The sequence below is a fragment of the Indicator indicator genome, chromosome 17 (assembly GCF_027791375.1).
Source record: "Indicator indicator isolate 239-I01 chromosome 17, UM_Iind_1.1, whole genome shotgun sequence".
NCBI classification, from domain to species: domain Eukaryota; kingdom Metazoa; phylum Chordata; class Aves; order Piciformes; family Indicatoridae; genus Indicator; species Indicator indicator.
The window spans coordinates 6,465,809-6,602,629 of record NC_072026.1 but is presented as its reverse complement, the minus strand read 5'-3'; the positions used below and the strand labels follow the sequence as shown (position 1 = coordinate 6,602,629).

The 136,821-nt window shown below is 48.3% G+C and overlaps 1 protein-coding gene across 1 annotated transcript; it reads left to right on the top strand.

The window, feature by feature from the left end:
* Window positions 1-39,191: 39,191 nt before the first annotated feature.
* GABRA3 (gamma-aminobutyric acid type A receptor subunit alpha3) lies at window positions 39,192-101,120 on the top strand. The gene is made up of 9 exons (XM_054388811.1): window positions 39,192-39,286; window positions 44,409-44,530; window positions 71,731-71,798; window positions 75,719-75,939; window positions 85,223-85,305; window positions 88,972-89,115; window positions 90,750-90,902; window positions 94,242-94,453; window positions 100,794-101,120. Exons 1-9 carry the CDS (start codon window positions 39,207-39,209, stop codon window positions 101,118-101,120), a joined length of 1,410 nt encoding a protein of 469 aa, XP_054244786.1. The 5' UTR covers window positions 39,192-39,206.
* Window positions 101,121-136,821: the final 35,701 nt, after the last annotated feature.

Here is a 136,821-nt window from a genome sequence, read left to right as displayed (position 1 = left end):
TAACTGAAACATCTGATTTTCCATCAGCCAACACCTCCTGCTGCAGCTAGCACCAGCCTAATGTGAGTGCAAAGACATAACACTTTAGTAGCATGTTACATTTCCTTTATGCTGGTGCCAGCTGCTGTAAAAGGTAGTAGAAAGGGAGTTGAAACTAATACAAGAGCTTTTGGAAAGCTATTGACATAAATTTAGGCCACATCTCTCATGCACTATGAACCAAGGCATGGAACATCCCCATAGGCAAGCTTAGGAAGTGTGGGTTAGATGAGTGGACAGTGAGGTGGGATTGAGAACTGGCTGAATGACAGAGCACAGAGGGTTGTGATCAATGATGCAGGACCTAGTTGGATGCATGTAGCTAGTGGTCAGTACTGGGTCCAGTCTTGTTCAGTATCTTCATCAACAGCCTGGGTGAGGGGACAGAACGTGCTTTGAGCAGGTTTGCTGATGATACAAAACTGGGAGGAGTAGCTGACACACCAGAAGGCTGTGCTGTGATTCAGCAAGACCGGGGCAGGCTGGAGAGCTGGGCAGAGAGGAACCTCATGAAGTTCAACAAGGGCAAGTGTAGAGTCCTGCACCTGCAAAAAAATAACTCCATGCACCAGTACAAGTTAGGGGCTGACCAGATGGAAAGCAGATCTGCAGAGAAGGTTCTTAGAGTCCTGGTGGACAATAACTTAACCATAACCCAGCAATGTGCCCTGGTGGCCAAGAAGGCCAGTGATCTCTTGGCCATTAAGAAGAATGTGGCCAGAGGTCAAGGGAGGTTTGCCTCTTCCTCTACTCTGTCCTAGTGAGGCTATGTGTGGAATATCATATCCAGTTCTGGTCTCCTGTGTTTAAGAGAGACAGGGAACTACTGGAAAGATTCCAACAGAGGGCCACGAGGATGATGAGGGGACTGGAGCATCTCTTCTGAAGAGAGGCTGAGAGGCCTGAGCCTCTTTAGCCTGGAGAGAAGACTGAGAGGGAATCTTATAAATGCATATAAATATCTGAAGGGTGGGTGTCAGGAGGATGGGACCAGTCTCTTTCAAGTGGTATCCAGTGATAGGACAAGGGGCAATGGACACAAATTAGAACACAGGAAGTTCCACCTAAAAATAAGGAAAAACTGAGTTACTTAGAGGGTGCTGGAGCACTGGAACAAGCTGCCCAGAAAGTCTCTTTTGAAAGACTTTCAAAACTCACCTGGTTGAGTTCCTGTGCAACCTGATCTAGGTGAACCTCCTCTAGCAGGGGGTTGGATTAAATGATCTCCAGAGACCCACATCTTGTGGGGTGTGCTGGCAGGAGCAACACCCCAAGCAAGCAGGACTTTTGAGCTGTGCTGTCATGGGATGCAGCAAACCTTGTCTTAGGCAGTGGTGGAGTCTTACTGGCCTCCACCATGCTACCACAGTCTGCCATTTGACCCTGAACACCAAGTTCCTGGGAACTCAATCTTTCTCTTTGCTTTCCCTGGAGTTTCTGACCCTCATTTGTGAATCATAAGGCTATAGGAGGTGACCTGATGCTTGGCTGAAAAACAGGCATGGTGTGGTCACACATTTGTGGTGGACATGGGAAATATTTGGCTTGTAGATAACACTAATGAATTTTGTTTTGTTTCTTTTACTGAATAAAAGCAAATTCCACTGCTGCCTTGCCCCAGTGGAAGTGTACTGCAAAGCCTAAATAGCCCATAGCTCAAGCTAAATCCAGACCTTTACAACTCATTGTGCTCTCTTCAAAGGAAGAAACAGCACAACACTGCCCACACTCAAGTGAGGTGACCTGTATTTCTGGTATCATCTTCCTCCAGTCTCTGTTACCCAGAGCAGAGACCACTTTTCTTCCATAGAGGGAGATGACAAAGCACTTTGTAGGCACAGCCATAAGGGTTGCTTTCAGAGGTAAGCCCAGAGCTAGATGTCTGTCCCCAGGAAACCTGCACCTAGGTGCCTTAGCCAGCAACCTCCCAGGAGAAGCAACTTTCATCCTGCTTCTCAGCCCACCATCCCAGCTTCTGGCTGGGAAGTTGTTTTCCGGACCACCAACATAATTCTTCTAGCAACAGCTGCCCAGTTCTGCAGAGGAAACTGAACCAACTAATTCACTTTCCCCAGAGATTTAATCATAGAAAAACTGTTTGCAAAGAAAATCTAAAGATCACCTAGTCCTACCTCCCCTCACAGTGCAAGCCACCCACATCATGTAACCAGCAGGCAGAGAAAGGGACACTCCTGCTCCAAGGGGATTCTTGTTTTCCCAGTCTCAGCTAAGTGCTGGTTGGCATGTCACTGCTTTCTCTTCCAGCACAAGCCCTGTGCTTCCTTCCCAAATTGTCATGCTGACACTTTGTCCACCTCAAAGACAGAAGGGAGGGCAGATTGGTCCAAGCTTGGGGCCAAGCAGCAGATCCACTGCTTCCACTGGAGTTAATCGACACCCTAGAGGAGGCTGTTATCTCCTGGTGGTGGCACTCACCTTCACAGCCACAACTCTTCCACAAGCATCCTCACCCTGGATGAAAGAAGCCAAGCTCATCAAACTTTCTTTTCTTTGTTTCCTGACCATTCCTGCAGGATATATGTCTGGGAAGCTGGTGCTTCAAACATGCTGAAATAAGAAACTGCCTTGGCACAGAGCTGGGCAGCCTGACTCTGCAGTCTCTCTGCTCCCCACTCCTGCTGAGGAGGGGAGGAGAATGCAGAAATGAGCAGGTGGAGGGCCCCCCAGCCTGACCCAACACACGAGCTGCCTCAGCCCTGCACACTGCCTGCAGAGAGGGCAGGAAGGCAGCCAGGCATTGTGGGGGGTGGAAGAGATGTTTGCTTTAATGTACCTAATGCACAGCAGAAGCACAAGGGTCAGGAGATGGCAGCTTTTCATGCCAAGATGTTAAGTTAATCACCGATTATGACATTTTAAAAGGGCTGCTAAGGGGTAAATCAACTTCCAGCACCTCGAGCTCTGAGGAAGAATTACCCCCAAAATGCGCTGGTTAGGGGTCAGCATCAGCCGGGCACATGGACATCCCCCGGCTCCAGCCCTCGGCTCCCAGGAAGGCAGAGCGGAGCGTTCCCTCACGACACAGGAGATGACAGCCCCTGTTGACATGGCAACGCGGGAGTGCTGCGGCGGGGACGGCTGGGGAGGGGTTTGCAATCGGCAGAACGGGAGATGTTTGATAGATTTCAAAAACACCAAGCGCAAACTCTCCTCTCACTCGCTCGCTCCACCTTGTGCTGCCAAGCTGAATAACGGCGTTACTGTGGTGGGAGAAACCAAAGATAACCTGTAGCCTAGCTCTCAGGACAGGGGAGGGAGAGGGCTTAGCCACTTTTCTTCCCACTCTTCTTGCTCAAAGCCCCATCCGACCTGGCCTTGAGCCCTTCCAGGACGGGGCATCAGAATAAGCTGTTCCGGTCCCTCACCACCCTCACAATGAAGAATTTCTTCCTTGTATCTAATCTAAGTTCTGCCCTCTTTCATTTTAAAGCTATTAACCCTTGTCCTATCACTATGTGCCCTTGCAAAAAATGACTCTCCAGCTTTCTTATAAGCCCTCTTTAGGTACTGGAAGCCTGCTATAAGGTCTCCTATGAGCCTTCTCTTCACTGTCTCAGCCTATCCTTGTAGGAAAAGTACTCCAGCCCTCTTATCATCTTTGTGGCCCCCCTCTGGACTTGCTCAAACATGTCCATGTCCTCCTTATATGGGGGCCCCAGAGCAGAACATAGTACTCCAGGTGTGGGGGCTCACCAGAGCTGGGTAGAGGTGGAGGGAATCACCTCCTCTTTTGATGCAGCCCAGGATATAGTTGGCTTTCTGAGCTGCAAGTACACATTGCTAGGTCATGTTGAGCTTTTCATCAACCAGCACCCCCCAAGTCTTTCTCTGCAGGGCTTCTCTCAGTCCACTCATTGTCCAGACTGTATTTGTCCTTGGGATTGCTCTGACCTTGCAATTGGCCTCAAAGGATCTCAACAGCTTTGGAAAACCAGTTGGTGTCTGGTTCTGTGTGGACAGGTAGGATGTGGCTCTAGGCACCCTGATCTAGCGGGAGGTGTCCCTGCTCATGGCAGGGGGGTTGGAATTAGATGATCCTTGAGGTTCCTTCCAACCCTGACAATTCTGTGATTCTATGACCCTAGTACAGCTGTGGGGTTGAGGGAGTGTCTCAGTGCCAGCAACAGGTGAAGATGTGTTGGCTCTCACCAGGGGCTGAACTTTTGAATCCCTTCTCCAGTGCTCTGCTGGCACAGCAACCTTTCCCCCTGCATCTTGCAGACAGGCTGAGCACAAACCTCCATGGATTTCCTTGAAGACAGGTCTTGTTGTTTTGTATGAGCGCTCAGCCTTGGTGAGCAATGGCAGAGGAAGGAATCTCCCACTTCTCTGGAGGGCAGTGAAAGGGGGGCTACTGCTGTTTTCCAATACCTCTGCCACACAGGCAGGGAAAAGAAATCCACTCCAGCAGCTTGTCACTGAGCCAGGACCAATAGCGGGTGGCAGAGGGAATCCCTTTGCAGGGGGAAGCACTGCTGAGCCCAGCCAGCTCCTAACAGGGATCCTCTACAGAGCCCCAGTAAGTAACATTCTACCTTGCCACCTCATTGTGCCCAGAGAAGCCTTTTGAAGCCTTTTGAGCTCCCACTCTCCTCTGTTCTTTTGTCTCCTCTATCATAGCCACCTCCCTCTTCGGCATTTCTTCTGCCTCGCTCCACACTGCTCTGCAGCTTTCTCTGCTCAAAATAATTTCTGCTCAGGGAATTCCTCTCCCTCCCACTCTCTTCTCCTGCAGCATTTCTCCCCGGCCTTTGCCCTAGGAGATGTAGTTGAGCATTAGCCCAAGCATCATCTCTCACTGGTGATCTGTAGGAGACTAGGTGGCTTTAAAGCCCTCCTGCAAAAACATCTTGTTTCAGAAACAGGGCATTACAGAGGAATGCTTTGCTCTCCAGGTGGGGTGTTTGCTGAGGAATTATTCTAAGCACTGATTATCTTACCAAAGTGCAGTATTCACCCAGGGCACTCACAGCCTGAGCAGGAGCAAAATCCAAGCCTGGGAGCAGCAGTTTTGGTACTGCTGACAACATCCATCTCCTCAGCAGGCTCCAGCAGCAAACCATGCCCACCTGTGATACTGTAGGGAGCCCCTGTATGCACCCCACAGACTGCAGTAAAATCATCTGCAATTAATCACCTGCAGATCACAATCAGCATATTTACTGATTGGTAGGTGCTGTGTTTTTGGGGGAGGTCTCACTGATTGGACTTGGTTTGTCCTTGCACCAGAGCTGTGAGGCAGAGTATTCTGGACCTTAGTGAGGGACCCAATGTTATCAGTGTGGCCCAGGTGCCCTCAGAAGCAGGAGTCTAAGGTGCTGTAGAGCCTGGGGTTTTTTAAGTCCCTGCTCTAATTAGGTAGTTTATTGCTTCTGCCTTTTATTTTAGCCTTCTTTCTTCTGCAGTGAGTTGCTGAGTTTTGTGACTGCTCTGCAAAGTGTTAAGGGGAACTGAGCAATCATAGCCCCATCAAAAACGTTCTAGGTTTTGCCTGTTGAGCTGATCTCATGCTTCGCAAGGCATGGTTGCAGGGTGCTGTCCGTGTCTGTACATCTGCTGCAGCTGCCAACCAGGAATGTTGTCAGGTAAGCAAAGGAAGCTGTATGTAAAACCTTTCCTTTAGAAACATTATGGCAGTCTGGCAGGAGCTCGTGAGGGGGGCAGAGGAGCTATTTTTAGCCAAATGCTTCAGGTGAATTGAAACTTCCCCCTTTGTTGCCTGTCTTCAAAGCACTTCTTCCAGCCTGAAGAAACAAGGCTAATAAGCCTCTGTTGCTTTTCAGCTCTCCTGGCAGTGAGTCTACAGTCTCCTAAATGCTGCTGCAAATTTGAGCACGCTGTTCCAGGCTGCACTGCTCTGTCTCACGGCGCTAGGTAATAAAATTAAGTGATATAAAATTATCATGGATATAAGAAAGCTGTCAAAGCCTGGATGTGGCCTTTCCTTGAAAAAGGGCTGGGGTGTATTAGCAGCTACTCTTCAAGGTCTCCATGGACAATGACCTGGATTAGTTTAGCGTCCCACAAAGGAGGGTGATGCCAAAGCTGCAGCTGCCATGAAGGTGTGAACTGTGGCAGGGCAGTTAGGAGGGTGACAGCCTGATGCCTTTTGTTGTGGTATGTCCTCACCCAGCTAGGATAATGCATACAGTCTCAAGCTGTGCCAGGGGAGGTATAGGCTGTATATTAGGAGGAAGTTCTTCACAGAGAGAGTAATTTGCCGTTGGAATGTGCTGCCCAGGGAGGTGGTGGAGTTGCTGTCCCCAGAGGTGTTCAAGAGAAGCCTGGATGAGGCACTTGGTGCCATGGTCTGGTTGATTGGATAGGGCTGGGTGATAGGTTGGACTGGATGATCTTGGAGGTCTCTTCCAACCTGATTGACTCTATGATACAAAGAGCTGAGAGTGCCATCCATCTAGCTGGTGCTCACAGATGAGAAGGAAAACCAGACTGGGAAAGGGCCATGATCTTATGCATAATACTGAGGATTGTTTGTTGGGTTTCTTTTTCCTAAAAGATACTTCTCCCCAGGTGACTGACAAAGCCAGCTCCCCATGGAGAGCAGTCCTGTCTAACCTAGTTTTATACCATCCACTTAATGCAATGAATCTTCTTGCTTTTCTCAAAGATCTTCACTTACAACAAGATCCCTTGGCACCCATTTCAAAAAAAGAAGCCTTGCTGACATGCCTTTATTGGGCTGCTCTTAAACCTGGCACAGTTAAGCAGCACGGATAAGAGCTGTTATACAATTTGCATTCAGTTAGTAAATATTAATGCTGACTTTTTTAAGGTGAGTGGTGCGTTCTTATCTGGTTGGCAGTTATCTAGTCTGGTACAAGAAATGGCTTACAGTGCCTCAGCTTTTGATGGGAGCTCAGGAAGGTTTGAGCTCCTGAAATTCGAAGCCAGAAGGGGTAATTTGGTAAGCTGTTTATTTAGGATGTCCTAAAGTTCCATCTGCTTAACAACCCTCAGCTGATAAACCAAATAATGTTAGCTGGATGAAGGCAGATTAGGTGTTTGGCAAGACCAGCTTGTTAGGAGGATTGTATTTTGATTTGTAGACCTCTTGTAAACAGAGGCTCCTATGCAACCAGCTAGACAAGCAATGCAGTTGCAGTGAATGCAACACATAATGGCCCTTGCCATTAAAAATGTTTGGTTTGTGACTTTTTCCTTGGCTAATTTTGAACTCTGAAGGTCACTTCTGATGGAAATAAGTCTTGTTTATCACCTTTTTTCCTCCCCAGTGAGTAAACTAACTCACTTTACTACTGAATTTAGAAGGCTTTTCATTTGAAGCTTCATTTCTAATGATGGTGAGCACCTGCAGTCTCCTAACACAGGTGTAAAGCGTGGGAGTTCCTTAGCTGGGAGAGCAGGTCTGTAACTCAGGGGAGTATTTCTTTGATGTTCTTTGGTGTTTGAGTTTTCCTCACTGCTAATAAGGATGTTCTGTGTTGAACTCAAGCCCAGATGTTCCCATGGAATATGCAGAGTGAATGGAAAGTAGCCCGTGATGTCAGTGTGATGCACCTTATCCTTACTCCATGCCTCTGGAACCTAATGGGTCAGGTAAGCACAAAGGGGAGAGAAACTCTTGTCCTGAAGCTCTAACTGGAAGGAAGATGCTAACTCTCAAGGCTGCCACAGGAGCAGGTCCTGACCAGTGGCAATCCTGTACCCTGTTTGCTGTGTCTCAGCTTGACGCCGCCAGGCAAGCTGAAGCTTTCTTGACCCTTCTTTGTGACACACCTTCTTCATTAAGTTTTGCATCTGCAGAAGCCAGTGTTACTTGGGTCCAAGCAAGGGAAAAAAAAAAAGGAAAAAAGCTGGGCTTGGCTGGTGAGACATTGTGTTGTGACACTCTCCATGGAAATATCTATAATGAAGGCAATTTATGCACCTTTATCGTCCCTGGTAATGTATATACACATTTAGCACAGGAGAAATTGCCTGCTCCATGGGGATTGAGGGCCTTTTGGCAAAGTAAGCACTCTGCCACCAGATGAAGAGATCAGCTATGTTTCCTGGAGCAGCAAGCCTCTCTTCTATTTAACCCAGCAGTTTTCACACTGGGAGAGTAAGCACTCTTTATATCTGTTTCTGTGCTGCATGCCATGTTGCACTGCAATTGTGACAAAGGTGATGCGTCCCCCATTAACACCTTTACAGCCTGCTTAGCACATCTGAGGTTCCTGGAGGGTGGAGAAGAGGAGAGGGAGGCAAAAGCTACTGCAGAACTTGGAGCCTCTGGTTGTGGCTTATAACCAAGCCCTCTTCCCTCCCCTGGCTGATTTTTCTGGCTTCCTTTCAGTCCCACAGGTAGCAAAGAGAGTAAAGAGTTGAGTTCACTCTTGGATATTAAGAATGGATAAGGGGAATAAGTGAATGGATGAGGAGATGCCACATCCCCATCTAAGAAGCCTGGGACAGCTCTGGAGGCTGAAAAGGTGTTGTTCTGCCCCTTGTAGGCCTTGGCTTTGACCAGGGTGATTACCACTTTCTCTCTACTCACCTCAATCTGATTGGTAGTGACCTTGCTAGACTGGCAGGTCGCAGGTCTTAGTCCATGACCCCAGGATCTGTTGAGGCTCAAAAGTGCTGTCCCATCCCAGTCACCAAAAATTGTTACTCAATACAGCAAGACAACTCCCTAAGCCCAGGGAGGTGTTAGGAAGCAGCATTTCTTTATTTCAGAGCCAGACACACAGGGGATTGCTCCAGCTAAGTGTACCAAAACCAGGAAAATTCAGAGAATATCTGCTTACATCTCATACATACTCATCATTTTACTAAGGAGCAATTAGCATATTCATATTAGGGCCATGGAATTCATTACCTATGTAAATCTCCTGCACACATTCTCATTATATACAGGGGGGTCCCCTGGTGGTCGTTTGGGGTGTCCATCCTCTTCCTCCCTGCGGCCTTTAGCTGAACTTCTTTATGCATGCTCTGGAGGCTGATAACAGTTGACAGGACAGACTGACCACAGAGTCAGTCTAAGCCAGTTTGCTCTTCTTAGCTTCTTCTTTCTCAAGCCCACACTTAGTTTCTTATTGTTTACACAGTTAATGATTCTCAGTTTACTTAATAGACACAGTCTGAGGATTGCCTCTTCCTAAATATTCCTAAACTGGTACAGTGTCAGTGCTTAGCACACAGAGTCTGGGCTCTGCTCAGGGGCTGCTTTCCCCAGAGCAGAAAGATACAAGGGATGTGATGCCTCAGCCTGGAAGAGAGGGTTTTCCAGGCCTGGGGCTTAGTGCTGGGATAGGGGAGGGAGAGAAGTTAAGGCATGGGGATGCTGAATCACCTTCTCACCCCAGAGGTGAGTTGTCCCCTCAGGCAGGGCTGAGGTGCACTGCTGTAACAGCACAGGCAAAGGGGACCTCTCATGTCCCACTGCTGCTTATTTCTCTCTCCCCTGGGGGAAGGTGTAGCACTCAAAGTCTTCAGCTGACATGAGTCAACATTCCTTCTCCTCATGGATAGCCATGAATGGAAGATAACAGGAGAGCAGCACCAGAGTCAGAGTGTGCAGAGCTTCTCCTGCCAGCTGCTGTGGCTGCATGAGGAGCATTGAACAGCAGGACAGGGGCTTTGCAGCCCACTCCTCCAGCCCTGGGGGAGGAAGGCCTGACTTATAAGATCACTTGTGACCTTTTAATTCTGCTTTCCATCTTTGGCAGAGTGCAGAACAGCCCTGGTAGCTACCTCCTGCTCTGTGTGAGGTCCTGCCCTCTCCCTCCTTGTCTGTCCCATGGGATACCTCACATGAACAACTTCGTTTACAGGTACACATAGAGAGCTCAGAATGTTTTAAAGAAGCAGGCTTAGAGCACTAGTCCATTGAAAAAAATAGGGAAAACTCAAGATAATATATTTATTTATATAATAGGAATATGATCATTATGTTAGCAAATCTGACAACCAAGAGCATAGACCTTGCAGGCTTCCCCCAGCCTAAGCAGGGTTAGGAGGTCACCTGGAGCAGGGTTGGGAGAGTACAAGGGGGTTAGAAGTGTCACCTGCATAGCAAAGGTAGTATGTGTGCCTGCTGAGGTCTAGGAAGGGGGGTGTGTGCAGATGCAGAGAAGAGGTAAGATAGCAGGGTCTGGAAGTTGGTGTACATTGGTGGCTGCAAAGGACAGCATGTGCCCTAGCTGATAGAGAACTGCTGTCTGAGAAATGGGACATGGAAATAAGGGGAATACTGGCAGTTTCATTTCAGGTTAATGAAAATATGATTAACAGTTGTAATTAACTGATGAAATGGTGGCTAGTTCTCTGCCCCCTCCTGATGATTTATGTGTCTATAGTTTCTGCTTATGGCAGCACTCCTCAGCATCTCAAGCTTTCTGCCTCTGATTCAGGCCTGAAAGGGAGTTTCTGTGGCTCTTGCTGCTGAGACTGGTGTGTGAAGCTCCCCTGCACCTCAGCCTTGCTGACCTTGATACCAGCCCTGCCTGACTGAGAGGTTTAATAGCAGCAAAGGGAATGCTGGGAGCACTGATGCAGGAATTGAGAGGGGATGTTAATCTGTGAGAGAGCAGCCACTCAACAGCAAGGCTGAGAGATGAAGCCTTGACCACAGCTCGCTGAGAGCTGGGGGCTGAGCTGATCAGGCTCTTGACTGAGATGGCATTTCCTGATGTCAGGGGCTGCCTGTGGATCTGATTGTGTGCCCTAGAACTGTATGACATGCCAAGCCTCAGAGATCAAAGGGGCTTGGAGTGTGCTCAGAGATTGAAGCTGTGGGCTGACCTGGCTGGGCTTCTGCAAGCAATTGCCTTCTCAGCAGGTCTTCCAGTCTCCCTCGTTCTGCCAGTGTTAAAGTGATACTGCTGGGGGTGGGGATAAGGCATGTGTGGCATCTCAACAGCCACAAAGTGCTGGACTGATGCTGCATCACCTGCTGAATTAATGCCCCTCTCCTTTTGGCAGCACATAGGTGGCAAGGTCACTGCTGCAAAGTGCCATGAGTAATCCTCCCTGTGTCTGTCTTGTTCAGGCAAATAGATGGCATAAACCAGGTATCCATGGAGCTGAACTTGCCAGCTTGAAATACTAGAGGAAGGCACTGTATGCATGAACTGCTAATATGAGTAAGACAACTGCATGTGTGACAGGGAAACAACTTTCTTTGGTTTATCCCAGCATGAGGAGAGCATTCATCCCTACAATGAAGACAGATGGCACTTCTAGTGCCTGTGCCCAAGGCAGATCAGAAACTGGTGTTCCATCCCATCTGAATAGCTATTGCTTTCACTGAAGCAATTGTAAAGGATGTGCCTTTTGCTGTAGAGGGGAAGAACAGGACAGGTGAGCTATATTTTGTTTGCCTGATTGCATATGCATGATCTAAAAAAAGTGACTACCCATTTCTCTAAGGATACCTGATGAGCATTAAAAATACAATTGCAAGAATAATCAGGTCAGACTTCAAACAAATGCAGGGAAGCAGATCTGTTGAAGAAACAGATACCCTGTTATGTCACATTTCGTCTGAACAATCCTTAAAAGCTGATATTCCTCTTGGAGACCAAACCAAGGTTTTCCAACCTGCTTGTCCACAAGCTGTGAGTAGCCAAGGAGTTCTATTGGGGGAGAAAAAAAAACAAAACAAAAAAACAACAAAGCTCATGGTTTTCATGGGGCTGTTCCAGAGCTTACAGAAGTGCACAGCAAGTGTAGGCTTTCAGAGAGGGTCTGTGCCTCTATGGGTTATGGTTGGTGCAAACACAGGGTTAGGACCACAGTGGGTTGGTGGGCAGTAAACTGCCTTGTCTTCCAATGGCCCTGCTGCCTGCTCCACAGGGAAAGTTTGAAGGAGAAGCATGAACCTGCTGCAGTGAGCCCATCACGTGTCTGGGGTAACAAGCAAATGCTTAGTCCTGGGTTGGTTTCTGGACATGGTTGAGAGCTGCAGGGATGAAGCTTGTTTGTGCTGAAGCTCTTCTTCCAGCAGAGTCAGAGTTAGAGGTGCTGCTTGTGTCTGTGGAGTGTTAACACAGGTGCAAGGAGATTGAATTTTCTTAACCCTCAAAAACAAAGCCCTTGATTTTTCACATGTCCAACTGGGACTGTTGTGTAGGCAGAGAACTGCTGCAGATCTGCTGTTGCTGCCTAGGAGTTTAGCCCCTTGGCTTTTCTCCTTAACTTGGCTGGGTATGTTTACTGTCTGGGGCAGTAGAGCTTGTAACTCAAACTCTAACTGTACTGAAAAGCAAGTAACTTGAAGGAACTATCCATAGCTCAGCTTGTGGGGAGGGGGAAAAAAAAAAAAGGAAAGAAAAAAAGGAAAAAAGGTCAGGATACACAAAAATGCCATCTTACAGTCACTTTACCTGCTGAGGGACACTTTCATGCATCACTGGGATGCAAATGCTTGAATAAGCTTCAGTTTAAAATGGAAGTTCATCTGGGAAAGCAGAGGTCTCCTATGGACATCTCCACTTACCAGGAAAAAAAAAAAACAGGTTGACCTGAATGGCTGTGGCACATGTCTGCAGGTGACACTGATTGCTTTACAGCTCTTCTTAGCAAGTGAGCCGAACAAAGACAGTCTGGGAACCATGTGGTAAAGGCTGATGGAGTGCTTTGTAAAAGGCAGGTGAGGTGGAGAAGGAGCCTCTCTGAGAAGATAGGACTGTACTTGTCTAACAAGAGAGCTTTAATTTTGCTGGAGTCCAGAAAGTGGCCCTTGACTCAGTCTCTTTCCTTAGGAACCAGTCGCTGGTGGTGTGCAGAAATTCTCAGGGAGTTCCCTGCTTGCTTTTGATCGTGTCTCTGCTGGACTACATATGCACAAATAAACCAAGCTGTACCTTTGTGCACCCAGATCACTGCTGCTTCTGCTCTGCAGGGCTCACCTGGCAGTGTGATCACCAGTGGAGGTGCAGATCTTCTGCCTAACAGGTGCTTTGGTCTGAAAACCTTACGAGCGTTTTGTGCCCTGGCTGAGGTGAGGTTCTCTGCAAGCTCCAGGACTTGAGGTGGGGCGGAGGTCACAGAGGTCTCCGTGCCGCTTCGAGAGCCTGTTCTTGCTCAGCGAGGGATGTTAACGCCTGCCCGTGTGGGCCCGCCGCAGTCGGTGAACCCGGAGCCCCTGTCTCGGCTCAGCGGCGCTTCCCTCTTCTGCCTGCAGAGGGCGGCAGAGGCCGTGGAACGGGCGCAGCCCCTGGCCCGGCCGTCCCCGCGGCCTGTGGCCGCTGTCCCCTCGCTGACAGCTCGGGGCTCTGCAGCGACACTTTTTAATCTGCGAGGGTGGAGGGGGAAGGACCTGAGCCGCGGAGATGGGCAATGTCCGATTAGCTCGGGATGTTCGTGAGCTTCATCCAGCCTCCCTCCAGGCACCTTCCTTGGGCGCACTGGCAGGCAAATGCTGTTAATGCCAGCAACACCTCTCGCCCTGAGCTACCTGCAACGGGATTTCTGCCAGCCTGTAGGCACAGAAAGGAGCAGCATCTCAGCCGGAGCAAACGCATGTCTGTCCCGTGTTGGAAGTCTGCCTCGTAGCAGTGTTACTCTGCAGCAGGACTGTGGCCTGGCTGGCCCTTCGAGCTTATCTGTTACTGCCATAACTCCTGAGACAGCTGCGATTTAGGGAGCCCTCCTTACACGATAAGTCCCCCTTACAGCCTTGTCTGAGAGAGAAGCAGCTGGTTATGGTGAAACAAACTTCCCAGACCCTGGGCAATCCATGCAGTGATGCCCAGGAGGTTCTGCTGCACCTTGCAGGCAGTGCTGCAGCTTGCTGGCCACAGGCTGTCCTGGGACCAAGGCACAGTCCTGCTCCAGGCATAGGAATGGGAGTGTGACCAGAAAGGGCTGTGCAGAACCTGAGAAAATAAAGAGGAAGAGCAGAAGGGAAGCAAACAGTGGAGAGAAGGTCAGTGATGTGGTGGAGAGAAGGTCAGTGATGTGGTGAAGAGAAGCTCTTGGAAAAGTGGTGCAAACCCCTGGGTTTCCCTTGGTGTGCTGTTCCCTCACCAGCAGCTAAACAGAGCCCTGAGACCCTGCCTCTTGGCCCCAGTGCAGCACAAAAAGGCTGGCCTGGGCTTGGCTCTGGGCAGAGCTTTTTCTCTCTAGAGTAGCTGGCTACATCCTCACATTGATTTCCATTTGAGTCAGACACTTCTTAAAAGCCCCAGAGGAAGCTTGCACAGCATCTGTATCTCTGCAGTTTCCAGAGCAAGCAGCTTGCCAAGTACCTCGGTGTGTCAATAGCTGAGGGAATCCCTCAGTAACCTCCTTTTCATGGTTGCATCTTTCCAGGTCTTCCAAAACCAGGTTATTCTGGTGCTAGTCACTGCCAAAGGACAACAGTCCCTTTTAGCAAGAGGTCCTGATCTGCAGAGCCCAATGCCACCCCAGATGTGGTTTTCCTTCCCTCAGCAGGCTATAATCTCCCAATATCTGAGTAACTTTTGCAGATGTTTAATCCCACTGTAAACATCTCTTGATGATTGTGGTAGTGTTCCTTGGCCCTGTCCTCATGGCCAGAACCAGGTCTGGGTCTGTTCCTTGCCATGCAGCAATCAGTGCACAACACTGCCTGGTTCTGGTGCTGAGATTTGTCTGCAAAGGGGTGAGGGCAGCTTTACTGTTTCTCTTTGCTATCCATCACAAAGCTTTGCTTTGAAAACTGTTTGACAGGTAAAAAAGTAACTTTAGCAGCAAGTACTGAAGGTTGAGTTGAAGCTCATTCTAATCAGTGGATTGGTGAGAAATAGCCTTCTCTTTCAGTTTTCTCATCCATTTTCACTTGAAGAAGCTCTTTTGTTCTGCTTTTATTTTTTCTATTCTAATAGAAAGACTTCTTACTTTCCACCTTCCTCAAAGTGATGGAAGCCCCTCACTGCTTTTCTAGTTGGTAAAATCAGAGTGAAGAAGGAGACTAAAGCAGTAGACACTTGCTCAGGAATTCTGAGTTCTTTGTCACTAAGGTGAAGATAGAAGGATAAAAAGGAGAAAAGAGCCAAAAGATATTGTTCTGTTTCCTCTGAAAAATTCATCTTTCTTACTGCTGTTCTGGCTGGTACAGAGCTTAAAGTGCAAATGTAAGACCTTGGGGGAAAAATGCAGTTTTTCAAAAGTTTAATTTTACATTTTTAAAGTGAAAGTTGTTGGCTTAAAAAAAAAAAAAAAAAAAGTAGACAATCCATCAGAAAACATTTTAAATATTTAAATAAAGCTTCCTGTATCACATCCTTATAACTCTGGTTCTTACTAGCAGGGTAGCAGGAGCCTGGTGCAGCTGATGTTCAGTGGGGGCAGTGTGTTTCTTGGCAGCACCTCCTTGTCTTCATTCCACATTTGCACCACGTTTCTTCCTTCCAATTCTCCTCTATCCCCTTAAAGGGCTTTGGAGCACCCTCACCTGCTGGCCTGGTCTGTGTGCCCCAAAAGCAACAGGAGAGATGACCACTTGCTTCAGTACCATGCCCAATGGAGGTGCTTTGGATGTGGAGTCAAGACCAGGTGATAACTAGCCCAAAAAAAAGCATCCAGGCTTTGGTATGGAAACTCAGTGTGAGGTGGTGGGGGAAATAGGTCAGCTGTACCTCTGCTCATGCCAGGCAGGAAAGAGGCCTCAGGTATTCCTATTTCTAAATGTGTTAACCAGCATCCTGAGTGCAAGCTCAAGCTCCCTCATGCTAATGGATTGCTGGTGAGACTGAGGCAAAGGGCTTCTCCTGGAGACAGCTGTTGGTTGTGCTGCCATTTAATGAATGTGAGTGAGGACAAGGCTGCCTGCAGTTTCCATGGGATGAACTTTATATAGGAGACAAAATAGTAGAAATCAAAGTAGAGTCATGGGAAAGATCTTCTGAAGCTGGAACATAAAGTCACAGAGCTCTGGCTTGCATCAAACCAAACCACCTGGGAAAAAAAGAGGTGGAAAGCAGCCTGACTCTGCCTGCCAGGAGGCTCAGATGGGAAAGACTGAACTTGCTGAAGAAACTAAAAGCTGCAAGTGGACCAGGCTGTCCTGCTGTAGTGGTTAAGTGGCTCACAGGCACTGAAAAGCTGTGTCCAGAGCAGAGGCTAAACAGATGCCTGCATAGGTGACCAAAGTGTGGCTGTCTTACATTTCCAATTAAAAACATCCCATGGAAGGCAGTAAAGTAAATCCACATGCTGAATCCTTTCTTGGCCAACAGCAGTTTGCCATCTGCAGCTGCTCCAGATGTGTTTGCTCTGATCTGGAGGACAAGGACATCTGGCTGCTGATCTATGAAGCTCAAGTCACAGCAGCAAAATATAAGCTAGGCAAAGGCATCAGACAGCTGAAAATTACTCCCCAGAGTCTATGGTGAGACCTCAAGGGTGTTAAAAATCATAAAATGGGTTAGCAGTGTCTGTTCAGTGTGCTTTGTATGGCTTTTGGGATGCCTGGAGTCACTCTGACAGCCCTGCTTTCATATGCATGTCCTGCCACCAAGAGATGCAAACCTTTCTACTTGCCCACCTTCCCCTTCCCCTGATCTCTACACTCTACACATCCTTTTCTTTTATGTAGCTATGATTTTTAGAGCAAATTAACTGCTAGCTCTTAGATCAGCCTTTTCAAGAAGTCCTGCCTCCTTGTAAGCAGGCAAATATTTTTGCAAACCTGCTACCTTGATTCCATTAGTCTTTTGGCCCAACATTTTCCTCTGGAGTTTGTTTTGATTCTAGCTCCATTTTTAACTTCCTGTTCTTTACCAAGCTCCTCTATACTACGTATGCTGAAGTTACTGAAATATTCAGGCAGTGAAGTCTGAACAGGAGGCCTTTAGGAGTTGGGTGATGAAAATTGTACTGCCTCTTTTACCTTACCCCACCCCTTGCTGTGCATATGCATTAATACAGCCAATTACCTGACTCCCCTGGATCTTCTCTGAAGCACCTTCTGCCTCATTGAGTGCACAGGAGACCCAGTGCTTGCATTCAATGTTGCTCTTAGGTTTTTTGACTTTTGCCTATTGTAGGATCTGCTCCTTTGCTGCACAGTAATAGTCATCACTATTGTATCAGGCTGCTTCACACATGGTAATGAATTTAATTTCACACCACCACTACTGGGAGACAGGTTATTTTTATCCTCTCTTTAAGTTGGTGGGAACTGACATGCAGACCTTAAAGCAGACAAGCAGTGAAGGCTTTTGGCTGTCAAGCTGAAGGGCTGTGATGTTGGAGTAGTTGAACCCATAGGGCTCTCTGCAGTGCATCTGCTCCTGTGTATCAGTAGTGGGCACCTGGCAGGACATCACCCAGGACATCTCATATACCTCAGGGGGGAAAAAATTAAATGGCTCCCCATGGAAACTTAGGTTTGAATGGTTCTGTGGGTGTTCTGTAAGAGCCTGCTCCCACGTGTGCCCTCACACGATGAGCACCCTCTCTATTTCTGCAGCTCTGTGACTGTCTGCTATTTGTCCCTCACTATCTGCAACAAATGGCAGTTCCCTGTAAACAGGAACTGCTCCTACTTCATTGTGCTAATTCAGTCTGGGATAGATGCATCTGGCTGGCTGAAAGAGCTGGAAGTCCTGTAGTGAAGTAAGAGGATTATATAATTAAACAGTATCATAATTTGCTACTCTTGTATCTGCATGTGAGGGCATCAGGGCTGCTCTGAATGCTGGTGCTCTGTGTGCTTGACTCTACAGCAGCTTTCTGGGTATTGCTTCTGGAGGGGCTTCACAGTCTGCTGGCAGAAGACACTTGTGGCCATAGCAGTGTTTGTGGACTCCCCACATCCTTTGAGGGTACTTTGTCTTCAGCCCAGGATTTGACCGATTTGGCCTTGTGTCTTGGTTTAACCTCGGCTGGCTTAGTTCAGCTCAGCTCTCCTGGCCATGCTCCTTCCCACCTCCTTGTGCACCTGCAAAGCATGGGAAAACAAAATAATTTTGACTCAGGATGAGTGCTACTTAGCATCAGCGAAGACATCATCAGTGTGTTATCAACATTATCCTCACAATGAATCCAAACCACAGCACCAAGCTGCTAGGAAGGAGATTAACTCTGTCCCAGAAGAAACCAAGACACGTTTCAGTTGTTCCTACTTCCCCAGCCAGTCCCAACATCTCTGACTTGACAGGCAGAGCTGTCAGCCACCAAACTCCCTCTTGTCTGGCATTCCTGCAGTGCACATTTGGTATGTGCAGATGCCCTTGCTTTCTGAAGGGCATTCAGAAAGGTTGCTTGAGGGCTGAGTGGGGTCCAGCTCACTGCAGCAGTGTGGGAAATATTTGTTTCTTTGACCTTTGCATTTCTGCCTCTGTTAATACTAATGTTGGCTACAGTCTATCAGGGATGATGATGAGCAAGGCAAATATGGACTTCAAGCAATGCTATGTGATCGTTTTCCTTGTGGATAGGTGCTTGGGTTGTCTCAGCAACACTGCTACAGAGCATGTGTGTGAGCAAGAAATGGGAGAGGTATGCAAGAGAAAATAAAGGTGACAATTCCTACTGGAATGTGTGCCTAGTTGTGTGGCTTGAACTTAGGGGATTTGAGAAATACCCAGGAGAGAGGCTGATTAATTAGTGGTGATATCATTCTGTTAGCAATTCCAGGGCAGGTCAGCTGAAACCTTACCTTATAGATATAATCACCATTAGATATGTAGATACAATCCCCGTTATATCTATATCACCATGCAGATATCATCTTCAACAAAATAATCTAGAGTCAAGAAGTTTTTTCATGTTTAGCAGCTTTGAGACAGCCATAGCAAAGCTGGAAATGCTGCCACTGTCAGGGCAGGGGAAGGGAGTTTGCACTTCTGCTTTGCATCTTCATAGAGGAGTGTGTGTCTGTGTCTCTCCAAGGGGAATCTGCTGGGCTCTCTGAGGATATCTCTGTCCTGAAGAGGCTGCAGCTTCAACCAGTTACCATGCTGCACAGCAAAAGCTTTTCTGCAGCGTGCCACTCCCTGGATTCCTTGACATCTGAAGACTGCATCACTAAAAGCTTGTTGTAGCTTTTAATTTCACAATGAAACCCACAAAAAATATATCAAACCCACAAACCAAACCAAACCCAAGCCCCATATCTTTATCCTTAGGATGAAGGTGACACTTTGCAAGTATCTTGCATTGCTAGATGTGCAAGGATGTGAGGCTGTGGCTTACTACCATGCCCTGCAGCAAGAGACTTGAATTTGGATGAATCTTTGTAGGTTGCCAAAATAGCCCTTTGCTAAAAGCCAGCAGAAGTTTCCCATCTTATCTGAGGACAAAGCTTCCACCATTCCTTCCTAAGAGTGCTGAAGTAACACATTTAGGAGGACTTGTCTAACTACAACGCTGTACCAAAGACTTTTCTGCCTGGGGGCTGCTTTGGCTTCCTGTCAAAAGGTAGAGACAAGCAGGGGACTTCTGGGGCTGTTGGGGTGAGGTAAGGTTAAACCTCCTCTTCCTCACCCCCACCTAACCTCTTCAGTGTCTTTTCCTTTGCTGGTGGATTTGGCCTTCCTCTCACCTGATCTTTTTTCTCCTCTTTATATGCTTCTTTCAATTCTGTTATTGGCAGCTGCTCTGTTTCAGATCCTCTTCAAACTTAAACTCTGTTCTCTTCCAGCTCAGCAATTATTTATTGAATAAGACCAGATCTAGTCCTGATCTATGCATTCTCTCTCACTCTCTCAACACTTCTTAGCTTGCCACGATGTCACAGCTTGCAGTAATGCAACAGCACAGCAATCCATGCAAAAATGTCCCTACCCACCTGGCCAGAGTGGTTTTCTTTTCACAAGAAGGACACAAATATGTCAGATGTAGGAAAGAAGAGCTATGCTTGTGGTGTTAAACAGAAGGTGGGAAGAGGAGCAGCTGTAGTGGTGCTTGGCCTGCCACAGCTCCTGGCACCTTGGGTGGCTCCAGAACTGCAGTCCACAAAGCAAGGTCCTCTCTGCTGCTCCCAGCAAACATGTGAGCCTGCTCCCTCTATGAGAGCTGATTGTAAGCTCCTGGAATTTAGCAAAGCTCGCTCTTTGCTTTCTGCCTTCCTAATTACAATCTCCACATCTACAAATTGTCAGGTTTTCATCAGTGTCTTGGGACTTTGTATGTGAAGAAATTTCCACTTATAAAAGGAAAAAAAAAAAAAAAAGTCCTATTGAAAAACCTCTGGCTGGGAACCTTTTAGATTTACTCCAGAACATGTGCCCTTCTAAACACCACCTCCACAGCTTCCCTCCAGACAAGGGAAGCTATCTTGGGGTTGCATATCTAATGCCTCATGCTTCCCACTGATCACTTACCCTTTTGTGTAAGAAATGTAACAAAGTAGCCTGATTAACTGGGATTGAAGGAATTAAGCCTGTGTTTGTGGAGATAACTATCAATAAGGTCTCTTTTAACACACTTGTTACTCTGGGCTTCCTTTGATTGGCATATCAGCAGCTACACACCATAAATTACTTTGATGGATTCCCTTGTGCATCTGAATTTAAAAGAGATGAGGCAGAGGGTTATTTTAGTTAATATTCCAGTGTGTGATTTGCCAGGTGCTGTGCAGTTTCTGTCTCGACTCATAACCTCTCTTATTTAACTTCTGAAGTCCTGTCCATGGAAATAGCACTGCAGCTGTCCTTGAACCTGCCTCTGGGCTTTCTGTAGCTCCCATATTGCTTGACCCAAGAGTCCTTTCTGCCCAGATCATTCTTTAAACAGTATATGCTCATGATGCCTTGAGGAGAGAAGAAGTGCTGTGAGACTGAGGTAGTTTAATTACTGACACAAAGTCCTGGCAGGACCTAGCAGGTTCTCCCAAGTGACCAGCTGGGGCTGCTGGGATGGATCCTGGAGACAATTAGATAAAGAATCGTTCCTGGATGTATGTGGGTGCACAGCAGAAATTGTGGTGCTCCCCACTGCAGCCCATTAGCAGTGAAGTGAGAGGCTGCCTTCCCTGGATTAGAAAGCACTTGAGGATGTCATTTACTCAGGCAGATTTCCCAGGTGACTGAGCATTCTTATTCCACTAATTACAAATCAAGAGGGTAGTGTGTGCAGTGGCTCCCATGCAGGAGGAGCTCTCCTTTCCTCATGGTGGGCCTGGCAGGACTGGGAAAAGCAGAATGGATCCTGCTAACTATTATCCTCTCCCCTCCTATAATTTGGAACGCAGTGAAGCTTCCTCTGGTAAATCCTGCAAAGTTCCATGCTCAGGTGATGCAGATGGTGCCCTCTAAAATGTGGGGCCCACATCCAGCCCTGCAAATGAAGTATATCAACACTGATTGTAAATCAGATCCAGGATCCTGGCTCAGGCTGGCTGCTGTTTTAATTACCTGAACAGTCCAGGACCTGGGACTAGGGAAACCTAAGAAGGAATGAACTAAACTGAATCTTTGGCAGGTGCTTGACCAAGCCATGGTAGGACTGTCTTCTTCTGACTGCTTTCAGCTGGTGTGGGTGGGAGAGACTTAGGAAAAGCTGCAATTTCATATTTCCTGGTAGTGAAGGGCATGCTTGGGAATGTGGGGCAGAGCAGAAGCTGCAATGCTTATCACAGTCCAAACAGCCTCAGGGCTTCCCTCTGCCTAGGAAGGTTGTGTGTCATGAAGGTTGACCTGTTAGGAGTATTGCTGGTTTGGCAGCAGTTATGGCATCTCTTTTCTCATCTTGAATGTCATTTGATTCCCTGGGCCTGTGTTTTCCTCTTTGGCTGAGGCTGACTGCATTTGCAGAGTCTCCATATCCCATTGCCAGACAGCTGACAGCAGCAACAGAACATCTGCCTGTCTCTGTGCCCTGTGGCTCTTCCTCACGTGCAAAGCTGCTTTGCTCTGCCTCGTGTCTCCCTATCCTCAAACGCACAACTCCTCTTGCTGCTTGTCTCTGATATGTTTACACCAAGAAAACCCTCCTGAAGCAGATAAACCCTGGGAGAGCATTGGCTACTGGTGGTACATTTGTAGTCACAACTGCAGCTGGATTCTCCAAAGCACTGTGTGCCAGGAAGGAGTCACAGCTGCCTGCCCTGCAACTTGCAGCCTAATATCTGTCTGCCTCAGTGCTGGCCCAGTTCTGGCAGGCAGCTAGTGCAGAGGTTTCCAACGCACGTGTCTGAAGGCGTTTCTGAGAGTGGGGGTGACCATCAATCTTAATGAAGTTAGGGATAGAAGGGACCCCTGGCACTGGCTGTGCAGATGGTGTATGCATGAGAAGCTGTGTGAGTGACAGGGAGACAGCCCTTGGGCTTTGAGCTGCCCCTTTTTTGTGCTTTACCACATGCCTAACACATGAAACATTTCTGAGCAGTACCTCCTCCTCTCATTAGCTACTGAGCTTCTTGCCCAGCCTTAGCTTCCCACAGAGGTGCCTCCAGGAGCCAGTAGTTGGAGTGTCCAGTCCCTTGCATCCACCCCTCACCCTAACATCATGAAGAGCTCTTATTACCTGAGACACTGCGGGTTTGTTTCAGCTAATTAGAGCTGATGAGATCCACTCAGTGTTAGGCAGTTCCCTGTCCCTCAGCTTCCTGTGGTCCCTGTAAAGTTTACCAAACATGACAAGATATTAATCCTTTCAGGGACCATAGCACAGGCAATATGGTGACATTTAGAGCTCTTAAAGTAGCAGGTTCGGGGTGAAGTCTTCGGGAAAGTTCTACTCTCCTGCTGACAGGCTCTACCTACAACCATATTTCATGGCTACCTACCCTGGTTGATTGCTGTTTTGATAAAAGTACAGTCAGATGCCAGATGTGGTAGGTTCCTGAGTGCACTAGAGTTGGTACTTGCCTTGGGATTTATTCTCCTAATGGCCTTTGCACCTGAAGCTCAGCAAAATCTTTGTGCCAGCAGGCTCATTGCTGCTTGGTGCAGCTGTAAACTAAGCTCAATTTATCAGACTATGATGAAACCAGGGTCTCTTCAGAATTGACAAAGAAAGCCAAGAAAGGTATTTGGAGGGCAAGGAAGACCTGGAATAGCAGGTTCTATGTAGCATGAACAGAGGGCATTTTCCAAACATTTCAGCTGGTTGTCATCAACTCCTGCAGTTTTTACTGTGAGCCTCCTCACATTTGGCCCCATTTCAAGTTCCAGATTTTTGGTTTCCCTTGGGAATAACAAATGAGTTCACAGCTTTGTGGGTGCAGAGACAAACTCAGAAGGACCCTGGATCAGAAAAGCAAACAAGTAGGCCTCTTGAAGACAGCCTTCCTAAACACTTCATTTGGATGGGTGTTAGGTGCCTAAATTGGTTAAGCATATTTGGACTTGACAGGCATGCGCAGTGTTTGAAACAGAAATGCTGAGGCATCTAAAACCTTATGACTCCACAGGGGTATTTTTGAACTATTGCTGCTATTGTAACTGCAGAAGAGAGAAGAAAGAGTATGTGAACAGGTCTTTCTCTCCAGGTTTATTTTTGCTCTTGCCAAGGGACTGCAGGACAAATACAGTCTCTTTCAGGCCCATTAGCTTTTATGAATTTGTTCCACTGCCAGCATAGAGGTTTTTAAATTCAAGACAGCTATCCCTGCTAAAAGACCTCTGGTACTTCTCCATGCAGTTGGACTTGGCTTCTGGAGATTTGGATGGACATGTTTTGTCATAGAAAGCTCCAGCTCTTTGTTTTACCAGCACCTGCTCAGGCACAGGCAGCTCGAGTTCTGCGGTGTCCTGCAAGAAATGTTTTTAGCTCTTTGGGGTGTTGCATGGATATACAGTGCTGAACATTGTGTAAAATGAAGATGCAGAGCTATCCCAATGCCCACTTCTGGATTTCCTTCAGCACATCTAAGATTAAGACAAAATCCCAGGAGTACTGGAGCTCTTATCTAAAGCAGCAAGGATTCAGTGATTTTGTATAGAACCACCACGTTGTGCCTCAAGCATCCCTTGGGATTATGCATGTAGATCAGGACCTCTCAGAGAATGTGGAAAGGTGAGGAAAAAATATCATCTTTTTCCAACTAGTACACCTGTTTAGTCATGAATTGTCTGTGACCTCAAGTGAGCCATTTGGTGACTTTGCCTTAGTCCATCACCTTCATTGTCCCACTGGTACAGCCCTGCAATGCCCCAACAGCTTCTAAACATGACCCTTCCTTTCTCGATTACTTTGCCAGGTTTATGTAGCCTAAATTTGTGGTGGTGGGAGCCACCCTCACATTTGTGTTGCCAAGATTTAGCCCCAACATTATCAGGTGCTTGACAAGTATGGATGAAGTGACAAACTGCCTCAGGCGATCCAAAGAGAAAGCTCTCTCCATTTTGTAAGTGTTAGGTTTAAAGGCAGAGAGATTCAGAAGCAAGAACATGTGTTTGAGAGGGTGAAAACATGTCCTGGAGCCCCTTCCCAGTGCTACAGGGAGAAACTGTGTGGAAGAGTCTACTCTTGTGGGGACCAGCAGATTCTTACCAGTCAACTACTTTAACTCACCAGCATGTGTGTGGTAGCAGCCAGCAGGTTACTGGTAAAGTGGTGCCCAAAGGATAATCCAGATAAGAAAACACTTTGAGGGGGAGCCTTGCGTTTGGACTGTGCTAGGGGAAAGGTTGCTGCTGAGCTGTTCCCGGATACCAGGGACAGCAACACATTTTAGATGGTTCTTTGCTCCCTCCTGGCAGGCTTTGAGGGATTCGCCATGGACAAGCAGGGGAGGGGCTGCTTTAGCATGGGGGAAGGAAATGCTTTCTTCTGTTTCAGCCCAGCGCTAGGGGGGCTTGCCCAGGACTCTGCTCCCTGCCCAAAGGAGGAAGCACACCAGCTGGTTTGTATGGGGGGCTCCAGCTTGCCACCAGCGTTTTGATACTGTATCTTTGGATGACTATTAGACACTGATGGATGCAAACGTGGTGCCAGGGAGGGCAAACAGCAGCTCTGCCATGCCAGCTGCCTGCACGGGGCGGCTCCAGTAGGGAGGCTAGGAGCACAGCAGCAAGGCTCCCAGCAGCATGCAGGATGAGTGGTGACCCCCATCTCCAACCCAGTCTGCAGGCGGGTGGCTGATTTACGGCCGAGGCGAGGTAGGGGTCTCTGGGAGTTAAGCTGGAGGCGAGTTGCCATGGAGATGGGCTAATAAAGCACCCGGCAGCAGCGACTCTGACGCTGCTACACTTGCAAGGAGAGGGTGGGTGAGCAGAAAGAGCAGCTGGCCCCTTGGGGATGGACAGTGAAAACAAGGTGGGACCAGGAGAGCTGGGCAGGAAGCCAAGGCTGTCTCACAAAGGACTAGTGCAAATGACTCTGATGTGCTCAGGGTTAGCTTATCTGTGGGCAAAACAGGACTTGCTCCGTGCCAAAGCAGGTGCCTGTATGCAAGTGGTCAGGACCTTTCTATCTGCAGTACCCTCCCTGTGCTGATGAGCCTTCAGCCTTGGAGCAGGCCTGTGCTGCCTAATGTCCCTGGGGAGCCATGAGTTACCAGGTCATGTCTTAGCACACTGCTGTTCTGCCTTTCAGCACTGAGGAAGGTCATCTGTTCCCTAGCTCAGGCCTCCATTCCAAGAATTGCAACATAACTGCAGCCAGCTCCTTTGGATGCTGAGTGTTGGGTGGGATGAACAGGGGTGGCATGGACTTGCCACCAAAGAGGTGGATGCACTGGAGCTGTGCTGCACATCCCTAAGCTCTTGCTCCAGCCTGCGTCTTCAGAATGGATTCTCCTGCTTCACTGTTGTAGGGATTAAGTCTGCAATCCCATTCAGTTCAAGGGCACTGTAACATGGACCTACACCTAAGCCTAGTTTTATCCTGGTTAGTCGAGCAAGGTGATGGGAGGGAAAGGCTTAGCTAATTATTAGCAAGCTATTCTCAAGCTGCTGTACTTCCATTTTGAGAGATTATTCTTCAGTAATGTGTTAACAACCATATTTTAACCTTCATCACCATAAGAAGGGGTTTGCCTCAAAGCAATCAGCTCCTGGTGTGTGCTAGAGTTCCCGTAGGTGTTCCAGCAGGTGGAGGAGAGCAGGGTGGGGGAGAGGTTGTATATTTTAAGAAGGAAACAAAAAAGCATTATGATGGAGTGGTGCATTAGCAGATAATTGCTTACAGGTTTCAAACATGTTTTTATGCTTTCTAAATTGATAGATGTATCTGCAGAGACTGATGCTCTTATTGGAGGGTTCCCTGTCCTTCTGAACAGAGCAGAGATCAAGAAAAGAAAACCTTGCTGAAGATGGACTTCTTGAGCTAGCCCATGCCTTCTTCCCTGGCCAAATCCTCCCCCACCTGCCTTTGACATCCTCTGTTGTTCAAAGCCATCCTGTGCTACTGCTGCATAGCTCTTGTGCCTTCAATTCTGTCATCATGCACAACCCAGATGGTAGAAGTTCTCCTCTCCCTTATGGGTCAGTTGGCTTTCAGCACTGGCTGGGATGAAGGAGGACTTCCACTGCTTCTGTCACTAGCAGGGCCTCCATGGCTGGGTGATCCAGCCAGCCCTAATTGTTTCAGCCAAACCATAAAGAGCACAGATCGTGCAAAGCTTTGGAATCTGTCTGGTGGAGACTCTATAATGCAGGAGGGATTTGGCTGGTGGAGATTTTGATTATTGCTATTTGGCAGCTAGAAGCTCACTTTGCTGTGCTGCACAGGTGCCTGCTCTGCCAGGGATTTGCATGAGCTGGTATGCTCTGGATCAGCACATCTGGAGAGGTGGAAAGGGTTACAGTGTGCATGTTCACTGACCTCTTCATTTAGGGTGCTTTTTAGGTGCTCTGTCTCTTATTCAGCTCTTAGAAACTCACTGTTCCTGTGACTACACCCTTGTAATTCCTGACTTTGAGCTTTCTTCCCTGTCTGACCCCAATTATGGCCACTTCTCTCACCTTTGTAAGAACTTGGTATGTGGAGTGAGTACAAGGGGAGGGATTTAATTTGGTTTTTAGATTATTGGATAAACTTTACCAAAAAAGGGCCTTGTGCCCAAGACTATTTCAGGCTCCAGGCAGTGTCAGAGGAGACCTCTGAGCAAAGACAGTCTTTGCAGAAGTCACTTCAGGGTGGAGTGCAGTATATTGTTCCTGGGGAAATTTGTATGGCTGTTTCTTGTGGATGAACAGCCCTCTGGAGAAGCATGGTTTCCATTGCCAGTGACTATTGTTAGTGCTACTTAAGGCTGTACATCTTGGAATGTTCTTCAATATGAGCCATTTAAAATCCTGAGTCATTTCTGTCTCCATATATGCTTGTCTCTCTGATTCTGTTTCATGGCTGTTCTTATACCCAAAGCAGTTCATGCCAGCAGCTGAGTCAGTTTGGAAAGGAGGAAGAACAAACAAAAGGGCATTTTCTGCTCTCAGCCTCTAGGTAGCCAATGTTCTTGAGTTAGCCAGGTCCCATTTCTGGTGATGTTTTCTAATGGAATGCTACCTTCCAATGGGAAGATGGTGGACCAGATCTTTATGGCTTTTAGCCAAGTGGATGGCTGTGTCTTGGGACTCCCTCTGAGCTCTTTCCTGTTCCCTTGCCAACACTGTTGTGTTCACAAGCATATAAATCAGGAATGGAGGATGTCCCTTGGAGGAAACTTAGATGTAAGCAGACATTCAGTATACATAAGCATGGCCAACTCGTGTTGCTCACAGGGGTCTTCCTTAGCAGACTGTCTTTGAGTAGGAGGTTGGACTAGATCTCCTGAAATCTCTTCCAATGTGACTTTTCCTATGATCCTATGTTTTGCCCTAGATGTTGAGATCAGCAAAAAAGCTTTTCTACTGGCATACACAAACAGCTGTCTTCTTGAATCATGCTTTAGATTATGGAAGAAGGAATTCAATACAGAAAGAGACTTCTTAAAATGGGAACAGCCCCACACATGTTCTAGTTGCTATCATCCATGTATGAGCAGTCTGAGGACAATTAATATGTTAGCTGTCCACACAAGATCTGAAAAGTAAGGTCCCTGCAGATCAGGCAAAATACCTTTTAGTATTCAGAACACAATAACCTGAAAGCCTGGTTGTTGATGCTTCAAAATTGTTCAGTCTCCACTGGTCAGATGTGGTGTTGAGGGCTGGAGAAACATACCTTGATTACATATGGCCTGTGGTAAGCCACAAAGTTCCTGTAAGAGGACCAAGTGTTGCAGTAACACTAAAGACCTTTCCTCCTCAGGTCTGAGAGATGTCAGATTTGATTGTGGGAGCACTGTGTTGGACTGAGCTCAGTTATTTCTCTGGATGCTTGTCTTCAGATCTTGAGAGGCTCATCAGGTCTTGCCTATGGCCTCTACGCAGCATAGGAAAGCAGAACTCTGCTGGCATTTGAACTGTTTCTAAAGACCACACTTAGATCATAGGAAGCTGAAATTTTGCTTTGGAAGAGAGCCTACCTTCTCCTTCCTACTGTCTAGAAACAAGTCATGATGAATGATCCTGTCTCATCAAAGTCAGGATGGTTGTGGTCTGTAGGGATAAGGTAGAACAGTGATTGTGCCTGACTTTTTCCTGGAATCAAGAACTGGGTCATTTTCTGATACCAAAATGCAGACGTGTGACAGTTAAACTGGATTTAATCACACATGCCTTGAGAGCCTTTGGCCTGGAGAACGTTTACATGTGTTGAAAGTATTCCAAGCCAAGAATGTTTTAGAGGAATTTTGAGATGCTCAGTTGTGCATAACAACAGTACAGTTGTGATTCTTTCTGTCCTGCTGCACCTTCAGTGATGGAGGAATGGTTTTGTACCTTGGAGTCACAGCTGCGGCTGAGCCTTGTGGTGCGTGTTTAACGAGGAGAGCTCTGCAGGGACAATATATTTTGAGTGTGGCTTACTGTCAGCTCTTTCCTTCCCAGCTTCACTGTGGTGTGGCTCTGCAAAACCTCCAAAGCCCAGCCAGCTCTGTCGAGCACATCTCACATTGCCCTTCCTCTGGGACTCCCGCACTGCCACGCTGAACCTGTCCTTACTTTCACTGCCTAATCCTTGCTGCGTTTTAACCTCTCTTCCTCCTCCCTCTTTCTCCGCACTTGTTTCCATCTGAGTGCCTTTTTATTTGGGTATAAACCTCGGCAATTACAAGTTGCAGGCCAAAGTTGCCTGCCCCGCCGGCAGCCCCAGGATTCGGCCAGGCCTTGCAGCGAGGAAGAAGGTTGGCAGGAGCTGGGACGCAGCATAGCCCTGAGAGTGCTGCCCACCTCCCTGGAGAGCACCAGAGCCTCGGGGAGCTCCCCCCTTCAACAGGTAGACGTTGGGAGCAGGCAGCCGGTTCAGCCTACCCTCCTGTGCCGAAGGGCTGGTGAGGGCTGCCGCCGTGCTGCCAGGCCGGGCTTTTTAAGGAGGGCCTGGGGGCATCTCTTGCGCGGGTGGCCCCAACCCGTCACCCATCGCCGCCGCCCGCTCTGCGGGGAGAACAGCTCCGCACAAAGCGGGTGGGTAAACCCTCCTCCGGGGCGCGGGCTGGAGGAGGAGGAAGGCGGGAGGGAGGATGCTGTTTTCCTCCCTCCCTTTCTCCCTCCCTCCCTCTCCTTCGCCGCGGCCGGAGGAGCGCGCAGGCGGCGGCTGGCAGCCCCGGCGCGGCGGGCTCGGGGGTGCGGAGCGCTGCGGAGCGGGCTCCGGCCGGGCCCCGCTGGGGCAGCCGGCGCGACGGTGAGTGCGGGTGGGGCGCGGCGGCGGTTCGCGTCCCGGCTTCCCGGGTCTCCCCTCTCCGCTTCGCAAATCCTCGGCGGCCACACCGAGACGGGAATAAACCACCCTGCCGGGACTTGGGGGCGCGGGGGGCAGTGCGGGACCCCCGGCCGGGCATGCGACTCCGGAGTGCTGCGCCGGTCCCCGGCTATTGTCTGCGAGCTGATGAACAATGGGGGAAGCAGCGGCCCCGCGGGGGAAGGGGACTCTTCTCTGCTCGCAGCCCCTGCGCAGGAAGCTCGGGGTGCCGTTCTCGGGGTCGGAACATCTCCACTCCCGCAGCAACTCCGGAGCGTGTTGCTCCGGAGAAGAGTGGCTGCCCGAGTCACGCCAGGGGCTTCCCCTTGGGGACCCCCGGGACACCAGCCTTCCTGCCTGGTGCTGCCGGCTGGAGAACAGAGAGGCTCGTGGAAGTGGCTTCCATGGAAAAATGTCAGGACGAGGACAATACTGAGTCGCGTCCCTAGAGCCAGACAGTGAACGCATGGGAAGGGCTGAGCGGGGACAGGAGCGTAGTAAAGCAAAGTCAAATTTCCCCGACTCCTGCAGCCAGGCCTAATGAACACTGATGCTGTGTCAGGGTCGGGAGGAAAGGGGCAAGAGAAAGTTTGAAGGCTGCAGTCATCTGAGGCTGGTATGGGAGAAAAGAGAAATGAGCTTCAGATCTTTCCTCCTTCCCCCGAGTTACTAGAACTGAGATATGGATCGTTTAAAAGGAGTAGCATAATGCAATGAAGCACTAGGCAGTACCCACTGCAACACTTACCCATTGTTCCTCGCTTTGCCTTCTGCTAGAAGGATCCTCATCTAGACAAGTATAATTGACTAAATAGTTCATTTTCCTGGCCAATTGCATCTGTAGCCTCTCCCGTGAATCTGCTGCTGACTGGCTGCAAACATAGCAGCGTCTTCAGGCAGCAACAGAGAACTGGGACCTTCTAGTGAGACTCACTGTGTGGGCTAGCTGGCAAGAGCAGCTGAGCGGCTGCTCACCTGAGTTGTTCTGACAGTAGCAGCACAGCAGGCTTGCTCCCTCACTTCTTGGTCCTTTTGGCTTCCTTGTGGGGAGTGTGAAGAAGAATAACAGGTGGTGAGACAGGTCCAGCCTACAACTAGAAGATGCTACATGTGGTTCAGGCAAGTCTTCTCCTTTCTGTAGTCGATTTCTTAACTTTCTCTTTATCCTGGAGGATAAAAGGTTTTAGGTTGTTTTGAGGTGGTGATGTTTTGGTGGGGTTTGCCAGCCTACCCTTCAGCCTGTACCTGGTGGCTGGGTGCCCTGCAGCATGGATGCACACACACACAGGCAGGAGCATGCGAGCCCAGCACTCCTGCCCTTTTCCGATAGAGCTCTAAGCAGCTGGAGGGGTTGCAGCTGCACCTGCCTGGCTGGAGGCTGCATCCCTATTCCCAGGAATCTCATCCTCGTTTGCATCGTGCAGCAGAGCTCAGCACATGAGTACGCACAGATGCATTGTCTGAATCACTGCAAGACATGCTCAGCACTGCCAGGCTGCTGCTTTTCCTCTTCTGGAGCTTCTTATCACAAGTCTGCATCATGCAGCTTTCCTCCTGTTTCTTTTCCTCTTTCTTCTTTGTAGACTGCCACCTGTCCTGCTTCACTGTCAGCTTCTCCTTCATCTTTTCCTGGTTAATTGATTCTTGCACCTCAGTTTCTGTTTTTATGAAGTAGACTGTGTCCTCTTCAGCCCACTCCTCTCAACAGTGGAGAAGCAGCCCATCCCCTCATCTCAGCAGGAGTATTCCTGCCAACTGTTTACAAAAAGTAGCACAATACCCAAGCTGAACGCTGACATAATTACATACCCAGCCACAGAGTGTAGTAAATAATCCTGCCTTTCAAGCTTTCGCCCAGTGGTGAGTCTTTTGCCATCTCCTTTGCCCCTGGGCTAAATGTTTTATACTTGGCTTGCATTTACTTATATTCTGGAAACACTCAGTCAGCACAGTCGCTGCACAGATACATGGTACCAAAGTGGATGCATGATGATATCTTGCACCATAGACACTTAACTGCGCCGGTACGCATCCTGTGCCTGAACCTGCAGCACAGAGCTCTGCTCCTGGCTTCAACCCGTTGTGCTTGGCAAGTGTGAGGGCTGTCAGGGAAGGAACAATTGCTGAGGTGGGGATATTGTTCCATCGGTGGAGGAAAGATGGCTGTGGGGTGAAGGTCAAGAGAGCCAGCAAAAAGCGCAGGGCTTGGCTGGCCATGTTTTGTATTGGTGAGGGTGATGGTTTTCCAAGGGTTTGTGCTGACGTGATTGCAGGCTGTGTGTATTGTGGAGTTGTATTTCCAGTTGTGCTTGCGAGCTTGAGTCTGTCTGCAGTTGCTTTGGTTGTGAGTCAGTCTGTCTGCAGTTGCAGTAGCTGTGAATCAGTGTCTGCCTGTAATTATGTGGGTGAATCAGTGTTGGCTTGTTACACTTTACCTGGCAAATGGTTTCCTGTGGCAGTTGTGGATGTGAATCACTCTACAGGCCCTCTGGATAGGTTTCTGAGTAGAGAGACGCAATGCTGGGATAAACTTCATTTTGATGAGGAAAAATTAAGCATCTTCTCCTTTTGAAAAAGCTGGCTTGGGAGTTGAGCACAGGGCTTGTTTCTCTGGTACCGCCTTTCTACAGAAGAAATCCACTTTATGGCTTGCTCCCAAGGTTTTCATGTTGGTCTGAACCTTCAATTTCTTAGCCTTTTACCTCTGATTCTGAGTGTCCTCTTCTGGCACCTCTCGCAGAGGTGCAGACAGCGCATTCGGTAACCATCACGTGTTCCTTGTACCGTATGTGTGTGGCAGATTCATAGGAAGATTGTTTATGGCTTGTGCAGTCTGTGTGTGTGAGAATGAGCCCATGTGCCTCTCTGGTAGGTAAGCATAAATATTTTCCTGCTTGCGAGTTGAAGACTATGTGGTTCTGCTGTGTGCCTCTTGCTGTGAGCTAGTGCTGTTTCTCTAAGTAGATGGTAAACAGCAAGTTTGATTCTGGTAGGCAGAGCTACTGCTGGCCGTTTCTTCTTCTCCAGTTCCTATAAAGCACTGTGGTAACTTCTGGCCTTCAGCAGCATCTGTATAGCACAAAGCAGTGCTAAACTGAAAGGCTAGTCAGAGAAATCTGGGCTATCTCAGGAGATGGAAGTAGAGCACTCCCCTTGGTCCAGGTTGACAGGCTGGGCCTTTCCTTGTGCTGGCTGGGGCAGGCAGAGTGCAGTGCTGGTAGGGCTGTACTGCTCCCAGCATATGCTGGCTTGGGTGTCTCTGCCCAAGTTGTGCTGCATACACATGCATCTCAGTGAGCTCATTTCAGAACAAAGGGATGCAAACAGCCAGCAGGATAAGGGTTTTGTGAAACACCACCATGTCTTATCCCATCATTTATGGCCTTCCAGATGAACCATGTTGGCTCATTACTACCCCTGCCTTCAAATTAAAATATAGTGTTTTCCAAGGGGCCCTCCTTTTTGGCTGAAGTGATGAGAACTACAGCAAAATCTCCCAACAGGGACACAGGGCAGCATGTGTATCACCTGCATTTATGCTGCTGCACTGAGTGCTTGCTGGCTTCCCATCTCTGCAGAGACAGCTTAGAGCTTCACCTGAAGAAGCACAGGCTGCTGTGCTCACAGAGGATCAGCAGCAGCTGGGCAAAGCACAGCCGGTGTGTTTTTGGTGGCACCAGAGGACCTCTCCTGCTGTCTGGGACCTGTTTTGCAGAGGCTCCAGTGCAAAGAGGAAGAGCTTTAAGAAGCTTCTTGTACTGTGCAAATGCACCTGATCTGGAAAGTAAATATGCAGGTGTTGTGAGGTCACCTATAGTGCTGTGCTTGGTTGTGGATGTGCTTGGCACCCACCAGCTCTAGATCAGCCTCTTCTGTCTACATGGAAGTGCTTGTATCTGTGCTTCTGCTCTGAGGCTGCCTCTACTTCCCAGTCTGTTTTCCAGCTGGCTTCCCAGCAGCGGCCTCTCATTGCACACCCTCCCTGAAATACCTGACTTAGCAAAGATGTGGAGCAGCCTGCAGGTCCATGGTTCTGGGGACTGAGTGCAAGCAGTAAGTGCTCAGCACTCCTTCAGCTGATGCCATTGGTGTAGGTGCATGGTGTGTGGGCACACTGACCTGATGACACTGCAGGTATACAGTATCTCTGGGTGCAGTGATGGGACAAATATGTCCTTTGGGCTGCTTTATGGATGCCACCTGTACAATGAGATAACTGCTAAGTAAATCAAATTGTTCCCTTAACTATGCATGTTCCAAGCAGGCAGTAATTTGCAAGAGGTACTGATAAGATTCTCAGAAATGTACCCAAGTGGGTTTATGGGCCTCTTCTGTCTTCATTCCCTCTCTGCTACCTGCAATCTCCCCCTCTCTGAGCTGTTCTCACAGATACTTTTTTTACAAGCTTTACCTTTCAGTCTCCACCTCCAGTGCTTTATCTGTCTTTCCCTTGTCAGCAGTAAGCCTGTGCTAATCACTCTTTCCTAGGAAAGCATTTCGGAATATTTAATGGTTTCTAGAATAAAGACTTCTGAAAAGATCAGGCTCAGTAAGCCAAGTCAGGAGACACCCAATGTTAACATAGTTACTAGGGTACCTTGCTGATGTGGAAGGTACCATCATTTTTGGTTCCCAAACGCACCTCAGTAGGAGCAGAGGCTGGAGAATGTTGCTGTTTTGGGGAGAAGGAAGGTTTTCCAATTCCTCCTTCCAAAAGGGCACACAAAGAGGAAGGCTGTATTTCTCAGGAGTGGTATTATGCTGTGATGCTCTGGAGGCTGGACAGACTGCCTGTGCTGGAGAGGAGTGGGTATGTTTATGATGCCTTTAGGTATGTCATTATAAGGAGACCTGCCAAAATCCAGAGTGCACACAATTAAAAACTTCAAGCGATGCTGGATTCCAGCTGCAAAGTGTTGGTAGGGCTCCTTAGAAAATCTGCATGTGATTCAGCTGTGGAGGTTACCAGCAACTGCAGAGATAGTGATGAATGCATTTGCTAACTGTGCCATTAAGAAATGAGCAATGGACAGATGGAGGAAGGAAGTGCAGAGCTGCTTTGTGCACATACCAGCCCTGTAGGCTCCATCTTGCACAGGCATAAACAAGAGCCCGAAGCTATAAGGTGATGTTCCTTAACCTTTGTGAATGAAGGCTCAGTCTAAGGAGTTGTACCACTCTTTTCTCAGTTTAGAAATCTTTGCTTTCTACTTTTTTTTCCTCATGGGTACGATGCAGTTTCCTTCCAGAGAGACCTAGTAAGAGATTTGGTTGTTTTTTGTTGTTGGTTGGTTGGTTTGGGTGTTGTTTGTTTTTTTTTTTTTTTCTCCTTTTTGTTCTTTGAGACTATTACCATCCAATTAACATTCCTAAAGCCTCACTCATTACAGGTAGTTAAATTCATGTTGTCTGCATCCTCCTCCCCTTCCCAGAGCAGCACAGATCCCTGTAGGTATTCAGATCAAGACGCTGATTCTTCCAGAGCATTCTGAGTGGGAAGTGACAGCTAAATAGCATTTTGTTTAAGCACCTTCTGCAAGGACAGCACCAGTTCAGACTGGAGAAGCCCCAGTATTACTTTTCCTGAGGCACACTCGTGGGTGTTTCCGTTCCTTTGTTTTGCTTAGATGGTTCTGTGCACTGAGGGATGCCTTCCCAGCAGCTCTGCCATGAGCAGTAATTGCTATGGGGCAGGCAGAACTCTGAAAGAGCAACTCTTCAGTGCTACAATCTGAGGAGCTCAGTTACTGGGCTGTTGAAACCAGGACTGGCTTTACAGACCTGGCAGGCCAGAACCCTGTTACTGGCTGTGTGGTCAGTAGCTATTGGGTGTATAAAGCACTTACACCAGCTGAGATTTTGCATGTCCCTGTCACTGATGCTGGGGTTGGACTAGCAAGAGCTCGAAGAAAGGGAAGAGTTGATGCTGAGACCTGTTGTGCCATGGGGACCACACTAGGCTCTGGCTATGGAAAGCTTTGGAAGATTGCTTAAACTGCACAAAGGTGAGACCTCTTCTGCAAAAGCATTGTTACATTCTCCAGAGATGTGTTTCCTGCCTAGCAACAGTGTGATGATCATCAGCACTGGTAGGGGGTTGTTTCTTCTGCTGCTCCCCCAGCACTGCCTGGCCAGCCTGGGCTCAATGTCACAAGGCTACCATGATTCATCACCAACAGTTAAAGTCCCTGTGTTAATCAGGAATGTCAATCACAGTGCTCAGGACCATGTCTGCTTCTCAGTCCATCTCTAAGTGTAAAGGAACCAAAGAACAAGGGAAATGCCACTCAGAATCTCCTACCCAGATCTCCAGGAAAAACACAGCACAAGAACCAAAGGAAAGTGGTAGAAAACAGTGCCAAGCTGTTGTCCATGCGGCGCTGTTCTTTCTGAATCCCTAAGTGCAGCCATAGCAAACCAGCCATCCGTGTACTCTCATGCCTCATTTTGGGGTCATTCTCCATGCTAGCAAACTGAGCTGTGGCTGGCAAAGTAATCATTTGGGCAAGTAGTGAAAACAGATTTGCCTCCCAATGCAGGTATATAGAAGTGTTTCTGATGCTTAAAATGAGACTTCAGTGCATATTTAACTTTATTCAAGCAGCCCTGTTGACCTTGGGTAGCACCTTGTTCCACAGAACTATCCAAAATTAGCCCTCTCTCTCCATATAATATTAAAGGGAAACTTTCTTGACAAAGCTTGGTGGAAATGCAGTTGTTTAGAGCTTCTTGGCACACACAGGCACATCTTACACACACCTACATGAAAGGTGTAAGTGCTTCTGGCTTTTGTCACTGTTCCTCACCCTCTCACTTTCTGAATTACCTTGCTGCTCCATTTTTCTGCTCCTTTTTTCTTTAGCTGCTCTGTCTCACCTTTGGTGCATAATCTCCCCAGCCCACAATCTCACTGAATTTAATAAAGGTTGCCCAAAATTTACTAGAGGTGTCAGAACAGTTACTGCAGAGCCAGAAGGCAGCTGCTGCAAAACCAGAAGCTCCTAATTTTTTTGTGGCTATGCCTGGTCAAAACCTGCTAGCAGTGCAAATTCTGCCAAACAAACCATGTATTGAAATCAGCAGTTGAACATATTGATTTCAATGAAAAATTTCAGTGGTGGTGTGGGGAGGGGAGAGGGAAGCCAGCAATGTTTTTTTCTTGCTTTTGGCTAGTGTTTGAAATTGCCCCAGGGGAGGGAGGGAATCAATTAAATACTATTGTATAATCTGCAAGTTTCAGTGAAATGAAAGGGAAAAGTTGAAAGGAAATCTGTTGAGGAGCTGCTAATTGAAGGAGTGTTGAATTTGCCTTGTAAGAAACATCAACATTTTAGCTGTCTTTGTTGTGATTTGGAATGAGTCTCCTCTAACTGTTGGAATTTCCCACAGAACAGATGTTCAGCCTCTTAGTTTGTGCTTCATCAACATATACATGAATTTCCAAGACTGTGTCCCTTCTCAGCTGGAGGGTGGCAGGATCCAGAGGAGCCATCCTGATCCAGGGCCTGTCTCACCAGAGGTGTAGGTGTGCCCATGCCAGCCTCCGGTAAGCGTGTGCTTGTTTGGTGTGAAGGCTGTGCTTCCCTAGATAGCATCCTTGATTAAATAAGGCCCAAGCACACCAGCAAACGCTCACATGCACTAAAAGAATCCATGTGCTGATATTGGCAAGGATTTTAAGTGACTGGTGAAGATAAAGGTAACACATCTGAGGTATGTAAGGCACTGCTAGGGCCCAACCGTTCTGGTTTTTGGGGGGTGTGTGTCTGCAGTTGGTGAATACCTTGCCAGAACAAAAGCTAAAGTGGGTGGATAAGGACTTGTAGTGTCTCTACCTTCTGCCTGCTTGGCAGCTCATATCCTCCTAGAGCTGTACTGAGCTAAAAAGCAAGAATCAAGCACAGCACCCAGGAAGACTGTAGGACCGAACCATTGTGGGACAACCAAGAATAGCTGAATGCAGAACTTGACATAACACACGACCCAGGCTGGCCTCCTGACCCTTTTCTTCCAGTTGTCTGTGGCAGGGGTAGCCAGATACAGGTTGCTGTACATACATGAGGTACATGTCAGGCTGGACGTGAGGAAGAAGTTCTTCACCATGAGAGTGGTGAGACCCTGGAATGGGTTGTGCAGGGAGGTGGTTGAGGCCCCATCCCTGGAGGTGTTTGCAGCCAGGCTGGATGAGGCTCTGGCCAGCCTGATCTAGTGTGAGGTGTCCCTGCCTATGGCAGGGGGGTTGGAACTGGATGATCCTTGTGGTCCCTTCCAAGCCTGACTGATTCTATGATTCTATGATCTCCAGGTACTTCCATGGCTCTCAGCTGAGCTCCCTGCTCTCTCTGCATGGGATTTCCACTGGGGGTTCCCATCTCCCATCGCTGTGTGCAGAAGCCCTTTGGTGTCAGTTGCATAGCTCACTTGTCCCTTCCATTTCGGGGGGCTGAGAAATGCTGTTGAGGTGGTAGGATTTGGCTTTCAAACCAGCATCTCCTTCAGTGCTGGAAGGAGCTGCCTGAGGCTCTGCAGTGTTGGTGCCCATTGATTGGAGAAATATGGAGGCCAGATTTGGCTGGCAACAACATCTTGCCCTGGCTTCTGCAGGCTGGGGCAGTAGGGGTGATGGTGTTCTATGGCTTTGGGGTACTCACCCAGGCTGGCTGTGCCTAGCTGCTGTGGTGCTGAGCCTTTGCTGGGCTGAAATCCTGTGTGTGCCAGACGTGAGGCGGTGTGCTGGGGAGATGTCACGGCAAGCTGTATTTATACAGGCTGTTGCTTGGCACTGCTGTTCCAAGGTGCATCAACATAATGAGATACATAAAAGGGAAAGGCAGTTAAATGTGTAATAACATCACAATAAAAGTGAAAGTGAGCATTAATGAAAAGTCTGAGCACACTAAGTGCAGTACAGTTGAACACTCCCACTACCTTGGACCTCAGTGCCCAAACTTAATAATAATTTCTGGCAGTGTCATTACTAGAATTAAATGAGGACCTAACTGTCCAGAAAAAGTGGTTTGGAAAAAATGGGTCTTGAGACTTTGGAAGTGGTTCTGCCCTGTGGCTGTTCCCAAGGCAGCACAGGAAGCAGGGGAGCTGGAAACATCTGCGAGGGCAGTGCCTGAGAGTACGGGTGGGGAGGAGGAAGCAATAGGTGGAAGAAGAACCAGTGTGGTCATTTTGGAAGTGGAGCTGTGCACCTGCTGCCAGTTGCTCAAGCATCTGGGGAGCTGCAGGATGTGCTGTGAAGATGGGGTGAGAGTTTGTGTGTGTATATATGTCCTTGGCTCTGACTCCATGCTGTGACTTCCCCAGCGCCAGCAGTGCTGCAGGCAACGCTGCTGCCTTTAGTTCCTGGGGGTGTCTCTAGGACTTCAAATACCCAGAAATACTGACTGCTGGCTAACATGGATGAACTGCTGTGCTAAGATTTCCTCCTAGTAAATGAAATCTCTTTTCTCTTCTCTCCTTTTCCTTTGTGCCCTCCCAGCAGGTTCTGGAGGCTTGCTTGCCAGTCGCCGCGTGCTGACGCCATGGCGCTGAGGCTCCCAGGAACGAGGTCGCTCGCTCTCGTTAGCCTAGTCCTGGTTTTGGGGCTCCCTGCTGATGCTGGGTAAGGTGGTGAGTGCTGAGGCTGTTGACCAAAGCTTCAGTCCTCCTACTGTGTTTAAATATCCTGGGGTCAGCACCTGTGTGAAGTGATCCAGGGTAAAGCCCTAAAAAACTCTGCTGCTTGTGACCTCCCCCTCATCCCCATTCCCATGCATTTCACTCCAGGACTGTTCAGTCCCCCTTGGCTGAGCTGACTGATTGCATTAGCATTATTTGAGGTGCTCTCACTAAGGACAGTTGTCAGCATTTTTTGCAACAAAACCAATTTTCAGATTTGGCTTCTGCACAGTTCCCTCTGTACAAGGACTTGGCTTGGATGAATTTTAACCTAGAAGAGAGACTTCTCCCTGTTAATTTTTTAATACTCTCTGAAAGAAAAGAAAAGAAAATGGAGCTGCCTCAGTTGTTGGCTGTTTATAGTGTAATGATCCATGAGCAGCACACCTGATCTGCTGCAGTGTGGGGGGACCTCTGGGCACCCTTGCCTGGGCATGCTGCTCATTCTCTCCCTGGGCATGCAGACTCCAGTTGTCCCAGTACATAGTGCTGCCACCAGCCTCGTTCTCCCACCCACTGGGAGCTGTTGGGAGAAGACAAAAGCCTGTTAGTCCATGACAGGCTCTTCAGCCCTCCCTGACATCCCACTGGAGCCTCAGCTGAGGCTCTGTGATCTGGGAGAGCCCTTCAAGGAAGGGAGGCAAAGACACCCCCTCGAAACAGCCTGCCAGCTGTGGGGAGGGAGGAGCTCTGCACAGAGGGAGAGAAATGCAAATAATACATGACTTGTATAAAAAATTGAGAAAAGCCTTTTGGAGTGCTAGGTACAGATGCTGAAATGCTGTCTGCTGACTTACAAGTCCAGCAGCGATCAAGGATTTTCATGCATGAAAAATACCAGTGCTGCTATTCCTCCTTCACCCACACACCCCTGTGGGTACCACCATTTCCCCAGCTGCAGGCTCCTACTCTGCCCTGCCCAGGTCATCTCACCTGCTTGGATCTAACCTGTGTAAGCCAATGCATCCTGAGCATGCCTTGATATGTAGATGCTGACCCTCTATCGATGTATGGCTGCCTGCCCCATCCTGCCTGCATAGGCACAGGCAGCCCTGGGCTCTGGCCTCTTGCCACTGGGGCTGGGTCCCCATCCCCATGCTAGCTCTGGAGGGCTGTCAGCAGCTCCTAAAGCCCTGCCTCTGCCTTCCCCAGCACTGCCCTTTTGCTGCCCAGCACGTACTGGCTGTCACTGCTGCTCCCTTGCTGCCTGCCATGCGGGTGTCACTCTGGTCTGTGGCAGGATGTATTCTAAATTGCATGGAGGGGACTCTTGTTTGAGGTTAGCATGCCATGTGGCAGCCAGCTCTCCAGGGAGCATGTACACAGGGACAAGTGACGAGGTAATGACTTTTCCTCAAGCCTATCCTAATTAAATTTGCTGCAAACCTCTGTCTTCCCTGCCTAAAGGCTTTTAATTATTTTTAAACCATGATCCCTAAACCTCTTCACAGTTCCTTAGACTTCTTCACTGAGGCTTTAAGAGAGAGAAATAAGACCTGGTTTTGCACCATTCTAAAGGGCAGCTTTAGCTTTATGTTAAGGTTCAGTGAGCCAGGCCAGCTGGATTGGGGAACTGGCCCAAATGGGGTGCCAAGCAGAGGTGCTACTGGCTTTCCTCTGCCTGTTCCCTCTCCCTGCCTGCACTGCTCTTTCCCAGGCACCTCCTGAGTGAATTCCATGCTGTTCACATTGAAGTCAAATCCTCAAATGTCAGGCTAAGTACAACATCTTTGAAATTCATAAACTCATTCTTCCCATCATTGCTGAGCCTCCACCAGGAGTTCCTTCACAAAAAATCTGTCCTCTCGCTCTTTATATTAGGGGTAGTTTTAAAAGACAGCTTATGAAACATTCATGAATGAGCTTTCATGAGCATGTTAGCTATTCATAAGTTATAGGTGGCTATACATCCATCAGCAGACACTGGTAGAGATTGCTTTTAACAATAACAGCTACTGAAAGCTGGGACAATTGAAACCTCACTAATTACAGTAGGCATTTGTTCAATTCCTCAAAATTCTACTTACTTGCAGAGTGTATTTCATGTCCAGATGAAAAGCCCAACCCACTGTTTTGATTTGAATGGGGAGTCTTGAAGGCTGTGATGCAGTTCATAATATCAGTGTCCAGTTCTGGTGTCCCCAGCATCAGAAAAACACAGAGCTGTTGGAGTGAGCCCAAAGGAGGGCCACAAAGATGATCAAAGGGATAGGACAGGCTGAGGGAGCTGAGGTTGCTCAGCCTAGAGAAAAGACGACTCCAAGGGGACCTCAGAGATGCCTTCCAATACCTGAAAGGATCCTACAGGAAGGCTGAAGAGGGACTTTTCATGGGGGTGTCTAGCAATAGAACAAGGAGGAATGGTTTGAAGCTGAGGGAAAGTAGATTTAGACTGGATCTTAGGAAGAGGTTCTTCCATATGAGGGTGGTGGCACTCTGGAACAGGCTGCCCAGGGAGGCTGTGGATGCTTCCTGCCTGGGGGTATTCAAGGCCAGGTTGGATGAAGCCTTGAGCAGCTGAGTTTAGTTGAGAGGTAGCCTGTGGCTAGGAGGTTGGAATAGATGATCTCTAAGGTCTGTTCCAGCCTAAGCCATTCCATAATTCTATGATTCTTGGTGTTTCACATCTGACAGGTTGCATTAAGGTTGGGATGGGTGTGTTCCCAACCACACCTCATCCCCCCACACACACCCATGCCCTGTGGGAATTGCAGTTTAAGCACTTTTTGTTGGACTCACACCTTTGCTGGGCTCTTGGAGGCTGAGCTCCCTGGCTTGAGCCACTTTTGCAATGATAGCAGCTATTGGTTTGCTAAAAACCAGAGGCCAAGTGGCCTTGTGAGAGGTGGGATCAGATCCCTGGAGAAGCAAACCTCAAGCATTTGAAATGCAGTTTCCCAGAGTGTTTGGTTATTGATGCCAGTGCAAATTAATATCAAGATTGCCCAAATGGAATATTTCAATTAGCTGCAGCATGTTGAATTATATTGATTCAGCCTGACTCTAAAAAATACCCAGACTCTGCTCTCAGTTTTTCCTCTTCTGCTAGAAAATACATTTGCTCTCCTTTTATCTAACAGAAGCTGAGTTTTCTGTTCAGAGAACATTTTAATAGAAAATTCTAAGCCAGCTCTGCTGCTTGTCACCCTTCTGACCCTTCATATAGTTTTTACAAATGGACCAGTAGTGCCAAGAGTAACTAGTCTAACCAGAGGAGATGCAGCAGGATTAAGCTTTGAAATCCTTAAATGATATTTTTCTTTCTGTTTGGTTGGTTGTTGTTTATCATTTTGTTTTCCCCACAATTACTTCCTGATGCATGCTTCAACCAGTGGCTGCACACATCAGCCGGAGCAAGATAAAATGAGGCTAGGGAGGAGAAGGAAAGAGGCAGAAATGAAATAACTTTCAGTTGTTTGAGTTGCAGATAGCAACAATTTTAGGGGCTTCTCTTCACCCAACTTTGGGGAGTGGGAGCATGCTTCAGGGGGTCATAGGTGCCCGCAGGGCACAGGGGGTAATGGCACCCACATCTTGCACCACCAGCGTCTGTCTCATGTGCTGTATTCATGGCCTTCACCTGGGCAATCCTCCCCAGTCACTTGTCTCTCCAACTGGGCTGATTTGCCAGTCAGGGCTGCCCTCTGAGGTGCTCCTGTGCCACAGCTGAGGATCCCTCTGCTCCAGCAGCCTTTTTCACGCCTTCCTGGCTGGACATCCTCAGCCATCCTGCTGCCTGTCTGTGCCTCTTAATCTTTTTTTGGCCTCATTGGTGTTTCTTTTATTTCCTCTTCTATCTTACTTGCAATCTCTGCATCTCTATGGATTTTTCTTTTGGTTTCCTGTTACTTAATCATCAGCCTTTCCATTTGTTTTCCTCCTAACAACTATTTCTGCTGGGGAAAGCTGTGCTCGGAGCCACAGCACCAGTACTGTGTGTTGTTTGAAATCTCTTCTACAGACAGCCAGTTTCAGAAGGATTTGCAGGCTCCTTTTCTGTTGATTGAAAGGGAGGTGCAAAATGCAAATGTATTATTTGAGCCCCATGGGCTTGCAAAACTGTATTGAAGGTTTTGTTTGGTAAGATGAGCTTTATTTGAGAAATTTACTATTTATTTTATTCCACCTGGGGCAGAAAACACCCCAAGGGGCAGAAAACACCCCAAGGAAATGGTCTAATTTGGGGGCTTGCAGGCTTCTTGTGCTGAGCAGAGATAGGAATGTGAAAACTCATTTGATTTTATAAACAGGGAAAGTTCAACAAACCTCAGAAATGGTTCACGAAGAGTTATAATGAGGGACTCAGGCTTCAAGCCTGTTTTACTGAATTCCTACTTTTCTGCCTCTTCCCAGGAGCAGAGAACTTGGAAATGGCTTGATATGGTAAATAACTGGCATCAGTTCTTCCCTGCTGCCTATAAGGAGATACTGGCACTTGAGTAACTGTTTACTGTTCATAAAAATGCCCTTTCCTAGGGGCAGATGAGGGATGCTGAGGCAGGGGAAGGCTCCCTGAAAAAACAGTGCTCCTAAACCACCACCCAAAGTGCTGCTGGCCCTGAGCATGCAGAGATGGGTCAGTAGAGATCCCTCAGCCTCCATGGTGAGGCCTGCAACAGCTACAGAACACAGAAGGTTCTACCTTCTTTATGGTGAGGGTGACAGGGCACTGGAGCAGAGGTTGTGGAGTCTCATTCTCTGGAGCCTTTCACAACCTACCTGGATATGCTCCTGTGCAGCCTGCCCTAGGTGATCCTGCTTTGGCAGGGTGGTTGGACTTGATGAGCTCTGGAGGTCCCTTCCAGCCCCTAAAATTCTGTAATTCTGCAGTGGCAGAGGCCAGAGAGGAGTTGATTCGAGATGCTCTGCAGGGAGTCCTCTCAAGCCCATCACCACCTTATCAACTGGCATGCCCCATCCTGCACTTCAGGTCCCACTGCAGCAGAGCAGGGAGCAGGAACCAGCATCCCTTCGTGTCCAGTCCCTCTTTAGAGCATGTACAGAGTAGATTTCTGATAGCTTTCTCTTCTGATGCTGCTCTTCCCTCTTTCTGCCCCACACGCCAGGCTTTCTCAGAAGCACGTTTCCGACGTGGTGGATGACAGCAAAGACAACATCACCATTTTCACCCGCATCCTGGACAGGCTGTTGGACGGATACGACAACCGCCTGAGACCCGGACTCGGAGGTCAGTTGGGCAGACAGCTGATGTTGGCCACAGCTCTGTAGCTTTAGAAACGAGAGGCTCCACAGACAAGGGCAGCAGGGCTGCTGAGAGGTCTCAAGCACAAGCCCTGTGAGGAGAGGTTGAAGGAGCTGGGGGTGTTTAGCCTGGAGAAGAGGAGGCTCAGGGGAGACCTCATTGCTCTCTACAACTACCTGAAGGGAGGTTGTAGCCAGGAGGGGGTTGGTCTCTTCTCCTAGGCAACCAGAACCAGAACAAGAGGACACAGACTCAAGCTGTGCCAGGGGAACTTTAGGCTCGAGGTGAGGAGAAAGCTCTTCACAGAAAGCATAATTGGCTGTTGGAATGTGCTGCCCAGGGAGGTGGTGGAGTCACTGTCCCTGGAGGTGTTCAAAAAAGGATTGGACGTGGCACTTGAAGCCAGGGTTTAGTCAGTCCTGAGGTGCTGGGTGACAGGTTGGACTTGATGATCTCTAAGGTCTTTTCCAACCTTGTTGATTCTATGATTCTATGACAACTTCTAAGTAAGTCTGGCACTGTCAGGAGGAGAGGCTGGTTCCGTGCCAGAGTCAGTCTGTTGCTGGTTTCCCCATTTTGAGGCTGTGCAATCTCGATGCTTGATGTTTTGTGAGATGAGAGGCACACGTGTCTGACTGCTGAGGTATCCTGTGACATTACATTGATGGGCCTGTAGATGGAGCAAATATGATCAAACCTCTTTCTGCTACATTACCGTCTCAGAAACAGTGATACCACCAGTTTGCAGGACCTTCAACTTGTGGCTTCTTGGTGTTGCTTTTTAGTCAGTGGGCTTTGCTACAGAGCCTCTGTCTTGACATCTTCTCAGTTATTTCCTGTGCAGCTGTCAACTGGCAAGTTTTTCTCTGTGTGATGATCTGGGCACCAGGCAGTCAGCCAGGCTCTGCTGTCTTTTGAGCTGCTTTTAACACCACTGTCATTATAGCTTCTGCTGCCGAGTTTCTCGCCAAGCACCTACAGATGTTTAAAGTGCTTTAGAAAGCAAAGCCGTGGTAGTCACCTTGCCTGACAATGCTTATGGCATACATTTGGCATGACGTAAGGAGGCAGAAGCAGTCAGGAAGTGTGTGGGGAAGACAGCCGTGAGCTTTCTTGCTGAGATGGGGGAGACTTGGGCCTGTGTGGTTTCTTGGGGCATTCTTGCCAAGGGACACTGCCGTGGCAGGTATCCCTCTCGAGTGCCACCACTGAGGTGGTGTCCTTGCGCTACTCTGAGCCACCCTGCTTGGCTGCAAAGAATAGCTGCTGAACCATGATTCCCACCCAAAGGTGAAGTCACCTTGTGCTCCCCCATTCCCTGAAGGTCCTGCTGCCAAGGGAGGTTGGGGCTGAGCTTTCCTGAGCTCTTGCATGCGGTGGGGCCTCTGATGATACAGCGCTCGCCTGGATTGCACCCTCTGTAACTCACAGCAGCCTCCTTGTCTCTTCCCAGCCTCTTGTCTACAGAGACCATGGGGAAGAAGGGTTTCTCCAGTGAGCATCTCAGCTCTGATGGGCTGCCGTGCTGCAGGACCCAGACAGAGGAGGAAGGGGTTGTCTGCTTAAGCCATCCATTAGTTTTATTGCTTTTGTTGCTGGTTTCTTTCCCCCAGGATTAACTGCGGTCCCACTAATAGCTTTGCTTCCTCAAATTGATTTAACTGAAACAAGTTCTGAAAGGGGACTGAGGGGGCATTGATGTTCACTGTATGCTTGGTTGCAGACAACCTTTTGCAAAGGAAGATTCCCAGGAGCCCCTTGCTGGGGAAGTTAAAACCTTTCTTGGAACATCTCTGCTCTGTTGCTTTAGATCTTTTGACAACGTGCTTAACATAATAAATTGTCTTTACCCAAATCAGATGTTGCATGTTTAAAGACTGCTTTCACCTCTGATTTTCCCCTCATGGAGCACTTCTGTGGACCTAGGTGGGAGATTTTGACAAGGGCCACAGGTTTTGGGGTCTCTTGACTGACAGTGAGTTGTCATCAGTGCGTGTGTACACATATGGGGCAGCCTCCTGAGCCAGGTTTTCCCCAAGTCTGAGCTTGTATTCCTTGGAGGTCTGTCAGAGCTGCTGTCAAGAAGAACATTAGAGAGGAAGACCTTTTCCCAGTGCCACCAGTGGCTAGAGAAGCAGAAATGGTCCTGCTGTGGACTCTAGACTTAGGGGGCTAATAATCAGCAAGAGATGGGCTCCTGCTGTCCAAGGATATGTGAGGTCTGTGAGAGGAATCACTTTGCTTCAGATCAGCAGCAGGGTGGTTCAATGACTCACAAGGTATATTGGTTTTCCTGTGAGAGAGCACTGGGCAGTCCCTGTAGATGTGGTACTGGTTCTCCCCAGTTCCCTTGGGAATATCTTCCACTTGTTTTTCTGAAGATGTCAGGCAAGAGCATCCATTAGCACCATGCAAACCTTGCTTTGGTCTCTGTCTGAAAGGGCAGACAGGGCAGTGCTGTGCCCATGCAGAGACTGATAGAAAGATGGACTGGCCTGAAGTGTGAGTAACTGGGAAGCAGGGCATGCAGGCTTCCTTCTTGGCCTTGCTTTCCATGCTCTATATAAGACAGATCCTCTTGAAAACACTGGGCAGAGGGCTGAGCTGGGAGCAGGGCCACAGCACCTCCTGGGGCTGCAGGGTGCTGCCTGTGGCTGTCCCTGTGGCTGGTGCACAGGGAAGTGAGCAATGTTTGTTTAGGCTTCAGGAGAAGAGCTGTGTAAGCAACAGAGTGTTGATGTGGCGACTTCTCCCCTCAAGATAGCCTCTTTGTATTTATTTTCTTATCCCCTCTGTCTTTACCATCTGCTGCCACCCACTCTAATAGCTCCCATGCCAGAGCTCCTCTTCCTACCAGGATGCTGCAGACACAAGCTGAGGCAGAGCAGTGCTCAGGCTGTCAGGAGTGCAGTGGCACAGCCAGGCTCCAGGCAAGGGTGGTCCTGTGCTTTGCTGCTGCTCTTGCCCCTGGGAGGTGGCTTAGGACATTATCTCCAGCGTTGTGGAGGGCAAGCAGAGGTTTGTGAGCATATTCTAGACTACCTTAGAAGGGGAAAGGGACCCCTTCTTCTACAAGAATGCCTCATAGCACTGGGGATGTGACCACTGGAGTCAGAAAGGAGTCTTCCAAGCCTGGCAGGAGGTTTTTCCCAGTCTCTGCTAAGTGAGCTGGGTCTAGCTTGCTCTTATGGTTCTAGCTAAGTCTTTTGTTTGGCCCCATGACCACTAAAACACAGTCTGGACTTAGGGAAGGGTAAACTGCATAAATAAATCGTGTCATAGAATTCAGAATGGGGGAGGAAAGAAAGGCACTGTCAGCAGATAAAGTGTGTTTTCCCTGGGAAAACACAGGGCAGGTGGGTTATTAAGTCAGAAGAGAAATATAAATGGACCCCAAGGGGATGGAGACATCTGTTGTCAGGGCCAACCTTGTGGGATAAGAAAGTCTCCCACTGAGAGAGCTTTTATGGACAATGCTTGGCCTCTGCTCCTGGTCTGGAGCTGTACAATCATGCAGATCCTCTGCACAGCCCCACAAGGGCTGCAATGAGGGGCATCTATTTATAGCTCTCAAATTCCCTTTGCTGGAGCTTGCTGCAGAGCTTGCATGTCTCAGTTTTGAACCTGGAGCTTGCCTTTCTTGCATGAGTGGGAGAGAGGAGAGGTGGCTAGGAGAAAGAGGTGGAACTGGCTGAAAAAGGGAGAGACATAGACACAAAAAGAAGAGATGCTCAAGGAGTGGGATGTGAGCAGTGAGACCATGAGTGATCCTCCAAGAATAACTGATGCACAAAAATTGTGCTGTTTACTGTGAAGAGTGGTGGAAGTTCTGCAATACTTACAAAGGCTGTGTGATGCACAGCACAGTTACCATGAGAGGGGTTGGGCTGGCTGAAGTTCAGTGATGGTCCCTGTGCAGCTGTACCTTCTGCAGCTTTATTTCCTAACCAATGAAGTTTGGGTCTATTTTGCTGCAACCAAAACACAACCTTCTTGTAAATGCCTGGGAAGAGGCAGGAGGGGAGGTTTCCAGACTTGCCTCAGCCCTTGTCTTCTTTACAGCCCTGAGAATACTTTCACAATGCTTTGCTAGTACAAAGCTATTGGAGAGCACCCTACTGCTCAGGGAGGAGGCACTGGGGGCCTTTCAGTAGCTGTTAACAAAAGAGGATAGAGATTTCTTCCTGCTCAGCCACAGAGTGCTTCAAGAGGGCTGGAGTGTGTCTGAGGTGCTGTTTGGTGTATGGATGAGGGCACCTGGGGCAGTGGTGGACAAAATTTCTGTATTGGATGGTCAGGGGAAACCTTTGCTCCAGAAAACTGTTGGCATTTTCCAGGAATTGCCAAGGAAGAAAAAAATTTGCCTCAAGGAAGAGAAGGAGAGGGTAGGCTGTTCAGTTTTCTAAAAGATGGGCTGTAAACTTTCTAGAGAAGCTAGTTTCACCAATTGCAATTAAAAAGTAATTTGTACCATGTTAAGCAGCTAAGCCAGGATCGATCACAGTTCTCCTTCCTGGACACTGCATCACTTACAAGGTATTGAAGCTTTCTCCAGGTGTCTCTGGAGTCCCTAAGTGGCTGACTTGGCCCCACTGAGGAAGCAGTCAAGCTGGCAAGCATCCTTTCAGTCTGTGTCTGCATAATGTGCTCCTGGATAGGTGAGGGTTAGGAGCCTACTGAAGTTTTCAGAGTATGGGGCTTACTGGGACCATCAAACACAGGCAACTGGATTGAAGTGATGCAGTCCCCTAGGCAGAACAAGGCACTTGGCTCAGTTATTTTCTTCTTCCTTGCCCATTCCTTGTCCTCAGGTTTAGGCAGCAAGCGGGTCCCATCCAGGCAGAAGGGAAGCTCCAGTTTGTACCTCACATCTGGGTATATCTGGAGAGTGAAAGCAACCCAGTCTCATGGCAGCCTCCTCTTCCTCATCTCCACTGGATTGCTCTTTGTGGCCTGGTGTCAGCATCTCCCTGCCCATGCTGGGCTGGGCACAGACAGGCCCTTGGACTCAAACAGCTTTTGATGTGGTCATGCTCTGCTGCTTACAGAAGGACTCAAATCATGGATGCCTGACATGGACCTGTGGGTACCTTTAACCTGATCTTCCACTGCCCTGCTAATGGTTTTTGATGTGTAGCCACCTTCACAGGCTGATGTATTCCCTTTGTTCTTTTGCAGGTGAAGCACACCTGGGTTGGAGTTTTTCTTGTCTCTTCTTTCTGCAGTGCACTGTTTTTTTTTTCCCTGCTTTTTAAATGATGGTCTAGTTTGTCAGGATGGCTTCTGAGCAAGTGAGAAACATCTATATCCCTTTCTTGCCACCTGTATTGCGCTGATTCAGGTGCTGATGGCCAAGAGGTTTTTGACTCAGGTTCAGAGTGGTTCCCTTTACTTAAGTTCTCCTGAGTTGCTTGGTGTGTTACACCTCAGTGCATCTGTCGTTTTGTCTTGACCTCCAGCAAGTAAAGGCTTGTCTGTCATTGTGTGAGCATTAAGGCAGAGGGGCTGAAATAGTCAGAATAATTACATTATAGAAATGCCTCCCTTGAAAGTACAGTGGAGCAGTGAGGGCTTATCTGCCTAGCAAGATCCAAGAAGAAAGCTGTTTGCTGTGAGAGGAATCTATACTAGGAGTAGTAGAAATTGTTGAATTGCCCAGATTGAAGTTAGAAGAACTTTTATTTCCTAAAATGTGGGCAAAATGTTCTTTTCTTCTGTGGGTAGGCTGCAAATCCCTGGGGAAAGGACCACCACAAGTTCTTTGGATGCATGTAAAGTCTTAGCATGCAGCAGCCCAGCTTTCAGGTGTTTGGTGGTGGACAGGTGGGTGGCTTCTTGGTCCCTTGGCTGAAGAATCAGGTACTGCCTGTTGCTATGGGGACACCTGAGTGGTGTAAGCAGTGTCCTGATGCAGGGTGTCCTATTCTCCATTGCAGCAGAAGTGATCCCCAGGTGTCCAGGGAGGCCAGACCTTGAGCTCTTCTGCTGCTTTTTCACCTGTGTGTGATGCAATTGCCTGAAGCTTGTCATAAATATCATCTAGATCTGCTGTTTGTGCAAGAGAAACATTAGATGACAAACCCAGCGGTCCTTTGTGGTTTGTTATGATTTCCAGGGTTTCAGAACTGTGCTTAATCTGTAATCTGTTTTTCTGTCTTGATGTTCCACCTCTCCCAACTTCTCATCTCTTCTCTCTGATCTGACTTCATGCCTTGTATTGATTACTCTAGGGAGGAATTTGATCCTTTCTTAGAAAAAAAAAAATCCATGTCTTATCTCAGATTTTTGTCTTTGTCTGAGATTCCTTGATGAGTTTTAATTTGAAGCTGAGACATTGCCTGGAACAGTGCTTGTTGGTTTTTTTTTTTTTCTGTTTACCTTCCTGGGCAACAGGGACCCTGCTGTGTCTCATCCAACTTCTGAAGTTCAGACTTATGAACAAATTTTAAAAAGGTTGTCTTCTCCCTGGGTGCAGCTCTCCAAAGGCAGCTTTGCCATGGATTTGCACAGCCCTGGTGCTTTCCTCTCTCATGCCCAAATCCCAGTTGTGCTGCTATTTAAGCCCACAGCGTACAGAGAGAGGGAGCTCTGTGTGAAAAGGCATGCACACATCAGAAGGCAAGTGAGGAATACTGGCTTGACAGCTATGCCTAAGGGTGAAAGTCTTCTCTTAAATAAGTTATGAATTTGCTTAGGGCAACAAGCCTGTATCAAAGCTTCAGGGATATCACAAACGCTCCGGAGGGGTCAGAAACGCATCGTGAAAAGAGATTCGTAGCTTTCGGTGTGAAACAGCACCTGGGCTCTGCACTGGGTCCTTTGGGGGCATCTTGGCAGCTGTCTGTGCCCCTTCTGTGCCATGGGAAGGGAGTGAAGTACTACAGCAGGTAGTGCTTCACATTGTCCAGCCCGCTCCATGGGGTCGTTGTGTGGCCAAAGCCACCAGCCACCAGCAATGAGGCTGTCCTTGGACTGCACGCTGCAGAGCTTTCCACTGGGGCCACAACCAAGCCCCAAGGCTGATGGGGTTTTGGAAGGGAAAATGCTTCTCATGCTGCTTTGAATGCATTTTTAGATGGTGTCTTCATTTGCAGTGTGTGGTTCCAGTGAGGACTTCTAACCCCTCCATATATCCACACGTGTGGGCAAGAAGATCTTTGCCAAAGGGTGAGGAATGGCAGGGGAGTTCCAACCCCCATGACAGGGGGGTTGGAACTAGATGATCCTTGTGGTCCCTTCCAACCCTGACTGATTCTATGATTCTGTGAATGCTTTTAAGGAAATGAATATGTTTGGAGGAGCTTTTTACCCCAGCAATTTGTACAGGAGGAACATCTCAGAGCTTCAGTGCTAGATCAGACACCTGCAGTGAACCAGTGCAAGTCTTAGGCAGCTGAGCTCTGCCTGAGGGGAAGCTGCATGTTGGAGAAGGGATGATGCTATTTGTTTGTAATGACTTTGGAAAGGGGGAGCTGATGTTTAAGCATGTTGAACATGTGTTAGATGGTTTGAAGAACATTAGTGGATGATGTTAGAGCTGGCTATAAACTGCTTGCAAGGATGTCTTTATTGATCTGTAGGACTATGGCAGTTACTCATTCATTAGAATTTACATTCATTTAGTCCTGTGTAAAGGACTTATAACTTATCTTTGAGATGGATTGTGACTTAAGATTTTTTTTTTTTTTTACTTCAATAGGTATTACAGGGTTTTAAAACAACTTTAATTGGTGTATTTTGGGAAGCTGATGGTGAAACAACTGGTCAAATACAGAGGAAACAGCAATTCTTTTATTCATTGAGCTAGAGGATAAAATGCTTGCAGCAGTTTGTGTACCTATACAGAGGCACTGATTATGTCTGATGAGGCCAAGTCATTGCTGGTGTTGGTGGTGAATTTCAGCCCAGTTCCACCTGGAAGAAGCAATCAAATCCCATCCATCTGTGCCCTCTGTGGTGGGAGGATTAATGCTGCTGATCAGACCTCTTAGGTTGTTAATGGTGGTTCATTTATTTAAAAGTTACTGTTTGATTAAGTAGAGATATTGGAGTGTTCATGAGGCTCTGGAAGATGCATGGGGCTTTGGGGAGTGAATTGCTGCAGAGACTGTGAGGTTAAACCTTGCAGGATCCCTTAACCAAATACTGTTAAAAGTCAGAGTGAAATTCTTAGCCTGCTGCAGGCTGCAGTAAATGGCAGAACCCTCACTGAGTTTGGTGGGGCAGGAATTTTGTGTCATGATTTTTTTTTTTTTTTTGTCTGTATGGACTAACCTGTAGCTCACTTTAAAAATCTGCCTCTGAAGGTCACACAGATAATGTTTATTAAAAAAAAAAGAGGAGTCTGTGGAGTACTGGCAATTGTATGCAGAGAGTATAGCCTAGGGAGAGTTTTTAATCTGCAGTTTGCATTGTGAGAAAAGGACACCCCATTCACTTTATCTTTTGAAAGAATATAATTCAAATCAAAAGAATGAGAACAAGAGGCATGGGAAAAGCTTCTCCCTTACCCTCCCCCCCAAAAAAAACCCAAAAACCTGCTGGAAAATCCTATTGATGACAAAGTTCAGACTGAATCAGTGGATGGAATGATTCATGACTGGAGTGAAATAAATTGTGTCTGAAAATCCAAGACACTATTTCAACCTTGCAAAAGTAATTTCAGATGCCTCTGTTTGCTGTGTGTGTGTGTGGGGGGGAAGTATCACTTCTGATACAAGGAACTTTGTCAAGGAGACATTTGATGACCATGAAAAAAACAAGAATCTCCAAACAAACCCTCAGCAATTTCACAGTGTCCCAGAGGTTGGAAGGGACCTCCAGAGATCATGGAGTCCAACTCCCTGCTAAAGCAGGAATGCATCCAGGTGGGTTTTGAAAGTCTCCAGAGAAGCAGACTCCACAACCTCTCTGGGCAAGAAGAAAGGTGCCAGAGGCCCTGCCCATGGCTGAATTCTGGTTGAGGCAGTTGTTTGTACACATAGAGGCCAGATCAGATCTTTGAAGTTCTGCGTTCCTGCTGACTTGCCTGAAGACATCTCTCTTAGAGAGCTGTGAATGTCACTTTAGCCAGTTAAGGCCACTCTCCTGCAAAAAAATGAAGGTGCAAACTCTTCTTTCCACAAGTTCCATTTTCTGTAAAGGGCCCATCCAGATGTGGGAATTGAGTTACAGGCTTTTGTGCTTGAAATATTAGAGCCCTTCCCTTTGGAGAGATACACCTGCTCTCACCTGAGAATTTGAAAGAGCCTTTTCCTAGATAAGGGCTCTGTCTGCTTGCCTGAGGAAGGGTTAAGGAACAAAAGCATGAAATCTTTCTTATTTCCTGATCAATCTGGCCATCATTATGAGAGGAGCCTTCTCATTGCCTCTCTTTGTCATGTAACATTAATACCATTAAGCCCACTTTGGCAAGGGAAGCCACCTAGAATTAATTTGCAAATCAGGGAAGTGGATGTGAGATTTATACAAAATAGAAGGTCTTGAACTGCAGAAGGCACTGTGTGGGCATGGCCATACTGCAGATGGGCCTCTCCTCTCTGGCCAGGCAGGAGTTTCTCCTCCAGCATCCCTCTCACAGCAGTGATTTTGGGGCCCCAAGGTCCCAGGCTGGGCTGGTTCTCCTGTGTGCTTTCCTGGGTGCAGACACCTTCAGTGGGCTCCAGTTTGTTGCCAGCCAGAAAAGAGACTGCATCTAACAAATAAGAGGGAAACCAGGTGTGGCAGGAGTGAGGGTAGGAGTCTGCAGGAGCCTCTGAATACCTGCAGAGCAAGTTGGTTGAACCAGGTGGAAGTATCTTAAGCCTCTGCCTCCATCCAGTTAATTTTTATAAATCCTTAGCTCTATTATTATTATTATTATTATTTTGATGCAGAGTGCACTAAAAAGCAAAAAGGAAAACAAACAAACAACAACAACAACAAAAAAAAACCAACAACAACAAAAACCCCACACAAAACCCCCCCAACAACTCCCCCCCAAACAAACAAACAAAACCAAACAAACCCCACAAAACCAAAGCCAACTCAAACCCTGTCCTGTCTGATTTGTTCCCAGAATGATGTTTAATTTTATATGTATAATTGAAAGGGGCTAAATATAGCTGTATTAATATTTATGGGCCTTATGTTGGAGTCAGTACAAGAGTTGCTGTTCAGGGCAATTAAGTTTTACCTTTTCACATCTAGGATTTCAGCGTTTGGAGATGTCATGAGTTGTGTGACCTGCATCCAAGAGAGAAGAAAACCTAAAAGCATGCCATTATCTTGTCCAATATGATAACCTCTGTTTAATGCTGCTTGCTGACAGGCAGTTTGTCACCAGCAAGGGTGGTCTCTTAGAAACAGGACTGGGATCTTAATAGAGGGGAAACTGGAGAAATCAGTAGGCTCAGGGGCTCCCAGGAGAACTGTCCCCACTGCCAGTGCTGTGTTTTGGTTGAAACTGAGTGACTAGACTATCTCATGGCCTAAGAATGTGGGCATTGCCACCTCTGTTGGATCAGTAGCTGCTGAGGATGAGGGGAAAATCATTTCATGGCCTCCATTTGTCTTTGTACCACCTCCTCCCTGAAGCTGGGGCACAGGAGATGTGACCCTCAGTAGCTCGAGTGTGGAAGTGCATGGGGCAGGGAGGGCTGTTTGCCCCCTGGTCCAGGGCTAGGGCTGTCCATGCTTGTCTGCAGGGCTAGTCACAGCCTTCATGTCATTAAAGCACAGGGAAAGCAAATCCTGTCCAGAGCCCTGAGCTGCTGTAGAGAAGAGCCCGTGCAGAGAGAATTAGGTCGAGGCTTTAACGATGAAAACAAGTCAGTCTGCATTAATAACAAAGGAAAAATGATGATGTGCTTGATTTCTAAAGTGCTGCCTTTCAAGGGAAGGGTATCACTAGGATAACATGACAAGGGTCCTGGGCAGTGGTTGAATTGCCCTGCATCACCTCTTTTTGGAAGCTGCAGCTCCTCACTGCTCCAGTTTAGCAAAGAAGCTGTTAGATGCTTTAAAATCTCTCACTGATAAGGACTGTCTGAATCCTGCCTTTCTACTAAATTTGATCAACGTGTCAGATTTTTCCTTTCTTCCTTTCTGGACTCCTAATAGATGCCTTTGAGGAGGGCTGTGGTGAGGAACCCTGGCCATAGCTGGTCTGCAGCCTCATCAGGGAGTGAGGAATTAACCTGCTCTCCCCAGGGCAGATGCTTACAGGGCTGCAGATGTCCCAGAGCAGGTGATCTTGGTGCTCATCCCTTCTAGGACTCAAGCACCACACATACTTTGAAGCTTTGTGTGGGTACATTTTGGTTCTTTTACCGATGCATTGTGTGTTTTAGTAGCTGGAAGCCTTTTAACCCTCTTCAGTAAGCATCAGGGGAATGCAGTTTCCTGATGGCTTTCATTAGCATTTGCTGTGGGAGCACAATAGCTGCTTAAACAGGGAGGGAAAAGTGGAAATGGAATGGCACACCTGCGGGGGTAGAGATGGTGGCCACGCTCTTAGTGGTTAGAAATTATTTTTCAACTCCAAATGGCCCTTCTGAATTCAGCCTTGGCTCAGGCTGACCCGGGCAGACTGGTGTTTCCAATTATGGATGACAACATGCTTGCCAAAGGGTGTTGGCTTGATAGCAAAGGTTTGTTCCTTGGTGTGCCTGAGAGCCAGCCAGCACAGGGCCGAGTCCTACTTCATCTCTGTTCCTGAACAAGGGCAAACCAAGCTATATATTAAGGAACAAGGAAATTGCACCAGTTAAATTTAAAAAATTCATTTAGCTAAAGCAGCACAAGGCCCCATGAATATTTATCTGATGTTATGGAAGCATGTGGACTCCCACCTACTTTATTAAATTGATTTTCAATAAAAATGCCAGTGGAAGACGTTTGATTAATAGCTGGTAGGACGGTTACAATTAATGTGAAGTTTGGAGTCAGCAAGAAGTGTCCCCTGAGCCTCTGTGTCCCTGCTGGAGACTGCCCTAAGAAAATGCTTCTAAACTTCTCTGAGGGACAACAACAATGTTTATCCATGTGGTTTCCACAGAGGCATGAGCAGAAGCTGGTCTTTTGCTGTTGCTTGTCTGGTGCATGGTTTTGCTGAGGGCTGATGTCCTGACCTTGAAGCTGATATGCAGCTTTTCCTCGCAGTGCTCTGCCTTTTCCTCTGCTTTTCACACCCCTCCAAGCAGGTTGCACCTGAGAATTAAGCACAGCAGTGAGCTTCAGCGATCATGTCAGGTTTGAGTGAGGCTCCCTGGGCCTTTGCATTTAAACACGTCAGGGATCAGCTCCATCAGCCTCTGGATCTGCTCAGTTCCTACCAATTTACCTGCTTGGACTTGTCTCCTGAAGGCAGGCAATTTGAAGCTGTAATGTTACATCTCTATTAGAGAGCTCTGGCATGGTCTCCCACTGGGACCCCCACCAGGGCTGGCACTGCCTCTTTCCAACGAGCTGTCGGGATCTCAGATGGGAGATGCTGAGCATGGTGTGAGTGGGGGTCAGGGGTGCTGCAGTACCTGGAGCCCCACTGAGCTGCCTGGAAATGCCTGCGGGGTGAGGCAGCCTCCCTGTGCCTGGAGGGCAGCAGGGCTGGGGGCTACCTGTGCAGCCTGAAATAGGAACTCTCCCTGGGAGGTCTTGCAAAAAATCTTTGGAAGCTGCTGTGGGCGGGCTGTTGTATCTCAGTCTCTCTGCAGGGGGCTTCTGAGGCAGAGGCGTGGGCTTTTCAGGTGTGATGGTGAGGTGAGGACGGCCCGGGAGCGCAGGCGGGTGCGTGCCTCGCTGCGGCAGGGAAGGCAGCCAGGGAGGCGAGTCTGCCTCAGCAGCCCGCAGCTCCACGGAGCCCAGAGAGCTGCCACAATGCTGGGAACCACTGCAGAGAGCTTGCCCAAGTGGCACCAAATAACAAGGACCTGGGGCACGAATCCTTCCCCCAGCCAGTGTGGGGGCCCCATGCACAGGCTCCTGCACTAGGGAGCAGCATCATTGCTCCAGTGTGCTCATCCTTTCCCAGAGGGCACACGGAGCCCAGTGGGATATGGCCAGATGACACAGGAGAGCAGCTGCGGGCAGAGACGGTGCAGATGCCCCAGATGCTGCTCACCAAGGTTGAGAGGGTCTTGTAGTGGTCTCTGTTTTGCAGTACTTTGGGTTTTTCTCTGCATTTAAATGTATACTAAGGCTATGGTGGCTCTCTGCCTGCAGGAGAAGAGGGTCTCCCAAGCAGTGTCTGTGCCAGCAGGCAGTGAACTGATGCAGATGCTTTAAGCATGTGCTGAATTGGTTGGGCACTCTGCTGCTGTGCTTGCATTACTGGGGAGCTGGACCAAGATTAGGCATAGAGGAGAGTAATGGGAACAGAAAGGAATTAAAGAAAAAGAAAAAAAAAGTATGGTACAAGTGCTGGCTAATATGTATGTGGCAGAAAAAGAAAGGAGAATTCTGGTTGGGAACAGAAAAGCTGAGAAAAGGCAGATTGGCAGCCAGCATATTTCTGGAGACAGCTTTCTCCTCTGTAGGCTGTGATTCGCCTAAGAAACCTATCAATAAAGCACACTGGCAGGCACTGTCTCTAATAAATATATATTTAAGAGAAACATTTCTTCAAAACTTCTGCGAGGAGATGTCTAATTCTGAAGGGATGGCATGAAAAATGACATCTCCAGTGGAAGCAGGGAGTTGCCATGGGAACTGGAACGCTTTGAACGCATAGCACTAAAACAAGAAAACACTCTCCTGAGCAAAGGAAATTAAAAATTACATCTGGAGGCATCTGCCCTCTGCTTGTTTATGATGGGAGTATCCGAGTATCAGGCAGCATGTATCATGTAGCTGGCAGAACTGAAAATTCTGCAGTTGTTGCCTAATTTTTGTGAGCAATTGTAATCAAAAGCCTTCCTGTCAGCAGGACATACAATGCTGGTGTCTGAAAGGTGCTAGGGAGGTGCCATAATGGGATTTCCTCCTCTTGCTTCCTTTTTGCTCAAAACAACAGCCCAAGCACACAAATGAGCCCACCTTGCCATGTGTGGATCACTCTGTACCTCCCCAGGTTTGCTGGCCCCATTTGCTGACCAGAGACTTTCCTGGGAGGCACAGGGAAGCCAAGCAAGAGGGGCTGCTGTGCTGGACAGTGCCTGTCTTGTGCTTCAGAGACACTGTTTATCCTTCCAAGTCTGGGACAGCAAACACAGGAGGAGTCCTTTCCACCTGGCAAAGGTGGGCTTGTAGTCCATTTCTGTCCAGTGCATTTCTTGGTACCTTGGCAGTAGCATATGTGGAGGTGACACAGGGAGCTGGGTGAGCCCAGGCAGTGGGAAGATCTTGCTCTGCTGTCCATCAGAGGAAATGCTAAACTGACCAGAGTGAGGCAACATGAATTAAGAAGTTTATTTGTACCATGCGTTGGTGTTGCTGCAAACTAAATGAGTGGTGGTCATGCAGCCTGGTGACGTGTGTGATGGTGGAGAGAGCTCAGTGGAAACCCTGCCTCTGAGCAGAGCTGAGCAGTCACAGAGGCAAAGCCCACACTGGGGCGCATAAAGAAGGGAAAGCAATTTGTCTGCAGTGCCCTGGGTGCAGTGGGGAAGGCATGCCAGAAGCGTCACCAGAGGCACACTGTCACAGGAGCTGATTAAGTTCTGCCACTGAAGGAAATGCCAGCTAGGAGCTAATGGATAAGGGAACCAGAGTGCAAATTACTGTGCTGCTCCCTGCTATGGTTTTCGTGTATCTTCATCTCAGTACCTGGCTCTGGTCTCAGGGGATAGGCTTGAGAATGAAATGGACTCTCTCTCAGCTGTACAGTGAGCCTGGGAGCCACTTTCCTTTTTGTTTTTCTTTTTACACACCACGGTCCCTCACGAGGTCTGGCAATCCTCAGCCTGCAGAGCAGCCCGGAATGAGATATAGCCAGAGGCATGGAAAGGCAACACTGAGACTAAAAGGCAGATGGGGAAACTTAGGCACAGCAGAACTGCATTGCATGCTCGGTGCCATAGCGCAGATTAGCACCAGTGGTGGGGTTGGAGCCCAGAGCTCAGCCTGCAAACCTCACACACTTGATTGAGACATCTTGTTTATTCTTCCTCCCTCTGCAATAACACAAAATTAATGCAATGCACTGTCTCTCTCACTCGATTTTTCTTGGCTTTCCAATCTTTCCAGTTCTTTTCTCTGTAGCAATGATTATCAGGTTAGCAACAGCAGTTTTGTATTGCACCCTTGTGCTTATTGTTTTCCTGGGGATCTGTCTCGAGCTCTAATGAATTACAGAGCTCAGTAATTGCTTTACAAATGCTAAGGATTTTACTGGCACTGATCTGAAGTTTCTGCAGTTCCTCTTCAAGCATGTGAGTGGCCTGTTGGGAAGTGATAGTTTCCATTGCTGATAATGAGTTAACGAAAGGTTCAGTGCTTCTAGGAAGGGGAGTAAGCAATATCTTGCTGGAGCCAGCCTTCAGAGGTGCACTGTGTGTCCATATGCAGGTTCTGGATAAGCCTGGTCCATTCACTGGCTCTCCCAGCTGAGTTGACCCATGTAAAGGGATACAGCAAAGGCAGCAGCCCTGTGGCTTTGTTCTGGTGCCCTCTGTCTCCTGTGTCTGTGGCAGCTTCAGCCACTGGGGCACAGGACCTGCTGCAGTCGTTCCCCAAGGGTGGTGTTCACCACCATGCCCTGATGCGGTCAACAAGAACATTGCCAGTGACACCCAAAGAGGGAAAGGAACTGAAGAGGAGGTCAGGAAGGCAGGCTCCAAATGAAACACAGGTGTTTTGCAGATAACATGGAGAAATTTGTAGTGCTGAAGTATCAGTCTGGCCTTTTTGCCTCCATCTCATTGCTCCTTCCAGTGTGCACAGCCGTGCAGGACTGCAGACAGCAGAATTCTCCTGGCACTGGTCTCATTAGGGCCACAACCACATGGACCAGCTGGCAACACGATGTTGTCTGAATGCTCTTTCCCAGTCCACTGGGACTGGCAGGGATTCCTTTCCCTGAGTGCCATCAAGGACAGGCTGTCATAGTGAGTATGTTAAATTATGCATGCTAATTTACATTCACACCTTTTCTCCTTGTATTGATAACAAAACATGTTTAGGTAGCATCCCTCTTTCATTACCACAGGGGCTCAATGCACTGTAGACCCTCTAAAAGCATACTCATACATACATATTCCTCCTCTTTTCTTCATAGCATCTGAGGATGTCCTAAGCCCTTAAAATAGTAACTACAGTAGCTTTGTTCATTCTGCCTTTTCTGTCTGTAGCAAAAATAGCACAAGGAATCTGTAGTCTCTGTTTGTAGTCTGTATGTGTGAGAATGAGGGGTGTGTGTAAAGCCTTCATGACTGTACATCCTCTAGCAGCTGCTGCTTCTGACTCTCTCTTCTATCTGACTCTCTCCTCTTTCTGTTGCCCATGGACTTTATCCATAACCTGCACCACATCCCAATTCTGACCTTTGGATGTGTATTTTATGTCCTTTAATGCAGTGGTAGAATACATGTGTGTGCATGTATGCACAGGGCAATGGGGAAGGCTAAAGGAAGCTACATGAGCCAGCTGTGTAGTTCTGCTGAGCCTTGCAGTAGTTTGGTTTTGTTTGTTTGGTTGGTTGTTTTTTTGTTTGTTTTCGGTTTTGTGAGTTTTTTTGTTTGGTTGGTTTTTGTTTTGTGGGGTTTTGTTTGTTTCTTTGTTTTTTTACTGAGTTCCTAATTCATGGAATTGTAGAAAGCACTGGGTTGGAAGGGAGCTCTAGAGGTCATCTAGTCCAACCCCTCTGCAGTGAGCAGGGACATCCCTGATTAGATCAGGTTGTTCAAATCCCAACCAAGCCTTACCTTGAATATGTCCAGGGATGTGGCCTCCACCTCCCTTAGCAGCCTGTTCCAGTGTTCCACCATCCTCACAGTAAGGAATTTCTTCCTAATTTCCAGTCTAAATTTACCTTTCTCTAGTTTAAAACCATTGCACCTTCTAGTGCTACAAGCTCTTGTAAACAGCTCCTCCTCAGCTTTCTTGTAGCCCCCTTCAGGTACTGGAAGGCTGCTATTGGGTCTCCCTGAAGCCTTCTCTTCTCCAGAACAGCCACCCCAGCTCCCTCAGCCTGTCTTTGTAGGAGAGGTGTTTCACCCCTCTGATCATCTTTGTGGTCCTCCTCTGGACCCTCTCCATCAAGCCCATGACATTCTTGTGTTGAGTGCCCCAGAGCTGGACACAGTACTCCAGGTGAGGTCTTGCCAGAGCAGAGTGGCAAAATCACCTCTCTCAATCTGCTGGCCATGCTTTTGATGCAGCCTAGGATACCATTGGCCATCTGGGCTGCAAGTGCACATTGGGATGAGATTTAACAAGGCTAAGTGCAGGGTTCTACACTTTGGCCACAACAACCCCATGCAGCACTGCAGGCTGGGGACAGAGTGGCTGGAGAGCAACCAGGCAGAGAGGGACCTGGGGGTGCTGGTTGGTAGCAGACTGAACATGAGCCAGCAGCGTGCCCAGGAGAGCCAATGGCATCCTGGCCTGGATCAGGAATAGTGTAGCCAGCAGGAGCAGGGAGGTTATTCCTCCCCTGTACTCAGCACTGGTCAGGCCACACCTTGAGTCCTGTGTCCAGTTCTGGGCTCCTCAATTCAAGAGAGATGTTGAGATACTGGAAGGTGTCCAGAGAAGGGCAGCAAAGCTGTGGAGGGGTCTGGAGCACAAACCCTGTGAGGAGAGGCTGAGGGAGCTGGGGGTGTTCAGCCTGGAGAAGAGGAGGCTCAGGGGTGACCTCATTGCTGTCTACAACTACCTGAAGGGAGGTTGTAGCCAGGTGGGGGTTGGTCTCTTCTCCCAGGCAAGCAGCAGCAGACCAAGAGGACACAGTCTCAAGCTGTGCCAGAGGAGGTTTGGGCTGGATGTTAGGAGGAAGTTCTTCACAGAGAGAGATTTGCCATTTGCTGCCCAGGGAGGTGGTGGATTCGCTGACCCTGGAGGTGTTCAAGAGAAGCCTGGATGAGGCACTTAGTGCCATGGTCTGGTTGATTGGATAGGGCTGGGTGATAGGTTGGACTGGATGATCTTGGAGGTCTCTTCCAACCTGGTTGATTCTATGATTCTATGATTGCTGCTTCATGTCCAGCTTTTCATCTGCCAGGGCCCCTAATTCCTTTCTGCAGGGCTGCTCTCTATCACATATGCCCCCAGCCTGTACTCAGAATAGGGATGATCCTGACCCAGTGCAGGACCTTGCACTTGGCCTTGTTGAACATCATGAGGTTCACCTGGGCCCACGTGAGCTTGTCCAGGCCTTCTGGATGCCATCTGGTCTCTCTGGCATATCAACCACACCACTCAGCTTGCAAACTTGCTGAGGGTGCACTCAATCCCACTGTAAGGCTTACCACGTCTTTATTTCTGCCTTTTGTCTTCTAAAAGCTTTTGAGCCTGTTGGCTGATCTGAACAAAACCTGACAGAAAAGGTGGATACTTCAGAGATTTTGAGTCCCTATAAGATTTGTGGAATTATGCAGCTGAGTGGAAAAAGACCCAAAGTAGAGAGAGGTAACTGGATGGGATCAACTAGTGTTAGGCATCAGAAAAAAAGTCAGGAAATGCTGGTCTAGTCTGCTCTGCTTTCCAAAGCTCTAATCTGCATCTCCCACTCTTGGTAGAGGTGATAAAATGCCTTTTTCCAGCATGGGAGAGTGTGAAAACCCTCTAGAACCTTCTACAGCAACACGTGGATTTACCCACCATGCCAGCTATGCCCAGAGCCCTGCCATCAGTTACATGTTGAGACAAGGGGGCAGTGTGTCATGCTCTGTGCAGGGAGTTCAGACCTGAAAACTGGGCTGCTCTCTGCTGTTGCCCACATGAAAGTGCTAGAAGGGAAGTGGAGTTTCTTACCCAGGAGATACAACTCTCTCAGCATTGAACTAGGACATTGGCTCCTCACTCACCTGAAGGCAAGTAGAAGCAAGGTGTGCCTGAGTCCTTGCTTTCAGCTGTAGCTGAAACAGAAGCTCCTTAGCCAATGTGTTGCATAGGCATGGAGAGAGCTCAGACCTGCATTTGGAGACTGTTGAGGGATTTTTCTTCCAAGGAGTTTATGCCCCAGGTGGCTTGTGCCCCAGGAATTAGACATCCAGCATTCCAGCGTGCAATAAATCCTTGACAAGCTGTGCTGAAGTGGTAAATGGGTTCCTACAGAGGACACTGGATGCAGCTGTTTTAGAAAGCCACATATGAGGCATGCAGGTTGAGACAGGGGATAAATCTCTTCATTGCATCAGCTCTCCCCTAGCCCTGCTAAGAGAGCCAGGGCAGAAGGCTGTGTCTCTGAGGGATGTGACAGGCTGAAAAATTAAGCACCTGTAATTGTAGACCACACTGCTCATTCTCACGTGTGAATGGTTTCATTGTTCACTGTCTCTTGAAAGCCTTTGAAAGCTCTTTCCGGCACCTGAAATTCTTACTCCCAATTTCTTACTCCCCCCACGTGGAAATACCCAAGTTGGGGGGAGAGAGGAGAGAGAACACAGCTGGAAGTGATACCACATGTAGTTGTGTTTACAGATTTGATGGCTTCTCTCTCTTCTGGCTAGAGGACACAAAATTGGAGACGCTGATGTGCCATCACACCAGGGAGAAGGCAGTGATTAATCACCGTGGCTCACAGAGCAGCAACTTGGGAACTGGCAGTCCCAGGGGATTTGAGCAGCAGCAGTGGGTGAGAAGATGCCTCAGCACCCCAGGATGGAAGGGACAGGCTTGATGCTTTCATGTAGAGCAGCAGCTAGCCTTGTTTCCCATGTCAGTGTGATGCTGTTCGGGTCATGATTCTGCCCAAGTCACCAGGAGCGTAACGGAGCGGGTCGGATCTACCGCACAGACGGAGTCATTTCAGCCTTACAAGTGAGACAGGGTGACCAGTTTTGGAAGCAAGCAAACAGCCAAGCAAAACTGCATTAGACAAATACTTCCTGACACCTAGGCAGAGCTAGATAGGGATCTGATCCAAAGGTCTCATTGGCAATCCCCTGCAGGCTTTTACTCACCCCTGCTTTTGCTGAGACTTATCTCAGCAAGTAACAAATGTTACGTTTGTTTCAGACATTTATTTTGTTTCTTTCCTTGCTGCGTGGTTTATTCTGCAAAGTAGGAATTTCCCAGGGCTCAGTCCTTGGCTGACCCCATGTTGCAGTGGATGAGCATCCCCTCATCTTTAACCAAGCTGTCCCAGGTGGGACAGACTTCATCCATGGGACCCCAGTTATCATCTTCTCTATGCTGAGGGAGATGCCATGAGATGCAGTCATGTCTGGGTAGGCTGACCAACCTCTGGCATTACCCTCACCCCGTAGACAAAATGGGGCCAATGGGGCCTCTGTTGTGTCTTGATGATTCTGCCCAAGTGAATTTTCCTGGAGGTGTGTTGGTGTTTGGGGTATTCCAGGGAATTAAACCTGACACCAATATTAGCTCTGTCTGGCCTATAGAGGACTAGGCCAGCTGCCAGCCCTCCTGGTGATGCTCTTGGCCATGACTGCTGCCTTTCAGCATCGACTTCTGCAGGCTGTGTGGTATGCTACCAAAAGCCTTTGCTTCCTACTGATTTCAGATGTTTCAGTTCTCTGCGTATTTCAGTTCTGTATTCAGAGGTGGTTACAACTAATGCTTTGTAAGGAGGGCTGCTGGCAGGACTGACACCCCCTATGCATGTTCTGGTTTCTTCTTCTCAGAAGAAGAACACGTGCATGCTGCCCTCCACTTTTGGGAAAGATGTCCAAGCTGAACTTGTCAAACCTGGGTGAATGTCTGCAATATGAGACTTGGCTTTTGCTTCTGAACAAACCATTTTGTTTGCAAGGGTGCTGAGGCACTAAACCAGCCAAGCAACATCTGAAAATACCTATTTTGACTTCAGGACTGAGAGCTTGAAGGGGTTGACTGTGACCTCTCTATGTGTTGTCCGAGATTCTCAAGTCAAAACCAAGAAGAGAGGGAAGGGTCAGCACTGAGACCTGCCTGGATCTCTGCATTCCAGTTCTGCTCTCTCAAAGATGCTGGAGGAAATGCCAGTAACTTCTCAGCTTTTTGTTGTCTGTTCCCCAGCCTTCTGACCCATGCATAGCACAGGATATGTAGTGTGAATGCATTCCAGGCTCAGCAGGGATGCTTGTGGTCCTGACACTAGCAATAGCTCATGCTGCTTCATGATCTTTGGGTGGCAGAAGCTCAGTCAGCGTATGTCCTTGGAGTCAGCTTTATCCCCTTGGCTGGGCTGGACAAGCCTAGGAGGCATTAATGGCACTGCAGTGATGTTCACTGAAATATTTCCTTCCTTGCTGCTATTCCTGAGCTCCCTAGCAAAAAAAAAAAAAAAAAGCAAGAAAAGCATCTCTAATGCATTTGGGAGAGTCTTGCTGGCCCCACAGCAGGAGAGCAGCAGTGAAGGTTACATCAGAGGTTCCTTGTGTATGGCTGGTGGTGTAGAAGATAGGTCTACAGGAGGCTGTACAGAAGAGGTTGTAGGAGAGACAAAGTTACTCTGTCCCCTTAGGCACCTACTCTTTGCTTGTGCCTCCCTGTCTTCTTCCAGTACTGGCAGGGCAGTCCCAAGGGCAAAGTCACAGAGAGGGTACCCTGTGCCACACCATCCAGAGATGTGCTCTTCCTTCTTCCATGCCTCTCTTCTTACTGAAAGGTGAACAATTCATCTGCTGCTTTCCAGAACAAAGCAGCACCACAAGTTAAAAGTCCATCTGAAAATAAACAAGATAGGAGCTGGCGAAGGCTCTGGTGCATTGGGACTGAAGCTGTCAGAATGAGAGGAGGGACTCAAGGGTGGAATTTCTGGTTGGGGGCTGCCTCTGAATGCAAGGGCTGCCCAGGTTTGTGGTGCAGCTCAGCTCTGGTGGGCTCATGGGGCTTGTAGCAAAGGACATGGAAGCCTTTTTTTGTTCCAGAGGCTAAAACTGGAATGAAAATAAAATCCCTCAAGTGAGAGGCCGAGAAAACAAAGATGAAACACCCAGAAAGCTTTTGTATGCATCTGCAAAAAATACCTTCTGCTGCATACAGCAATGATTTGGGAGAAGACATGAGGTGGGAGTTGGCAGTACAAACCAATTTCTTGTATTTCCCTTCCTGGGAATGCTGGGTTAGCTGTAAATCACTATCCTGTCCAGCATGCTCACTTTGGGCTACATGATGTGGGGAAAAAGCTACACATCATCCCTTCTGTCTTCATGGTGACATTGTCCTCACTGCAGTCTTTCTCCAAGGATTTTGTATACTTGAGGGGACACTGGACAGGTCCTTGGAAGAGGATCACTGAATAAGGGGACGTCATCAAGCTGAGAAGCTCTTGAGCTGAGGCTAAATGCAGTTGCAGTTTAGGAGTGCATTAAGGGGCATTATCAGCTTGTTACTGCATTTTTCTGGTTATGGCCACGGTTGGAAATGAAATATTAAGCTGGCTGGAGTCCAGAGCAGTTCATAGGGAGACCAGTGCAAAATCATCTATCTCCAGGAGCTGTCCTGGAGCAGACTGAGGATTTGTACCCCGGGGTGCAGAAGAGCCTGAAGAGCCCTGTCCTTCTTTCTAGCTTCACCCATGCCATCACAGGCAGAAACACCAGCACAGACGGATTTGTCACTTCGGAGCTCCGTTAGGTCCCAGCACAGCCCCGGGGCAGAGCTGGAGCACTGCCTCCCACAGCACAGCCTCAAGGAGGTCCCCATCCCCTCGCTCAGCCGGCTTATCTCCGAGATAAAGCCGTGCAGCTTCCCTGACGTCAGCGCAGCAGCCAGGAATCCCCTGCACGAAGCCGCAGTGGCTTCACCTCGGCTGGAATAGCGCAGGGCGCCCGGGAGCCTCCGGCGCTGCGCTGCGGGCTCAGCATTCCTGCTGCTGGCGGCACAGCCTCTGGGAAGCCCTTGCCTGGGAAGCTCTGCTCGGCACAGCCGCAAACCTCGAGAGCTGAAAGGAAGCCGGCCAAGTCGATTATATTATGGCTGAGATTCTTAAATAAACAGCACTTGATGAGTGCAGCGGGATGTTTAATAAGAGCCTTCGCGGCCCCCCTGTGCCCCCCGCCTCCCATAACGACTTGCAGAGGCAGCCCTACAATCTCCGGCCAGCCGGGGGAGAGGCAACGAGGCAGCGTCATTGGTATTCCAGCTCTGTTACTGCTCCTAGTGCTTCCAAGAGGCAAGTAAAAATAGCATTCCCTCATTTCGTAAATAATAGCTATCTCCTCCCAGGCCCAGGTTGTCATGAGCACTGAAAAGGGAGACTGCAGGGAAAGGGGAATGTCTGCCGTGTCAGGGCCAGGGAGATGGGACACGAGGACCTGGAGATGGGGACAGGGGAGGGTGAGTGAAATGGAAACCCTGATGCACCTCACCAGCAGCTGCTGCTGCTTCTGCACACACCGGGGAAGCAACTGACTGACCCTGCTGGCATGGGGCTCGGGCTGGCTGTTTCTGGCCCTCTGCACAGAGCTGGTTAGGGGTGTTTGTCACCTGCACAAGCAGCTAGATCTGGTGTAGCAAATTCTTGAAGGAGAGGGGAGGCTTTTCAAGAGCAGGCAGGTGTAGGGAGTGCCATGGTAACACTGCAGGAAGGGATGTTACCGCTTTTGTTTTACATTTGCATTGCAGATCTGCCCAGCTGTGGAGGATTTCTGCAGGCAGGAGCAAGGCAGCATTGCCTGGCAGGCAGGAGCAGGGCTTTGTACCGTGTGGGAGAAGGGGCAGCTCTGACTGACCTGCAGCACCTTGTTCCCGCTCACACGTTTGCTCCAGATGGTTTTAGAAGCACAGCTGTGCTGAAGCTTGGGAATAAGCTGAGTCTGTAAAGGGGAAAAGGCACCAGACAAGGAGGAATCAACCTCAGACAAACAGCTTGGGAACGTGGCATGCCAATTTGATCTCTAAATTCTGCTCATCCTCAAATGTTGAACTGGAAATCTCTTGCTTTTCTAGTTTTGTGACTGATTCAGAGTCCTTTTTTGCTTTCCTGGTCCCCAAGTAGCAGCATCTTGGGGCACAGTAAGGCTCAGTATTGAGACTGGAGGGTGCTTATACAACCTGCCCAGAATAGTACCAAGCCCTGCACTGGGCAGTGTTGCACCACCCCATGGCATTCCCTAGGGCAGCCAGAGCTGGGCACCCATCCTTACTCTGCACTGGCTTCCTGCCTGAACCAAGTCTCTCCCTTTGTGTTTCCCCAGCTATAAAACTGGACTGGCAGTGTCTGCCTGCCACCCCAGCAGGCTTGAAGGCTCAACTCACTTGTGCATATAAAAAAACCCACCAGGGAAGGGTGATGGTAGGAAAGGAAAGATGCAGTTAAATGTCCTGCAACAGGTCTAAAAAAGTACTTAACACTCTACAGTCCTAAATTATTAAATTCATGGTGAGAAGTAGGCAAGACAGCTAAGCTGCAGTGGGATCATGTCTGTGGATTGAAAAAGAGATAAGGATTTCCCTGACATGTCTCTGAGCAGAGGCAGGAGATGCTCCTCTCTCAGCTTTCTCTTGATGCAAAAGCAGATGCAAAAGTCTCTTGTTGATCAGGCTCAGGGTGGATAGGTGTGAGCCTAGGAGTGGGGAGACTAGCTGATAGCTCCTGATTTCTCTGGAGGAGAAGGATCACCACCACAGAGCTGCAATCAGTGTGGATGGGGCTGTAGGATCATGAAGGAAGTGAATCTCTGAGGCTAGAGCTCACTGTTCCGTGGGTGTTTTACTTATCTCTGGATTTCCCAGCTCTGCTGAAATCCCTGCTTGTGTAGCAATGATTTAATTTCAGAAATCCCTCCAGATCCCAGCCAAATCCTGCCCTTAGGAGCACATATTAACAGGCAAAGTTCAGTCTGGCTTTTGCCATGGAAAGTGCAGGGAGCCCATTTTCCAAAGTGATGGGGGATGTCAATAAGCCAAGGACCAAGCCAGCCCCCACCAGTCTGCCCCTGCTCAGGGCACTGCCTTGCAGGCACAAAGGGGTCCCATGTCCCATTTAGATCAATGGGTTCCCATGCAGGGGTACATCTGTAGTCTGGAATTGGAGGATCTTCTTCAGAACTGGGCTGTAAGTAATTAGTAATATGAAAAAGTTATTAGCGTTAGTAAACAAATGACAATTATTGATGGCATTGGTTTGGGTTGGATTTGCCAGTAGAATGGTAAGGGGTCTCTGGAGCTCTCTGACCACCAGGTTATAGCTTGGTAAGGACATAAAGCCTCCTCTAAAGATAGCAGGATCATATCAATAGGTGTCCAAGACTAGTTCTGCCTTTTTACCCCCTTATTGATTCCTGAATCCCTTCCCTTGTGCTTGGAGCCTGAGGATCACACTATAAAGCCCAGGTCCCTTTAAGGACCTCTGTCCCTCTGCCCTGTCAGGTGCGGGGGACTACTCATTCTGTACCTCACAAGGGCTGGCTTCACTGGCCATGTGCAGCTGGGGATCCTGCTCTGATAACTGTGGCTGTAACTTATTATCTTGGGGAAACTGAGTGCCAAAAAGAGCTGAGAGGAGGGGAGAGAGAGTTTGTGTTTTCTCTAAAACATAATTAGCTTTCTCTCACTGCATGTGTTAGCAGAAAGAGCTTCGCTTCGCTAAATGTTCTTCTCTGCTGTGTATCTCATTTGGGGACTTGTTTGGAGGGAGACAAAGAGAATACCCTCAGTGTCTGAGCCTTTGAGAAGTAGCTCATTTCGTTCAGGATGATGTCTTGTTGGCTTCTGGGTGTTTCAGAAAGCGTACTGCATACATATTTCTCTTTAACCTTCTTTTTATCGTATCAAGATGAGATCAAGGGTTACTTATATAGCAAAATAATATCAGCCACAGGCTGCATCAGAAGCTTCCCAGGCATAATAACTAAAGACATGTATACGTATATTTTAGCCATTAAGGAGAAAACCCTGCCAGAATGCATTATCTTATTTTTGGATACAAAACTTTGAAGCACAAAACTAAGCTTCACAGCACTGCAAAATAACTGTCAGGGGACAGAAGGATTTCCATAACTGAAATGAGCAATGAGCCATCCAGGCTACTTGCAAAGCTGGTACAGTGGCCAAAAGAGGGCTCTACTCATAAAACATGAGCTCCTCTTTGGGGCTCTAAATTGGTTCTTTCATTGGGAAACCAGCTCTGAGCCGTGCAAGCAGAGCACAACAGCATAATATCCCTAATGTGATGAGGATTTATGATAGCATAGTGCTGAACTCAAGGCACCTCCAGCGTTTTTTCAGTACTACCCAGTGGGCAGAGCATAGGACCACGAATCTGCCTCAATTTCCCTGCAAACTGGGACAGCACCAGAGATTTCCATTAGGATACACCCTGAAATCATAATGAAGTCAAGACCTGAGAGCTGTGGGTGCTGTTTGGCACATGTGTCGGTGGCTGTAGTCTACAAAGCGCTTCAGTTTACCTTTACCTGAAGGCATGTGATTGAGGTTGCCCCTGAGTTTTGATGCTGGGGCAGGAACTGGGGCTCTCTGGTTTTGCTGGGGCAGGGAGGCTACTGTTCAGCATCCAGGAGGGCAGTGCAGCCTGGGGTGCAGGGGAGCATGTGATGCAGATGAGCAGCAGCTTTGCAAGAGCAGCTGCTCACCAGAAGCGAGGCACTTAGGAGAACAGCAAACACGATGGCAGTAAAAGGCAATCAGAGTATTGATTCTTTTTACATACAGATAAGCCTGAAGCTGTAACAAACCCAGGGTTTCCTAAAACTGGTGGAACATTGCTAGGCTCTTTATCAGGCTGGGAGACACAAAGGGATTTCAGATGAAAAGGAGTTTCAAAGCGTCAGGGCTTAGCTCTGTCTTGAAACCGTGTGGATCTGCAGCACGTTGTGTATCCTTTAGCCACATAGGTTGTGTAAGCACACATTGTCTGGCTGTGCAAGACACACTCCCCCTCCTGTAAGTGTGGAAAGCAGCAGAGCTACGTCAGAGATGAATTTGCCCAATTAGGAGTGATAAAATCAGCCATTGTTCAGGGCACAGCAGAGAGCACACCGCCAGCTGGCTGAGGGCTTGCTAGGGGGGGTGCCTGGCAGGAAAAGCCACCACGTCCCAAAATCCAAACCCTTACATGTACAAGCCAATTCAGCTCTCTAATTGCCTTTTCCCTCTTTTTTTTTTTTCTTCTTTTTTTTTTTTTTCCTTTTTTGTCCCAGACAGTGTAACTGAAGTCAAGACAGACATCTACGTGACGAGTTTCGGCCCAGTCTCGGACACAGATATGGTAGGTGCCAGTGGCTGGTTGCCTTATGTGAAGGGATGGCTTTTTCTGCAGCTGCAGCAGATGTGTCCCACCCTCGTCCCTCGACAAGTTGGGCAAAACTGGGATTTTCCTAAAGAACAGGAACGTGAGGAAGCATCCCAGCTGCCTGCCTGGCCACAAATGTGCCTCATCATCATGCAGGCCACGGGGAGCTCAGTATGGATTGTGGACACAGATTGTTTCTGAGGTGCATTTGGGCTTTTAGAAACCAATGGATAATGCAGCCTTGAGGGCTGGTGCCTTTGCACTGCTCAAGCATGCTGCAGGCTTCAGGGTCTTTTTCTCTGCTGTAAGTGCAACTTGATGAAATAGGGAGGTCTGCCCACAGGACCGAGACCTGTGTGTAGCATGCTCCACACATTTCATACCTGAACAAATGCCTTCACTGTAGCCAGCATTCCTTGACCTGATGGCACATGGAGGAAGAAGGGCACTCCCTGGGAAGTGAGGAGGATGCCAGAATCTGACTTGTTTTGGTAGTAGTGCCAGAAGAGAAGGTTCACTATCAAAGTGTCCTTACTGCTTGAACCAGAAGGGAGGCAAAAGAGAAAAAAGAACAAGAGTGAACTGATTGCAATATTTTGACATGTTCAGGGGAAATTATTAATGAAAAGGCCTGAGGTCTGAATTTAGGCTTGTATTCCCACAACAGTTTGTCTTCTAATTAAAAGAGGACTGTGGAGCATAATTAATAGTGAGCTTCCTCAACAGCATTTCTTGCACTTCATATTCCACATGCACCCAGGCACACAGAGAAGAGCTGACTGTTGATGGTTGCTCAAGGTGCCACATGAGGACAGTCAGTCAGTCAGTCATTCTGCACTGAGATCCTCCTGCACATCCAATTCCAGGGGTGACCTGCTGCTGGCATAGCCCAAACCAGCAGTGGGCAGTCCTGGAGGGAGCCCTCTTCAGGAGAGGGAGCAGACATTGCTCTCACCATCTGTGTCAGGCAGAAGCAATGTCCTGCAGCTCTTGGGGCCCCACCTGCAGAGCTGCTGGGTTTTCACTGGCCAACATGGCCATGAACATCTCTTCAGCTGTCTCACTGCTAGCAAATGGAAGAGTTAGGAGAGAATAAAATCTCTGTCTTTCTTTCAGGTACTGACCCCATCACCCAACCCCATGTTGCTTTGGAAAAACCACTCCCTGCAGGGTCAGAAGTTAACTTGATGGCAGCATAGCCAAGAGTATTAATTTCATCTGAGTTCTCTCTATATCTGGCTTGCTTTCCTGCCACAGCAGAGACCCATAATATATTCACCAATCTGAGCCCTTGGGGAGTGTCTGATAATTACTTCCAAGGTGGAGCATATTTGATTAAGGGAGTGTGTATAATGAACTGTGAAGAAGAAATATGAGGTCTTGAAGAGAGGAAGGTATTCTCTGCAATGTGATTTGACAAAATGAATTTAAAATTAGGCAGACAGTTAAAGAATAATAAATTATTTCCCCTTTGCATGCTTTAGTTCCATGTATTTTACAAATGCATGGCGAATGTGTTTCAGTGTGCTGAAACGTGAGAGAAAGAGAGAGAAATCCTTTCTCCTCAGGAAGCTTGAGGAGAGCCTGATCTTCTGCTGTGGTTCCTTTCCTCTCAGGAGTGGGAAAGTCCCTCCTCTTCCACTCACATCTTCCTGGTGATCTGGCTCCTATCCCTCCCACAGTCATTACTCATTGCAATGGAAAGCCACTCCTGTGCATCTTGATGCAGCCAGAGGCTGTAATCGTGATGATGGAGGAGAGGCAGGTAAAGCTGATGCGGACAGCGGAGAAGAGCAGATAGTTATAAAGCATTGAGGAGAACATGTAGACCTGTTTCATGAGATGCTCCAAGGGACTTTAATCTTTCTTTCAGTTTGGTTTGGAAGGTAAAGCCTGACAGGATCTGACATATGCCTGAATCTTTGGCAGCGAATTCTTGCAGGTTTCCCTCAGTCCCCAGGACAAAACCCCCAAAAGTTCAAGGGATTTTTCTGATCTGATGGATGAACTCTGGAGACAGATTCAGGTTTTGGTCACTTTTATGAGGCAGAGAAGAGCATATCATAGAGCTAAGCTCCTTGGAAGGGATGATTTGGGAATGATGCTCTTGTGGAAACAAGTATAGAAAAGAGGGGAAGAAGCTGAACATAATTTCTCCTTTTTGGGGGAAATGATTCCTTAGTATGAAAGAAGAAGAACAGGCCCTGGGAAGTTGTGTAGAAGTTTTGCTTCTTTGTTGTTCGGTTTTTGTGGGGGGGGGGGTTTTGGTTGATTGTTTTGTTGTTGTTGTTGGGTTGGTTTTTTTTTGGGGGGGGAGGGTTTGGTTTTGGATTTTTTGTTTGTTTTGGGTTTGTTGTGTTTTGTTTTGTTTTTAATAAGAATGGGAAGTTCTGAATAAAATAGCTCTTCCCCTGTGAAGCATTTTTCCCAAACCTGCCTCCTGGGTCCGCACACAGGCTCATTCCTTTCATTTTCTCCCTTTACTGAGCTTAAAGCCACAAAGTGGGGATGAAAGGTCAGAATATCTTGTACAGGGCAGAGCCTGTGGGAACGTAAGATCTTCTCTTTGCTTCCTCCATCCAGGCTTCAGAAACTTCACATTTGAGCAAGAGTAGCTCTGTGGACAGGGAGCAGGAATGAATTTCTTTACCAAGATGCTTTTGTTCAGCTGCCATCTGCTGCAAAAGCTGGAGAAATTTCTGTGACCTATAGGAAACTTTTAAATGCTGCTGAATAGAGCTACAGGAGAGAAAAATCACACACAAGGCTAAGTTCAGTTGGTCCTGCAGCCTCCAGGAACCTGTAAATAAAGAGTAAGGGTCTGTGAGAGCAGGAGAGGAACAAGTAGGACAAGACAGATTTTCAGAAGCCCCCAGCTCTGTCTGAAAGCCTCATGAGCTAATGAGAGCCTTTGTTAGCAAAGAGGAGATGTGTGGTACAGGTGAGCAATGGTGCAGCTCATGCTAATGGGCTGAAGACTTTCCCACAAGTGACATGGAACTTCAGAGGATGTGAGGTGGCTCAGGTCACAGGGAACAGCAGCTTTACACCAGGTACTGGGCAGATGGATTTAGTCTTGCCCTGGGAATACCCATGGAGCTGCAGCACCTTTGCTGCTTGGTAAAGTGTTTTCTGAGGCTGCATGCATAAAGAAAGGAGCTGGTCCTGATTGCAGGATTTTAAAGAGAGGAGTTCTAATTGCCCCAGCTGGAATTTGGCCTGGAAAATGGGTTTCAACACTAGCTGAAAGAAGAAAAAAAAGACTAAAGGGAAAAAAAAAAAAGAAGGAGAAGAAGAAAAGTAAAAGAGGGTGAAAGAAGGAAGAATAAGAAAAGAAGGTCACAGGATCTTGTACTGCAAGTTTGTGAGATCCTTGAGTCAATGCTTTTCTAGAGCTCACCTGGGGAACAAAATAACATTCATGAAGCTTTTGGCTTTTCTTTTTCTTCTTATGAGCAAGGGTCTCAGTACCAGTAGTCAGGCCAAATTCCATTCCCAGAAACTTTATTTTTGCCCTTTTATCTTCCTGTGTGGCTGCACACAATGGTTCCCTCTCCTGAAACATCTGGCTAAAGGTGGTGGTGCAGCAGGGTTACCCCAGGGCTGGCCAGTGCAGGCTGTATTGCACCTTGTCTGCCACGATCAGAAACGCTGAAACACAAATTCTGGGGTCATCTGGAAGTCAGAATAGAAAATGTGGTAACTGCTCTCTCTCCTCCATGGATTTCTCCACTGCCTTTAATCCCTAATTTTTCTTGCACCATGCTTCCTGTCAACCAAAGTGTGCCAAACCAGCATGCTCAATAACCAAAATGTGTACTGTATCTTGAACCAGCTGACTGTCAAGGAAGAGCTGAGTAAAACCAGACTGACTTCTCTCTCCTTTCTCCGCAAAGGAATACACTATTGATGTCTTTTTCCGGCAGTCCTGGAGGGATGAAAGGCTGAAGTTTGATGGGCCCATGAAAATACTTCCCCTGAACAACCTGCTGGCCAGTAAGATCTGGACTCCTGATACTTTCTTCCACAACGGGAAGAAATCTGTCGCCCATAACATGACAACACCTAACAAGCTGCTGCGCCTGGTGGACAATGGCACCCTCCTGTACACCATGAGGTAAGCTCCTGGCTCCTGGGCCACCAGCTGCCAGGTCCCTATACACATGCAGGCAAGGGTGGGACCTCGGGTATGTTACAGCAAGGTTTATGCAGGTCCCCACTGACTCTGTTAGCAGACTTGAGTCTTACCCTGCTGGTTTTAACAGAGAGAGTTGTTAGCCGTTGGAATGTGCTGCCCAGGGAGGTGGTGGAGTCTCCATCCCTGGAGGTGTTCAAGAGGGGATTGGATGTGGCACTTGGTGACATGGTTTAGTGGTCATGAGGTCTTGGGTGACAGGTTGGACTTTGAGGATCCTTGAGGTCTTTTCCAACCTTATTGATTCTGTGATTCTGTTTCCCTGCTTCCTTGTTTCCTACCTGTGTGCTATCACTGAGCCACACCTTAGGCACATTTTTACAGATAGTTTTGGTTTTGTCATTCACATTGATCTTTGTCATTTATGTGATGAGGTAGAAGTGCTGGGATCTATAGTTTATGGAGGTGGTGTGCTGCCCAGCGTATTTTTATTCCTGACCTCTGATGGACTGGACATGAGGAAGAAGTTCTTCCCCATGAGAGTGGTGAGAGCCTGGAATGGGTTGTCCAGGGAGGTGGTTGAGGCCCCATCCCTGGAGGTGTTTAAGGCCAGGCTGGATGAGGCTCTGGCCAGCCTGATGTAGTGTGAGGTGTCCCTGCCCATGGCAGGGGGGTTGGAACTGGCTGATCCTTGTGGTCCCTTCCAACCCTGACTGATTCTATGATTCTATGAATATGAAGCCAGGTTTTCAGTATCCAGTTTCCAGTATGCAGGTTTCCAGTATGCAGGTTTCCAGTAGGGGAACATTACGATGGGAGAATTTGCTCTTCTCCAGCAGCTTGAGACTAGATCTAAATTTGTTCAGCATGTTGCATCAGAGCCCTTGGAAACATCTAATGAACCCAAGCTTGCTTGTGAGAACAATAGGGAGGGGTTCCTGCTTCATGGAAGCAAAAATCCAAAGCTGTGTAATCGATGCACATTATTAGGAAGAAAAAATTACCAGCTTATTGTCTTGGGTTTGACTCAGCTGGCAGCTGAGTGACAGCAGTCCAGTTACAGAGGGGTTTTCTCCTTCCCTGCCCACCCCCTCCCCTCTGGGTGGTCAAGGGGGAAAGGAGCTAGGACAAGCTGAAATGTCAGTTGAGATGAGGGCAATTTACTACCGTATTGCAGGGATATCAGATTACACGAAGGGAAAACAAAACAAAACCAAAAACAAACAGGAGGAAAGGTAGCAATGTACACAGCAGATGGAACAGCAAAACCCACCACTGCTGCATGCACACCAAAACCAGAACAAAAGGGATGAACCCCAGCCTGGAAACTGAGGGGGAAAAACAACCCACACACAAAAAAACCACAAAAAACCCCAAACAAACAAACCCCAAAACACAGAACAGGAGACTTTGCAAACTATAGAATATCTTACAGGTCCCATAAACCCCAGGCAAGCCCTTTCCTTTCATGCAGGGAGCATAATGTCAGCGTGGTGTCGAATAGACCATCCACCTTGCTCTGCTGGTCTGTGCCACAGGTGGGGGGGTAGCCTTGTCCCTCCATCCCCCATCCCTCATCCCTCCCGGTGGGGCCAGTCAGCTTAAACCAATACACTTACTAAAAGCTGTGCAGTGGAGGTGCCAAGTTTGGAGGGGTCATTGAAAATGAAGTGGGAGTCCGGAACAGGAGGTAGCCCTGCAGCGTGAGTCCCCAGGCAGTGACAGACCCTGTGCAAGGCCTCACTGTAAGCTCCAGCAGCCTTCTAAAGCACCAGTCACTGCACATGGAGAACCATGCTTAGGCAGACATATCCTCTAGGTTCCTCAGCAACAGCCCTGGTACATACATTTATCACTGAGCTGCAACAGGTGGAGAGCATGGAATGAAAAGCCTTTGGGTTAATTGTGCATTAGTTCCCAAACTATTCAGCTGTTTCCAGATGCTTGTAGGCTACTCACCCACGTAAATAATGTTTGCCACCTGGGGCTGATGTACTAATTTGCCTTATGAGGTAAATGGGCTTATAAATGAAACAACAAGGTACTCATAGATACACAAGAAAGGTATTGAGTTTGCTTTGGAAAGCTCTGAATCTTTGTTCTCAAAAATTGTTTTCTCTGCTTCTATCTTCAAGCCAGTCCTAATTATGAACAGGCTGCGCTGCAGACTGTGTGCAAGATGCTGCTCTTTCACCTCTGTTATTTTAGAACCACATAGAATTTCATCTTTCCATAGTTAAGCTGGCTGTGAATCTAGATGATGTCAGCAAGTTTCACAACCTACAGTGATAAACAATGCTCTGCATTGGGGCAGCAGTTCTTAAATATGAGCTAATCCTGCCAGTGCCCTGGGGATTTAGGTCTCCACCCATCAGGAATCTCACTTTCCTGAGGCAGATGGGGTAAATGGAGAGAGAAACCAAACTTGACTTATGGGTTTGGTTCTGCTCCCATCTCTCTGGCCTCCATGTGGATGACTAACACTCCGCCCGTTTGTATCATTGTCTGCCTGTAAAGTTTTATAGGAGCTGCTGGCATAAGACACCCAAAAAAAGGACTCAATTTCAGGGCTTTTATATCATTTCACTTCTTCTTTATTCAGCAAACTGCCATTAGCTTCAGCAAGTTTTGTGTGAATGAGAAAGTATTGGATTTACTTTTCTGTGTAGGGCTGGGCAGATGCCAGGATGGCAGCATCACAAGGCTCTTGGGAATGAGCTTCTTGAAGAAAATGGAGTCATGGCATTTTAAACACACATCCTTCAGTTTAGCTGTCTCCAAAAGAAGGGGAGGATGAAGGAGAATCTGGGACCTCCGTGCTCCTGCCCCCTTTAAATATATCTTTAAGGTTTTGTAAGAGGTGAAAAGATCACACAGATATCCAAAGACCTTTTATCATGGGTTGTGTTGCATGGTACCAGGAGCTGAAGTGCATGGAGATCTTTTCCTTACCTAGCACAGATGTGTATGAAGCTGTCAGATGCAAGACTGCATAGCCCAGGACTGAAGTTCAGAGACCAAGTCCTTCCTGGCTCTGCCACTCATAGGTACTCACACCTCAACTGCCCTGTAAAATGATGATGATGGTATCACTTCTCCTTTGGAGGTACTTTGGAACCTCCTCCCAGGAAAGGGCTGGAAGGAGACATGTATTTTATGTTCAGGTGGCACATTCACTATTCTCCCCCATACCTAGGGGCATGCATATGTCCTCCTCAAAGAAACTAGCAGGACCAAGAAGCCTATCTCAGCCTCACACTTCTGACATCCAGCAAAATGCAAATCCCAGAGGCACACTCTGTCTTGCTGATGAAGGATCAAGTTTGGACCTCCACCAGATTTCTCCATGACTGGCAGGGCTGCCCCAGTGATCCCTCAAAGACTCAGTCTAGACTGGTACATTGCCATGGTGTTTGACTGCTGAGATATATCTTACTCCTTTACCTTGTACCAGCCAATATCCTCTGAGGGATCAGTTCTGCTGATGTGCAATTAGAGGCATGTCTCTTGTTATTTATCCTGCTGTGAAAGCCAACTTCTCTTAGTCAAGGTTTACATTTATAGATGAAGTTGCTCTGGTGGAACAGCTACTCTGACACATGCATCCAGCAAAATTACACCTGTGTGACAATATTTATAGCTCCTGGAGAGAGCCTCTTTATCACTGACCTGAGCTTGAAGGAGTTGCACACCAGCTGTAGGTGAGCAGCCAGAGATTTCCTTTAGTCAGGGCACAGCCTCCTCGTGGATCAATGCAACATCACAGTAAACATCTGATCACTGGCTCAGGCCTTGGCATCTGGGTGACAAGATGGCCTTTGCAACTGCAGCATAAAATTGCATTTCTTTATTCCCCTCCTTTTGTCTGCTGAGGAAGGGGCAGGATTTCTGATCCCTTTGCCCTTTCCCTGCTGCTCCAGCTGCCTTAGAGGGCACAGGGTACACAGTTTTACTGTGTAGCCCTGCCTCTGTGATCTTGTTAGTGGAGCTCCTACAAGATCCAAGTAGTTCACAAAAGCCCAGCTAAGACTTCAAAGCTCTGGAGTCAGACCTGAGTAAGGCAAACTGGGAGTTGTGCTTGGATTTATATAACGTACAGATAAAAACTCAGCTGCTGCAGCAATCTCTGGATGTAGTCCGTGGCTCATGTTGTGTGGGGCACGGAGATAATGTTCTGGTTCTTCCTGGCCTTGAAGCATATGAAAATAGAGAAAGCTTAATGCTTTGCCAAAGGGATGCAGCTTTGTGAATTCAAGCCTTAAAGAGCTCTCCTGCTCTTCACAAGGACTGTCAGAGTGACACGATGAGGGGTGGTGTCAGAGTGATTCCCAGACACTATGTGCTCAAGGTGTGCATGTAAAGGATGTTTTCTTTAACTGCCAGGCTGACAGAATTCAGCTGCGTGCCCAAAGACTGCCTGAAGAGCCTGGATTGCTAGAGACAATGTGAAGTCCTCCGTGGTAGTGCATGATGAGCACTTGCGAGGGAGGGTCAGTGAGGCAGAGGCACAACAGGGGGGAAGGCTGAGTACAAAGGCACCCAGGACATGTGCAGTCCTGCCAGAGCTGTTGAAGCCCAGGTAACAAGTCCTGGACCTCTTTCAGCATGCTCAGGGTTTTGAGCTGCCCAGGCCGGTTTTTGAAATCAGAGCTTTGCAGTGTCTCTCCCAGCAAAGGCTTTGGGTTGTCTTTACTGCCTGGTTTTTGTCAAGCTTGGGCAACTTGTGAAAGCTGCAGGCTGGAGCTTACAGAACCCTTCCACATGGCGAAGGTGCAACCATCATTCTCCTTTCTGCAAAGGCAGCAGCTGAGACATCACAACACCAACTCTTCCAGGTAGCACAGATTGGCAGCTATTTGGCTGTATCCCACATCAGGGCTGATCCTAGACAGCAACATAGAGGGACCTAAGCAGACCAAATCTAAACTGCTAAACATTCAAGCAGACAAATAGAGGAGATGGGATTTGTACATCCTGCTTTTACCTGCTTTACAGATTCCAGAGTGGATCCATTGGCAGAAATTACCTGTTTTTCAGGCTAGGCTTTGTGCAGGCAGGCTTTTGTAAGGAAGCTGTCCTGGGAGGGAGAATTCTTCAGAGCTCACCTTACCTCGCTGCATTTCTGCCATCATGGGCTGAAATCTCCAAGGACTGGGGGAGAATGCAAAAGTGAATTCAGTGCTTTCAGATCCAGCACAAGGATCCTAGAAGCAATTTGGCTTTCAAGCTCAAACCTCAGCAATTAAACCTAACCTAGATTCTCACACAGCCTAAACTGTAAACACTATTTGGCCTGACTGTGGTTATTAATGAATCTCATGGAGGAGAAATCAGGACAAGACTCAAGCAATATCCTTGGCATAAACAAAGTCAGTTCTGCTGCGCAGGGTGCTGTCATGTTTCTGTACCACACATATACCAAGGGATTACTGCTTCTGCGTCCCAGAAATTGGACTGAGACTCTCACTCATGGTGCAGCACTACGCAGGTAACGACAGGGGCTCTAATGACACATCAAAGGCTTTGCTAAGCTCCTGGTAACCATGAGAACAAAGCCAAAGTGGTTTGTTGTACTGTCAGCCCTGGGAGAGGTCTGTTTCGCCTGATTCACGCTTCTTGCCATTGTGCTGAGCAGTTCAAAGGGCTTCCCATGACTGTAAAGAGAGAAAAACATGGTTTCTTTCCTGGATGTTCCACTTTTGGTGCCACCGTGCCAGCAAAGGGAAGAGAAAACATGAGGAGTTTGGAGCCTGCCTTCAAGACAGTTCTGCATAAGTCATCACTAGTGCCTGGGACAGATAAGCCAGAGGAGCAGCTGGGTTATGTGATGGCTGGCAGCTTCACTGGTTTTCACATGCTGGTTGGGCTTTGTAATGGCATTTCAGGGTTCAGGTGTCTGGACCTGAACAGGGCATCAGAACAATGAAGGCAACTTCTGTGGCTAGCAGGCTGTATGCTCCCTTGCACAGGTTAAGCGGCAAAGGTGAGACTTTCTGCAGCAAGCTCTCTTAACCAGCTGCTGCAGAGGCAGTAGGAATGTTTGATGTTGATGTTTAATTAGGCAAAGCATATGGCACGGAGGAGTCCTTCACCAGCAACAGGAGGTGGCAGGGAAGGCCGGTGAGGGGGGAGCAGAAGAGGAATGTGGGCACTCCCCTGAGCTGACTGATTCCACAGCTCACCTCAATACCTCTGCTAATTGGTGCTGTGAAAGATGAGTGTGTGCAAGAGAGACTGCAGGAAAGGAGTGGAAGATGTGTGGAGGGGAGCAGGAGTGAGCAGCAGTGTATGCACTCTGGTCTTGAGGAAAACATCTCAGGGAGCCTGTCCTGGCTCCCTGGAATGCATGGGAACAACTTGAAGAGGTTTCAGGCAAGGGAGAACACCTGGGAGGGAGAATACCTATATTGCTTCCCCCTTCAACAGGGAAGCTGACTCCTTTCACATGGGATCTGTGAAGGTACTGACTGCTGGCTGGCTGAGGCTGCTGAACCAGGTTCATCTGGAATGGCAGGGCATTGTCTTTCTTATTTAATTTCAGGAGACTTAAAGCTCCTTCAGTTGTAGGTGGAAAAGCAGCAGGTTGTCTTGCCTTTTCAGTGGCTTGTTGATTGATTTATTGTGTTGTTGTTTGCTGACTCAGCTAATAAAACACTTCAGATTTAAAATGTGACCATTGCATTCCCACACACCTATGGAGTCATCCAGCATCCACATAACAAAGTTGTCTCCTTACCTTGACAACACTTGCTCTTGTCAGCCATGCCTTGGAGAGGGTAGGGGGTCCTGGCCAAGGCCAGCTTGTGCCCAGCTGGTCTGATACCATCCTAGCCCTCTCTGAAGCTTATTTTAGCTGCTCTAAATGGCACTCAACCACTGGACCCACAATCTGCAGTCCTTCACTGTGAGGGTGGTGGGAGATAGGAACAGAGAGGTTGTGGATGCCTGCTCCCTGGAAGTGTAGAAGGCTAGGGTGGATGGGGCTTTGAGGAACCTAGCCTGGTTTAGTGTAGTGTCACTGCCCATGTCAGAGGGTGTTTGGAACTAGATGACCTTTAAGGTCTGCTTTAACAGAAGGTTTTTTTTCTCCCATGAGATAGCTCTTGGGGCACAGTGCAGCAGATGTGCCCAGTGGAGACAGCACAGCAGTACCTGGCACTGAGAAACAGCAGAAATTAGTAAGTGCTGCTGTTGCCTTAAAGAGCAGGAAGGTTCCTTCAGGGCTGTATTCAGAAGGTCTGCAGGAAGCTCACCACTTTCCTTCTGTAGCTCATGCAAGAATAACACAGAGACTTCATCAGGGTGTGACCTGCTCTGCAGGACTGTGACCCCAGTGACCAGTGCAAAGGGCTCACATGCCTCTCTCTTCCTGGACATTCCTGAAGACTTCATTAGCTGGGATTTAAAACTCCACTGTGGGTGCTGCAGTGGCTCTGGGTCACGCAGGAAGGTTTTGGTCACCCAGCCCTGCCCCATCCAAGTTACAGCAGCTTCCAGCCCTGCTCTTCCACTTCTTGATTTAATACCTCTGCCTTTCTCTCGTGGGGGTGCCAGCTTTCCTAGACCCCCTAAATGAAGCAGGTGAGGCTGGACACGGGTCTGAAGTGGCGAGGTTCGTTTCCTCCCCTGGCAGAGCAGAGAGCCCGCAGCGCAGCCCCTGCGTTCTCCCAGCCCCAGCGAGCAGCCGTGCGGGGATTTGCTGCTGCTCCGTCGCTCGGCTGCGCTGGTGCCCGCCTGTCACAGCACCATCTGCCGCCTACATCCACCACTGCCGCAGCCTCGGAGGTGCCCTGCCGCCTCCAACCCGCCGTGATTCTGCTTTGTTTCCCTCACAGGGCTTTCTAGACAGATTTGTGGAGTGCTTGGTTTTGTCCATCAAATTTTTAAATGCCAAGTGTCCAAAACGTTCCTCAAATTGTTGAGTTTTATTGTTTAGAATCTGTTAAGGTTTGTCCACCAGGAAGACATAACCTTTATTTTTCTTTTCTTTCCTTCTTTTCCCAGTTCTTTCTTTTTCAGCAAACAAAACCTAAACCCTTTAATTTTTTTTTTCAGGCTTTGTTTTGCATTTGACTAAGCCTGAATCTTTTCAGTGAAGAATAACTTTCCTTGAATGTTTTTCCAGCTGAAGGAAAATATCTCAGGAGAGGCTTTCCACTGTGCTTCTTGACCTGAGTTTTCCACAAGTCACCTTCAGCCTTAGGTCTGTGCACTTGCCCTTTGCATCCACCTGTTAGTCCTGTCATGGTTCATTTGTTATTTTTGCCAAGCCATCAGAAGCATTTCCTACAAATGGTTCCTTCAGAAGAGATTTTATTAGAACCCCAACTCCAACCCTGGGAACCCCAACAGCAGGGGGCTGGAACTAGATGATCCTTGGGGTCCTTTCCAACCCTGACAATTCTGTGATTCTGTGAAGCTGTCTCCCTCTCTTAGGCTGCAGGCTTTGTAGCACTTTGGGAAGGAACACAGGCTTGGAGCTACCTTTTTAGAGCCTTTATGATGGATCTTGTTATGCCTGGCCCCATGTTCTGCAGCACACTGCTTTTATGGTTGTGCCTCCCTCACAAAACTGCTTCCTGATAAAGTATCCTACAGGGATTTGATGAATGCGTAAAACATACAAGTTGTCCTGCACCCCTCAAACAGTCTTGGGAAGTGCAGTTCTGTGTCTGCCTGCAGCATCCTCTGCAGTGCCATCATCAAGGGAAGAGGTGAGGGAGGTGGGATACAGTGGCCCACATGAACAGGGGTGTGTTTTACCCTGGTGCAACACCTGCAGCTTCATGACTCTGATTTTGTTCAGCAAGCCCAACAGTGCTGTGTCTTCCTGACAACAATGTGCCAGCCCTTGGCTCCTGTCAGACCACTGGGAAGAATAGGCCAGGTTCCTGCGAAGCCCTTTCACCTGCTTTCCAGCATGGTCCATGAGGTGTCCTCTGACCCCAGTCATGAATGAGCTCTTTGTGCACAGTTCATAAGCAAACAGAAATCCTGAGCTTTGGCAGATTTTCTGATTGCACTGAGTGGATAAAGATGAGCTCAGGCAATGGGCTTGAGTTTATACCATAGGAAAGGTTGCCAGGTCTGTGTGCCTGCTGTTGTCTCCACAGCTGATGGCCTTCTGCCCAGAGATCCAGATCTTGGTGACCACATTGAGGTCTTTGTCACCTTTGATGGATGCAGGGCAAAGCCTGTGGCAGAAGGGGCAGGTGGGAGCCTCCACAGCTGGGTGTTTCTGATCACATCTTGTTTTGTCTCGTAGGCTAACGATTCATGCAGAGTGCCCCATGCACCTGGAGGACTTCCCAATGGATGTGCATGCCTGCCCACTGAAATTTGGGAGCTGTAAGTACCCTGAGCAGCCTCTGCAAAGAGGTGGGTACAGAGCTAAAGGACAGTCCTTTGTGTGACCAGTGCTTTCCAATATTTTAGTGTTATGAATTATTGTTCATGATTCTGTGACTAAAAATCAGTTTCTTTTCTCTCATGCATTCAATTCCTGCCACATCAGAAATGGACAGCAAACAAACCTGTCATCAGTTCAGGCTCACAGGACAGGTTAGGCACCTCTGGGTTTGCTGTAAGCTTATTAGGGAGGTGGGAAGAGCAGACTTCCTGTTGCCCTTCTGCCTTCAGTGGGCAGCAGTGCCTCAGCAGGAACAGCATTGGTGGAAAACTCAGAGGTGCTTTTCCTTCACCACAAGGTGATCCTGGGGTGACAGATTTGGGAAGATAGCTGCTAGGTGTCCTGTCCAGCTTTCCTGCATCACTCCTGCCAAACAGGGGAGAGCCTGAAATCTCTGGTTGCTCTGCCTCCATGCTCCAATGGAGCATACAAACCCCTTGCTCTTCTTCAGTCTCCCAGACAGGCTGCTCTCAAGTAAAAGGCTTGGAGACCGAGAATCTCAATCCTAACACCCAAAGTCCTGGTTTATGGAAGATTGACAGGCTCTGCTGAGTTGAAAGCTGCTTCCAGCTACTCACCTGCCTGGTGTTCCCATGCCCTGCCTAGGAACAAGTTTCCTTTTCTCTCCCATATGCAAGTGAAGTTTCTTTTGATTTTGTTCCTAAAATGAGTGGTACCAAATTTCAAGCCACTTGTTCACCACAATGTGAAAATAGATTTCCTGGTCTCACTCTGCCTGGAATTTCTTCCAGGTCTAATGAACTGCAGACCACTCTTGGTCTATGTTTGCATTAGATGGAAGAATTACCCACCTCCATCTAAAGAATGAGCCCCCACAAGTAAACTCCCTTTTTGACTCCTACAGAGAGAAATCTGAACCTTTCTAAACTGATATTTCCTTCCTGTAGACAGTTAGGAGTTGACTAAGGAGAAAGTTGAAAAATTTGATTGACACCAGAAGAAATCATGTTTATTATGTGCATCTATTCCTCTGCCTCATGACAAAAATGCATCCATGAAAGTGGATTACTCAAAACTGCTAAAATGAAGTTATATCTTAGGCAGCATCCAATTAAATGTAGAAGTGATTGCCACGAGACATCACTGAGGCCAGTAAATTAGCAAGCCTTAGAGGAGGATGATAATTGGCCTTGTGAGGAGGGATATAAAATCTCATACCTCGGGCCCAAACTCTGGGATTACTGCAAGACTTGCAGGAAGGCAGATTACTCCACATCTAACTGCTTTTAATGCTTCTTGGTGAGGCAAAGAGAATAATGTGCATATTTTTACTGGAGCACCCTTCAGGGTTCTTCTGGGTATTTTTACTGATTTGGCCTCTGAATGATGAGAGTTTTGACTCAAGCAGCTCAGAATGCTGCCCCTGATTAACACTAGTGTGGCTCTTTCTAAAGCACCCATCTGCAAAGCATCTGAGCTCACATCTACTGTGTTAGAGCAGGATTAAACTCATGTTTGCACCAGAAAGCCATTGACAGCTGGAAGCTGCTCATTTGCAAGTAGCTTAGAGTGGGTCGAATTTGTAAGTAGAGGACAATGCCAAGGCCAGACAAGAGCTGTTCAAAGGTAGCTTAATTAGCCTCAGTGACCACCCTCCAGTGATCACTGCACCCTGAATGACTCATCAGTGACTTCCTGTCTCTTTGCCACCATGGCAGCCACCCAAAGAGGGAAGGCAGAGAGCTTGCAGGAGAAGTAAGGTCATCAGGCATTTCAGATAGCTTCATCTGCTCACCTGCATCATTCCTTGGACCAGGTGCAGTGAAGGTGATGGCTTTAAGGATCACCACGTTCCCTAAAAGATAGATATACTCAGCAGAGAACAACTGTTTCTAAGACATTTGCACAGCAGCAGAGACTAGGCTGGGGAAGATGTTGCTGGTTACTAGCTCCACTAAACATGAAAGAGCTGTCCCTGCCTGGATTGGACTGGACTGGACTGTATTGCAAGCAAGGTGCTGAGCAGAGCCAAAACAGCTTCATGGCCTGAAATGTTTTCCAAGCATCCATGCCATATCTCTGTGCCACCAGATACTCTTTTGTCTCAGATGACCAGATAGGCAGACAACAGCCTTTTCAGGGATAATGGGAATGACATTGTGGGCAAGTTCCCTTTGCAGCTGAGAGTTGCAGTGGGTGAACTGTGACTGCTAGAGCAGAAGATGCTGCCCATAAAGGTGGAAGAGCATTTGCAGAGCTGTAAAAAGCTAAGCCTGAAGGAGGATGGAGGTCTCCAGAAGCATGTTGAGAGTTGGAAGGAGGGGCTGGAAAAGCAGAGTGTTGCACATTGGATAGTAGTGCCAGCCTGCAACAGCAGTGCTTAGGCAGCACTGGCATGCTGTGAAAGATTGGCTGATCATCAAAACCACCCCCTGCCCTTTGCACAGCAACTACCTAGTATTTGACAGATTTGCCAAGACCTACTGTTTTTAGAAGATCACAGAAATCTATCTCAGGACACAATCTTACACAGTGCAGGAACTGAGACATTTCCATAGTAGACCTGACCCATTGTTTGACCTGACCCAAGCCAAAAAATTCCTTAATGTCTTAAAAGGAGAAGCTGGTGGTAAAAGATGAATTAGAATCTTGATTCAGTGAACTTTGTTCTGGCTTAAAACAAACGGTGCAGAGTGGGTATGGACAGGAAGCTTGGGCAATATGGGGAGAAGTAGCTCCCAGTTAGTTAAAACTCTCCTAGTCTCTGATGAGACTCAATTCTGAATATCACAGGACTGGCAAAACCAAGAGCATGCAGGCACTGACAGGAAAGGTTGTGGCTGTGAGAACAAGCAGGGGTTTGATCACAAAGGCTTATGAGGGTGATGGTGACTGTTAGAGACAGGCATTTGTGTATGGTGAGTTGGGCAGATGGGATAGAGAGGGGAACTTGCAAGCTCCTGGAAGGATGCCCTGGCCCTCAGCCTGGCACTACCCCACACAGCAGTCCAGTGGCACTTGCCTGCTGTTTCTCTTGTGCTGTGCCTGCAGGCTTCCTCAGCCCTGCCCTGCCTTGCTGTGATGGATTGACCTGGAGGCTGGCAAACACGGTCTTGCAGGGCAAAAAGCATCTCGGTGGGAGGGCACACCACCTCCAAAGCTGAGAGGCTTGGGGAGAGTTGCTTCTGAGTTAAAGCCTTTTTTACTTTTGTTCCTTAACCCAAAACTCAGCCCCATTTGCGTTTAGTCATTCTCACCAGCTGCTGCCAGCATGACTCTTCCGATCCCTGGCATGGTAAGGCTGTGGCAGTCCTGCTGCTCCAGCAGCCTGCTGCTCTGGATGTCTTCCTATCTTGTGTCTGCCTGGAGCCAGCACTTGCAGAGTCAGCACATCAAGGGGACAGCGAGTTTCTCAACAACAGTGCTCTGCTCCCTCCTGCAGCTCCCTTCCAAAAACCCTAGTTGCCTTTTGCTCATTTGATTTTACAGTTGCTGAACTGCCTTGGTCTCTGGCCATGCTTGGCTGTGCTCAGCCATGTGGCTCTGAGGAATGCACAGCAGGGATTCATTTGGCTACAGGCTAGTTTTGGTATATTTTAGGTCAGGCAGCAGGGACAAGCCTCATTCTTGTTTCTCCTCTACAGATGCCTACACAAAGACAGAGGTGATCTACACCTGGACGCTGGGGAAGGACAAATCAGTGGAAGTAGCAAAGGGGGGATCTCGCCTCAACCAGTATGACCTTCTGGGCCATGTTGTTGGGACAGAGATGGTTCGATCCAGCACAGGTATTTGTCAGCCCACGATGCAAGGCATGGGCTGAGCACAGAGCCAGAGAGGATGGACCCGTGGGCTTTGAATGCCACAGTTTGGCATGATTATGGAGGCAGTACCCGTGGGCAGTGAGCACCACAGTACTTACCAAGCCACATGCTGTTGGAGAATATGGCTGGGCACATCAGCAGTCACAAAGGGGCAGTAAAGGGTTTAGTTTTTAGTGGTTTCCACTGAAAGAGCCTTATTGCCCATGCCCTCTAGGAAATGGATTTCAAGCATCTCCAGTTGATCTGTTGTGTGAGGAAATATTCCCCACCGTGCCTAGCTGGTTCTTGATCTTGTGGGCTCATTTGTCTTGGATCCCTTTCCAGTCCCTCAGGAGAACATTGTGGGCAGGGGAGGCAAATGCAACGTAATGTTCAGTGTGATTTTCACTGCATCTGCTTACACAAATATTATCATAGCTAATAGAAGATTATCCCAAACAAATGTTTCCTCTGATTAATGACCAATATTAATCATCTTTCTCTCCCATCTGCTGCTCCTCCCTTCCCCACTGAATCCAGGTACCAATAGCTTCTGTTATATCGTGTGTGTCTCTCATCTTTCTTTGCTGCTTTTTTATTATTATTATTTCTATATGCACCAGTAGTTCTCTCATTTGAGAATATTTCCTCTCTGGTGCACTTGATTTTAATAGTGTCTGTCTGTAACAACTCATATCAGCTCCCTTGGGGAAATCTGGGGAATCCAGGGAACTAAATGTCATAATATCTGGCCCAGCTCTTTACTTAAGTTGTAGCAAAATGTACAGATGAATAACCTCAAGTGGTAAGAAAGCTGCTGAAGGCTCCTGTATGTAATGGTTTAGCAGAGCCACACTCACAACAAAAAGGCAAAATAACCCAACAAAATATCCCAAAGTCTGAGTGCAGGACACTGGGGGAAGATAGGGACAGCTGCTTCCTTGGTTTACAGCTCAGATCTTTAATGCCAGAACTTGCCCTGATTTTTGAGGTGGTTACAGTGAGGAAAGATGGAGTATTTTCAGGAATGTCAGAGAAAATAAAATCTTTGTCCTGAAATCCTGCTGAAGCACTGTAGGGTCTTTCTAGGTTTAAAAGACCTTACCCACAATGTGGCTCCCTGGGCTGGAGCAGAAAATGGACTGGAGCTGGACTGGGAAAGACCCCCAGAGACATCCTGTGTCTGGGGTGAAATAGGGAAGGGCTGTTGCCTGGCTGGTTGTTGGTATTGGTTTGCCTTTGTCTTACAACTGTTTTGTAGTGAATTGAAGAAGTCTCCAGAGAAGTGTTTTGAAAGGACAGTTGCTTTGTGGAAGTCACCCAGGCTACACTGAGGCACAGCAATTGCTTCTGCATGTGCAGGACATGCAAAGCCAGTGCCAACTGAGCTGCAGCATGCATCCCTCCTTCACACAGCTGTCAGGGTAGCCTGCAGTACTGTGAGATAAGCCAGGGCATGCCAGCCAGTCACAGTATGACACACACTGCAATTTCAGCTGGGAATTTGATAGTTTGTTCGGGACAGATCTTTAGTGGCTTAGAGAGAGATTGGTGGCCAGCTGGCCCCCATCTTGGAGAGCAGGGTCAGCTCAGTGCCTCTTAACTGTCTCTCTCTGCAGGGGAGTATGTTGTCATGACCACACACTTCCACCTGAAGAGGAAGATTGGGTACTTTGTGATACAGACCTACCTGCCCTGCATTATGACGGTCATCCTGTCCCAGGTCTCCTTCTGGCTAAACAGGGAATCTGTTCCTGCCCGAACGGTTTTTGGTGAGTCTGGGAGCATGGGGGGCAGCCTTTCAGGTCAGGGGAGAAAGGCACTCCAGATTATGGAAAACAGCCTAAGCACCAGAGCTGGGCTTCTCCCAGGCTGTGACTGGCGTCACTGAAGCTGTTGACCATTTCCCAGAATAGCTCTCTGTGTCTTTCCAGTGCACCTGATTTCACTGAATCACTGCAAAACTACTCCTATCCATGTTGCTGCTACAAGCCAAGCCATAAATACTAACAGTAATCAAGGTATTGATCATCTAATTATATGCATTTGACTGTGTCTGCTTATCTGCATTGGCTTTTGAGTTGAGAAGAGGATGAGTACAGGTGGAGACATTTAAAGCTTTACCTTTGAAATTGCTAATGTGGCCCTGGTCGGAACTCCACATAACAACTTCCTGGGCAGAGACATTACAACTGCGTGGTAAATATATGGTTATTATTTTCTTCAGCAGGTTTCAGATCACAGAATCTCAACATCACAGAATGTTAGGGGTTGGATCGGACCTCTAGATATCATCTAGTCCAACCCCTCTGCCAAAGCAGGATCACCTAGGGCAGGCTGCACAGGAGTGCATCCAGGCAGGTTTTGAAAGTCTCCAGAGGCAGAGACTTCACAACCTCTCTGGGCAGCCTATTCCAGTGCTCTGCTACCCTCACTATAAAGAAGTTTCTCCTCATGCTAAGGTGGAATCTCCTGTGTAAGGTGGAATCTCCTGTGTTCTAGCTTGTACCCTCTCTGAGGCAGTGTCCTGTTGGCAGTGCACACACATCAATAGCTTTTACAGACATTTAATAGCAGAACTGCTTTGTGCTTTCCTGCCAAGGCCTTTAGTTCAAGCTCTACCCACACATGCACACAGACCAGGTGTAATGCTTGAGGACTGTATTTTCTGGAAATAATAGTGCCCAGCAGATAGTGCTTAGCAGAGGCTGTATTGGACAAAAAGGTCACCAAGCAGAGAGGTGACATATGGTACTGTCTGCTCATATTTTGAATAAGACAGCAATTGTGGTGTGGTGTCAAGGATCACGAAGCAATTTTTCTGTAGCAAGACTTGTGACAGAAATACTACTACAAACCCCACAAGGCTGATGCCTTCCTTTCCCGACCCTCTCTACAGGCCCGGACCTTGCTTCTCATGCTGTGGACTGGAATGGGAAGCAGGGAGGGTCATAGGTGGTTCTCTAAAATGAACTAGAAGAGAATCATGGGGTTTGTGTTCATTGCAGCTTGGGAAATGTTGGTCATAAACAGCTTTAAAATTGACAGTTGACCCCAGGTTCTGCCTGTTGGGAGCAGGTTGCCTTCCTTTCCCCAGTGAAGCAAATCCTACAGTGATCCCCAGGGTGGAGCGCAGCTGCAGGGAGCTGGGCACTCAGGATGACCAAACTGCTTTGCATGAGCCAGACTGCAAGAGCTGCATTAAGCAGTGATAACAGCAAACAGGAGGGAGTACAGCCCCTTGGCACCCACCTTTTGGTGTTTTCATCCAACAGAAGGGAAAAGGAGGAGGTCAGACAGACAACACATGGAAAATACCACCAGCTCAGGCATATAGTCACTGATGACCTTTCCTCGCCCATCTATCTGTGAATCATTTGCAACTAAATCCCAGAGAGTCGACCCCTGGACTCCATGTCTGCCCACACCCCAGGTGGGCTGTGATATCTGCTTCAATTCTGAAGTGTCTCTGCACTCCCAGCACCAGGGTAACCTTCTGTGTTACTCTGAGATTTGCAATCAGATAAGTTTCCTCAAGTAGCAGCTCAGACCGAGCAGAAATGAGCTGACTGGAAAATTAAAACTGACCTTTGTGAAAAATGTCTTTGCTCCCAAATTGCCTTTCTTCCCTATTAAGAAAATAATGAGAACTCCAATTGTTTGTTCTTTTTTTTTCCCCTCAAAAAAAAAAAAAAAAGAAAAGAAGAGTATTGCCAACAATGTTATTGAAACTCTTCAATTACCAGGGGTATGGCTTAAGGGAAGTGAAAATGAGTCAATATTTTTGTAATGTTTTTAATGCATTTTTAATTGAAAAGCACGTTATTGGGGAAAATGGATAGCAATGGTTGCCTGCTTTAATGAAAAAAAGGCTTTCAAAGGCATCTTGCAACAGATCATTTGTTTAAGATAAATGGTTGTGACACTCATTCTGGCAGCTTGGGCCATCGATGGGTGCCTGGCCACGCTGGCAGGATCCACGCAGGTCTCAAGAGACTGTTTCCAAAATGTTGAGAGAACTACAAGTGGCCAATTTCTGGTCCCTCAGGAAGTTCCAAACCCTCTGGCTGTCCTTTTTACTGTTATTTTATTATTTTAATTTTATTGCTAAAGCAACCAGGGGCTTCTCCATGGCATATTCTACATGAGGGAGCTGAGTCTGTTGTCATGCAACTTACCATACTAGTAGAAAAGGAACTGAATGTCCACCTATGAGCTAGGACACTTTTACAGTGAGCAGAGGTCTAGTCAGTGGAGTTTTGGGAAGATTAATCTCATCCTAATGCAGATGATTGCAACTGATTATATGGATTGAAGATATTCAAAACTGAACCAGAGAAGGCCCTGAGCAACCAGCAGCTGACCTTGATTTGAGGTGGACGAGCTGACTTCCCTTCCAACCTGGACCGTTTCATTATTCTGTCAGTGGCACCATGGATTTGTGCTGGGTGTGCAATGGGAGTGAGAGTCATAGAATCATAGAATGGTTTGGGTTGGAAGGGACCTCCAAAGATCATCTAGTACAGCAACCCTGCAGTCAGCAGGGACATTCTCCACTAGAACCCTGTCAAGCCTGAACTTTAGTATCTCCAGGGATGGGGCCTCAACTACCTTCCTAGGTAACCTATTCTGTGTTCCACCCCCCTCATGATAAAGAACTTGTTCATAGTATCCAATCTAAATCTACTCTTCTCTAATTTCAAACCATTGCCCCTTGTCCTACCCCTTTGTAAATAGTCCCTCTGCAGTCTTCTTGTAGCTCCCTTGAGGTATTGGAAGCCCACTATTAGGTCTCCCTGGAGCCTTCTCTTCTCCAGGCTGAACAACCCCAGGTCCCTCAGCCTGTCCTCACAGCAGAGGTGTTCCAGCCCCCTGATGATTTTTATGGCCCTCCTCTGGACCTGCTCCATCAGGTCCATGTCCTTCCTGTGTTGAGGGCTCCACAGCTGGACACAGCTCTTACCAGAACTCCAGGTGAGGTCTTACCAGAGCAGAGTGGCAGAATCACTTCTCTCAATGCCAGACATACCAGCTGTGTGGTTTGAGGAGAAACTAGATGGGTACAAGTGCCTGGTCTCACACTACCCTTGTCTCCTGCTGTATTTCCACAGGTGTCACCACTGTCCTCACCATGACCACACTAAGCATCAGCGCAAGAAACTCCTTACCTAAAGTGGCGTACGCGACGGCCATGGACTGGTTCATAGCCGTCTGTTACGCCTTTGTGTTTTCTGCGCTGATCGAATTCGCCACTGTCAACTACTTCACCAAGCGCAGCTGGGCTTGGGATGGCAAGAAGGTGCTGGAGGCCCAAGAGATGAAGGTCAGCCCTGTGGCCAAGGCCAGGGAGGAGCAGGTGGTGAAGAAACGCTGCACGAGAGAGCTGCGCCGGGGCCCAGAGTGGGTAGCGTGCAGCCCCACGGCACTCCAGGAGGCTGGATGCTACTTACTGGGGTCCCCGGCTCAGCTCTCGACTGCAGCGGTTCTTGAGAGTCGAGGGAGGATGGGCTTGGAGGGCTGGCTGCTGTGCTTCGCTGGAAAAGGACACCCAGGCATGGCTGCTCATTTTCCCTTCTGTCTTCTGCACGGCTGTTTGCTGGTGTGAATGTGAATGCTTGCATGTTTCGGGCTTGCTCTGACGGTGGTCTCCTCTCCCCTTTCTTCTCCCTCCAACCCATGGGTGCTCCGCTCCACATTGCTAGCATGCCACACAAACCCAAATATGCCATGGGGTGCCAGCCTTGCCACTGGAGATGGTCTGACTCTGCTGTGTCCCCTGCAGCTGGTATTGCCAATGGTAGGCCTGCCCTGGCACAGGCAAGCATGGCACAGCAGTGGGGGGGCTCTAATGCTCATGCCCGCAGCTTCTGGCAGCTGCTGCTTTGTAAGCTCGGGCAAAGCAGGTGGGTGGAAAGCAAGCAACCAGAAATGGCTACTGGCAGTAAATTAGTGCCTGGAATCACCCACATTCTCCCTTTTTGCTCAGGATCAGCCTCTGGCTGCTTTCTTCCTGACAGGCACCAATACCCCTGCTCATGCCCCTCCCTCCTAACTGATTCCATCTCAGCTGTGCAGAGAAATCGCTTATGTAGCATGCTGCTCCTTGTTGATATTTATTGAATCAATTTGAAAATCAGCTTTGTCCTTGTTCTTGGTTCTGGAGCCTTTGTATTTTTCTCCTTTGCATTTTAATGTGTTGTTTAAAACTGTTGTGGGGCTGTATGCAAACACCTGGCAGAACTGCAGTAACTTTGGGGGAAGACAACGGCCAGTCACCTCTCTGGTGTGGAGGTCAAAGCAGAAGAACAGAGGGCTTAAGGAGAACCACAGCCATCACTGGGTGTTGAGTGCCTGCCCCTCTCTTGTGTTTCTTGGTCTCTCTCTATCTGTTTGCTTTTGCAGCTGTGGTCTGAGCAGCAGACTCATGGCAGAAAGGCTTCAGAGGAGGCCAGTTGATGGTCTTCCGCTTCGATCGTGAGCAATAATGCTAATCTGGCCTCTAGAGATGTGAGAAGCCTTTTCTGGGTTATTGGCATGAGCAAAGGATCAGAACAAGTCCTCAAAGCAACCATGTCCCCTTCAGGGATGGGCAAATCAGCACAGTCAGGATTAACACAGCCTTGGGCTATTATGTCAACTGGGCACAGCCAAAAAAGCAGCCAAGGCTCAAAAGCTTCAGTTTGTCATAGAAGCAGCACGCTCCTGAATTTATTCATTGACCCAGCACTGCAAGACTAACAGTGCTGAAACAATAGGGTAAGAGCATGCAGAATGTTTGTGCGTGTGTTAATCAAGCAAGAAGACAAAGCAGGACAGGAAATATTGCAGAGGGAGTGCCCTTTGTGAGTTTGCTGCAATTGGTTTCAGGCTGGAGAATGAGGAAGGACTCCAAATTTATGGATGCTTTTTCAGGCTAACCCTGATCTTTTATCTGGGAAGACTAACCCACTCTCAGTCTCTGCAGCTCAGGGAGCTCCTTGAAAAGTGGTGGGCTTTCAGGGAGCTTGGGAATATGATGTGTCACCATATTTCCTTTTCATCCTTATTCCATTGAATATTTTCAAGCAGCAAATTTGCTACACAATGAAGGTGTCTCATTGGCTCAGTTTCAGCCTTTAATTAGCTCTTCCTGAAACAACTGACAAGCCAGGTGGTTGAAACTACAAAAGAAAGAGGAGGCAGAAGAATAACTATTGGCATATTGAAGTGTTTGTGTGAGGAGTAAAAACTACTAGTGACAAGCCCAGGCTGAGCCCTGGCCTCTGGAGAGCCTTCCCCCTAGCCAAAAATAATGCTCTTTATTGATGTGATGGCAAGGATCCTTGCTCCAGGTTTGATTGTTTCCTTGCATGAACATGAAAAAAAAAAATCAATAAGCATCAGCCCTTCCCTCACCTCAAGTGCAGGCCACACCACCACTTCCTATCCGATCTGAAAGAAAAAACTACCTTGCAAAAGCTGACAGGCACTCCCAGCATGTTCACTCTCTCATGGCTGGTTCCATTTCTTTCTTTCTCCCCTTCAGCCTCTGTTCCTATCAGTTTAGATAGGAACAGAACATTTATTCAGGTGGAATCTAACATGGGGGGTCTGATCTTGGGGAACCTCTGCAGAACTTGATGATCTCAGAGGTCTCTCCTAGCCTCAACAGTTCTGTCATTCTGTGGTGTAAATGATCATGATGATGTTCTGACTGTAGCCACAGCTGAGTGCTGGTTCTAGCCAGGAGCTACTCTGCACATTCTCTGCAGTTCTCCTCTAATGAAAGGCAGGCAGATATCACCATAAGATGTCACCAAAAACTTCATTTAGTGCACACTTGGGTAAGTTGGACACTTGGATAAGCTTCGTGGACTCAAAGATTTTCCAAACTTACTGCTGCCACCAGTAATCACAAATCATGAATGAAGGATTTCCTCTCTTTTTATACAGCAGTGTGGCTGGGTCCAATGTGGAAAACTTGGTAATAAGGATTATTTTTAAGGAAAACACCATCAGGAGGAAGATGGGAGGCCAAAGAGATTGAAAGATGAGTGGTTTCAGCAGCCAGCAAAGCTCACCATCTCCAGCATCCTCAAAATAGCTTGTTAAAAGGATCAACTTCCAGACAGAAGGGCTGTCTAAACAGAGGGACATCTATCCATCCATCCATCCATCCATCCCATCTCATCCATTCATCCTAGCCATAAGGATGACCATGTCTGGAGCCAACAAAGTCATTTCCTCAGCAGTTTTTATGGTGAGTACTCAGAGAAATATCCATCATTGGTGACTTTGCCACTGGGAAAGTCTACAAGGATGACATTTACCAGGGAGCTCCCTGCAAAAAAAGAAAAAAAAAAAAAAAAAAAAAAAGAAGGTGGTGTCTGTTTCTTAGGATGGAAGATGCTTTGAGTCTTTGGAAAATGCTTTCTTAAATCCACTTCTGCCTGCAATGACAACTCTTAGCCTAAAATCAGTGCAGGGAGAGCTTTGTGCTGTAGTTCACTCTCCCTGGGTCCAAACTGGTACATAAGTGCAGGAATTGCTTTGCAACATAAATGTTTTAAATAGGACAAGTTTTCAAAGCAAATATGGGGTTCCCTCCTGTCTTTCCTGTCTTTCCTTCCTGTCTCTTTCAGTGGGCTGTGGAACTCCTCACAGGTAAAGTGTCAGGAGAAAGGCTGGGGGCCACTTTGCAACTGACAGCAATAAGCACATTTTGCTTAGTTTGATTGTCAGAATCTTGCCTGAAACCCCTATTTATAAAGCAGAGCTCACATGATGAACCATTTCTTCTGACATCTCAGAAGCAGAGCACATCCAGAGTGCATCCTTAGTACAGGCAGTGTGTGCTCTGGGTACTTCCCAAAGGCTAACCAGCCTCCCAGCTCTGACCAGGGCAGAAGACTTCATAGGCAGCTGGAGAAAGGTCCTGGCTGTAGGCTCCCAAGCTTCTGCACTACTTGAACTACTCGAACTGTTCTGAGGTGCAGATAAGCCCAAGTTGATGTCTGGGGGCTCTGGATCACACTAATAGGAGCAGTAGGTTGCTCTCACCATCCACAGCATTCGTATTTGCCTGACTTTGCTCTGTTTCAGCCTGTTCTTTTCAGAGGCTTTTGAGCAGGCAACACAGATCCACTTTCCAAGCTCTGGGGCAGAAAAGGTAGCCAGGTTGAAGATGTCATGTCACTTGTAGTCATCTTCTTCCTGTAACAAATCATATGGCTGATTAATACTAAAGTAATCGCAGTGCACTTCAAATTACATTCTGTGGGTTTCATTTCGTTACTGATTATTAATTATTTTATTACCTCCTGTAGCTGTGTTAATAAGTAATCATACTTAAGTGTATTTAAATATTTTAGAAGGTGAAACATCTTTAGCCCTTTATTTGTGTCTTGTCAGCTCTTCAGCATGCAAAGCTCACCTGCTGGGCAGGGGGTACAAGTTAGCACAGCTCTGATGATTGCAGAAATCAGTTCATCATTAAAGATCACAACACCCTCTCCCACTGAATATGGTCTGATCAGTGGTTTAGTCTGATCTGGACTCTGAAGCCATTCAGCCCTCTTTCTAACAGCAAGTTAATTTCTGTAATTGCTGCCATTATTAGAAGGCTGCAGGCCTGGCTATGATGTTATTGGAGAGGGGTTGAAAGAGTGCACAGAGGACTGCTTTTAGTGTCCCTCTGAAAATCACTATGGGAGATTCATTTCCTCAGGTAACTAGAGATATCCATGGTGATTGTGGACACATTTCAAATGGAAGCACAGCATGAAAGCTAAAGCCCTTGAAGTATCTTTGCAGAGCAGACTGGGCAGGTCTGGCCTTTCCAGCTCCCAGTGCCACCCAGTGATGCTGCCTGCAACCAGCTCCCAGGCTAGGGTGAGGACATCATAGAATCATGGACTCAGAGAATCATAGAATCAATCATAGAATCATAGAGTGGTCCTGGTTGGAAGGGACCTCTGAAGTTCATCTAGTTCAACAGCCTCTGCAGTATGCAGTTATCCTCAACTAGATCAGGCTGCCCAGAGCCCAGTTCCTGCTGGCTGCACACTCTGCCCTTTTCCTGAGAATGTCTTTGTAGGTAGATTCCTCATGTACAAGCAAGATCATGCCAAGCATTCCTGGGAAATGGCTGGATGAACCTTCTGTGGTGTTTTAGTTGCTTTTGAACAGAAAATGAGATCCAGTCACACCTTGTTCTGAGTTTAGATCTTAGATTCCCACCATGAGTCACTGCTGCCTCTAGTGCTGGGTCTTGGTGTAATCACAGCAGACGTCACATGGAGTACATGGGTGCTGGGACATGTAGGGTGCCTGAGTCCTGCAGATGAATAGATTTCATTCTGTAGGCTTCTCCTGGTAGACCTGGATTGCTTTACACAATATGGTCTACAGTTCAGCTGGTCTCAGGTCTCTGACAGCAATAGGAAGATCAGCAGAGTCTGGGTAACACCTCTCATGGCTTCCTAGCACTGTCTTCCTGTCCACTCATCTTCATTAACAGCAGAACTGTCTGACTTCAGCATCTTCCATCATCCTTTAGTACATCATGTCTGACATATAAGTGCCTCTATACCACTGGCTTTGCAAGCTCTTCTCCCTTCAGCATGGGCAACGTGGCTGTCCCTGAAGCCTTGTGTGAGGATCTGCAGTGACCCTTAGGTATGGAGGCAAGATGAAAGGCTTCCCACTGCCCTATAGTGCCAGGCTGAGCAACCCCAAAATGCAGGGCTAGTGCAGATGCCTTCCATCTGTGTGTTATCTGGGTAGGTTCTGAGGTTCTCTAAAGGGTCCCGGAGGCATTTTGGACATCATGATGTTAAATCATGAGGTATTTGGGGCACTGAGGCAATGTATGATATGGCCATGGTGCAGACATACTGTGCTACTGTCACCCACATTCTTAAAGTCAACTGGTTTTCTGCAAAAAAAAAAAAAAAAAAAAATTAGTATAATGCTCTGTGGTGTCTCCTGCTCTCACCTGACTCAGGAAGAAGGCCAGCAAAGCAGAAAATCAAGTTCTTCCCCCAGGATGACCACATAGGGTGTCATTCTTATCTAAAGACTGCATTCCTGCATCATCTCTTCATGGCTAAACCCTATGTGCAAAGGAAAGCACTGCCCAGTAGAGAGAGAAAACAAGGAGTCTGCGTAGTTTGAGCCTGCATGCACTTAGCTTCAGCTGGTCACACAGATCTGGCAGCACTTGGCCAGTCAAGGAGTCACCCATCTGGGGCAGCTACTGCTGAAGTGCAGCTGCACACACCTTCTTATATCATTATGGCTCTGATCTAAGGGGCTGCAAGGAGGGCTACAAACCCAACTGTGTAGATTCAGTTATTTGACTTACAGCAGGACCTAGGTATGACCTCTTTGTGCCTATGTGCTGCATGCCAGGCTTACACCTGGTCCACCCTAGCCCAGCACATCCTTATGCTCCAGCAGCCAACAAGTGACAGATGTTATGGGTTCTGGCCATCTTCACACCACATCTTCCTTCCCTCCCACAATGCCTTCTTGCTCCCTTGCTCCTCACGCCCTTTTCCGCCTTCTCATCTGGGCAAGCAGGTCAACTCAGAGGAGAGCACCTTCTCCGTGCAATCCTACGCTCACTTCATCTCTATTGTGTTGTTGTGTTTGTTTTGTTTCTTTCCTTCCACCTTCCCTAGAAAAAGGAGCCGGTGGCACTGGCGAAGAAGACCAACAACACCTACAACATCGTCGGCACCACCTATGCCCTCAACATCGCCAAGGACCCCGGGCTGCCCACCATCGCCAAGAGCGCTGCCGCCGCCGCCACCACCAACGTACCCCCGAAGCTGCCCCGCATGGAGGAGAAGCTCCCAGAGAGTAAGAAGACCTACAACAGTGTCAGCAAGGTAGACAAGATGTCCCGCATCGTCTTCCCAGTCCTCTTTGCCATTTTCAACCTCGTCTACTGGGCCACGTACGTAAACCGGGAGTCAGCTATCAAGGGAATGATCCCCAAACAATAAAACCTCCCAGCAGAGAGCACCACCCAGGCAGCAGTTCTCCAGGGCTTGCTTCTTCCCTCTCTCCTTTCATTTGTAGAGTTAGTTTGAGATTATTGTTATTATTATTATTATTATTACTATTATTACTATTATTATTATTATTTATTATTATTGTTGTTATTATTACCACTATTATTATTACCACTGTTACTATTACTATTATTACTATTATTCTTATTATTACTATTATTACCATCATTATCACTATTATTATTACTATTATTACTTCTATTGTTATTACTATTATTACTATTATTCTTATTATTACTAATATTATTACCATTATTATTACTATTATTATTACTATTACCATCATTACTTCTATTATTATTACTATCGTTACTATTAGTATTATTCTTATTATTACCATTATTATTACCATTATTATTACTATTACCATTATCACTTCTATTATTATTACTATCACTATTATTATCTTACTATTATTATTATCTCATCCTTTTATAATGTAAACCAAACTGTGATTTTTTTTTTTTTTTTTTTTTTTTGCTTTCCATCCTGTGGACTTTACTTTCCTTTTACTTTGTTTCTGATAACGAAAGGGAAAAAACAAAACAAAAACACACACACACACACAAAAAAAAGGATCATAACAAATTGTGCCTCTAACATCGTGAGTCCAATGTCCCCCCTGATCTATCCCAGTCACCCCATGCTTCCATCTCTCCTCCTCCACCTCCTTCCTGCCATTCCCATGGTCTGCATGTCGCTGCCATTCTGCCTTCTGTTCTCTTGGGGGCTGCTGCTCCAGGCTGCCCACCTCCTCCTCTTCTGTGATGGGCTGCCCTAGCGTGGGGAATGCTCCTGGTGGCCTGCACCCGAGGATGTGGAGGCCTCTAGAATCAGCCAGCTGGACTGCTCTCCAGTGCCTGGTACTTTGTGCTAGGTGCTTCTCCCTGGGATGTGGATGCAGGTGGGTGAGGGAGCAGTGCAGCATGGGCCAGCTTGTAGCCCAATGCCTGCTGAGGGCAAACCCACTGCTGCTGTGACCCATAGAGCCACTGCAGGGGTGGAACAGGGTGGCAGCATCTTGTAGGTATCTACAGGGCTTCTCCCTCTCTTACCTTCACCAAACCCAGCTACTGATTTCTTCCATGTCTCTTCCCAGACAAGAACAGGTGAGAAAGGCCTTATCTGTCTGACATCCTGCAGTCTTGGAGCAGTTCATCTTGGAGGGTGGGATGGTTCCTTCCAGAGAAGTCATTTTTCTTGAGGACAGTCATAAAGTCAACCAGGAGCTTTCTAATGCCTTGGAGGATATAGGAGCTGTGAAGCTGCATGCATTCAGCATCAGGACTGGAAGCCATAGAGTTCATGTTCAGATGTGTGGTTTATCACTTTCTCTTGGCCCCATCCACTTATTCTTCTTGGCAACTCCTCTATGTCCCAGCCCCTTCTTCCAGCTCCAGATTCATCTTCCTTTGGCTACTCAGCAGCCCTCAGTAGTATCTCACTGGCCGTGGGTGGATTTAGGCAGGGAAGACTCAGCCTTTCAGATAAGCCACATGAACAGGGAGAAAAGCACAGCCCCAGAGCAATCCAGCTCATGGTGCATCTCTGCTCCAGAGCACCAGAGCAGCAGCAGTGTCAGTCCAGGGCAGCTCAGGTGCAGGCTATTTCCTGTGCAACACACCAAGGGCCATTCTACCACCTGTGGGGGTAAGGGGACAGTGAGTCCTCAAGTCCCTGCCTGCCTCTGGTGAGCTCAGCACCATGGGAGAACAGCATTAAGGTGCTCTTTGAAACAGCAGAGTGAGACTGCTGTCCTGAAGAGTCATGTGAGCCAGGTGCAATCCCACAAAGCCATTGAGGTAAGGCCCAGCTCTTAACACCTGCACACTCTTCCAGGGAAAGCTCTCTGATGCCTTGGAGAGAAGCTTTTCAATCCCTTCCCAGCTACCACAGTCAAGGACCCAAACCAGTGGCTGTGCCCTTCCCAGCAGCATCACAAGATGGTCACAGCCAAGCCATTTGTTCCCCTTCCCTGGTGCCTGGACACACAGACACACGTTTTGCTGCAAGGAAGGACATCCTGTGCCTGATGAGTTCTCATCCCCAGCCTGTGGGCAGCACTGATCCTGGGGTGGGATGTAGTTCCTCTTTACTCAGCCTCCTTCTGACCCTCTTTCTGCCCAACTTGAGCTGCCCCCAGCATGTTTTGGGTGCATGCAGTCAAAACCTCAGCACCCCCAAGGTGATGTCTTCAGCATCGCTTTGAGCCATTGTGCTGAGCTCAGTCTTCCCCTGCCTGATCAGGAGCAGGACTGAGTTCGAGGCACAGGATTTGCCCCACCTGGAATATCCATGGCAACAGCAGGACAGGGTAGAGAAGGCCAGGGCACTTTGTCCTGCAGCAGGGGTGGCATTGGTGCATGTCCTGCCTGTCCCTTACCAATCTTGATGGCTCAACAGCAGTGTAGTCGCTCCCCCTGCCTACATACGGGTGCAGTGAGAAGAGAAGCTTGGAGGCATTCAGCTCAGCCCCGAGTATGTTCAGCCCACAAGTGCATCCACACCAGCAGGCAGCATCAGCCTAAAGGTGACAACCTCCCTGCCAAGCTGATGCTAAGGAAACCCGCTCACCCCAGCCTCCCCTAACAGCACCCACACCCCAAACCTGCTCACCCCAGCCTCCCCTAACAGCACCCACACCCCAAACCTGCTCACCCCAGCCTCCCTTACAGCACCCACACCCCAAACCTGCTCACCCCAGCCTCCCCTAACAGCACCCACACCCCAAACCCTCTCACCTCAGCCTCCCTTACAGCACCCACACCCCAAACCTGCTCACCCCAGCCTCCCTTACAGCACCCACACCCCAAACCTGCTCACCCCAGCCTCCCTTACAGCACCCACACTGAAACCTGCTCACCTCAGCCTCCCTTACAGCACCCACACCCCAAACCCTCTCACCCCAGCCTCCCCTAACAGCACCCACACCCCAAACCTGCTCACCCCAGCCTCCCTTACAGCACCCACACCCCAAACCTGCTCACCCCAGCCTCCCCTAACAGCACCCACACCCCAAACCTGCTCACCCCAGCCTCCCTTACAGCACCCACACCCCAAACCTGCTCACCCCAGCCTCCCCTAACAGCACCCACACCCCAAACCTGCTCACCCCAGCCTCCCTTACAGCACCCACACCCCAAACCTGCTCACCCCAGCCTCCCCTAACAGCACCCACACCCCAAACTCACTCTCCCCAGCCTCCCCTAACAGCACCCACACCCCAAACCTGCTCTCCCCAGCCTCCCCTAACAGCACCCACACCCCAAACCACCCATGACATTTCTACAGTGCCTTTCATCCCCAAGAGCTCCATGCTGGGTGGTGAGGAGGGAAAAGCCTGGGAGCTCTCCTGCTGTGCACCCCAGCACTGGATTGGAGGAGCAGAGGGAGAGTTCACCACCCCCAGAGCTGCTGCTGGGAGGGGGACATCCTGGCTTGCTTTTGCCCCTGGGGCACTCAGTGCCTCCTGGCACTGGCTTCCTGCAGCTACCCTGCTCTGACAGCCCAGCTGCCCCAGCATTGCCCTGCTGCAGCCCCATACCCCTCACCCCTGAGGCTCCCTGTGCTCCCTCCATGCCACCACCACCCCCTCCAGCAGCAAGTGCCATTGCTGGCACCCTTCTGCTGCCTGAGCTTTCCAATAGGAAGTGCTGTGCTAACCAGCTGTGAGACTGTTTTGGAAACTACTTGGATGTCATTTTCTTAACTAAGCTGGGTGAAGTGTATCTCATAAAACATTCATGTCACTATAATACTCAGGCCTAAGTGAATGGAATAGAAACCCTATAAAAAGCAAAACAAACACAATAAAATGGTAACCAAGAGAATATTGTGTTTACTAACTGAATTACATCGAAGGAAAGTTTAAATATGGGATCTAGTGACTTAGCTGACTTGTGGCCCTGGTGCAGAGGTGGTCTCCTTGCATAGCCTGGGCATTCCCCCAAATCCCCTCTGTGCTGAGGGCCAGAACCCACAGCAGATCACCTTGCTACACGTTCCTGTGCCTGTTGGTGCCTGCTGCTCTCCATAAGTTATCAGCTCTTACTGTTGGCTTCTCAGCAGCCTGAGTGCCTGCAGGTGTTGCCTTTTCTGCCCACGCAGGGCTGCCCAGGCTCAGTGCAGCAGGGGATGTTCAGGGTGCCAGGGCTGGACCTCTCTGCAGTGCTGGGCACAGCATCAGGGCAATATCTGAGCTTCCTCTCTTCCCGTGGGTGATCCAAGCTGTCTTGCTGAACTGTCAGGGTGAATCTCCTGCTTGTGTCTTCCTCTAGTCCTTCCTCTGCGCAACACTGAGACTTGTCCCTCCCCAGGATGCAGCCCAGTGATCTAGCTTGCCAGGGACATCCATCTGCTGGCTCATCTTTGCTCTTCCTGACTCCAGAAACTTTGCCTGATAAAAGGCTGCCTTCCTGGATCTGTGTTAGCAAGCCTTGAAAGCCAAGTCTATTCCCACCAAAGCCTGGCACTGCTTCTGAGCCCTTTTGCCAGCTGGAAGCAGAAATACCAGCATTCTTTGGTTAAAGACAACAAACCAAACAGGATTTGTAGTGAGGCTTCCAAGCAGGGAAATATTTCAGGAAGATAGTTATAAATAAGTGGTTTGATATCTCTTGCCAGCAGACATCACAGAGAGGATAATGTTCTTTTTTTTTTTTTTTTTTTTCCCTCAAAATCTGTCAGCAGCTCAAATTTTGGGACATTTCCTTCCCAGCTAACATGAAGCTGCTGATGGAAGCTGGGTGGGGGGGAGCTTCTTCTAAGGGCAGAGCTAACCTAGCATCAGTAACTGGAGGTTTCTGCTTGCTGTGCTAGTATCTAAGGGCTCCATTTTTGTAATTGGTCCTGTGCAGGAGCAGGTCTGAGCACGGCCATTGATAGTTGACTCCACTACTGTGCACAGGGTGGGCACTTCATTTCACTGTGCACCTCAATACTCACACCTTTCTTCCTCCAGCAAGGCCCAAAGCCTCCCTGACTTGATCAGTGTCTCCCAGGCAAGAATGAGAAGTCTTGGAGGGTGATACAAATGATCTGTTCAGGCTGTGCTCCTGTTCTGCAGTCTGCTCACCTGGGACACAGAGTGCAGTCCAAGCCTGCAGTTGCATTGCTCCTGAAAATGTCAGAGGGATGTTCTGGTGCATTCATCTCCTTCTTCCTCTGAAACCACACGTGGGCAAACGCAGGGCAGCCTCCAGGAGCTCTGTGCCCCTAGGGAGGCAGGGGGACAGTTCACCTGAGGTCCTCCAAGCAGGCAGGGAAGCAGTTCGTGGTGGCTGCTAGTGACATTTCTGCAGAGTGGCATGAGAGGGACAGGGGAGAAGTGGTCCCTCAGTGACACACTTTATTCTAAAGGACTGCTGGAAATACCCCACACAACATCTGGAAAGCTTCTTGAATGTCATCAAACCAGACTGTGACACCAGAGGCAGAGCTTCCTGGGGCTGCGCTGAGCACCAAGCTCAGCAGGAGCAAAGTTGGCTTCACCATTCCCTAGGTTTTACAGACAAGTGCTTTGGCCAACAGGGCTCACCCCCACCAGCTCAGTGCTGGTGGCAGGGCCCTAGTTCATTTGTTGTGGGACATCTCCTCTGCAAGCAGACCCCAAGATTGCTGTTCCCAGACACCAGCCATGCATGCAAAGAAGGTCACAAGTGGCCCAGTTCTGCAAGCCTGCCCTATGGGCACAAGGTGCTTTCTTTTCTCATCCACTGCCTGCATTTCTTCTGTCTGTATCCTGGATTTCTTTCATGCATCCCTTGGAAAGGATTAAAGGCTGCATCACATACCCAGGAAGGAGTTTCTCTTGCTCCAAATCACCTTACCTTAGAAGACCTTCTGTTCTGCTAAGAACCTCTCTGATACCTTCAGAAACCTGGAGGGAGCTGTTGCCTCTGCTGAAGGGTGCAGTAGAAATGGCCTCTTTGTAGTGCCCTTTGCAGCTGCTGACAGAACAAAGCAGCTAAACACACACTGCTGTTAAAGGTCATAGGTGAGTGGCTATTGAGGACAACTTCTATGCTCTCCCAGCTTGTCAGGGCATGCTGTGAGACACAGAGGATCAGGCAGCTCCTGATGCACTCACCTGGAGAAGGGTTTGGCAGGGACAGGCTACTGCCCCTCTTCTATGTGCTTGATCCTGGAGATGGTGGAGAGCCAGCATGGGGCTATGGGGCTGGGCTGTCACAACAGGCAGCATCCAGACCTTCTTCCAGGTTTTCTTGCCCAGGTTGTGGGCCACACTTTAACCCACCCAGTCCAATAGCTGCATAGATTTTGCAGGCAGGAGAGAAACAACATCTCCCTGATTCCTCAGTGGCTGTTGGGGGTGGAGAGGGCTCAGCCAGGGTGAGGGGCACATTCATGAAAACATAAATGCTCTATTAATGTCAAAGGAGGGAGAAAAAAACACCAAACAATTCATCAGTCCTCTCTCCATATCAGGCTAAACTGCATCTGAAGGCATTTCTGGCAAGAGGCCACAGCACAGATGAGATTGATGGCTTCCAGGTATAAATATTTACTGTTTGACCTTGTTATTGTTCAGTCAGCCAAAAGTTTATATATATATATATATATATATATATATATATACATGCTTGTGTGCCTGTGTATATTTATGCTCACAAAGACTTTTTATCTAAAAGTCAAATCTCTTTCTCTTTGAAAGGGAAAATGGCCACTTGCAATTATTTTGCCTCCCTCCTCTCATTCTCCTTCCTAAATCTTCTGGAAAAGGGTGCATCCCTCTCTGCTGTCCTCAGATGGCTTTGGAAAGCACAGGGAACAAAGGAGAAGAGGCTTGGGGTGTTGGTGCAGGCTTGCTGCATGTACCAAGGTCACTGCTGGCAGCACTGCTCAGCACTTTTCAGGAAAACTTAGTCCCAGATGTCACAACCCTTGTCCTACCTGGAAACTAGGATGTTCCCAGGAAGGCAGCATGGCTTTTCAACAGCTGAATGCCATAAGCAAGCAGTCCTCACTCCATAGCACAACCAGGGAATGCATAGTTGGATGTTGAAAAGGGGTGTGAAGTCTCTGAGCCTGCTTCAAGAGGGAGCACAGAACCTGACGAGGTCTATTCTAGCTGTTCTTGGCCAGGGGAACACCACAAGCTGGGGCTGCACTTCAGCTTTTTTCTGCAAAGCTAAAGAAGTGCCAGCAGTTGGCCACTGCTTGCTGCTCTTCCAGGTGGGATGTGCTGACACATAACCATGTGCTAATTTTGGGAGGGGTCAGCACAAGCCTAGGCCTTTGCTGCCACTGTGCTGGGCATGCTCTTGATCTCACCTCAGCACAAGCAGGACCAAAGACAGGTGCTGGGCAGCCCATGAGTGGTGGGACCATGGTAAGTGGGTGGTGTGCAGCCCCTAGCATGGGAGCCAATGTCAGCTGCCTTAATGGCACCCCTTTTTCTCCCCATATGTTAGGAGAAGTGTTTAGGCAGTGACCCTGCAGCTGCACTCATAGCTCCTGCATTCCCTCCTCTGCTGCTGGAGAGGCTCTCATGGTCAGCAGCAATGGTTGCCTGCACCTTTTGGTGCCCTAGCCATGAGAATAAAGGATGGCACCACCCATAAGCAAACAAAGCTGGTTCTCTTTCTGAGTCCATGCCTGCCTCCCAGCATGGCAATCTGTGCTGCTTTAAACAGCAGAGAGCCTTAGGCTTGGATTCCTCCTAACGTTTGACCTGCCACCCTTCAGCACAAGTGGGGTTGTGCTGGTGTATGCCTGTGAAGCTCTAGGACAACAGATGATGTTCTAGCTGTCTGTCCACAATCCCCACCAGTGCAGCTCTCTTCTGTGCACAGCTTTAATGATCCTATCTGCCTAGAGGGGGAAGCCTGGTTCCAGGTTTGCTCTGTGAGCCAGGATGCTCCCAGAGTCGTTGAAGGCTTTTGGCTCTCTCTTTGCTGCCGCTTGCAGGTCCTGTCGACTTGCTAAGTCCATTGGCTCCTGTTAGTCTGCTAGCAGCGCTCTGTTTCCTCCAGGAAGTCTGTTGATTCCTCCAGAAAGTCTGTTGATTCCTCCAGGAAGTCTGTTGATTCCTCCTGTCTCTTTGCAGGGCATCCAGCAAGCATAATGGCAGTCAGACATGGAACAGTTTGGGTTTTGCAACCCAAAAGCAGGGGGTAAAGCTGGGAAACCTGAGTCATTGCCACACATCCTTTGCCAGGCTGTATTTAGAACTGAAGGGCTCCTCTTGTTTGGCACAAGGGAGTTTCTCAGGCCACCAAATCTAGTCAGGTGACCACAAGTATCCCTTCATCACCTAGGTTTTCACTGTCAGCTGACTTGGGGACAGCAGCAGGTGATTGTTCTGCCTGAAGATGAGGGCACCTGCTGCCCCTTTAACTGCCCAGGGTGGGGCAAGTTGTGTTAGCATCTCACTAGGGCAGCCCATCGTGGGAAGGAGCACACCACACCAAACTGCCAGAGCTCACCCTCCTCATCTTCACTGCCTCAGGATCAGGCTGTGCCCTGTTACCTCTCCTGCTTTCTTTTCCATCTTGTGATACTCTCTTTACTGCACCATGAAAAAGAATCTAGCTGGCAGCAGTTTAATGCATGACAATCTTCTTACTACAGCTGTAAATAATTAACAACTGGGGGGGGGGGGGGGCAAAAAAAGAAAAAAAAAGGCATTTTTAACATTTTTTGTTGACTTTGTTTTCCATTGACTAGCTGGGAGCCACTTTCTTAAGGGATATCTCAAGGAAACTGTGACCTTTCTCCTCTCTATTTCTCTCTCTGTCTTTCTCTCTCTGTGAGATTTGTGTTTCAAATGCTTTTTGGTGCAATGTCCAATGCCTGTTTGTATTTTTGAATGGTATTTTTCAACCTTTGATGGGGAAAAACAAACAAACAAACAAACAAAAGAATTAATAAATTGCCCAGTCTTAATTGGCAGGATTTTGAGTCCTGCATATTTTTTTTTTCAGCTTTTAGTTTTTTTCAATAAACTAAAGCAACAGGGGAGAAAAAATAAAAATAATAAATGGGTCCAAAAAAAATTAAAATGAAGTTCTGAAGAGAGATTGGAAAACACCAGAAACAAGAACTACAGGAGTAAGATCAGCAAGCTGAGTGGAGAAGGAGGACTCTTGACCACCTACCAACGTTCTGATCTAACACAGAAGGCAGGACTAGGCCTCTTCACTGAATTAAATCACTCCTTTTTTCCACTCTGCCTGCTCTCTCAAACTCCAATCAAAACGAATTAAAAGTCATATTTAAAAAAAAAAAAAAAAAGTTCTCTGTCTTTTGTTTTGCCCTGGTGGACTTCACAAAGCCAAATGATGTTGATACACAGAGGGAAAGGGTGCCCAGGGAGCCAGTCCTCTGTCTACCTGCACACCTTGGGGTGGGGCTTGCCCCAGTGATGGGCAAACAAACTGCCCAGGAAAATGAAGGGGAAAATTAAAGGGCTTGAAAATATTCCATGGTTCTCAGCCTGTGGTGTTTGAAACGCTTCCCCTCCCGGTGGCAGGGGAGTCGGAGGGCACAAGGTATGTGTAAGGCAGGGGTTTGGGGAAACAACAGCAATGATGGGATGGTGATGGCGTGATGGGTGGGCAAGAAGCATACCCTGAGCTGTGCCCTTTCCCCAGGGTTAGACTCTGCTTCTCCAGTGGAGCTCTTTGGCATTTCTCTGCATACAACACGACTCAAGCTTTCTGCTGCTCTAGGAGCAGCCAGAAGAGGCCAAGGTGCAGGTTTATCCAACCCACCACATACACTTCTCCAGCTGAATCATGCCCTAAAGAGACCATGGTGGGGAAAAGGACATAGAGGACTATAGCCCAGGGGGTTTGGCCATGTCATAAATGGAATGTCAGCAGGTCTGCCCACTCTGCTGTGCTACCTCCACTGTCACTTTGGTCCACCCGACAGCTTCTAAGCATGCTGTGGGATTTGCCATGGTCCAAAGGCCCTTCCTGCAGGGAGTTTTGATTGTGGCTACCCTGGCTCTGGAGACTTAGTAGCACACAGCTGGCCATGCCACATCACTCCATCATGCCCAGGTGACTCTATGGTCTGCTGGCAAGGAAGTTGAGGGTGCAGGAGCTTCATTTGGATACTTCATTGCGTCTCCTTGGATGCACAAAAAGTTGTATTTAGGAACTAATAGAAAGAAGGATTCTTCTCCCTGGAAGACCTGAAATTAAATACATCTCTCAAATAGAAAAGAAGAAGAAAAATATCTGCAAGAGATGCTAAAGCTCTTCCTATTGCACAAAGTTTGAAACATCCTACATTGCCCTGTGGTGGTGGGTTTTTTTTGTTTCCCTATATTTTTTGGCTATTTTTAGTTAAAAATACTGATGATTTACCCAAATCCCTCATATTTTTTGGCTACTCTTTAGTTTAAAATACTGATGATTTACCCAAATCTCTCATATTTTTTGGCTACTCTTTAGTTTAAAATATTGATGATTTACCCAAATCCCTCATATTCTTGGGCTACTTTTTAGTTAAAAATATTGATGATTTACCCAAATCCCTCATATTTTTGGGCTACTTTTTAGTTAAAAATATTGATGATTTACCCAAATCCCTCATATTTTTGGGCTACTTTTTAGTTAAAAATATTGATGATTTACCCAAATCCCTCATATTTTTGGGCTACTTTTTAGTTAAAAATATTGATGATTTACCCAAATCCCTCATATTTTTGGGCTACTTTTTAGTTAAAAATATTGATGATTTACCCAAATCCCTCATATTCAATGAGGATTTTTTTTCCTCGCTGCTCTGGGAAATGGCAGGAGAAGCAAATAACTCCAGTAACATCATCATTTCCTTTCCATGCCTGAACAAAATGCCTTCCTCCCTTCCCCTCATTCCCTGAGCACCATCTGGATGCTGCAGCAGGGACTTACTCATGGGACAGTGTCTCCAAACATCTTGCAACCTCAAACAAAAAAAGTTACACATTTGAACTTGCTGCATTCAGCTGAAATCCTCCCTCTTGCTCAGGGATTCGGCTGACAGAAGTGGCTTTGGGAGTGCTGGGGCTCACAGCTGCTCTGGCAGATGGATGGTTACCACAGCTCTTAGCAGTGCAGCCTGCATACTTATGGCTTCCCAAGGAGGAAGCATAGCTTGTGACCTCAGCAAGAGCAGCCAAGGAAGGAGCCCACCACTCTTTTAAAGCTGGAACCTGAAGTTTTCAGCCTTTTCCCCACCGCCCCCTTGCCCAAGTCCTCCCTCGGCTGAAACCGCACAGGGTTGGTCACAGCCTGAAAAGATCTCCCTGACTCAGAAGACAAAAATAAACAGCGATGTAAAAAGCTTCCCTGCATTACCACTTCTCTGTTTGAAACTGGAACGAGGGCTCTGAAGAGGAACAGAGTGTAATTGCAGTGTCCACAGAAAAGAAATACTAATGAAAAGAGGCAGAGCTGGCAGAGAAGAGGCAAAGCTGAGCAAGTATTTATTACCCTGGCACTTAGTGCTGGGGCTGACAGGTGTCTTAGGAGAGTAAGAGCAAGGGTTTCTCATTAGGTATTTACACTACAGCAGGGCTCAGAGCAGGGAGGACACTGCTGATGTATGGCTCCTGAGAGGGCAGATGTTGGGGAGCAGATCAATGTGTCCCCTATGCCAGGCTAACTTGCCCAGCAGGGATGCCTCAGCCACAGAGCCTTGTGAAGGAAAGGGTCCCCTGGGGCACAGTGGTCACCTTCTGCTCCAGAGGGTAGCTGCTGTTCTGCAAACCACATCCTCATGAGGTGGGGTGCGAGCCCCAAAGCTATCCCTGAGCTAGCCTCCATGGATTTGGGTGGTATGATCAGAAACCCTTGCATCAAGGGAAGGTTCCCTCTGTGGGAGGAACTCTCCTCTCTTGCTCCTTTACCCTGTAAGTCCAGCAGGTCCAGTGCTGCACAAGTCATGTTTACAGGGCTCTTCTCAGCAGCATCACTGTGCTGGCTGCCCGGTAAGCAAGCAGTGCATTGCTCTGCAAAGTGCAATTCATCCTGGCCAAAGTCATCCATCAGCTGCTTGTCAGCCCGAGCCTGGTTTGGGACTTTGCGGTCGCCCCACTGCGCAGAGGACAGCCTGGCTTGGCAGAGGCTTGCTGGGATTCGTTCTCTCTTACACCTTCATGTGCTGGCAGGCTGCAGGGGCCTCGTGAGGGATCCCAGGCTTCACCACCACCATGCTCACTGCAAAAGTGGCTGTGAGTTCTTCCTGCCCCCACCTCCTCCCCTCTTCACACTCTGATTCGCACAGCGGATGGGCGAGGTGTTAACAGCAGCCAGAGCAGCGGGGGGCTGCTTCCCAGCACCGAGGGACTCAGCTCCTTCTGCCTATCCTTAGTGCCCTTCATGGGGCCTCTTCTCCAGCCCTAAGCAGGTGCAAGCAAGGGGCTGTAGAGAGCACCAGGTGATGCCTGGAGACATGGGTGTCAGCCACAGAAAAGCTCCTTTAACCCACAGTAGCTGCCTGCCTCCCTGAGCCTCTTAGTCAGAGGAAGCAGGAGAAGCAGCCTGCTCCAGTCCTGCTCTGACCCCAGGGTAGGGGAGGCATCTCCAGTGGAGGAACTGTGGGCATCTTGGGTTTCCATCTTGGACAGCCCTGCAGTGCTACCAACACAGCAGATGTCTGCTTTGTATGCTGCTGTGCTTGCTGCTCCTGGGATCAAGTAGCACAGGTGAGATTCAGGTCTCCCTCTCCACCCCACCCCAGGGTTATGATGGGTGTTTTGCAGTGGAGGGTGTGGAAGGCACAGCCACAGGGCACTCAGGGGAGTCAGCCAACCCTGGGCTGAGCAGGGCTGCACCACTCCCATCCCTACAGCTGCTGTTCTGGTTAGTAGAGAGAAAAACCCATCTCTGAAAGACAGAACTGGGTGATTTTCTTCAGAAGGGGAGAGGTGTTGGAGCTAGCTGAGCATTAGGCATTTTGTAAAAGCACTTTTGTGGTCCCTGAAAAATAGCAATCTAGGAACTGACTGCAGTGGTTTCAGCAGAGGTGGTGCTGCAGCTGTGATAGTCTGAGGACGTAAGTGAGGCAAGGCTGGTAGGGAAAGGCAATATTTTTTTCATTACATAGATAGCACAGCTGGGGAAAAGAAGCCAAGCCTTCAGCTGTGGTGTCATAAACCTCAGCCTTAGGTTCTGGGAAGTACTGCTCTGGGCTAGCTTCATTAATGAGGCAATCAGAAAGCAAAAGTTTCTGTGCTGAGCTGCGAGCTGCTTCTGAGGGAGAAGGTTCTTCTTGGGCTTTGGTGGATAATGGGGGAGAACAGGAGATAAAATGGGACTGCTGAGTGTATTCAAAGAAAGAAAGAAAGAAAAGCATGCAGTGCACTGGGTTAAAAAACAACCAACTAAACCCAAAAGAGATAAACACACATCTAATATGGACAGAAACCTTCTCAAAAGTCAATGCACAATTTTTCCAGCACATGCAGGTTTTACATTTGCTCAAGAAGCCTGGGAGCAGTGAGTGTCTGGCTTGACCCCAGTTCAGCCCATATTTGTGCTGGAAACAACCATAACTCATTAGCCCATCTCCAGGCACTCCAGGGAAGCTGTTAAGGCTCCTCTTACAATTTCTCTTCGTTGTTGTGTGTCTTCAAGTGTCTGAGCCAGACTGTAATCCCCAGTCTGACTGTAAAGCTAGCCTTTGCCTTCCCTGCCTTATTACTTCTAACTTAAATTATGAGGGGTAGCAAGGCAGGGTTGATAAGGAGGATTTATTATGCTTGACTGACCAACTACAGCAACTCATTGCTGAGTGACTCCCTCTCTCTTCTCTGGAGAACAGCTGCTGCTAGAATACACTCACTTTCAGTGTGAGCCCTCAGTCAAACAGAATCAGGGGACCTCAGCCACATCCTCACTAGGAGGACAGGGCCAGTTTCTAAAGGGAAGAAGTACTAGCAACTGGTTTGTGAGAGCCCTGGTCTAAAGGAGATGTTGAGGTTCATCTGCAGGTGGTCCTGAGTAGGTGGTGCTGTTCTGATGCCCTGGGAGCAGAGATGTGCAGAGTTCCTTACCTTGGTGTAAGGATGTTGTAGGTGCTGGGAGAAGGAGATGTTGGTGCCTCATGCAGTAGCTGTGGAGAGGTCAGGGTGGTGAGAAGCTGCATTTCACCCAAGGCAGCAACTCCTCTGCCTCTTTGGGCTTCCATGTAGATAGAATAAGGCATCCCAGCTTCCTGGGAGTGTGCTAAGATCCAGCATCTCCACTGGGAGCACCTGGCTGTGTGCTGGGATGTGCAGGCAGCTGTGCCACATCCCGGGGTGGAAATCAAGTCCAACTTGTGGCAGGGAAGAGCTGGTCCACTTCTGTAGCCCTGCAGGGGTACTGGGAGGAGGTCAGCATTTTTGGTAGGTGTGTTAAACCATTCCTGGATGAGAGGCAGGGTGACATTTTCCTTCCTTTGCTAAGTTTAGAGTGCAAGGGTTATGCTGCTTGTTTAGGCTTTTTGCAGTCCTGCTGCCTGGGGATCTCATTTGTGTCGTTTTGCAGGGTCCTGGCTAATGATGACGTCACCCAAACCCCAACTCATTCTGCTGGGCAGAGAGTGGGCTTTGTTGTCATGGCAACCTTTGATTTGGAGACTTGCAGGAAGGAGACAGGTAAGTGCTTGAAATTGCTGTGTTTCAGCATGGTTTCAAATGCCTCAGAAGTCTGAGGCCCGTTTTCCATAAATGAAATTTCAAGTCTTGTTGAACTACTTTGTAAATAAAATTCATTTAGTGCCTGGAGAAAATGGACTGGAGTTTAACTGAAGAAAATACTTCTGGGGGGAAAAAAGAAAAAAACAACTAAGGTTTCATGAAGCACTCTATGAAACAGCAGGAGTCAAACACAACTGGGATGTGCTAGTGCACATTTGTTTCCCAAAACTCAGCCTTGGAGAGCAAAGATCCTTTCCTTGTAAGGGGAAATAGTCCAGTGGCCCTTGGGGCTGGCCCAGCAAGGAGACCTGTGTGCTGAGGCAGGTGTGAAGAGGGAGAGAAGCAAGTCTGATGGAAGAAATCCTTATGTAGTCTGAAATCTGTGTCCCACAAGTGTGCTGTGTTTTGTTCAGCCTGAATCAATGAGCCTCTCCCTCAAATTTGGGTCAATGTGAACTGCATCAGTCAAAATACTCTGGAAGCCAAGATACTCACTCAGAGCTAGATATCTACATGCTTATTTGAAGGGCTGATTATGAATGCTTGTGGCTGCTCTGAAAATCAAACCAGGATGATCTTAGCCCCTCTGGACATGACTTAGAATGAACTGGGCTTGCAGCTAGAAAGCCCTGAGCTTCTGAAGACAGATTCCCACTTTGGAGATGCTGTGTAAAATCAGCAACAGCTACATAGTGCTGACTTCCTTTCCAAGTGAGTATCAGCCTGAACTCCAATGGATGCTAGAAAAGACAAAAGTCAGTCTTTGGCATCTGGATCTAGCCACAACCTTGGTCTGGACTATTAGATTCTGTAGCATCCTAAATATTCTCCAAGAGTTTATCCAAGGATCTATGAGTGAAGTTGTTTGGCCAGAAGTTGTGAAAGGAGAACCTGGTGCATTACTGTAAGCAGACTCTGGGTTGTAATATTTATCCAACCCCCCTTCAGCATAATTTACAGCTCTCTGAAACTCTGTCTCTCTCTCTTTGCCTGCAATCGGGTGACCACTTGAAGGAGCTTTCATCCAAAGCTGAAAGAATCCCTTGGCACTTTAACTCTTGCATAGAAAATGTAATTTTCTTCAAGAAAGCTGGCTCAGCTCAGCTGGAACTGGTGGTTTGGTGAGGGAAAGAGATGGTGAGATTACAGCCAGAGGGTGCCTGTGGAAACTAACTGACCAGGTACCAGCTTCTTCAGCCCCCCAGCTGCTGCAGGAAGCAAAGGCACCATGCTGAGGCTATTTAGGGCATGGCTGGAGTAAAGGAGTCTCTAGAACTAGAGTGGGCTGCAGCTGGTGCAGGGACTTCTAGGACTGCCCAGGGTCCTGCTCCAGCCCAATGAATCTTCAAAGCAGCTCCTGTGAATTGCACCTGGGAGCAGGTTCCTACAGCAGGATGGAGCACAGAGGCAGCCCTTGGGGGGTGTAACCCCAGGGGAGATAGCAAATGGGGTCTGTGCTGCTTGGGCTTGCAAGGAGTCTCTCCCTGGCGTATATGGGAAGTGCCTGAAATAGAAGCATCTTGGAAACAGCAAAAAAGAAACGTTTCTGAAGGACTCCAACCCTTCTCCCTGTGATTTGTGCAACCCTTTAGAGCGTTTGTTGCTTTTTTTGGTGGTGGAAGCTATTCAGGGAATTTGACCTGAATTTTTTTACATCACTTTGGATGCCTAGAAATTGCATTTAGTTAAAGCAAATAAGTCATTTGGGGGAGGGGGGGGAAGGGAAGTTAAAAAATTGCTCAGCTATGTGCTTGAGCAAAATCAGGTGTTACTAATATTTACCCAACATTAGTGCAAGTGTTTGCTGGGCTCACACTGCTCTCCTGGGAAAGCCCAAAGCCTTATCTAAACAGTGTCCAATTTGTGACAGCAGGCAGCCAGCAGCAGATGCTTCCTATGGTGTAAAGAACAGCTTCACTTAGGTTTGGGAGCAATTATTTTCCCCCTTCCATGTGATGTCTCTTTGTGTGCTTGCATTAGAAGAGAAGATGAACCCTTGGTCCTTGTCCATCCTCTGCCCATCTCTCACAGTTGAACTTTCTGCATTATATTACGTCTGAAGTTTCTCAGTCATGACTCTGGAGGCTGAGGAGGCCAAGGGGCCAGCACAGCCAGTGATCTGGCTGGGATCAGTCTGTCCCGACCCTGGTAGAGGAAGGTGCAGTGTGTTTCCTTCTGCCTATGCCTCTGAGTACAGAAGATGCTGAGCAGAAGCTGAGTGCTGGGGAGCTTCAGCACTGTGTATGTGTGGACAGTGCACAAAGAGGTAGTTAGGGTTAGCATGACACCAGCTAGGGTTACCATGATACCAGTCCAGGGCTATCCAGCTGGGTGTCTGCTGCTTGGTGCCTGAATCAGGGTTTGTTGGGTTTGGGGTTTTGCTTGGTTTTGGTTTGTTTTGTTTTGTTTTTGTTTTTGTTTTTTTTTGGAGGGCTTTTGGTGATGTTTTCTCCAAGCAGATCTTCCAAACTCCTGTGCCCAGGTGCCAGGATTTCCCTGTGCCTGGTGGGATGTGCAGTGCCCTTGCAGCAGCACACTAGAGAATAGTCTCTAGGACACCATTTCAAAAAGTGTGTTCACATCAGCTTGGGAAGCCCCAGAACATGCTAGGACTTCTCATGTGGCCTACAGGCTCAGTCCCCTTGTTCCACCATTTTTCCACTGCCTTAAAGGGCTGCAGGTCTCTTGCCCGGGTTGTGGTATTCACACTGGTTGTGCAAAGTGGCCTCTCAGCCAAAATTTCAGTAGCATAGGTTAACCATAGCATTTCCTCTCTGGGAATTGCTCACCTCTTCCCTTGCTCTTACAGGCTGCAGAGCCAAAACCTGTTGCACTTGAGGGTTCCTCACCTCCTGGAAGGAGCTATGGAACAGCAGAGCCTGGTTTGCAAAGTGCTGCTTTTTTGAGAAGCTAGTTGAATGTGTGTTGTCATGCTGCAGTTCTTTCCTCTCTTTGCAGTAATTGAGGTACATGAGGCTTACAGAAATGGGGGACAGATGAGAGCTGTGTGGGGACAGTGGCAGTGCATGGAGATGCCATCTCAGATCCTCCCTCCTCAGTGCTGCTGGTGGCCTTCTGCCCTGATCCCAGCTTCCCTGCTCTCATGGCTCTGGCTGCTAACCATGCTGTCACCATTCTGATGAGATGCCTCCCCCACCACTGGCATCCCCTGGCTATTCCCACCCTCCCTTCGCCCTTGCTGTGCTCAGCAGGAGCACTTTGAATGCAGGCTGAAGGGCTTCTACCTTTTGCTCTGGACTGCTGACTGCCTGTCATGCCCAACAAGAGCAGGGGTGTAGACAAATATTTCTTGAGAGCATGGAGTTCACTTTTCTAGTGATTAGGACAGCTCCTCAGGAGCAAAACATGGATTTAGAGCTTAATCCCTGCCTCCTGCTGTGTTGCAAGCACTCTCTAAACCCTTTGTGGACACCAAGGCCGTTTTGGAGTTTCAAAGTTAAACAACTCCTCTCTGCCCCTCCTTGCAAACACCAGGAGGACTGGAGAATCAAAGCATCAGTTGTCCATGTATTCTGATTCTTGAAAGTCTCCCTGCCTTGTTTCTTAAATGTCTTCCCAGCTTATTTCCTGTGCTAGGGCCAGAGCTGGTCAGAGAAGTTCAAACCCACCACAGCCCCCCTGATGCAAGGCTATGCTGCAAACAAAAGGGACAGTGAGTTTTAGCACAAATAATAATTTGGAGGGTTTGAAGCTTTCCATTTATTTGCCATCTGTGATTGTTCTGATCTAAAAACCATCCCCTCATCCAGTCAAAGACAGGAAAGGACTAGCTAGGGCTTTGCTAGCTGACCCTGTGGCACAGGCATCACCTTGCAAACAGACAAACCCAATGATGAATCTGTCCTTGGCAGGCTGAAAATGGCTCATCAGAGGTACTGAGCAAAGAGTTAAAAATTCACCAGGGTGCATCCAGCTGATGCAGTCAGACCCCAGTGAAGGATTAATGTCCCCTTTAGAAGTAGGGGTGCAGCACAGCAGAGCTCTTGTTTTGAATTGCTTTCCTGGCCATCCCTAAAATTCTGGAAATATCTTCCAAATGGAATAGTATGATGCTTGGGAAGAGAGAGGAGAAACACAAAAGATAACCAAGAAGGTAACCTGAAAGGGAAAGAAAAATAATCAGTGGACAAAAGGCTTTGCTTTGCCAGCAGCCAAGCTGTTCAGCCAGCCACAGCAGTGGGCTCCTGTCCCATTCTTTGCACCCCAGACCCATGCATTTGTTATTATCTCACTTGGACCAGATGGGTGTTGACAAACCAAACCCCAGGTAGCTTTGATTTTCCTTGTGTGCATGGTCAAAGCGAAGCAGTCATCTGCCCCTTGGTGTCTATTTTTTCATTGTCCTCACTCTGCTTTATTCCCTCCACAATGTGGCATGGAACAAAGACCTGAATTATGGCAGAAGATGAATGAACTCTTTGAAAAACTAATAGAACAATTAGGCACTGAAGCATGGAGCAGGGGGGGAAGCAGAAGGGGTCATCACTTCCAAGGGCTGAGGGCTCTGAGTCTTGGGAAGGTTTGGGCTGGCTGTGGAGCTGGTCCTCCAGAGGGGAAGGAGGAAAGCAATGCAGAGGAAAGCCAGGAGTAGTGGCAGCTGCTGCTATCAGCTCTCCTGTGGCTGGCTACTTACATGAGGTAACCTCACAGCAGTCAAAGTATTTTTTTTTTCCCTCTGCTTTTCCATCCTGAGCTGTCTTGGGAAGCAATTCCCAGCCCTGCCTAGGGTGAGTGGGGATCAAGAATCTGGGAAAGTAAGCAGACAGCAGGACAATAACAGCTACTGAGAGATGATTTGCTGAAACACAGAGGGTCCTCCCTGAAAAGGAGACACCCTCTGTGTCCCTGCTGCTTTCCTTAGCCTCCCCTCTGGGCAGCCACTGGCATGTGGGGCAAGATGCACAGCGAGGACTTGGCTGCACCTCCTGTGGCCTCTTCTAAACCAGGCTGCTTCACAGGATCATAGAATGGCTTGGATTGGAAGGGACCTTTAAAGGTCATCTAGCCCAACCCCCTGCAGTGAGCTGGAACATCTTTAATTAGATCAGGTTGCTCAGAGCCCTGACCTTGAATGTTTCCAGGGACGGGCCATCCACAACCCCTCTGGGTAACCTGGACTGGACTTTCAGTGCTGTCACTGAAAATTTTCTTCCATATATCACATCTAGATCTCCCCTCTTTTAGTTTAAAATCATCATTCTTTGTCCTGTCACAACAGCCCCTGGTAAGAGCACTGTCCCTATCTTTCTTATAGGGCCCTTTAAGTTTTGAAAGGTTGCAGTAAGGTTTCCTTGGAGCCTTCTTTTCTCACATTTTCTTCATAGGAGAGGGGTTCTGGCCACCCTCTGATCATTTGTGTGTCCCTCCTTTGTGACCCAAGGACAGGTTGATGTCCTTCTTGTGATGGGGACTCCAGAGATGGGCACAGTAGTCCAGGGGAGGTGTCACCAGAGGTGGGCACAGTAGTCCAGGGGAGGTGTCACCAGAGGTGGGCACAATAGTCCAGGTGAGGTGTCACCAGAGTGGAGTAGAGGGGGAGAATCACTTCCTTTGACTTGCTGGCCACACTTCTTTTGATGCAGCTCAGGATAAGGTTGGTTTTCACCCAACAGTACCCCCAAGTTCTTCTCTTGTGTTACATGTACTTGGAAAGAAAGTTTCTAACAAGGACCATGGTCCATGATAGCAGCCTGGCATTCCTCAGTGCTAAAGTTAAGGATTACTTCTTCCATTGCACAGCCTCAGAGCTGAGCATTGAGAAATCACCTGCAGGCTCCAACCAAGACAGCCTCAGAGCTGCAAACAGCCATAGGTTATGGTTTTTTTCCAATGGATGATGCTTCTTCACATGATGGGAGGAAGGTTGAGCAACCTCCAGAGCACTGACTGGATGAGCAATAGTAGTGTGGATGGGGGAGCAGAAACAAAGACCCACAGGATCAAATTTCTGCTGGAATAAAGGCACTGAGGATGAAAAAGGGAATGACCCTAGCATAGCACTGCCATTAATGCAATGTTCACCAGATGTGGTGAGAGATTGGGCAGATGAAGATGTCCCTTCTGTGCTACTGTTCCCAGAATACTCCATTAATCCTTCAGTGCAGGCTTGAAGGAAGGCTTTTACTCCCCCCAGATCAGACACTGTGACAATGGAAAAGGAGATCACAACTCTCTTGCTGGCAGAGTGGTGTGAAATAATGGTGATATAAAAAAGTAGTTATCTCTTTTTAAAAGAAAGGCCTGGTCTTGCTTGGCAGGTGTTATTTATTCTTCCTAGCCAGGGGAGCAAGAAACTGCAGCTGGAATCTCTGGTTGGCTTCCCAAGGTACTACTGTGACATTTTAATGATCTAATTCCCCTCAAAGGTGGCATTTTCACTCGTTCCCCTGACCTATCACTGTACATTCTCTGTGAAGCAAACTATCTGCTAACAGCCCTGACATCTCAGGCTCAGAGGCAAAAAAAAAAAAAAAAAAAAAAAAAGGCTGTGATACTAAAGCAATGAATGGACTCTTCACCCTGTTAATCCCTGTGAGGTTGTACCTGGCCATCTTCCCCACATGCTCTAGGGCCACAGGTTCCTCAGAAGCACACCAAGGTGATGCCATCCACCTTTGCAGCTCCCACCAGAGGAGGTTGTGGCTCAGGGTGCACCTGTGTGATGTTCTCTGGCCCATTTACACTTTCCTCCTGCACAGCTAAAAGTGATGTTTGTGCTGGTGAGACCTTTTCCTCACTCTGTAGTGTGGTTCTGACTTCTTTGGAGGAGGCATACCAGGTTGAAGTGTTTTTTTCTGACAAGTGTGGCTTGGAGGAGGTAACCTGCTGAGGATGTAGCTTGCAGGATGTCCTACCCCACAGCCAGGCTCTGGTTTCCATTCTCTGTGGATAAACTAGTTCATGCTGGTGTAAAAAGAGTGTGCAGTGAATAACACAACTACAGCAAAATAGTTTATGTAAAGCACTGATGTGGGAGAAATTTCATAAGAGGTTTCATGCCTCAAAAAGGCCTTTTGTCAAAAATAGAAGCATTTTCTCAGGGGGAAAAAAAAAAAGAATTAAAAAGCAAGTTTCTTGCACAGTCTTACTGCCATGCCAGTGCTGTTCCCAGCTGCCATGGAGACCCTCTTCTCTCCAGGAGTGAGAGACACTGTCATGGTCCTTCTCTGAGCAGGACACAAAGCAGCAGCAGCAGCCCTCTCAGAAGTGACTGGGCTGTGAACACTGCCTGCCACCCACCCAGACAACTGGTCCTACAGCAAAGCACATCGAGGACAGAGCTCTTTGAGAGGGCAGCTTGGTCAGGGAGCACGAAGCAGGGCTGCCAGGTGAGCCCAGGAACAGCTGACATGACCTGGGAGGGAGCAGAGATGGGAAGGCTGGCTGGGGATTGGTGTGTGGGCAAACAGCTTCTGCCTTGAGACTGGGTCAGAAAAAAGCATCTCAGCCATGCTGCTAAACCTGCAGGAAAACACCAGTGTCCAGCAGCAGTATTTTGTTTTCTCCCTCTAGGAAACGAACAGAGAAACAGCCAAACCCAAAGCAGGCAGGACACTGGCACTCCTGCTCTGAAGGGGCAGAGCAGCTACAAGGATGGGGAGAATCCAGGCAGAGAAACCAGGCCATGGAAATAAATGCAAATGACTTTGATCACAGAGTTTCAAGCCCATTTGCTTTGCAAGAAGCATGGCTGTCAGAAGGGATAGGCAGTGAGAGGGGTGGGATGTCACAGCTTGCAAGATGAAATGAAGAATGTGGCAGATGCTTTCCCCCCCCCCCCACCCCAGCTTCACAGAGCCCTTAGCAAGAAGCCCTCAGCATGGCTTTAATGGACCAAAGAGGGAGGATTTCAAGCTCCAGCTCCATAGCACTGCATTGCTGTTGGTGTAAGGGGCAGCACAAGGGCTCACACAACAGTGTCAGTGTTGGTGTCACTCCTGTACAGTGATGGAGCCAGCAAGTGACGGACACTGGCCAGGACTGGTGATGAGGAGGCAGCAGGGCCCCAGCAAATTGCCTCTCCCTGTGGCACAGGGAGGTTCAGTGCATTGGAGACCTGCAGGGATGCCTCAGGAGTCACCTGCCAAAGCAGCAGAGCCCTTCCAGCAGCAGCAGCATGGGCAGGGCACTGCTACCTGCAAGCAGGGTTCTGCACCCTGCCAACCGCTCCTGGCGAGTGCTCATGAGAGGAAAAGCTCCAGTTGTGTCAGGCATCATTGCTAGGCATTTCTAAACAGAAATCCCTTTGGGGCAGGGGCTCTGTTCTCATTCACAGCTGCATGTGAAGGGACACATGCCTCTGCTCTAGTTTCCAAGTGCCACTGTTGTTATCGGCTAATTATCATTCATAATTAATCATTGCCACTCACAGAAAGGCTTGCACAGAGCATTAACAGCTTTTTTGCCCTGCAAACACAGCTCCAATTTGGCTCAAGGCCTTTCTGGCTCAGTCTTCTAGACTAAGGCTTGTTGACTTTTTCTTCCTTCTAATAAGTTTCTGATGCAGAGAGGCACCTGGAACAAATCTGGTGATACACATCCAGTGGTAACACAACTGCTTGCAAAGATGTAGCTGGAAAAAAAACAATAAGTGTAGACATTGCTTTTGCTATGTTATGAAAGGGCAATGAGGCTGGTGAGAGGTCTGGAGCACAGCCCTATGAGGAGAGGTTGAGGGAGCTGGGGATGTTTAACCTGGAGAAGAGGAGGCTCAGGGGAGACCTCATTGCTCTCTACAACTACCTGAAGGGAGGTTGTAGCCAGGAGGGGGTTGGTTTCTTCTCCCAGGCAAACCAGTGACAGGAGAGGACACAGTCTCAAGCTGCACCAGGGGAAGTTTAGGCTCGAGGTGAGGAGAAAGTTCTTCACAGAAAGAGTAATTTGCCCTTGGAATGTGCTGCCCAGGGAGGTGGTGGAGTCACTGTCCCTGAAGGTGTTCAAAAAAGGATTGGATGTGGCACTTGGAGCCATGGATTAGTTGTCAGGAGGGGTTAGGTACTAGGTAATAGGTTGGACTTGATGATCTCTAAGGTCTTTTCCAACCTGGTTGATTCTGTGATTCTGAAAAGTTAAGAAAAACAAAGAAAGGAAGATGACATTCAGAATGTTTCTGATGTTTCTGCTAAGGCCAGGGAAGGAGGGAGACAGCCCAAGAGACCTGCTGGCCTCAGAGTCATGCAGGCATTGGGGCACAGCCACGATCCATCTCTCCTGGCAGGAGTAATTTCCAGCATTAGCCTCTCCACAGCACTTTGATTTGGTTGTGGGGTTTGGGGTAGTTTTTTTTTTCACCTCACAGCTCAACTGCCAGATCCTAAAACAGGTCAGGCATATGGAATCATGGCATGAGCAAATACGACTGGCTCAAGTTCAGGTTTATAAGGAACTCAGTTGCCTTTTTATATATCTCTCTCCTTCTTTTTTTTTTTTTTTTTTTTTTTCTCTTTTCCTTTCCCCCTCTTCTCTCCAGCTCAACCCAAATCCCCAACATAAATTCTGGAAACCAGGCTCTTCCTGGTGCCTGCAGCTGCTCAGCACAAAATTGACTTTTCCGTCGGCGCTGCCGCTCGTAGCGCAAACCCTGGCAGCTGAGCGCCCGGCCCCGGTTGGATCCCTGCTTTTCAATTCAACACAAGTTCAGCCAAGTGTGGAGCATTTCACACTCAGCAAATTATCATCAGACAAAAAAAAAAAGAAAAAAAAAAAAAAGTTGGTTTTATTGGGGAAATTTCCGGCTGGCTTTAATTGGGACAGCTGTGAAGGCAGCAGTTTTCACGAGGACTAAAAAGTCGCTTTCAGATGAGTAGGGCTCTTAAAAAGGCTGCTGCTTTGATAGCTGCTCATTGCCTTTCTTGTCTGATTACTGAGCTTAGTATCTCCCTGCAAGCTTAAAAAAATAATAGAATCCACTCTGCCTGTCTCATATTTCCCTCCTCTTTACCAAATATTATCTCCTCCCCTCCTTCTGCTTCAAGCAGACTCTGTCAGTTGGGAAATGACCCTAAACTTCAGCTTTGCAAAAATTAACATGTATAGCATTTCAGATTAAGAGAATATCTCCCTCTCTCTCTTTTTTCCCAGCTCCCCAGGGTTCACAAACACTGTCAAAAAGTCACAGCAAATGTTTGCCTTCTTGCTTTAACGTGGGAGATCCTGCCAAGAAAATTAACGGGGCCTATCTCCACAAAGGGAACAAACTCATCTAATCCTGATGGTGAGTACTGAGAGACATGCAGCTTGCTAACTTTCTGTAATGACTTTTTTAATTCAATTGGGTTTTTTTCCTTTCCAATCCCATCCACTTTTTTTTTTTTTTTTTTGCTACCAAAGCAAGGAAGTTGAATAAAGCACACAATGGTTCCTAAATAGCTCAGACAGTCCTAGAGTCTATGAGCTGGAAATTTTATATCCTCAGGGAGCTGGGAACTGTAAGGGCTTGACAAAAGCCCTTGATAAAACAATATTATGAGTCTTATTCTGATCTGCTGGGAATTCTCACCAAACTTGCCTTGATCCCAGCATGGCAACGGGTGGACCTGGAGCCCCAGAAGTCCCTGGTGTGTCTTGGCTTTCTAGTTCTGGCAGGAAGGATGAGAGCAGAGTTACAACATCTCTGGCAATAGCTTCAAACTAGAGAAGAGCAGATTTAGGTTAGATGTTTGGAACAAATTCTTTACCATGAGGGTGTTGGAACACTGGAACAAGTTGCCCGGGGAGATGGTTGAGGCCCCATCCATGGAGATACTCAAGGTGAGGTTCTACAGGGCTCAGGGCAACCAGATCTAGTGGAAGATGTCCTTGTTCACTGCAGAGGAGGTTGGACTAGATGACCTTTGGAGGTTCCTTCCAGCCCAGATGATTCTGTGATCCTTTGATATAGCCACTCTTGCTTGAGCACAGCAGAGTGTCCCCATCTCAGCTGGGGGACACACTGCTGCCAGGCTTCCCACAGGAGCAAGACCAGGCTGTCTGCTCCCCCTGCTCTGCTCTCAGCCATGTCACTGCTTAGGGGTCTTGATTTTTGGTCACCATTTCCCTCACAAAGCTGAGTTACTTGGACAAAACTGCCTGAGTGTTGCTTGAGCATCCCCTTTGTGCCAGCTCTGGCTGTGAGAGTGCACAGAGCTGGGGCTGCAGCAAGAGCAGCTCTCCAGGGAATGCACACTGCAGATATGGAAATTGCTCTGGAGCAGAGAGAGGAATGGATTAAATTTTGTTCAGACTGAATCAAACCATCTCTTTTTAATAATAATAATAATAATAATAATAATAATAATAATAATAATAATAATAATAATAATAATAATTTAACATGGCTTTCCAGTGAAAGGGAGGGGAAAAAATGAAAAAGATTCATCTTGTCATCTCACTGTGCTGTTCAAACCAAAGCAGTGTTGTGCTGTGTTGTGTTGTGTTTTGTTTAACCTACCCTTTATATTTAAAGCAAGTTGCATTTTAAATGAGCAGTGGTGTGCTGAAGTGGAAAAACTTGAAGCATTTAATTTAGAAAATGGATCGATGAAACGTTTTGGCATTCTTAAGCAAAACATTTTTACTTCAAAACAGGTTGGAGGAAGTGCTTTGATTGCAGCTGTTTTCCTCTTGGATGGGGGTTTTGCTTTTCTTATTACTTCAACTAATTGCCAAATTCTGCCTAAATTTGCCAGCTGTTTAGAGGCCTGGGGACTCGTGCAGCAGGTTTGCAATTCGTTTAAAATTAGAAATCTTTTGCTTCAAAACATGCATACACCAGGAGCTGATGGGAGACCACTGACTTCTGAGTCCTGATATTCAGTTTTCTGGAGCTTGTGCTGGGAATGGCTACCTGACAGCAGTGCATCCCATAATTCCCCTATAGGCAATGCTCCCTGGAGTGCAGTTTTGTTCCTGTTCATAAACAGGCTGCTAGAAAAATATGTGATGCCAGTGCTGTCCCTCTGGGCTCTGTAACAATGCCTCTGCTTCTGCATGGCCTCTTCTCATGGGAAAAGAGCCCAGCAGCCCCCCTGGGGTCCCCAGCCCTCCCTGGGCAGGAGGGAAGGACCTTCTGCAGGACTCTGGGACCTACAGAGCATGCAGTGCCTTGCACCTAGCTGTGGACCACAGTCCTACCCCTGGGTGGCAGAGGGTAGGAATTGAAATAAAGAGCAGAGAAGTTTCTATTTAGAGCCCGAGGATGCTCCTTGATCAGATTACAACAGTTTTAAGTAGGTCAGGCAGGAGACCCAAGATATCCAAGTCCCCTTCAAAGGCATCCATCCATCACTTATTATTCCAGGCATTTCCCTTTTGCTCTGCCTTCCTTTCACAGCCCTGGCCCTTTTTTGCTGCTCTGGCTCTCACCATGCTTGCCAACACTTGCTTCCTTTCATTGCCTCTCCCAACCCTCACCCCTGCCTGGCTCTGATACAGAAGTGACCTCAGTTGTGTCATGAAGCTGTGGGGTACTCAAGGCCACTGTTTTGAGGTGCAGCTCAGAAGCTGGAGGCCAGAAGGGAGCCTGCATGTATGGTGGAGCACTGCTCACCTCACCATGTCCCTCTAGGTCTGAACACAAAAGAGTTTAGGTGAAAGCAAGCAACAATAGCAACGAAAACATTCAGAATGCAAAAGAATTCCCCAAGCCTCCCTGTTTAACACTTTTATTCTGGGAAAATAATTGCCTGTCCTGATCAGTTTGAGACAGCCTGGCTGCTCTCTGCACCATCCAGGCATCCTTTCCAGCCAGTTCCCCCTCTAATCAATCCTAATAATAAAGGCTCTGAATAGGTACTGGACTCTTCCTGCACGTTTCTAAACTGCCTGGCAAAGGAATGCTCAGTGAGGAGAACAGCCCTGAGATGCAACCCTGTCACCTTCATTACCCTGAAAGACTTGACTCCCCTCTCCCTCTGCAGGAGCAAGTCTGACAGGGGTGAGGGGATCAGTATGGAGCAGCCCCTGAGGCTGATCCTCCAGCAAAGCACTTCAGTGTGCATTAAGTCGTTTTTTTCTCTCCCCAGCTGACTGAGGTCATCAAGTGCTCATGATTACAGGCTTTGTAGGGGCTCGGCAGGGATCTGGCTCTTGGGAGGAGCAGGACTTTGGCACTGGTGGGAAGGAGCCTGAAGGCAGGCTGGGCAGGTCACCAGTGACTCATGCCATCCCCTTGGTGCCATTCCCCAAGGGGGGTCCAATGCTGGCTGCACTGGGGCCAGGGGTGCTGCAGACCCTTCTGTCAGCCACAGTGATACATTCCTGGGCCCAAATCACCAGCAAGTGGCACTCACTTGCTTTTATTGAGGTATTTTCTTTGCTTGCCCTCAACCTATTGCAGTTTTCAACTCTCAGTGGAATTTTTATTTTTTTTTTTTTTTAACTCAAAGGCCTCCTCAGAGCTGATGGCAAGGGAACGCTGAGTGCTTGTTTTTTAATATTCTGACAGGTGCTATTTTGTTATTTGCTTGTGATGATTCAGGACATTTGCATCTCTTTGTCCTTAATTAAAAAGCACTTCACCCTTGCTGCAGGGATATGGCAGATTTCTCTTGATCTCTTCATTTTGGGGGGACTTTTAATCAACATATCCACTCTATTGGTGCTGCTGCATTTCTGACAGGGGGGGTGAAGTTCAGTGCAGTGTGGAGAACTGTGTGGGTGTAATTATGGCTTGCTCTTCTTTTTTTGGGTTTTTTGTTTTTGTTTTATTTTGTTTTGGTTTTTTTTGTTTTTTAGGTGAATTTGACTGCTGTTGAAAGGCATTTTCTAACAGCCTCTTCGAAGGCAGGAGTCCTCTGACCACCCAACACACAGGCAATGACAAAGGCAAAATTTGCTGCAAAGCCTGAAGCTGGCAGAGCTGCCTGGGGAGTCAGTGCTTTGCCTCCCTGATGCAGGCTCCAGCCAAGATCCTGTGACAGGCTGCCTACAACCTGAGGGACCCCCATAAGATCCCACCCTGCTGGCATAGACACAATCCAGTTCAGCCTATCTACAGTTCTGCACCACAACCCCTTCTGTAAACACCCTGGGTCTGGGCATGTCCCTCTGCAGTGTACATTCTCTGCTTGCCATGTTGGAGTGCATCTGGAGAACACTATGAATGACCCTTGGTGCCCTCCATGCACTTTCTGCAAGGTGAAAGGGCATCATCTTTCACAGCAGGGCCTTATTTCATGGCAACATGCATTGCCTTAGGCTGTCAGGGAGGGTAAAAGTACCTGTGAGCTGAGCAGGAGATTCAGCAGCAGCTCGGTGGACAGTGACAAGTACAAAGTCTGGAAGCAGCTTCCACTGCAGGAATCCCCCAGGCTGCAGGGGAGGATACAAGGACAGAGCCCTCCACACATGGCCCTTGTGAGAGGGGGCTGTCTGCAGGGATGCTGCAAGGCAGTGGGATGCAGGAGGGTGAAGCAGCCCCAGGCAGGGTGGTGGGACCAAGGTGCTGCTCTGCCCTGGCTCTTTGCTCTGAGAGCCTGGGATGACAAGCAGCAAAAGCTCTGTCTGGATGTAAGCAGAGGCCAACTGCCCAAGGTGACTCCTTCCATTCCGCCAGAACAGGATGTTTCCTAGCAGCAATTTCCACCTGGCTGGGTCCCACTCGTAGGTGGGGCAGTGGCAAGGACCACAGACCTGCTTGGGGGTTCTCACCCAGTGAAAGGCGTCCAATCTCTCACTTGCTGCTGTCCTGGCTGGTCCCCAGCCCTACAGGTAAATGGGAATTGGGCTTTGTCTTGGAGACCTGAGCCTGTCAGGGAGTAGTGATCCCACAGAGGAGGTCTCAGGGAAAGTGGTCAAGCCTTGGGTGCTGAGATCCCATAACTGTTTTCTGATACTCCAACCTGAACTCCTCTGTCTTCTGCCACAGAATACCAGACTGAAAAAACAACTCCATCAGGGCTCCAGCTGCTGTTCTCAGTGTTTATCTGTTCCTCATTTCCAGGCTGGGGCGCACAGGCTCGTGGGAACCTTTGAAGATTATTTCTCTTCAGTTTTCTGAAGAGACTTCAGCCTCCTCTTGAATCTTTTTATTTTGCCTCCTTTCAGCGCATCGGCTCTGATTTCTCTGAGACTTAGCAGCGACAAACAAGATTAAGATTGGAGCTTAGAGAGTATTAGGAGAAGATCTCTCATTCCTGACATGCTGGCAATTACCAGATCCTAGTGCCAGCATCTCTCTTTGGAGAGGCCCTGCACGTGCAGGCATTTCTGCTCCAGTGACTTTGGGAGCACAGAAGCTGGAGGGCAGCGAGCATGAAAGCTTCATCTCACAGTGTCACCTCCTTTGCACTTCAGCTGCCACTGATTGCTTTGGGCAACTGGAGGGGAAAGGAAGAAAACTGAGGGTGAGGGGCACAGGGGATGCTGGGCACTGTGGCACAGGCTGTGTTGGCCAGACAGGATCTGGGTTTCCACACAATGAGGTGTTAGGACTATTCAGCTGGGAAGTAAAATCCTGCAGAAGGAATGAACCTGCATGGGGCTCACTCTGCCCAGCAGCCACAGCAGCACAGCCCAAGCTTGTATGCAGCAGAGACTTGTTCTGGGTCAGCATTTCACAGGCAATCCCAAAGCTGAGGAAGGGAGCACTGCTGGCATTTCTTCACAGACTCTTGCAGGCATAAGCTGAGGAGCATCACAGATGCTCACAAGAGTATGGAGGTGGAAAGAGTGCAAATGCAATCAGAGAGCAGGTGGCTGCTGGATGGAGTCTGGACTGGGAAAGCAGCCCTGCTTTCCCATGGACTTGGGAACCCTGCTGGCATGACCATGTGAGGGTCTCAGGGCTGCCATGGGAGCCAACTGTTCTGCTGTATCTTACCTGGGTTAAGGGGACATGGAAGGAGAGGCTGTCCTGTTGCTTCCTCACATCTGAGAGTAGGTAATAACAGCATGAAGGACACTCTCTTCCCCTGAATGAATGATGATTTGGGCCAGAGGTGGAAGAGGAGCTGCCAAGCTGTTCCAGGTGAGTGCTGCCCCTGCCCTCAGTACATGTGTGCTGGGAAGCCCACATGCTGGCTGGGAAAAGTGCATTGAGATGTGACAAGCCCATTCTCAGCTGGTCTCTTCCCTGGTGAGCTCTTGCTAATGCAGCCTTGATGGAGTGGCACCATGGACCACAGTGCCACAGACCCAGACACCACCTCTCTGAAACACACCAAAGAACAGCCCCTCCAAAAGTGTCCCTTTGATTCAGGCACTTCAGCAAGAGGGTAATTTCCTTCTTACTGGGGACGACACCAGAGCTTCACAGAGGAGGAAAACAGAGGTGCTGAGAACAGTAGTAGCTCCCAAGAGGGAAGGAGGTACAAGAAGACAGGCTCACTGCAGGCATCTCTCCCTGGGGCTTCAGAGTGAGTTCCACAACTGACAGCAGAGCAACACAGCTCGTGTGACCCCACATCACCTTGTATGTGCCACAGGAGGGACTGTGCTCCGCCTTGGCCCTGGAAGGAAAACTTCCTTCACTGGTTTCTCCACTTGTCAACGAGGCTGACAAAACGTCAAGCTGCCAGGCGACCCACAGAGCGGGGCAAGAGGAAGGGCAGAGCGCAGGACCCTGACCAGCTGCTAGAAGCAGTTGTAATTGCAACAGCTAAGCTTGGCCACAGATGAGCAGTTAACATTATTTGCTGGTGTATAAACATTTCCAAGCCAGTGTAGGAAGAAGTCTTTGAAACCCCCACATCTCTGGGCAGGAATACCTAAGGTCATTAACAATAGAAGGCCGTGCCTCTGCCTCACTCTCTGAAATTCTGCCAGGGAGGCCAGGGATGATGATGTGCCCTCAGCTGTGCCCTCAGAGCTGCAGCAGGGAAAGGGTCAGGCAGAGTTACTGATCATAGAATCATAGAACCAAGAAGGCTGGAAGAGACCTCAAGGATCATCAAGTCCAACCTGTCACCCTAAACCTCATGACTATCTAAACCATGGCACCAAGTGCCACGTCCAATCCCCTCTTGAACACCTCCAGGGATGGTGACTCCACCACCTCCCTGGGCAGCCCATCCCAATGGCCAAAATGATGGCCAGGTCCAGGCCAGTACTACCTTCTGCTCTGCTCTGAATCCTGGCATGTCCTCTGAGGAGCCCCAAGCCCAGGCTTTTCCCAGCTATGCAAAACACAGTTTGCATCCCAATGGCAGCTTTTATTGCTTCCAAGACCTCCCTGCCTCTTTTTTCCCTACCCTGAACTATTGTGGCATGTGTTGACAAGGAGCTAGTGTGTCTCTATCCAGTCAACCACATTTCTGCAGTGAAGAGAAGCAGCTGCTGCTGTTCCTGCAGCTGCATGTACCCAAAGTTTGTGTCAGCAGTTACCCAGTCTTTAAAATATAGATGTAGTGCTTGGGAGTTATTGGGGAGGGGGGGCTGGTAACACACCAAACTCCTAGCTCATGGTCCTGTACTGGATGTACACATCAGATGTGTGGATAGCATAGCTGCAGATTCCATTTGACAAGAGTATTGAACCACCTGGTGCTCAATTTGCTGAAATTTTTCCTTCTTTTGTCAGATGCTGCTGATTCTCTTCCCTTCCCATGTACACTTTCTCTTTGCAGATGTTGACCCCTGGGAGGAATGTAACACATTCAGGCCCGAGCAGGGGAGAGCATCAGAAGAGCAGAACCACAAAAGCACAGGAAATGGCACCTTTGCCATCCCCAAGATGACAACAAGAACCATTCTGACACCCAGGATCACACCACTGACCAGTTTGGGGATCTCTTCCCTCTACACAACTGATTTTGGAGAGGGATTGTCCCCAGCTCCAGAGGGATGTGGAGACTCCTTCAGACCAGGCCTGATGTAGCAGCAGAGGATGAAAGTAAAGCTCACACTCCCATCAACACTCTCGTCAGCCTCTGGGACAGCTCAGCTCTTGCTACGGCCTGGGCTGTCCTCCCACACCCTTCATTCTCCTTGGAAAATGTTCATGTCACATTTGTTCAGGCTCCAAACACGTTTTGGGTTTTTTTTCATCTGTCAGCATTGCAAGTTCACTCCAGCACCTAAACACCAAACTGTGTCCTCTCTGCTTCATACATCATCACTGTCCATAATGGTGGGAAGCCAGGACCCATATGGAGTGGTTATTGATGTGTGAGCCCAGATGCAGCATCTGCTGCTGTGCCTGGTCTGCCTGGTGAGCCTGAAAAAGACAAAAGCCCAGCTATGTTGAACAAATGACCTGGTAGAGTAAACAAATGTTTCTACCATGCAGGACATGCCTCAACCCAGAGGAAAAGGCTGAGGCTTATACAGGGTTTTTCACCCTCCAAGTTTTCCAGAGGGATCTTGCCAGCAGCTTCTCTTCAGATGTCCTCCACTGCTCTCATCCCAGGCGTGTCAGCACACTCAGCCTCATGGATACTGCTGTAGGAGACTCACAGTCTGCCCAAGCCTACAGCTGTGGGTGCAAGGAAGGGATCCATGGGAACCTGTGCTGCTCCCAGAGGATGCAGTGGCTGGGTAACAGCATGAGCCTCAGCTGATTACTAGGAGGAGAGTGAGCACCAAGGACAGTGGCTGTAACTGTGATCTGTCCTCAGAGAGATGACGTGGAGCAGTGACAGGAGGAGGGGAAGACAATTCACCTCTCTGCAGCCCTTCAGAGCTGTTTGCTGCATGGCCCTGGCAGTGGCTGCCTGCAAATACCCTGGCAGGTCCTTCTCTTGGCATCTCCAGCTCTGCCAGCAGTGCTCTCAGGTTTGACCTGTTCCTGTGGGATCTGTCTCTGCCCAGAGCCTTCCAGTCCTGCCATGGGTCACCTTGCTCCTCCACCCTTGAAAGAGATCTCTGTGAAAGATTTTGCAAATCCAAAAGCCTAATTTTTCTCAGAAACAAGCTCCTAATTACCTTTGATAACACTTTTCTCCACTTGTACCTATTTTCCCTCACTTTAGCACTCCTAACATAACCCAGAAGAGAAGTCTCCTTGTGGAGAGAAACTCTTTGTCTTTGTCACTGCCTGAGGCAAGGAGTGACCAGCCCCTTGCTCAAGAGGAGGGCAGAGCATTGCCTCCTGCCTTCACCTGCTGCTCCAGCCTGCAGTCATAAACACCACCTACCAACACAGGAGCAGGCAGCACAGATTTCAGGACTGACACTCCAAAGGAGCTTTTGAGAGAGCGTCGCAGCATTCAGAAAGGGCTGCAGATGTACCCAGACTTACACAGGACTCTGCCTAAGGGGCAGCTCCATCTGAAAGCTCTGCCAGCCTTGCAAGGTTTGGGATCCTGGGGCAGGGCTGGAATTTTTCCCTTGTCTCCCAGGGCTAAATCTTGAAATGAAGACTGCACAATCAAACCCTCATTTACTGTGGCAGCATGCCCCCCCCAGGCTCTGTGCTCATGAGGACTCTGTAAATAATAGGGTTTATTAGTTTACTGGATAAACTGAAACACCAGAAGGGACAAAAAGCATCTTGAATAAAACATTTCATCTCCTCTTTAAGTTTGGAGAATCCCATGAGAGAAGACCTCAAAACAAATGTCTCTGTAATGTGGAAAATGTGGGCTATTGCCTCCCAAAACACCGGTGCAGGGCATGTTGTCTTTCTCAGCATTTTGACTGAGGGTGGTTGAAATCATTTGCTGTGAATTTGAAGTGGGGTTCTGAGCCTGAGCCTGTGCTGCTGCTGAACAAGGTGTTTGCTTGAAAAGCAGTGCGCTGCCCTTGCTCTCCTGCACCACCAATGTGCTTTGCTTTTATCCTTGATCCAGGTAAAAGACTCAGTACCAGTTAGAAGAAGAAACCACTGTAGATGAAGTCTGGGGAGGACAGGTGCTGCAATGCTCCCAGTGCACAGAACTGCCTGGAAGGTGTCCCCAAAACAGCATCATAAATGGATGTTGTGATTCCCTAACATTGCCCAGATCATCTCCAGCTTTCTAAGCACCAGTCTTGTCCAGATCTCTCAGATCTCACATAGAAGAAGGGGTGATCAAAAGAAATCAGTCTCATGGTTTTCTCCACATACCACTTCACATCCTGTGTCTTGAGGGGGAGCTGAGAGCACATATATGAACCCCTGGATTTTCTGTGATCCATTCCTGTCCAGTATCCTCAACAGCTATGTCATCCTTCCAGTTGTTCTTGCACCTTTCCCAACTCTAGTGTCATCTGGATCCCTGAAGAACTTCTGGGGCAATTCAGTGGCTTGCTTTGAAACTTAAAGGGCTCTTTCCACCTTCACTGCTGCTTTGATATTCACTATTTACTCTTTTGACATGTGCTTCCTGTAAACTCTGCCATCCCAGAGATGGCTTCTCTGCATGCAATAAAGAAAATATAATCTGCACCTGCTTCGTTACAGGGAAAAGCCACCTCAGAGCTGTGATGCCTACAGCTGGATTCCATGGCTTTGGGGCTGCTCAGATCTCATGCTTGAGGGCTGAAGGTGATGATTGCAAGAATCAGCAAGGGAAAGCCTGCGTAGGAAGAGGCTTGAAAAATCACTCAGGTGTGCTGCTGTTATTTACTGGTCATGCTCTTGTAGCACTCCTACTCTCCACCCAAACAGGTCCTGGCTATTAGGCACTGAATGTGCCTGGGGAACAGGCATCTCCCCATCCAGCTGAGCTGAGCACATGTGACAGCAGTTACCAGCATGGTGCAGATGGAGAGCAGAGTAGTGATTTGCCCGTACTCATGTGGGGAAGGCTGTGACAGGGCCAGGAGTGAAAGACTCAGTTATTGACTGCTCCAATTCAGTACCAGGGATGGTCCCAGTCCAGTCGGGATGGGTGGTACCAAATCCCCATTTGTCATCTGTGCTACCAGACCCTCTGGGAGACCCTCTAGGGACAGGCTCCTGCAACTCAGGGCTGTAATCAGATGATAAAGGACAGTCCCTGGTACCTGATGTAGGTGTAACAAAGTTGATTCCAAGCAACTCTCACCCACAACTTGCCAGGAAGGAATCTGTTATTCCTGTTTACAAGTTGGATGCCAGAAGCGAAAAGAAATGCCCGAGTGCAGCTTGGCAAA

Bases quoted from the DNA above. Each gene is read 5' to 3' on its own strand.
- GABRA3 (XM_054388811.1), top strand. From the start codon at position 39,207: ATGGCGCTGAGGCTCCCAGGAACGAGGTCGCTCGCTCTCGTTAGCCTA. The intron at 85,306-88,971 runs GTAAGTACCCTG...TCTCCTCTACAG, and splicing joins CCCACTGAAATTTGGGAGCT to ATGCCTACACAAAGACAGAG. The intron at 89,116-90,749 runs GTATTTGTCAGC...CTCTCTCTGCAG, and splicing joins GATGGTTCGATCCAGCACAG to GGGAGTATGTTGTCATGACC.